Raw genomic sequence first — 121,896 nt, 5'->3', positions numbered from 1 at the left:
GCCTATAGGAAGCAGCCAGCTTGCTGAAAAGTTACATCATTTTTGTTCACTGGCAGCATGGGAAACCCCATGTGAGGCTGTGTGAACAAGGTTTCATTTTGCTTTAACAATAATACAATCATTTAATGAGACAGTCAAAATGAAAATAATAGGCCTGATTCTCCATTCTGCTAAAGCAGCTTTACACTGGTGTTATTCAAGTGAAAGCAATGGAGCTACTTTGGCATAGAATTGATGCAACATAGAAGCGCATCAGATTCTTATTCTTGTTACTACCTTAAATTATTATAACTGAAAGAAACTGTAAAAATCTCATTTTCACTATCTATCATGTTTGTTTAGGTTTTGTGAACAGTCAAATTAGACTAAGTTTCACTGTATTTTTTTTCATTGTATCATTTTCTGGTTTTCATGCAGTAACAGTTCTGTTGCATTTGGATTCATAGCACTGCAGAGGAATACACACACACACACACACACAAATCATTGCTTGCTTCAACTGCATGTAAATATTAATGTTTTGTAAAACATTAGGGCTTCTCCAGTCCTTCATTGTGATTGTGCACAGGATGACTGCTACTCCTGAATCAAGCTGGATGCTCTGTGTGGGCACAGCACTCATCCTGTGCCCACCACAATGCAGGATTGAAGCCATGGTTAGTAATTTTTTCTCTATTTTACACAAAACCTAAAATTTGGGCATAAGCTGTTTGATTACATATTTTTAAAGTATGTCAAAGTGCTCACTTTAAAAGCATTACCATTCACTGAGAGATTATTAAACCAGTGTAAGGCAGGATGAAGACTTTTTTTCATTCTATTAAAATGCTCCCCGCCCCTCCCACGCACTCACTGCCAGTATCATGAACAACACTGGGACCTATCCTTACTCAGAATCTGATTTGGACACTGTTCTTCACATTGAGTAGTACTTACACATGTGAGGAGTCAAGAGGAGCTGGAGTACTTAAAACCTCTAAAAATGAAGTCACTCTTATTCTGGTACCTCAACAGAAATAGGGGTGCTAAAATTTAAGTATACTCAAGTTTGTAAATTTTGGGTTTAGTCTTTTGTAAACCCAGTTCTTAATACCAGGTTGCTTCCCTAGCAGCCTCAGGCCCTAATACCAGGACGCTCAGTCTCGAATGCTGGTGTATAAATGCAAAAATTAACAAACCAAAGCACACATTCAATTTGTTAGGAATTTTGCTACTGAAAAGGATGGGAGCAAGGGAACGTGTTTTGTTTAAAAAATTTTTCATTGTTCTGCTCCATTTTAGCTCTGTGTCTACTTCATCATACATGGATGGATCTTATCAAGGGACTATCACGGAATTTCAGACTGGTTTACAAGAAAAAAATCTTTGGGCCTTTTTTTAAAAAAAACCTACTGGATAAATACAACACACCAGTAAACTACTGTTAAAATTAGCAGTACAGTTCCACCATTCATTCCACTAAAGGAAATGAAGGCTGGAGCTTGACTGTAACTACTAACTACACTGGTAGGAATGAAACTCATCACCTAAAGTTCTACAAACAAATGTTACACATAGGCCATGGTCTTTCAACTTGGATGGACCACTGAGCTGTGTGGAGCCCCACTGATTTCCTGTGTCCCAGATGTTTAAAGTGTGACACACACATTAAAAACTGCAGCCCCTATCCTGTACTGAGAACCATGTGGGTGGAATCCTTACACCTATGCAGAGCCTCAATGAAGTCGGTGGGTCATGTGTGGTTGCAGGTTTCTTAATGCAGGATCAGACTACAGAGAGAAATGCTATAACCAAGGTGAGCAAAGATATTGCAACTCAGTTCCTATTAAACTCAACCTTTACTACCTACTAATAGGGAAAACAAAAAAGGTACAAGAAAAAATGTCCTCAGATTATCATAAATAAAGCATTTCACATCAAGAACAAGGGCGAGAAACTCTACATTGCTTATTTTGCTACTTATATTAAAATATTAATGTTCTGAAAAATGTTTACAACGTTTTTAAAAACCCTAAAGTTTGACATAAACAGTTTATTATTATCAATAAGAAAAACTACATAATGCTGCCAGAGAGGAAAGAGCAGAAATTGTCACAAACTATACAACGACCTGCCATCAGATGAGAAATTTATGATAATTAATGGACACAAAAGTTAAATCTTCAAATTCTCTTACCATGGGAAAATCCCCGGATCAGCATTTTCTATATATTGGTGTTATCTTTTATATAGCTCCGTAAACAGACATGGTGTAATAGACGTAATAATAATTAGACATAATAATAATGATAGCAATACCAGATCTCAGATTTTAAGTATTAGCAGGGTCAAACAAGCTTGACAACACAGCACGCCACGGTGTTGGGATGGGTACTATTCATGGAACGCCATAGGTGTGCGGCAAATTACAGGCAACGGGGTTGGGAGGTCGAGGGCGGAATAATGCAAATACACTTTCCTCCACTCTCCGTGGGAGTTTTAAAATGAGGTAATGTTTGCAGCGCGCCCACGGCTGCTCTCCCTGGAGGGGTATCTGACTGGCTGAGGTGTGTTGGCTAAAACAGTCTCAGGGAGTCACTGTCCTAGCCACGCGTGCTCTGGGGTACCCCGCAGGATTCTTTGTTAGTAGCCCCCTTTCCGCTAATGACGTGTGGGTCCCCGAGCGAGCCGCCACCGTGGGACACTGGGGCGGGGGCTGACTGGAGGAGAGGGGAGGGAGGGCTAGGGCGAGGCTGGAGGAGGGTTACAGGAGTAGGGTGGAGGGACAGAGAACTCGCAGAGCGAGCGGTGGCTGGGCAGCTGCGGGGGTTTCTGGGCGGTGGTTTAGAGCGAGAGGCGGGGGTAGCTGGTTGCGGGGACTGGCCGCATGCACAGAGGAGGGAGCGAGATGTGCTCGCCGCCGCCCTTGCCGCGCAGCGCCGCACTCGGGGGCGGCTGCAGTAGCGCCGAGCCGCGGGCGGTGTCGCTGTGGGCTGGCAGTGCAGCGGGCAGCTCCCCGCTTTGCGGGCGAGCTCGGCTCGGAGCCTGCGCCCTGCTGCCCGGCCCAGGCGGTGCGTCTCGGCCGACCCCGCCCCCTCCCCTCTTCCCTCCGCAGGCAGGCGGGCAGCGGCTGGGTGGGAGGCGGCGGCCGCGGCGATGGCGGACAGCGCCAGCGAGAGCGACACAGACGGCGCGGGGGGCAGCGGCGTGGCGCCGGCGGGCTGCGCGGCGGGGCCGGGCGCGGGGGGCGGCAAGGCGGGCGGCATCGTGATCTCGCCGTTCCGGCTGGAGGAGCTGACGAACCGGCTGGCCTCGCTGCAGCAGGAGAACAAGGTGCTGAAGATCGAGCTGGAGACCTACAAGCTGAAGTGCAAAGCGCTGCAGGAGGAGAACCGCGACCTGCGCAAGGCCAGCGTCACCATCGTGAGTGCCAGGGCAGCGGGGCGGGGCTGCCGGGCAGCCCGGTGCGGAGAGGGGGCCGCGGCCCGGCGCGGCGGGGTGGGTAGGGCCGTGCCTGCCCGCGCCAGCCCGGGAGGGAGGTGCCCGGCTTCCAGGCGCCGCTGGAGGTGCCTGGCTGAGAGGCGGCGCTGGGCTGGGCGGGTTTCCCGCGTCGGTTTGAAGGGGGGACCTGCCCGCTGGGGTGTGTGGGGGGGAGGTCCCTGCTTCTTGGGCGGCTTGCGGTGAGGTTGCGGGGCTCCCCCGGAGCTTTGCCTTGGGGTACGGGTGGCGACCCCTGGGCATCCCCTCCTTCGGTGGGTGGCCTTGCCCGGCATGCCCATGGCGCGGGGTCCCGAGGCGCTCTCCGCCGTGGCGGTGGGGGTGTAATTACTAGAAAGAAGGTGCTGGAGCAGTTCGTAAGCTGGTGACGGGAAAGCGACACAGGCCGTGGGGTGGGAAGTGGTTGGGGGAAGACCCAGTGTCCTCGGAAACCCCCAGCGCTTTGCACTGGGAAGGGCTCTGCCCACGAGCCTGGCGGTGGCGGGCACTGTGTCTGCACCCCACTCTGAGGAGTGGGGTCAGGCGCTTCCCTGACAGGCTTTCGCTGCTGTTTGCTACCTCCTTGTGGAAAGGTGGCTAGGGGGGAGGAGGGGCTCACCTAGGAGTAAACATTTAGAGCACCTTGTCTGGCATCTGGTCTAAAAGGGTTGGAGGTGCTGCAGTTTGGGTTGGGTCCCTAGATGTCTGGCTTAATTGGAAATAGTTTAGTAAAGTTTTATCATCCTGTATGCTGATAAAGGCCTCAGGGAACTACCACAATACCTGAGTCTGTTGGCACAAAACTGGGTTTAAATACTGGGTTTTAATAGTAGGGTTTGTTGCTGTTGCAACTCAAACAAGTTTTCTTCTGCCAGACCCTTCAAGTAAAATGAATCTCATCATACCACATTCAGAGCTAAGTCTTAATGTGTTCTTGCATAAATGGAACATTTTTCTTCTTTCTCTCTTTCTCAAATGCTTGCAGAAAAAATTAGCTCAGGCTAAGTCTTTCAGAACAGGTGCCATGTGAGTTAATTTATTTAAAATATTTTTCTTTTTTAATATTCCTTACTGTATGGAAACTAGAGTAGAAAATGAGAATGAGCTATAATCAGACTTCTTTAAGATTCTATACTTTCTGCCTTTTGTTTTACAGTGCTTCTGAAGTATTGTAAATACTTACTGCACTTGGTTACGGCCCTGATCCTGCCATTGGATCTGCCGGTGTAAGAGTCCTCTGGAGGGGGCCTAAAATTTGCAACTTGATGAGAAAACGTGCCGATTTCCTCACCATGGCTAATGAAGCACAGTTGCTTACTTCTGTACTAACAGATGGGTTCTACTCTATATGGCTTTATTTGGTAATTGATAATTAAAATGCAAGTTTATTGAAATAGAAGTAAGGGTATTGGGATTTCTGTAGAAAGAATATAGACATTCCATAAAGTCACTCAGAGTAAAGAATGGTGTTGAATGGGGTGGAGGACAGTTCATTTAAGGATACATAATTTATGGATACACTCAATGCACGTTCAATTCACACTCCTCATCTGAGAAGACAAGTGATAAGAAAATATGCAGGTTACCATAACAGTATTTTAGTCATATATTTAGCACAAGCCCCATTTTACATGAATAGATTGGATGGAAATTCATTTAAATTAGTATTGAAAAGTTGATTTGTAAAACTAGTCTTTAAAATAAGACTGTTTAGTGTCATTGTTGCAGATGTAGAAACACAGTATTAAAAAGTGTAAAACTTAATTGCCCCTAGATCATGGGTAGGCAACCTATGGCACACGTGCCAAAGGTGGCATGTGAGCCGATTTTCAGTGTCACTCACACTGCCTGGGTCCTGGCCACCGGTCGGGGGGGCTCTGCATTTTAATTTAATTTTAAATGAAGCTTCTTAAACATTTTAAAACCTTATTTACTTTACATTCAACAATAGTTTAGTTATATATTCTAGACTTATAGAAAGAGACCTTCTGAAAACGTTAAAATGTATTACTGGCATGCAAAACCTTACATTAGAGTGAGTAAATGAAGACTCAGCACCCCATTTCTGAAAGGTTGCTGACCTCTGCCCTAGATAGAAGGACACAGTTATTGTAAACTTTGTCATTTTAAAACTGAGAGAAACACATTGCCTTAGCCTAGGTGAGGAAGGGCAATTGATTTATGAACACTTAGGAGGATAATTAGAATTCTATCTGCATCATGAATTATGGGATTAGGTAATCCTGAGTAAAATAAATATGTAAATACGATTAACATGTAGCTGTTCTAGTTTTCCATTGTTTTAGTGTTCAGGTGCTTTTAGGTGAATAGTGGTTATGATGGTAGTTAGAATTTCATTATCAAAACTAATATGCAAGCATATTGTTTTATAGTCATGAGCAACATTCTGTGGCATTATAAATAACCTTACATACTTGTATGCCTTGAAATTTGGTCTAGACACATTGATATGCAGGATGAGTCTCTTAGAGTGCAAATGCTCGTAACTGTCCTTTCTGATCTTTTGTGTGTCTCAGACCTAGCAAATTCTCAGTTTTATTGCAAATATATTACCAATAACTTGGCTACCCATTTTACTTCTTACTATTGGTGGTATGAGTATATAGATTGTTAGATTTGGTGGCTAAGAAAAGAAATCTGGAACTCATCAAGAGAAACCTCTCTCCTAATAGCCATTTGAATGTCCAGCAGGATGTCTGCTGGAAAAGTGCATGAAATATAATACAGTAGTATTTTGGTGCTATATTTGTCATCCTTGACTAATCAGGGAAATGCACGGTTCTGTTATTACTTTACAAGAGGCATATGCCATATTTTTATTAAATTAAATAGCATAGTATATCTTCTGGCCCAGAAATGAAGGGTGAGGGATCTTATCAGAGATTTTCTTTTTGCCATTTACAGTGAGATGATATACTCAGCATGGTTTCAAAAATATACTTGTTTGTGTGTAATTTCTAGAGAGAACCATTAGATTTTTGAACTCATTTCCAGAATTTATACTCTGGGGTTTTCTTTGGAGACTGAATACATTCACTATTAATCAGAGGTTAATGTATAAACGGGTGCTATTTTTGTTCAAATCTAAAATCCAGTAGTGCAATTTATTTTAAAATAACTCAGAAGAATAAAGAAAAGAAGTACAACATATCTATGGCAACCTATGGGCACACCAGGAAATCTAACATCTTCAGAAGGATCTCTGTACAGTTAGCTCTTATAAATGGTTCAGTCAGTAATGCATGGGCAGTTTAGAATTCTGAAAATAGAATGAGGTGACATATTGATGAGCACAAAGGGGAGAACTAGAGTGCAGTTACTTGTTTGAAATAGTTGCTGAAGTACAGAAAAAAGAGATGATTAGGAAAATAAAATCAGCAAGTAGAGAGTAGTGGCCCTGGAGAACTGTTCACTATTTCTCTGTCATATAGAAGTATATATTTGTAACTTATGGCAGTGCGACAGAACTAGAATTATAGGTCATTTACCCTTTCTAAAGTCAACTTCTTGCTCTTTTGACATTTTTAGCCTATTAGTATTAAAGGTGACATGCAAGAGATCAGTTAATATGTATATGTATTTTTTAAATAAAATAATAAAATCAATGTCTTGGATCAACAGAAAACATAACTTTATAACTAGGGCCCTACTAAATTCATAGCCATGAAAAATGTGTCACGGACCATGAAACCTGGTTTCCCCTATGAAATCTGGTCTTTTGTATTTTTACCCTGTACTACACAGCTTTCATGGGGGAGACCAGCATTTCTCACACTGAGGTCCTGACCCGAAAGGGGACTGCAGGAGGTGGGGTTGCTTGGTTATTGTAGGAGTGAGGTCATGATATTGCCACCCTTACTTCTGCACTGCCTTAAGAGCTGGATGGCCGGAGAGCAGCAGCTGCTGGCAAGGCACCCTGCTCTGAAGGCAGCACCTCACCAGCAGCAGTGCAGACGTAAGGATGGCAATACCCTTCTATGCCACCCTTTCTTCTGCGCTTCTGCCTTCAGAGCTAGGCAGCCAGAGAGTGGTGACTGCTGGCCAAGGCTCCCAGCTCTGAAGGCAGCACAGAAGTAATGGTAGCAATACTGTGACCCCTTCTACAATAACCCTGCAACCCTCCCACAACTCCCTTTTGAGTTAGGACCCCTTCAGTTACAACACTGTGAAATTTCAGATTTAAATATCAGAAATAATTAAATTTGCTATTTTTAAAATCCCGTGACCATGAAATTGGCCAAAATGGACCTTGAATTTGGTAGGGCTCTATTTATAACTTGTCAGGACTTTAAACCATCATTAATATAAACACATTTGTATTCCAAATATTGTCCAATTACTCCAATATAAAAAATGGTTGGAGACCACTTTTCTCTGCCTTTGAAAAGGTTTAAGTGAGATCTGATAGAGAGCAAGTGTAAATAAATGTTTAGTTGGGGAGGTGTGTAGGGGAAAACAGTTCTACTTTGCTTGTCAGTTACTCTACCTTTTACTAATACTATATAGCTTTTTGTATTTACTCCCTCACAACTCAACTCAAGTTCTTTGTTGGTCTTGTAGAGAAGTTGTAAATTTATGTAACATGTTTATTTCCTATTATAGAAATGACTGTGATGTTACAAATCAGCTTTGATTTCGTCACAGGGCAAAGATGAGCTGAGGAGGAGAATGCCCATTTGTGTACAGATAAAGTACCAAGATGAAATTGTTTTAAATGAACACATAAGTATATAGATGAATATGAGTCTTCCCATCATGTGGTTTCTTATCAAGGACCCTTGGAACACACACTGATTAGTACTCCACTGTGTTAGCACTGCAGACACTTGAAAATTGTATTGCAGTTACTTAGTTCTCTGTGCTGTTTCATCTTTAAATGTTGACAGCTTTCTCCTTTTGTTTTCTTTTTGACAAACCTTTATTTCCCCCCCACTGATAAGGCTGGCTTTTATTAGTCTTTGTGTATGTGCCCCATTATCACTGAATTCAGCATGAATGTGAACAGCTTTTGGAATTGTTTAAAAGCTTGCTGCAGCATAGCAAAGGCGTGCACTCTCTCGCCTTTTTTTGTTTGTGTGTGTATGAACTTCTTAGTGGCAGAGGGGTGAATTTGAAAATGGATATTTTGTGCAGAAAGCCTGTATTTAAGTGTGTTTCTACATGGAATAGTCAGTCTGGGGGAAAAAGGCATCAAGATTTCATGTTTGCATGTTTACTGATTCCATATCAAATTTGGTAAAATATGTAAATACAAAGATTTCTTTGACTGTCAGGCCTGCAAATTAAGTTTGGGCACAAAATATTTTCTTCCTTATTGACACCAGTGATTGCACGCCAAATAGAGAATAACTTGTACTTGTGCAACTGCCTCATCTTGAAATTATGCCCTCGCTCTTGTGTAACCACATTGAAGGCTGTTTTGGGATGACTGAAGTTTGTGCTGTGCTTTAAAAACAAAGCACCATACAGATGTGAAGTATTATCAGATTACATACAAAAACTTTACATTAGGAGAATGTTACGGTTACAGTGTTACAAAGTCAATCACTAAGAAATTTCAGAAGTAAGTTGCTTAACCTTAATTTCGCTCCCTTGTGCATATGCATTGTGATAGTCTTTTATTACATCAATATATACCATTTTTTCCACAAGATCCTTGCCTCATTCAGTAAGTTGGGTGCCTGGTACCAGGGTAGATAAAAATAACTCCTTTAAAAATCTGTGGGTTTTTTTTTTTAATTTAGATCTTGATTTTTTTATTTAAACTTTTAAAAAAATTAAATCAGATTGTGTTTTTACATTTTATAGTGTTACATTTTTTAAATGATTGTATTGTAACTTTTTTTTAGTTTTCTAATTGGCACAGTTTTACATAACTTTTTTCTATTAGAGGTTTTAAACTTAAAAAGACATGCCAAGCGCCTCATTAACTTCCTTACTGTGAGACCAACGCCAACTAAAAAAGTGATAAGCAAATAATTGTGCTATATTTGCAGTCAGCATCACCTTCTGTAGCTTGAACTTCTGTAAAGCAAGAAAGCGGGAGCAAGTAGCCATGTGAAAGCATTTCCAGTCAGGGTTTGCCTTGTAAAGTTAATGGGACTTGTGCTCCTAAGTCAGTTAAGTGCCTTTGAAATTCCTACCCTTAAGTGCCTAATATGGACTTCTGTTTTTGAAAATTTTGGGCTGGCTATAAAAAGTTTACAGTAACTTTGTTAATGTATTGAAAGCCTAAACTTTTCATTAACACTGCAGTAATTTTGTTTTATAGTGACACAGACTGCATGCCAGAATGATGATGATAAAAATAATTTTAGTTCCTGATTCCGCAACTATTTATGCACTTGCTTAACTTTAAATATGACTAGTAGTCTCATTGACTTCAGTGGGGCAATTCATGTGAGTAAAATTATGTACCTGCTTAAGTGTTTGCAGCATTAGGACTGTGTTTTTCACTTTTTTTTTTACTATAATAATTTGTTTAAATTTGTTAGATAAGATACCTTATAGGCAATTATAATTCTGCCATTTCTTAACTTTTGAGTGCTTGACCTTAACCTTATTTTGACATAGATTGTATAAATGTCACTTCCCATCTTGTTTAAAAAAAGGTAAAATGAAAAAGCCCAAACATTTCAGTAATGGGTTTGGAACAGTCAGATCCACAGCACAGACCTCTCCTGCATGAGCTAATGGAGTAACTCGTAGTAGGCAGTTATACTGAGTGTCCTGTCATTTGAAGGGGATGAAATACATTCTTTGCCAGTGGGTTTTACAGGTATTTGCTGACAGTGGAGTGTTGGGACTCAGGAATCCTGGATTCTATTTCAGGTTCTGGAGTGACATGTGTTTTGGTGGGTCGACTCTTCTTTCTCTCTTTCTTTACCTTCCTACCCTGTTATTTCTCTGCTCTTCATACCTCTGTATTTGAGTTTGGCTGCTTCCTCTATGTTGTCTGGATGCCAACAGGGGGAGCATGGAGGCGATTGAGTTTCCTTGTTCTCAGTTCTAGGGCCCAGTGCCACTGTTGCTTCCAGCAGCTGGGAGGAGCTGTTGAAGGAAAACTCGCTGCTCAGCCCTGGGATGGAAGGTGCTCAGTAGACACACAGTTTGGAGAAATTTGGTGTTGGCCTCTATAACAAACCTCTGCTGAGTGTGTTCAAATTTTCAGTGGCTCATAAGTTAGGCAAATTTGGATGGATTTTCATGGGTAAAGCAAAAGGCACTACAGAGATACTACAGTTTCTCAACAGAACAGTTGGCATCAGCAAAACAATTCATTTTCTTCCAACCTCATGCTCAAACAGTTCTTACTGAAACTTTATATATAATCAGAGACAGTTACCTGGCAAATAAACTTTCAGCCCTAACAGTTAAAGTTAGCAAAGTTAATTAATATTTCAGTTTACTATAAATACAGTGCAAAATATGCAGTTAATATACTTTTTTTTCTCTTCTAGAGTCTCTTAAAACATTAGGGTTTAAAAACAACAACAACAAAAAACCTTTGCAGTACACCTTAAGTGCATGAAGATTTGGGAGGGAAGGAAGAACTAGGTAGGAAGAATCAAAAGGAGGTGTTTAAGGAGTGGTGAGTAGAGTGTATGTGGGGTGGGATGGGGGAAGGTAAAAAGGAAGGAAACCAGTCGTCAGTGTCTGGAGGTGGACAAGTGGAGAATGAAGCCTAAAGTGGGAAACAATTTAGAGACTGGCTATTCTTTTTTTTTTTTTTTTTTTAAATGGATAGTATTTGGAACCCTATGTGCCAGGCTTAAGCTGTTCGTTGAATTTTCATTTCAAAATGAAGGTTACACATAAAAAATTAAAGAAGTCTGAGATGTACCCATAAGCCCAAATATTTTCATATGGTTTTGTTCTGTTTGGCTCCTGCTGGCTGTAGAATAGACGGTTCACAGTTCCAATCATTAGGGCTCGGTAGTCAGTCTTCTTTTGGAATTTTTTTTATTATCTGTCTGCAGTGTGGCTCAAATGGTAGTGTGTCTAGAGACATGACAAAGTCTTGAATATATTTGCAGAGTGGGGTGAATTGGTGAAAAATATATTTGGGGAAACTTGAGGTGTGAAATTACTAAGATAGTGCAAAAGCTGAAGCAAAACTTTAGCACAAGTAATCAGCAAAATCTGTTTATTTTAGGAAAATGCCCATTTTTTTAATACCCACTTTTGAGAGTCAGATATCAGACTTTGTGTATCATTGAGCAGTAAATTATCAGTCATGCTATAACTGGCTAGTCCATCAGATCTTTCAGAAAAAATGGATAAATATGCGAGAGAGGTTTCATTTGTTCTTTTTTTTACAATTGCCTCTGTTTAAGAAGTGTCTACAGAACTTGAATCCTAGGTAGAAGTATCCAGAGGAAAAAGGAAACTTAATAGTGAACTCTGTCAACTTTTTGGCATTTAGGTTGTTGTGGTAAGAGTAATATTGTTACCTGCATGGTTGGCCAACTTTCACAGATGGCAGAAAAGGGTGCATGCATTGTCTGTTTACATTCAGTAGTGCTGACTAGCCTTTAGTGCATTAAGTTTCCAGAGGAAGACACTTTCAAGATGTTGTGATAACACTTTACTGTTTGACTATGTTATAGAATAAAATAGAAAAGCCTGGTGACTTCAAGAACTGTAACAGTGTTTCTGTTAGAATTTTGACAGTTAGTATACTAGATATTTATAAGAAATAGACTGGTAGAAAATATTTTGCCATTATTTCCTCCCTAGCATATTGACTTACAGTGAAAATAACTTCATCAGATATAACTTTGAAAAGATTCTGTTGTATATAGAATTTAATTCAAATGATTACAAATCAAAAAACTGTACATCTTCAGTCTTGGTGGTATTATCAGTATGGTACTTTGCATTGCTATATCCAGGTAGCTCTTTTGCATTGAATAGAGGGGGATTTCTTTTGTTTGGGTTAGGGAAAACATGTTGTATGCAGTGGGACTTAAATGCAGATGTTTTGGAGTTTCATATCATTCAAAAACTTTGGGATTCGGTTACATTAAATTTTTCTATTACTGTGTTCTTCTGTGGTTTCTAGTATTTGGTGTCAAGGTTACAGGGCAAATTGAGCCTTAGAACTGTTTTAGTCTCTCTCAAGCATATCACATAGTTGACAGACTTGGTTTCATTTCTGCCACTTTGGGCGAACAACACAGCCCTGCCGTTTTGACTGGATCTCTGGGCTGCAGTTCGTTCGGTTTCCCAACCATGTGAATGCAACAGACCTATCTTGGTTTGGCCACCTATATGTCTCATCGTTCTGAGGAGCTGGGTTGTTAAAGTGACTCCAACTTCTGAAAACGAGGAAATAGACTTAACGTAGATGCCCATGTAACCTTAAATCTTCCCTTTTTGAGTGATGTCTTAATATGCCCATAACACATACACGCTCCCATTCTCCCTGTTTGCTGTAATGGACTGGGGCTCCCTGCATTTTCCCCACTCTCAACACTGAGCCTACCACACTTGTGAAATTAACAGCCCCTTCACACTTGCACGTAGTGTACCACCTAAACCTATGTTTTTTCCCTACCCATCATTATATCCACAGACCGCTGTCATATCCCACCTCCCTACTGACAATACCCACCACAAGTGTCCCTGCCGCTGACATAGTCTACACAATTCTGTACTAAAATGATGTAGACTGGAACCTTATGGCACACAAGTACCTTTTCCTTTGATAATGCACAGTGGGGTACTCAGACCCAAATCTTCTCATTATAATCGCAGCTCTTTGAAGCTGCTCCAATTTACTCCTCTGTTACTCAGTACAGCTACACTTAACACAGTGAATGCAACTGGCATACATGCAGATAATTCCCAGTGGTTATTGCCAGCTCAGGGCCAGATTTAAGGTAAACATCCATACATCTTTAACTCTGTGTTTCCAGGTTTTCAGTAGTTTGGGTTTTGCTGAACTTAGTGTTCTGGAAGCTATGCCTAGGCTACCTTAACTTTGTGTTCTTACATTGTTCAGCTTTTAATCTATTTGAATCTTTTTCTGCTGAGCATAAAAACCATGTTGCAGCTATCCAGGGAAGCATGTTCTAGTTCTTGCTAGAAGGGTGCCATGTTTTTTCCTTTCTGGAACAGGCAGAACATTTGTTGGTTTTATACTAAACTTTAGGGGTTTTGTAAACGTGAAATGTGCTCCCTTTAATGGATGCACTGCCCACTTTCATCTCGGAAAGAGTCTGCCTCTATCTTCATTTTCATGCTTAGTTGTGGTCTCCGTTATAATGGGATTTGAAATTTAGTGCTCATTTCAAAAAGTGCAGCTGGCATCTGTCCCCCTTGTTGGGGGACAGATTTGTGCTTTGGGTAGGAGGAGACATGCATGCTAAGCAAAACAATCCTTTGCAAACATACAACTTTCCACTGTCTGCTCTTTCGTCCATCACCCTTACCCCACTTTAGCCATTATTAAACTCTTTATTTTCATGAGATCTAGGAGCAGATGCAGGCAAACGCAGGGCTTATGTTCATCAGTAGGGCATAAATTGAACGTTGCACTGCGAATGAAGTAATTCTAACTATGCAATATGTGTAGAGATCAGAGGTGGGCAAAACATCTGGCCTGTGGGTCACATCTGGCCTGCAGGACCATCCTGCCTGGCCCTGGAGTTCCTTTCAAGTTCTGTGAGAGAGGTATATCTCCATATATTATTATTTATTGTTATAAGGGACAGGGGGTCCCGGAGGGCAGTCAGGGGATGGGGCAGTTGGATAGGTGTAGAAATCCTGAGGGGTCTGTCAGAGGGTGGGGATGTGGATAGGGGTTGGGACAGGGGGTGTTAGGAGGTGGGGTCCTGGGGTGGGGGCACGATTAGGAGTGGGAGGTCTCAGGAGAGGGTGGTTGGGGGTTATGATGGGGGCAATCTGGGGGCAGATAGGGGTCCGGGGCCAGGCTGTTTGGGAAGGCACAGCCTTCCCTACCTGGCCCTTCATATAGTTTTGGAACCCCGATGTGACACACAGGCCAAAAAGTTTGCCCACCCCTGTTACATGGACATGGTAGTGCACATTGGGAATGGAAAATGACTGTTGCTGCACATTGACCAAGTTCATGCAAAAGCATGATGTTTGCTTTATTCATTCTCTTGTGTTGAAAAACTTTGTTCACTTTCGAAGGGTCAAGCAGGGTCCCTTTTTTTCTCTGCCACCTCATTCAACTAGCGCTTGCTACCCAGTTCTTTTGCTCTCCCTGCCATTCTGTTATGTTCTATGCACTGCAGACTGCAAAATTACACCACTGAATTATTTTAATTTCATCTGAATTGTACAGAGTACAATAGAGTGGAATTTCAGGGAGAAATTGGAAGAGCACCAATATGCATAGAGTGAAGTGACTCTGCAGGACATTGTTTGATTTTGCTTGGCAAATCTAAATTCAAGAGCAGAAATACAAGTGCACTTTTAAGGGAGGAAGACCAAAAGCCCAGCTGAAGGTGTAAGAGAAAGGAGGGAAAACAGGGCAGCGCAAAATGCACAAATTGGGCTACAGAGAGGGAATAGCAGACTAAACAAATAGGATAGAGGGAAGAGAAACAAATGTAGACTGTAAAGAGAAAGGAGACCAAAAAGAGAAAAGCAGTTCCATTGGATTATGGTAGAAAACATTAGTTTGGCCTTTTGCCCTCTGAGCTTGTAGGGTCTAGGAGCATCTCTTGTTGTGTTCTCTTCTTTAGTCAGATCCTTCTCGCTGGTTGAAGACATGAAGTTCTCCTTAGCTGTAGGAGTGATCAGTGTGAAGCGGGGCCTGGTAAGAGAAGGAGGTAAAATGGGTGATACAGCATATAGTGAGAAGGGATCTTCCAAACAGCTCCCAAGGAAAAGGGCAAACCTCAGTGAGAGGGACTGAAACAAAAATGAAGTGAGCAATATAGAAACTGTATGTGAGGAGCAGGGAGGCACTGATAGAAACCAGAAATAAGGTGATAGTAAAGAGATATATATGCTATCCATAGAAGGGGAGAAGCAGTCCATAAAAGAGAGAAGAAGGTTCCTTCGTGTTAGGGTGCATGCTTAAATCCTGCATTATCCTCCTCCCAAATCCCCTCCTTCCCAATACATTTGGAAATATTTGCAAGATTTATTTATTCTATAAAACTGTCCTGATATTTAGTGTTCCTGTTTATTACTGCATAGTTAAAGACTTTCTGTAATTCTTTATTTATTGTAGTTATTAGTAATGATGCACACACAACATGATATTTAAAACTCCTCCTGCATGAATAAATAGCATTCACCCAGTGTTGTAGTATGGCCTTCTATAGAAAGACTGTGTGTGGTTTTTAATGAATCAGACATGATAAAAACCAGTAACATTAAAAAAATTTTCATGCTCTGTGGGGTTCACTTCTTTTTTCAGTCTGATTTCCTCCTCATACAGTGAAGCATGGGGACGAGATTTTTGCAGCCCTGTTGGATCATCATTTCTTATAGTTTTTCAACTTGAAGACTGCAAAAGAGGAGATAAAGTAGCATTTTAAAAAATATGTGCTTTTTCAGCAGTGCTTTGCCAGTGGCTGCAGAAAATACTTGTTCAAATTTATGACTATTGTTCCTGCTTCAGAGAGGAGCAACATCAAGGCTAGCATCAGATGATGTGATTTCTGGAAGTGTAGCAAACAAGTCTAACTGGCTCTGTATATAGTAACTCCTCACTTAACGTTGAAGTTTTGTTCCTGAAAAATGTGACTTTAAGCAAAACGATGTTAAGCAAATCCAATTTCCCCGTAAGAATTAATGTAAATGAGAGGATTAGGTTCCAGGGAAATTTTTTTCACTAGGCAAAAGACTGGTTAACTTTCTTTCTACACAAGGCAGCAGGAATGGCAGGAGATATGCACGTTTCCCTTTAAGAACACTGCCTTGTTAATTAGATCAGCTTGCTGAGATGCAGCTGCTGCAAGCTCCCTCAAGTCCTGAGTCCTGGTCTGTCCCCCCCTGCTCTATGGAAGATGGGGTAAGTGGGGTGCAGGAGCAGGGGGACACCCTGACATTAACCTCCCCCTCTTCTTCCCCCCCCCCCCCCCCGCACAGCAAGCAGAAGTCTCAGGGAGCAGCTCCAAGGCAGAGGGCAGGAGCAACACATGGCAGTGCGGGGAGGGACACAGCTGAACTGCACTCAGCTGCTGCACAGGGAACTTAGGGGAGCAGGGAGCTGATAGGGGGCTGCCTGGTTCCAAGTCCCCACCAGCTAGCTGCAACGGGCTGCTCTTCCTGCAAGCAGTAGACAAAGCAGGCGGCTGCCAACAACATTAGAAGGGAGCATTACGCAACTTTAAACGAGCATGTTCCCTAATTGATCAGCAACATAACAACGTTAACCAGGACGACTTTAAGTGAGGAGTTACTGTGCACCACTGGTCAGACTCCCAAAGAGAAGAATCACAGGTATCAAACCTGCAGGGTAAAGACAGTAGATACCCAGGGTACTATAATCCAGGTCCTGATCAGGATAATTGTAGTAAAGGCACAAGTCCTGACACCTGAGGGGGTGCAATCAGTGATGCCATTTAGAGAACAGAGGCACAGCTAATCCTGTAACTGTGACATCTTCTACCTAGAGAAGTCTTTATAGTAAAATAACAAGATGATACCTTGACTTCTTTTTGACTCTAACAAAGTATAAAGCTGACCTTGACAGAAAACAGAAACACACTTCTGTATTAGGCAAAAATCCTTTAAATAATCTACATGATTTAAAAAACTGAATTAGGATTTTTTCTAAAGACTGTTCAAGAAGGTCTTTAAGAAATTTTCTCTCTGCTTTGTTTCTGCACATACCTGTCTTTGAACAGAAAAACCAGTTGTGGTAGGCAGAATAGTTACATTTAACAAAGGTTTGCTGTTGGCTGGGCTTTGAGCAGACATGGGTAAATTTTGGACGAAACTGTGCATTCCTGTTAGTATCAAAAGCATATATTCTGTGAGCAGAACATCTATTGCAGTAATACAGCCACCCAAGAGGTTATTTAATTTTCTGACTAGTGTTCCCCGCCCGAGTGTTTGTATTGATAACTTCTTCCTGAGTGCACCACAGACTGTGAAGTGAAGTTGCTGCTAATGGAATGTGTGGAAGAAGAGGGATGGTCTATTGTGTGGAAAATAAATAGTAGTGGTCTATGAGTGAAAAGAAAAGGAAGACTAAAGTAAAAGCAAGTGGTAGCTTTCAGGCTAACAAACTTTTTATACATTTGACATCCTACTTAGTTGCATAACTCAGGTTTATCTACTGAACAGCTAAGTTTGATGGTGCCGGTGGTGGCAAACTAGAACATTGCTAATAAGGTTCAAGCAGAGTTACCACTTACTGGTTGACAAGCAAGTATCCAAACAACCTGATTTTTTTATGTCATTATTTAAAATATTGAATTAGAATAATTATAATATTAAAAACAAAGAATTATAAATGAAGAATAGTTGTAGTGACTGCACTGAGTATGGCAATCCTGATTTTTTAAAAAAATATTGCATGCCACAGTGATAGGTAGCTTTGTGTCCTTCCCCTCTTTCTCCCTTTGTATTTCATGCCCTGAAAGCTGCACTGCTTTAGGCAGAACATTTGACTGACCTTAAAACTGATAATCTAGTGGGGAACATCTCTGGATTTTAAACATTTTGTTTAAATCTGTCATTACGCTAGCTATAAATAAAGATCCTTATGTAGGATCTGAACAAAACCAACGTTTTATGTGCTTATGTTCTTTGCTTGCTTAGCATATATTGATTATATTGACTGTTCGCAGTGCTTTGACAAGATTGCCTCTGTGCACAAACAGCAGTAAACTAAAAAGCTGCTGTTCTAAAACTTCACAAGTAACCCAGAAAAATACCAGTGTTACTCTGAGTTGCAAAAGCTTGTTGTTACGCTCTTGAATTGATAATAGGCAAAAGATTAGTACAGAGAGAAATGGTTAGAACTTCTAATTCAGTATTTTAAACAGTGGATAGTTTTTAAAGATGTGCTGTTGTCCAATTGAGTTTCCACATCAGACAAACTTTGACTATCCAGTAAGGTAGTTGCTTCATTGAACCATATAAAATCACACAAAAGGTTACTCATAAATTCTTGTTATATACAACTGTATCTACTAATTTCTTACAATGACATCCAAGGCTGTTGTAAGAAATATCTGGGTATTGTTATATTCAACAGATTACATTTTTGTGTACTCAAATATAATGTACACAGTTCTAATGCTCTTTTGTGGAAATAAAACTGCCAGGAAATCCATAAGCCAAATGGATTCTACTTTAAAGGACACATGGTGCATATTTTTAAGAATCCTGCAGCAGTGTGAGTAAATCTTCCATCTGATGTCTCATGCATTGAAAGTATATTACTTTTGGCAATAGCAGAAATCATTATTTAAACCCTTATTTGAATGGTGGATATTCCTTATCAGACATTTCAAACTAACCTTATAAAATGTCAGACATGTCCTGTACCAGGACCATATTCTACTCATCTACCCTTTAGCATGGTATACATGATAAAAATTTTATTCATCTGTTAAAAGTTAAAATGCTCATTTTGGTCAAGTAGAATTTTCTAAAGCTGGTTTAAATTTTTTAAAGCTACGGACATTGTCAAATGGCTTTGAAACCCATTGGCAAAATGTGTGCCTCATCTCCCTCTAGAGCAGAGGTGGGCAAACTTTGTGGCCTGAGGGCCACATCTGGGTATAGAAATTGTATGGTGGGCCATGAATGCTCATGAAATTGGGGTTGGGGTGCAGGAGGGGGTGAGGGTTCTGGCTGGGGGTGCGGGCTCTGGGGTGGGGCTAGAAATGAAGTGTTCAGGGTGCAGTATGGGGCTCCGGGCTGGGGCAGGGGGTTGAGGGTGGGGGGAGGACTCTGGCTGGAGGTGCCGGCTCTGGGAAAGGGCTGAGGATGAGAAATTTGGGTGTAGGAGGGTGCTCCAGGCTGGGACCAAGGAGTTCAGGGTGCGGGAGGGGGTTCTGTGCTGGGGCAGGGGGTTGGGGTGCTGGAGAGGGATGAGGGCTGGGGCATGGGAAGGGGTCAGGAGTGCAAGCTCCAAGCGGAACTTACCTGAAGTAGCTCCTGGAAGCAGTGGCATGTCTCCCCTCCAGTTCCTATGCGGAGGTGTGGCCAGGCGGTTCTGTGCGTTGCCCTGTCCCAGACCCCTAGCTTCCCCTAAGTGTAGGAGCTGGAGGGGGAGCATGCTGCTGCTTATGGGAGCCTCAGCATACATGTGCGGAGCGACCTCTGCCCCCGGTCCCCACTGGAGCACGGGAGCAGGGGAAGCCCCAGACTGCACTGCCCAGCAGGAACTCAAGGGCCAGATTAAACTGGCTGGAGGGCTGGATGTGGGCCCGTGGGCTGTAATTTGCCCACACCTGCTCTAGAAGTTGGCCAGTATAGAGGATGACAGCATTCTACAGCGATCAGTTGTTGTATTTGCTCAAGTTGCAGAGTTTTGTGCTATAGATTAGCGTTTCTAACCCTGATGAAGAACCATCTGAAAGTCTGTATGGTTCTACACAATTGAATTAGTTTTCTCAATTTGCTTTTTTAAAAATCCTAGAAAATTACACAAAAAAGGACCTAAAGGTACAAAGTCAAGCACTCTGAAGTAAGGACAGGTTTCCTGTATAACTTTATTTTGGCTCCATTGTACATAGTCATTGCAGTACAGTTTTTAGTTGCATGGTCACATACTATATTGTCCATAAACCTCAGTTTTTGAAGTTCTAAATGAAAACTTATAGACAATAGGCTTTGGGCTTATTTTTGGTTACTATTTTTTTTTATTGTCTAAATGTTGCATTTGACTATTTTTAAAATCTCCAGCTCTATAATGTAAAATTCTTCCTTTGTGATAACAATATACACAATGAGGCTGCAGGGATATTTTTCATTACTTGATTTTTTTAAAGAAAATTTATGTAAAATAGGTTGAGGATTTGTAAAACTGACTTGAAAAATTGTTGATATAATTTTAGATTAAAACTTTTAGTTGAACTGAGTAAATGCTGATTTTTTTTTATTGACTTATTTCAGTGTCACTACTTGTAAGGTATACAGGCAAGAACAAAATCTTGGCAATCTTAATTTTATAACTTTTTTTCACAAATCCAAAGTGGAATAAAAATCTTTGTCACCAAAAAAACAAAATTAGTTCTCTTAGCACTGAATAGTTGTCTAGAGTTTCAAAACACTAAAAAATTTAAACAGTTTTCCACGTGACATTTAATAAGTACTTTCTCAAATGTAGATTTCAGAAATATCTGAAAGTAGGATTGAATGTCCTGGATACTGACCGCTGTTGAAGTAGTTTTGCCTACAACATCAAATACCAATGCTATTGCATAAATACCTCATTACCTGTAGTATTGCTCCCCAACCTGTGTGCCATTTAATCAGAACTGGCCAATTATTATTTTGAACAGAGGAATTTATCATTAGATAAATGTTTTTAAAAACACAAAAAAGTCGTTAGAAAGCAAGTTCTAAATGTAATGGTATATAACCAGCAGTAGATCACTTATTTATCTTTTCAGTCTGACTCTTCTTTCTGATTTTGCTTTTTTTCCCTCATGGTTCTATCTCTTATTTTCTTTCCTATTCTCACTCATATCCTTGTATTTGTTCTCTTGTTCCTTTTAACTTGCTTCCCAGTAACTTTTCATCATTTGGCTGTTGCCTCTTTTTTTGTGCCTCTTTTTTTAGTTTTCTCATTCTAACTGCCCACCTCAAAACTGCAATGGAATCTCTTTATTCCCACATCCTACCTTTCTGGGTAATGGAGAATTACTGGTACTTAAAATTTTCTTCTGCTTGTCTGAACAGTAGAAATCAGTTAATGTGTAACCTTGTTGTGTACCCTCTGGATCCCTCTAGTCCAACAATTCTGTCTTTATAACTGACGGAAATGCATCCTAGCCTAGTTCAGTGTTGGGGATTCTTTTGGTGATACTTGGGAAGCATTTGTGTTTAAGTGCGTATATACTCAATTATAAGCCGGTTGATTTGTAAGCCGACCCCTGCAAGATGGATAAGTAAAAATGGAAAATTCCTATGACCCATTCATAAGCTGACCCTATAATTCAGGGATTGGCAAACTTTGGCTTCTGGGCCATCAGGATAAGCCACTGGTGGGCTGAAACGGTTTATTTACCTCGAGCGTTTGCAGGCACGGAGGTGAACCTCAGTAAACAAACTGTCATGGCCCACCAGTTCCTTACCCTAATGGACCAGGGTAACTGGTGGGGAAATTCATTTTTTTTTCTTTTCTTTTTTTTTTTGGAGTGGGGGAGAAGCTGGGGGTCAGGGGAGTAACCCCTGTGACCACCCCCCACATGACCTCACCGCTAGCCCTGAATCCCCACCCTCTCCCCATCCCATCCCTTCCCGCCTTAGCTGGAGCGGGCCAGTGGAGGATGTCTCTGGCCTGGCCGGAGCTGCTCTGGCAGGTTGGACAGCATGGCCGCAGCCTGCCGGCCCCGGAGCTGTAGCTGCTTCGGAGGCTATGGGGAGAGCAGCATGGTCAGAAGCAGAGAGACTCTCGCCCTGCCTCTTCCTTCCGGCTCTGCTGGTTGTGCTGCCTCTCCTTGCCCCTTCTGTTAGGGAGAGGGCCTGTATCCCACCTCTCCCTCTCTATACCCGTTCATAAGCCGAACCCCTTCTCTGATGCTTCCCTTTTTTACTAAAATAATTTGACTTATGAACGAGTCTATATGGTAATTAACTTCTTGTACAAGATGTAATAAATGTAAGTGTGTGGTTACCATGCAATTTAGAGTACATCTGCTTAAAATATCAAGGCTTATTCTATTGTCATATATGAAACTTATAAAGATGTGCAATACCTAACAGCAAGTGAGCTTTGCATTTAGAGAAAGCTTACTGCATCCTTCTGAGTGTTACAGTTCCAAAATATTGTATGTTTTCTCTAAAACGTCAACTCATTCAGCCAAAAGATAAACTTGCTCTGAAAGTTTATTTACTAAGGGCTTGTCTACACAACAAATTTAGTTGACTTAAGTTAAGTGGACCTACAGCCATCTCAGTATTTAAATTGGCTGGTGGTGGCCACACTACTCTCCTTCTGTTGGTGGTATGTGTCCTCACCAGGAGCGTTTGTGCTGACTGAAATGGGGCATTGTGGGCCACTGACAGATGGGGGCACTGTCATCTGTGCATGGATCACAGCTGGAGCCCACCCAGGGCTAATGGCCCCAACTGTGAGCCAGGCACTGGGCTCAGTTTCACAGCAGGGAGCCTACCAGCAGTGAAACTGACATTCTTGTCAGTTTCACAGCTGCTATTATTTCACATTTTCTTTCCAGCTCTGGCTGTAAGCCTGCATGGGGCTCACAGCTGGATTCACACCATCCCCACCCCCCAACAACTGGAACTTCCTGGCTCTGGGGATGATGGTTGGAGCCTGGAGACTAAATGTGATGATATATCAGCTGTCAATTTCAATGCTGGTAGGCTCCCTGAGGTGAAATTGAACCCTGGCCTATGCTCCGGCTGTGATCCCTGGGGCGGGAGGAATAGGGGCTACTGCTGAGAACCTTGCTTCTGGGGCTGACAGCCTGGAGTGCTGACAAGTTGGCAGCCCAGAGCCCTGCTGCTGCCTCCGGGTGAGGGTTTATGGGGAAGGACAGCTTGGAGCCCTGTTGCTGCCTCCTGGTGATCGATTACTGGGGTGGGAGGAGAGCCTGAGCCCAGGTGACAGCCAGGCTTGGGCTCTCTCCCTTACCCTGCAATCTCTCACTGGGAAGCGGCAGTGGACCACCAGGCTGTCAGCCAACAGGGGATGTAAGTAATGCAGTGTCTGAACAGACACTGAGTCACCCTAACTACATAGACCTAAGTGCTACACCTTTTGCAGAGGTGGAGTTAAGTTGATGTAGTGGACGACTTACATCGGTGGGAGCACCATTGTAGTGTAGACACTGACATGGTTAGGTCGAAGTAAGCTGCCTTACGCTGACCTAACTGTAGTGTAGACCAGGCCTTAAAACAAATACCTTCAGTAGTTTTGCATATGAAAACTGTGAAGTTGAGAGTAAATTGGAAACTAATGCAAATGAGCAGCAGTCATCTTGTTCTTGCCTGCAACTGTATAGGAAACCACATAGACATTCTCCCTCTAGATCAGGGGTAGGCAACCTATGGCACGCATGCCGAAGGCAGCACGCAAGCTGATTTTTCAGTGGCACTCGCACTGCCCGGGTCCTGGCCACCGGTTGAGGGGGCTCTGCATTTTAATTTAATTTTAAAAGAAGCTTCTTAAACATTTTAAAAACCATATTTACTTTACATACGATGATAGTTTAGTTATATATTGTAGACTTATAGAAAGAGACCTTCTAAAAATGTTAAAATGTATTACTGGCACGCAAAACCTTAAATTAGAGTGAATAAATGAAGACTCGGGACACCACTTCTGAAAGGATGCCAACCCCTGCTCTAGATTAATTTTGTATAGGTACAGGTTTTCTGATCCAGGTTATCTGGTAGGATAGAAATACCTTGAAATTCTTTGAGCTGTCATTAAAAAAGTGGCTGACATAACTAATAATAGGCCTATTAGATAGAGAAGAGCCCCACAAAAAACTTCAGAATGTGGGCTCCTTGAATTTTTTTCTGCAGCTGATATTCATTCACTCGTGTGGTGAAGAACCTGCTTTACAGTAAATTTGTTACTGGATTCTGAAAATGCTCATTTGATATGAGTTTTATTGCTTCGTAGTCAGCCTAAGAAATGTCAAACTGCAAAACCAGAAAGGTGACAGGGTGGGGAAATAGCCAATTTAGGTGTTTGATGATTACTGAAGGGAGAAGGATTCTGTTGACAAATTGTCTTTCTGAATCTAACTGCAATAGCCAGATAGGCTGTTCTGATGGACTGAGTCGAATGGCTGTATTTCTAGTCAAGAATATTTGTGTTATGAAGTGTGAGTGAATATAGTGACTTATTGGTCACCAGGATTGTTGTCTGAAATTTGAAGAATAATCAAAGAGTACACTTAATTTTTATAAAAATTATTTTTTCAGTTAGACTTCTGCTACTTTTCTCTGTATTACTCCTCCCACCTCCAATTTCTTCTTTTCTCCTATGATTTTTCTTGTCACCTCTCCTCCTACACACACAGCATTTTGAATGTTAATACTACAATACAATGGGTGGAGAATAGGAGTGGTGAACATTGGAGGGAGTCACCAAACCCACTCTAATGTAGCTAGTATTGACCCTTTACTTTTAGTTATTGAGTCAACAAATATATGCAGCCATATGCTTCGTGTTGTATCATAGGCAACTGAAGAGCAAGTGAGGGCTGGGAATTCAAACTCACAATTTATACTGGCTATGGATCATTTCCAAAAAAGTCAGTAGCAAACAGTTCATGGAGCACATTTTGATAGGAAATTTTTTCAGTCCAAAAAATTCAGACCAGTTCTAATCACTAAAGCACCATAAGCATTATAAGGCTATCCTGTCCTTTACAAGAAGGCTCCTTTACACAACTCTGGCAATGTGAAGGAGCCTTAACATTTTTACATGTGTTTTATACTCCTGGGGAATTCACTAAGAACAGTGGGAACAATTCACTAAGTAGGCAGGCTGCTACATTTTACTCTGCCTGAGGGGATGGAGACTGCCCCACACCTACCTCGTCAGAAGCTCTACAAAGCCTTTCCCCTCCACTCGGTGCCACAATAGCAAGTGAGAGGGACAGTGTGTGTGTCTCACACACACGACTGCCCAGCTTCCCCCTCCTTGCCCCCCTCCCCAACAGTGATTTGTGTCTCTACCGGCTGCTCTGGGTACCCAAACCAATCTGCCTGCACTGCTGTGAGGGGGCCATGACCGGTCTTGTGGCTTCCCTGTCAGAAGTCATTTTTCTGCAAGGAAGCAAAGAAATTTGCAGGGGCCATGAATTCTTTGCATGAGTAGTGACGCAGAGTTTCCCCAGGAGTAAGTGTTGCAGATTAGAGCCTTCAGAGAAGCATTTTAAGTGTTTTCTACTATTGACGATCCTTATGAACAATTTTAAGCTCTCGGGGTGTGGAATTTGGGGTATACTCCGTCTATCTATGAATTATAGAGTAGTAATAGATGGAATTTCTCCTTCAGTAATTGTCTAGAAAGGATCTAACCTGTAAGTATTCACAGAAATCCTAAGAAGGTAGATTCACTTTAGTTCGGAGCTACTCAGAATTTATCAGTGCTATACCCTTGGAAAGGTCTCCAGTGGCAGACAGACAGTCATACCACTTTTTAAAGTTAGCATGTTTGTCTTAGGGAAAACAGAATTTCTCTGAACTTAAGACTTTTTTGTGTAATTCAAGCTGATTTATCACACCGTGTGAAATTTTGTGGTCTGATGTGGGCTAGTAATCTTGACTTAAAACAAACAAAATCATCACTTCATATGAAGCCAGTTGCTCATACTGGTACCTCTTGAACTCTTAAAGCATTCATAACTTTCATCGTTCTAGCTTTTATTTCTTCATGGGGATCAGGGCACCACTATGCTAGGTATTGTGTACATACAAGTGATGGAAATAGGGCCTGTCCGAGAGAGCTCATAGTCTATGCAAACAAATGCAAAGTACAATGTAAACTCTTTTTTAAAATATTCCTGCAGTAATATTAATCCCTGATTACATACATAATCTAAATTTGTTAATTTATTTATGTTTATTGGTCAACTTTTTTATTACAGTCCGCTTTGTTTGGGTCCATTGCCTAGTTTTTAATACCATTTCACATTGCCGTGTCTTTTCCTTCATCTATTGCAGTTCCTTCGGAACTTCAGTTTTGGCACGTTACATCACATAAGACTTTTCCAAACCTGATACCAGCACTGATCGTGAGACCCATTGGAGTTAGAGACTAATACTGTAAGCATAGACAGTCTGAAGATCGACACCCTGCTTTCAAATAGCATAAAGCATAAATGTCAGCTGCTAAAATCATGTCTGAATTAAAAGCCAAAATTAAAATGCTAATTCATCTGGTGTTGAACATCTGGCATCGAACATCTGGCAGTGGTACTCTTTGGTGTCAAGTTAGGAGCAGCTTTTCCCTGCCCACCTTCATGAAATGCAGCATGGTGAATAATCCATCAGTACTTTCCGTGCTCACCCTCACAGAGTGCAGCATGGCAAATCAGTGTAGAAAAGACCATGCTGTAGGCATTCATACACAGAATCCCCCAAAGACATTTCTTGTTCGGGGGAGGGAGGCCAACAACAGGCAAACAAAAACAAACCTCAGAGAATAAATATTCAGGAGATGTATACTGCATGTTGTGGACTAGAGCTATGGAAGATTCCAGATCCCTTAAACAAGCTATAGCTATATATCCCTTCTCATGCACCCTGTGAGTGTGTACTAGAAGGAGAGAGATTTTTGTGCCACACCTAAAAGACTGGGAAAGTACCGGGCTGTCATTCTCAGATGCCGTTGCAGGTTGCCATGTCTTAACTATTGGGCTGTCATTCCCACCTGTGAGTCTCCAGGTCCTAATGTCCTGGTTATTGTTCTCAGCTTCTGTTACATGTTGCCATGCCTCACTACCACTTCTGCCACCTTCCCCTAGATGGCTATGGAGTAATAAAAGGGACTGGGACAGCAGTCCAGATGTGGAAGAACTGGCCGGCAGTGTGTGGCTTCTTGGCCCACAATTTCTTTCTTTGTGTACTACACGTCCCCTAGCCTCCAGAGTTCCTCGGTGTGCACCAATCAGAATTTATGGCGGTGTCACTACCAAAAACAAGTGTGCCTTTTTCCCTGGTGGTAAAGGACATGTTTCTAATTGGGGAAAACTTTTGTCTGAAAGAGAGACATTCCACTATAGGCCCTACACAGACAGCCAAGTCTAGGCAGGCATAATTTTAGCTTCTTCCTTTGGGCAGAAAAACTATTGGGAGCATCAGGCCAACAAGAATAAATAAACAAAAGAAAACTGTCATCTGACACCATAAGCATCTCCCACATGTTTCCACAAACTGTGCCCGATTGGGTGGGACAGTATTGCAAGTATAGACTCTCTCAACCTATTTTTAAAAAAAAAATCTCATAGCCTAAGGGCTCCTGCTTGATGAAGAGGAGGAATCAGGGCAGGCACACCGTCATCCTAGATCTCCTGCAGATGAGAGCAATTGAAGCTGTCCCTCTCCAGAGGAAACAAGGCCTTATTCTGTATTGTTCAGATGCTCGGTGGGGTGGGGTGGGAAGTGAAGGGACAGAAGGCTACAAAGTACATCTCAGCATCAAATATCTCAGCAGATCCGTTAAAAAAAAATGATGGAAAGCTGAATGGTGTGGCTGACTGGCTCAAAATTAGGCAAAAATTAGATCATTCAGAATGGGACCTACACCTGGAGGTATTTCATCTCCTGGTAAAGAAATTTAGTCTCTCAGACATCATCTGTTTGCCTCCTACCTGAATCACAAGGTTTCAGTCTTATTCTCTTGCTGAAGGAATCACAGAGCTAAGGCAACAGATGTCTTGTTGCAAAGATGTACAAAGGGACTCGTATGCCTTCCCTCGCTTTTCCTATACACACCGGAATGCTACAAAAGATCAGGAGAGAGGCAGCAATGGTAATTTTGGCCAATTACTAGTTTCATCAGCCAGAGAGAGCTGTTGTTGCTTCATTAGTCTCCATACCCATTTTTTTAATGTCAGCTTAAAGAATTTTAAGGTGTTTCTATCCTACCAAATAACCTGGATCAGAAAACCTACACCTATACAAAATTAATCTAGAGGGAGAATGACTGTTCCTGTGGTCAGCTGGCAGCATGCTGGGAGTAGGGCTTTGTGTAATACAGAAACTGCTTAACTGTGTTTCCAATCTAGCAGTAAGCGTGAGAAGGAAGGATGTTGTTTTCAGTTCCTAGGAATCGAGTGAGTACTTTGGGGATAGAATGGCTGAGAAACATTGGCTCATGGGGATTGTGGGATAGTAAGAACATAAGACTGGCCATACTGGGTCAGACCAAAGGTCCATCCAGCCCAGTATCCTGTCTACCAACAGTGGCCAATGCCAGATGCCCCAGAGAGAGTGAACCTAACAGGTAATGATCAAGTGATCTTTCTCCTGCCATCCATCTCCATCCTCTGACAAACAGAGGCTAGACACACAATTCCTTACCCATCGTGGCTAATAACCATTAATGGACTTAGCCTCCATGAATTTGTCTAATTCTCTTTTAAACCTTGTTATAGTCCTAGCCTTCACAACCTCCTCAGGCAAAGAGTTCCACAGGTTTAAAAAAAATGCAGATACATCAATCTCCTAGAACTGGAAGAGACCTTGAAAGGTCATTGAGTCCAACCCCCTGCCTTCACTAGCAGGACCAAGTACTGATTTTTGCTGCAGATCCCTAAGTGACCCCCTCAAGGATTGAACTCACAACCCTGGGTTTAGCAGACCAATGCTCAAACCACTGAGCTATTCTGCCCCCCTCCTCTTGACTGTGTGCTGTGTGAAGTGTGAACAATTTCCTTTTATTTCTTTTAAACCTGCTGCCTATTAATTTCATTTGGTGGCCCCTAGTTCTTATGGGAACAAGTAAATAACTTTTCCTTATTCACTTTCTTCTCACCTCTCATAATTTTATATACCTCTATCGTATCCCCCCATAGTCTCCTCTTTTCCATGCTGAAAAGTCCTAGCCTCTTTAATCTCTCCTCCTATGGGACCCATTCCAAACCCCTAATCATTTTAGTTGCCCTTTTCTGAACCTTTTCTAATGCCAGTATATCTTTTTTGAGATGAGGAGACCACATGTGTACACAGTGTTCAAGATGTGGGCGTACCATGGATTTATATAAGGGCAATAAGATATTCTCCATCTTATTTGCTATCCCTTTCTAATGATTCCTAATATCCTGTTTGCTTTTTTGACTACCGGTGCACACTGCGTCTTCAGAGAAGTATCCATGATGACTCCAAGATCTCTTTCCTGATTAGTTGTAGCTAAATTAGCCCCCCATCATATGGTATGTATAGTTGGTTATTTCTTCCAATGTGCATTACTTTACATTTATTAAATTTCATTTGCCATTTTATTACCCAATCACTTATTTGTGAGATCTTTTTGAAGTTCTTCACAGTGCTGGCAGAATATCCAAACATGAATCTGGGGACTCAGGCGTGACCTATGTCCACACTGCAAAAAGACTGGGCTTAGACCTGAGGTCCAGTGGACAAAGTATTAAGACTTGTTACTGCAGTCTGCAAGATAAATTTGATTATGGAATGAGTATTTAAGTTTGAGTGCTGGTGGTGAAAATACAATAGCATTTAGGATTTCATCCAGTGTTTTAGACAACATTAAAGCAATTAATGGAAATCAGCATCAGATAAATGAATACTTTAAAACAACTAAATAAATCAGGTATTACTTTGGGCCAGGTCTACAGACAAAAGAGAGGCTTTCTATAAGAAAGAGTGCATGGGGTTAGAAAGTATGGCGGGGGGGCTGGCATCCTCTCATAGCATGTTCTAGTAACAATATCATATTTACTTGTTTTCATAGTTGGCATGTGTTAAACTCAGATTCTCAAGTAACATACATCTTTATTCCCTTGTGTTAAGATTAATTATTATATCAGTTAAACTTTTACTGATAGTACTTTTACTTAAGTGTGTCAGTCACTTAATTATCTGGTCTCTTATTCAGAACAAAGTACTAGGTTTTGTTTGATTTTAGACCTTTTAAAGGCAGATAATATAGGATAGCCTTTTTAATGTCTTTTCGGCATTGAAAAGCAAACACCAACAGTAATGGTGTGTCACTGGGAGTGGAGGGAATGGGTTTAAGAACTAGTTTGTGCTGTGAAGGACTCAAAGATGATAGAGACTAACTGTTTGACTTTAACGTATGTATTTGTTCTCTATCCTGAACTTCATTGTGTCCCGCTTATAGATTTGAGGCTGTGAATACCCGCCCTATTTAAATTCTCTTTTAAAGATTCTTTTGACAGTCATTAGTATTATTATTTTATTCAAATATCTGTTAGGTCTCTGATGTTAGACGTCTTCTGGATGAAAGCTAACAACTTAATGTAGCATTTGTCCAAGAGCTTGCTGACCTTTATACACTGGGTTTATAATTTCCTGATGTGACACTCAGACACATCCTTACGTTATTACTAATAAGTGCTCCGGACCTTGTTTGAATATAGCACATCTGTGACACTGCAGCTGAAACATGAGTATTTCAGTTGTCCCAGACTGCTTTGCCAAGGTGTTATGTTTTATATGATGAGAGTCCTGTGCATTTGAAAGAAGTTTGAGGATTCTCTGAACAACTTTCACTGCAGATTGTAACTATAGCAGCTGTGTCCTAATAAAATAGTTGCTTTGGGGAATATGTCTTTCCTTCAAATAGATCGGAATGACATATTATTGTATTAAGTGTTCTGAGAAGCTTTCTGTGGCACATTTACTGATCTTAAAATATATGTTGTGCACTATTAGGTTTTGCCTGAAGAATTTTTGTTACAGAGGTGCAGTTAAGTTTTAGACTAACACCTTGTTATAATTCTGGTTCTTGGATTTTTAACAGTCTCTTTTCACCTCTGCCAAACTGAAACTGATCTGCCTAAATCTTTACATGCTGCATGTTAGTCCAGGGTAGATTTTTGTTTGTTTATAAGTTTAGGGCAAAATGGACAAGGAAATTAGCTAAAAAAACAGGATTTTAAACTTTTTGATAACTTTTTAACACTGTATTGACTCATTTCCTAAAAAAACAACAACAAAAAAAACCCGTTGGCCTATCATTCTAAATTTGTTTTATTCTGTTGATTGTAGTTAGGTGTGATCTATTTTTGGAAGTGTGAGCTTGGCTGTTATGTTATTTAGCTATGAGCTTTAGTTTGCATGCATGTTATAGTCTGTGTGGCCTATGTGGGCTTCAGAAGTATGCATCAAGCAGGTTTGTAATGTTTCTGCAGAACTTCTAAGATACAAAAGAAGAGTTAGGAGGATCTAAACTCTGCAGAAAGGACCCAGGAGATGGAGGGTTTGAGGGGCTGATCTCCAGTGGAACAGTACCTAACCTCCAAGGAGAGATTGAGTGTGAATGCTGCTTCATTTTCCTTCTGATAAATTTAAGGATGCTCTCCTGAAGAGAGAGAGCTCATCGAATGGAGGAATAAGTGGCAGCCAACCTCTGTCCTCTGGAACTCTGTGGAGAAGGGGGTGCTGCTGGATGATTTGATTGCTCTTTAAGAAACCCACCTTGTTTGTCTGTAGTAAAGGTTGTAAAAGTGAAAGAGAAGCTGAAAGGTTGGGGTGATAGTCACCCCCAACCAATAGTGTGTGTTTTTTTAAGTTTAATTGTTGCCTGTTGTAGGCTGGACATTTCTTAATGTGATCCAAGAAAAAAATGCTTGGATCCAAAATAACGTGGCTTCCAAACTTGGTACAAAGGAAACAAAGAAAGGAACATATGGCACTATGCAGGCACAGTTTCAATGAAGGTAATGGGGTTTAGTAAGCTATATACAGTACTTTTGAGGTCTGGGTGACAGATGAAAAGGATTACCATAATTTTTTTTTAAATTTTTTTACAGTATTCTAAGAGCAAAGAGAAATAGTTGTAGCTTTCAATATGGAAACGTCCAATTTTTTGCAATGTCTTTTTTCACAGCAAGCAAGGGCAGAACAGGAAGAGGAGTTCATCAGTAATACTCTGTTTAAGAAGATTCAAGCTTTGCAGAAGGAGAAAGAGACACTTGCAGTAAACTATGAAAAGGAAGAAGAATTTCTCACTAATGAACTCTCAAGGAAACTGATGCAGGTAATTGGTTTCTCAGCTTGTATTTCTCCTCACAGACCCCAAAGGACAAGCTTAAAGAGACAAGTTTAAACTTTGTTCTTGTTACCATATTTTCAGTAAAAGGAATGTGGCTAGCTTACCTATAGCTCAAAACTAACACTTTGTAGAGGAAAAAACAAATCTTTCTTTTTTTAAAATCTCAATAGAAAGGTGGGGTGTTTTTTTGTAAACAATTTGCAACTCAGGTTTTGTAGACTGAGAACTGGATTGAAAGTGAAGCAATTATGTTGATTTTCATTGTCCGTACTGAGATAGAAAAGTAAACTGGATTTTAAAAAATCTTTGAGTTCTAATACTCCAAGCTTTTGTTAGTAAGGCAGGTGAATAATCTTATTTACAGTACTTGATTTTAAATTAACTGTGCATATGTGACCCAGATAGTGTGCTTTGTTAAGATGGATAGCAGCACTTGAAACTTGGCTAGGAAATGTTATCCACATTTTTTTAAATATGTATGTTTGATATTTTTAGTGATTTATGGCCTCTTCTTTTAGTAACACTTATAATATGTAATTTATTAGTATTTCATTAACGCAACTTGCAAATGAAGTTTAATAGTATATTAACAAAACTTATTTCTGCACATCCTAAGCATTTTTAACATTCTATAACTATAACCTTAAGGCATATTTAATTCTATAGGATAGTGAGAAATATATTGTCGTAAACTATATTATGGATAATCTCCTCTGGCACCTTCAGTATTGAGAGATGAGCTAATTAATGAGTGCCACTTATTGGTTGTCCCTACCTCATTCATTAACATAAATGTTAGGAGTTAAAGTTTTCTATATTTTGTGGGCATACTATTTCTTCCCACTGTTTTATACTAATTTAGTCTAAGTCACAAATATAAGCTTTCAGAATTATCCTTTTCTATGAACAATATGGTAGCATTTTTAATGTGCATGGAAGGAGAGGCATTAAGTATTCTCCTCTTGTCAAAGTAATATGTAGTTTTCCTTAAACACACTGGAACATCTTTAGTACAATAGCTCTGGAAAACAGCATGATGGGCTAGTGCATTTATTTCACTCAGTAGAGTACTTCAATTTCTAATATAAAACCAAGATGCCTTGAACCAAACCCACCACCATCTACAGCAAAATAAAACCTCATACAAAATAGCTTAAGTGAAAAATATAATTTGATTTAATTGGCTGAAATGACTTCAAACCCATGTAATCTCTTGATGCACATGGGACTCCACAATTTCCTTAGCAACCAAATTACTGTACCAAATGTAATTTATAGCTCTGTTTTATTTGTAAGTAAAAATTTTGTCTTTCTGTTTCTTAGAGTTCAGCTGCTCTATTGGTATTCCAGTCCCTCTGTCAGGAAGGACAGGGACTGTTTTAAAAGTGTATAGGTTGTATAGACTTAACCATTGTGACATTAGGTGCATATTACAGAAATTATAGGTTGTATAGACTTAACCATTGTGACATTAGGTGCATATTACAGAAATTAAAATAAACTTCCTGTCTACAACTGTCACAAACTGAACATATTTACATGCTCCAGAAAGTCAGAAGAGTTAACTACATACAGTTAGTGTTCTAGCAAACCATGATTTGGTAATATACTACAAAAAGAGCGGTCATGCACCTTCAATTTCTTTAATCTGGGAATCCTGAAAGACACTGACATGGCGAAAAAGATTCTGTCCCAAAGAGAAGTTTAGCAAAATGAGGAACTTAATTCAAAAGAAGCAAACTGTTAAAGATATACCCTCAGTATTTTTAGTCAGAGTCCTTTGGGACTGATGTTCTCCTGCAGATATTGAAAAATGTGTTGGGCATCTGAGTCAGAGGACTAACAGACTACCCAGAGATAAAGGAAACTGCTCCACTGCGTGGGCTGTTACTGATAGTTTTAACTAGCAGCTTCAGAGGGAAACCAATATTCTTGTAAATTTCCTTCTGCTGCTGCTTATCAAAAGGAAGAGCTAGCTGGAGCAGCTAAAATCGCTAGCAGATTCAGTAAAACAAACTGCAGTGATTAACCTTTCAAAGGTGAACCAAATGTAAACTTCACCACCTAAGCTAGAATGCTTAGGACTGAGTTCTCTTGTTTCTTTGTGCTGCTCTGGTGGCTAGTGTAACTAGAAACTGGCTAAACCTTAGCTAGGGATTTCCCCAATAGGTCAGTCATAACAGGGAATAGAGCTGATGTAGACCGTGCCTACGGTGCCTTTCTGCTAGCCAAAGTGTTGGGAATGCTCTCTGGATGGAGCTCCCTGAAATCAAATGGTGGGCAATATTGTTTAAAAAAGCAAAACAAAAAGCAAAAACAAACAGACAGAACCCTGACACCATGTGCCCCCTTTGGAAACTAATTTGGTTATAGAATGTAGATCCAAAAAGGTAAAAATCAGACTACGCTGTATTTACCAGTACTCAGCCTCAAGTCTGAATTTTAGTTTGCAGACACCTCACGCCCCAACTCCCGTTCAGTCCAGTGAGATTAGTTTCACTCTAGTTTTTGACAATCTAGATTAATTCCTGATGACTATAATGTCAGCTCAGAAGATTTTAGAGCTTACTGTCTTATTCGCTGAAAATTGTACCGTAGTTTTCCAAAAAGATTAATGACTAGATAATAGTCCTACTGTGAGTGCAGGAGACTGGACTAGATAACCTCTCGCGGTCCCTTCCAGTCCTATGATTCTGTGTCCTAAAGCTCCCATGAATATTTCAGTCAGTCAGGGTGTTATCCTCCCCTTTCTAGTACCAACTCAGTTGACCTGAAAGAGAGAATCTATTCTACCCTTGTTGTTGATGGTGATAAAATTGTGCCTATGAAGAACAAATACCACCAGATGTCCCATTTATTGTTTCTGGCCAACCAACCACAATGTAAAGAGGAAAAAATAATCTTTTTCATGGTATAATGCAAGATGTAGATCTATCTGTATCACAGAAAACTTACCCAGCCATAAGTATTATGGTACATAAGTCTGGATGCACTGCATTCTTCATGCTGAAAAAGCACATGCTTCAGTAGAGGAAGTATGTGAAGTAGTCGTTTGTTCTTCCCTCCATACTTTCACAAAGGATTGTATTTTGTACTTTTTGTTCTCCCGCAATATTTTTTGGAAACTTCTTTGCTGTTTTAAAGAAATAATGCTTAACCTAAAAAAAAAAACAAAAAACTTCATATGTCTAGTTGTACGTCTAGTACAAACCTGTTCACCAGAACAGGTCATGGCTTGATTATATCCCAGATATAATTTAAACTACCAGACATACACTGGAATGAGAAAACAAAGGTGTGGGAGCACATTTCCCCAACCACTATTATTATGCTGAACAGTATATAAAGCACAACATGAAAATGGTCCCTGTCCTGAAGAGCTTATGCTACAGAATTATAAAGTTCTCCTCTTTTGAAATACCTTGCCCTGCCCTTTTTCTAGGGTGATCTTGGATTTGGGCAGTTGGCACTAAAATATACACTAATTGTATATAATTTTCTTAGGTAGTTATGAATTGAAGTTAATTTTAAAGTTGATGAGGTTTGCCGATCATTATTTGGCTAAAAGCATGTCAGTTACTGATGACTCTGATCTACCTCTATTTATGAAAAGGGACGTTTGCATTCATATGTATGAAAGACTGTTTCTGAGAAGAGAAAATTATGGTACTGTAAAGCAAATTCTCCATTTAATAGAAGAAATGGGAATAGAAGTTGAATGTCTGTAATATGGTCAAGTGAACGCTTTTATAGCAGCTTAACTTTTGCAATTCTTGGTTCTTCAAGTGATGGTCCCTGTGGGAATACCACGTGGGGTAGGTATGCGTGCCATGTGCCTGTGTCCAGAATTTTTTGTAAGCAATCTGTTGTCTCTTGGCCCACATGTGCTCCAAAGCAAACCAAAGGCATAAAAGTTCTCTGCAGTTCCTTCATGCCGCCACATGGTCTGAGTTGGAATCTCCTAGAACATCTCGGAGAACATATTTGCTCCTCTCATCAGTATTCATCCCTGCTATTTAGTTGGTCTTTATTCCGGGATGGCTGAGGCTATCCCAGTGTGTCAGAGTTGTTCTCCCATCCCACCTGCCAACCTTGGGGCGCAACCGTTGGTACTGTCAGTTCCACTGGTGATAAGGGATCCGGTTTTCTTTTCAGATGAGTCTGAGGCTTTCTCTCCCCCCGCCCGGAGCCTTTGCAGCATCGGACAGAGGTGGCATGAGACAGGACCCCCAGAAGATCAGAGTTCCAGCCTCCAACCAAATACAGTTGGTCAAAAGATGGTACCCTGTGCCATGGGATCCTCCTCTACCAATTAATCCATCCTACTGGCAATATTGGGGACCATGGAAACCCAACCCTAGACACCCAGGATCAGTGTAGGAGTCCTGTTTGACATTGCCCAGGCACTCACAATTGGACCTGTTGAAATATTCAGAAGGGGAAGGTGAGTTGGATCCCTGAGTGATTGCATCATCTTCACTGGATGTGGTGGTTACCCCGTCTTCTCAATTTTCACCAGACGACTTTAAACAATATCAAGAGCTAATGCACAGGGTGGCTGCAGAGCTATAACTTCAGCTTGAGGAAGTCCAGGAACCTCAGCACAGTTTACTAGACATTCTGCAGCCTTCCAGTCCCAGTTGAGTGGCCCTCCCCATCAACAAGGCTATTGTGGATCCAGCAAAGATGGGTTGGCATGCTTATTCTTGTGCTCCCACCCCTAAGAGGGCTGAGACGCACTATTTTGTTCCATTCACACTCTGTTCCCTACTCTTTGGTGGTGCAGGCAGCTACAGAGAGGTCCAAGCAACAACACCCAAAGGCAACTCCCTCTGATAAGGGACAGAAGCAACGTGACCTTTTCGGGAGAGAGGTCTTTTTTTTCCACCTCCCTCCAGTTTGAATTCTGATTCAAATTATCAGGCCCTCTTGACCAAATATGATGTTACTAGTTATAATTTTTTTTAACGTAAAGACAAGCTCCCAAGGGAGGAAGGGGCCACTTTGAGGCCTTAGTGGACGAGGGCAGATTGGTGGTCAAAACTTCCTTCCCAGCTGTGGTGGATGTAGTAGATAGCGCACGTGGCAAGGAGGATGGCTATAGTCATTGTTATAAGGAGAGACTCGTCACAATCCTCAGGTTTTCCTAGTGAGGTGGGAGAGTATCATCCAAGATCTGCCCTTTGATACTGTTAACCTATTCCACAAGAAGGCAGGTGAGTCTCTGCTCTCCCTCAAAGTCTCAAGTACAGCGCTTAGCTCGCTGGATATTTATACTTGTCTTCCTAAGAGAAAACACCATAGGTGAGGTAAAGGGCCCTCCTTAGCAGTTTTACCACCACCATCCTCAGTAGTCACCGTGCAAGAGACAGAGGGCTTATAGACCTAGGAACTCAACCTCTGCAACGTCCACCAGCACGTCATACTGTAACTCTCAGATGAAGAGTTTCTCTTTATGGGACTGTTGAGACCTGTATCCTTTGTTGATGTCCCTTTATTCCCCTCCTCTGACACTGGGAGCCCACGTACCCTATTTGCCAAAAACTGGAGAGTTCTAACTACAGACAAATGGGTATTGGAGATTATTCATGGCAGTTATCTGAATGAGTTTCTGGTACCTCCTCTCCACAAATCCCCCCTTTCCCAGTTGCTTTTCAGGGACCACTTTCATGAGGTGATTCTACAGCAAGATCTCCTAAGGGAAGCCACGGAGAAGTGAAGGGATTCTATTCCCCTTACTTCTTGATTCCCAAGAAGAATGGGAGGTGAAAGCCAGTTCTTGAGCTGAGACAGCTGAACGGGTTCGTTCAAAAAGTAAAATTCCACATGATATCAATAATTCCCTCATTAGAGGAAGACACATGATTTATGGCTCTCAGTATGAAAGATGCATATTTTAACAGATATCCACCCAGCCCACAGCAGTTTCCTTAGGTTCCTCTTTGATTATGAACATTACCATTTCAGAGTCTTTTCCTTTGGCCTAGCTGTAGCACCCAGGGTCTTACATGAAGGTTTTTTCAGTAGTGGCACCTTGGATGAGAAGACAGGGATTTAGTCTTCCTTTACCTCAGCAACTGGCTTCTGACGGGCAGTTCCTACAAAGAAGTCCAGTGGGCAGCCAGTGCCCTGCTCAGCCTTCTGCCTTCCATGGATGTCTGCATCATTCATGAAAAGTCCACATTGCTTTCCACAAGATTCCTAAATTTTATAAGTGTGATAGTGGGCTCAACTATAGCAAGAGTGTATCTACCTCTGAAGAGGCAGATACACTTTGTCTGTCCTGTCTCGGGGACTCTTTCTGCCCTGCCCACCCCCACTAACATGATACACTACTGCGGCGATCTGGAAGCCTACTTTCGCTGTCTCCGACTCAAAGAATGATTTCAGGGTAACACTGAACAGCCCACTGATACAGTTACCCTCCCACCAACAGCACAAGAAGAAAAACTCCACATCGACTTCCCCTGAGGGTCAAAACGACAGTCTGGACCTATACATAGAATGCCTCCGCCGACGTGCACAGGCAGAAATTGTGGAAAAACAACATTGCTTGCCTCATAACCTCAGTCGTGCAGAACGCAATACCATCCACAGCCTCAGAAACCACTCTGACATTATAATCAAAGAGGCTGATAAAGGAGGTGCTGTTGTCATCATGAACAGGTCTGACTACCAAAAGGAGGCTGCCAGACGACTCTCCAATGCCAAATTCTACAGGCCACTTCCCTCAGATCCCACTGAGAAATACACTAAGAAACTACACCATCTACTCAGGACACTCTCTACACTAACACCGGAACAAATCAACATACCCTTAGAGCTCCAACCAGGGTTGTTCTATCTACTACCCAAGATCCACAAACCTGGAAATCCTGGATGCCCCATCATCTTGGACGTTGGTACTCTCACTGAAGGACTGTCTGGATATGTGGACTCTACTCAGACCCTATGCCACCAGCACTCCCAGCTATCTCCATGACACCACTGATTTCCTGAGGAAACTACAATGCATTGGTAACCTTCCAGAAAACACCATCCTAGCCACCACGAATGTAGAGGCTCTCTACACGAACATCCCACACACAGATGGAATACAAGCTGTCAGGAACAGTATCCTTGATGATGCCACAGCACAACTGGTTGCTGAGCTCTGTGCCTTTATCCTCACACACAACTATTTCAAATTTGATGACAATATATATCTCCAGATCAGTGGCACCGCTATGGGCACCCACATGGCCGCACAATATGCCAACATTTTTATGGTTGACCTGGAACAACGCTTCCTCAGCTCTTGTCCACTCATGCCCCTTCTCTACCTATGCTACTTTGATGACATCTTCATCATCTGGACCCATGGGCAGGAGACTCTGGAAAAATTCCACCACGATTTCAACAGCTTTCACCCCTCCATCAACCTCAGCCTGGACCAATCTACACGAGAGATCCACTTCCTAGATCCCACGGTGCAAATAAGTGATGATCACATTAACACCACCCTATACCGAAAACCTACCGACCGCTATGCCTACCTTCATGCCTCCAGCTTCCATCCCGGGCACGCCACATGATCCGTTGTCTACAGCCAAGCACTGAGGTACAACCACATCTGCTCTAACCCATCAGACAGAGACCAAGACCAATACCTACAAAATCTCCACCAAGCATTCTCAAAACTACAATACCCGCACAAGGAAATAAGGATACAGATCAACAGAGCCAGACGTGTACCCAGAAGCCTCCTACTGCAAGACAAGAAAGAAACCAACAGGACTCCACTGGCCATCACATACAGTCCCCAGCTAAAACCCCTCCAATGCATCATCAGGGATCTGCAACCCATCCTGGACAATGATCCCACACTTTCACAGGCCTTGGGTGGCAGACCAGTCCTCACCCACAGACAACCTGAAGCATATTCTCACCAGTAACTGCACACCGCACCATAGGAACTCTAGCTCAGGAACCAATCCATGCAACAAACCTCAATGCCAACTCTGCCCACATATCTACACCAGCGATACCGTCACAGGACCTAACTAGATCAGCCACACCATCACCAGTTCATTCACCTGCACGTCCACCAATGTAATATATGCCAGCAGTGCCCCTCTGCTATGTACATCGGCCAAACTGGACAGTCTCTAAGGAAAAGGATAAATGGACACAAATCAGATATTAGGAATGGCAATATACAAAAACCTGTAGGAGAACACTTCAGCCTCCCTGGACACACAATAGCAGATCTTAAAGTGGCCATCCTGCAGCAAAAAAACTTCAGGACCAGACTTCAAAGAGAAACTGCTGAGCTTCCGTTCATCTGCAAATTTAACACCATCAGCTCAGGATTAAACACAGACTGTGAATGGCTTGCCAACTACAAAACCAGTTTCTCATCCCTTGGTTTTCACACCTCAGCTGCTGGAAGAGGGCCTCATCCTCCCTGATTGAGCTCACCTCGTTATCTCTAGCCTGCTTCTTGCTTGCTTATATATACCTGCCCCTGGAAATTTCCACTACATGCATCCGACAAAGTGGGTATTCACCCATGAAAGCTCATGCTCCAGAATGTCTGTTAGTCTATAAGGTGCCACAGGACTCTTTGCTGCTTTTTACCTCTAAAGAGATTTCAGGCCATGAGTGTTCTCATATATCAGGTCAGTATAGGACCCTGGTTGTCAGTCACAACTTGCTTTTTCCTTGGCCACATGGCTTCATGCACACATTGTGCTGTTTCCCAGACTTAATCTTTATAGCCTATGAGCCTGACATCTCGCTGTTTTGTTGCCCTTCTCTGATGGGTACACAGAAAGATGACAGTTCTGGCCAAAGTTTAACTCTCTCATTTGCTGTACAAAATAAGAGAAGATTGGTTTGGGGATCCCTTTCCTCACACTAGCTCCTGAAGCAAGCATGGTTCCTGACACCTCTCTTGGGTTGGGGTGTTCATATGGGTGATCATATGGCACAAGGCATCTGGACCCTATGCGAGTCCGCAATACATGTCAGTTCACTAGAACACCCTGCGGTTTGTTATGCCTTCAGCACCTCCCTCCCCCCATTTTTCTGATCCAGACATGTCCAAATAATGTAAGATCACATGACAATGATATTTTCTATGAACAAGCTCGGGGGGGAGGAGTCTCTCCCTCTTTGTGCATAGCGGCAGTCACCTCCTGGGACTGGTGCATCAGCCATTGCATAACTATCAGCAGTATGTATAGCAGGATTCCCTAGTTGACAAAACTCCCTAGCTGACTGCCCAAGCAGACCTTTTTTTGCCAATAATGAATGGGAGATCTAAAGTTTGGTTCTCAATGACATCTTGACCAAATGGGGAACAACAGCTTGGGACCTTTTCAACTTGTGGGAGAACAGGAAACTTTCTTGGTACTGCTCCAGAGCAGTCCTGGTTAAGGGCTTTATGGGAGGTTCCCTCTCAATGTTGTGGAATGGTTGCCTGTTATATGCCCATTGATGCCACAAGTTCTGCAGAAGATCCACCAAGAAAGAACTCGATTCATCCTGATTGCACCCAACTGGCAGAGACAGTTCATGTTTATGGATCTTCTGATGCTCTCGTTTCCCATGAACATCCTCACATTACTGGAGCTTCTAATACAGCACAAGCATGGGTTCAAGCACAGTCTGGGGCTCCTTCAACTCAAAGCCTGGTATTTGGGCATCAGAAGTAGAGTGTTCACATTCTGAAAGGGTACAATCCATCCTTAACCAAAGCAGAAAATACTACAAAAAGCAGTTAGCAAAATGGAAGTGTTTCTCCTCTTGGGCTCAACAGTGTGAGTTCTCTAGAATCAGCCAGGATCCCTGCTATCTTAGAGTATATACTTACCCTTTGGGTCTCACACTCAGTTTTCTGTGACTTCAGTTAGCACCAATCAGTGCTTTCTATCCTCCAGTGAATAATAGTACAATATTCAGTCATCCTGTCACCACTAGATTTCTGAACGGGATTCTCAGTCCTTTCCATCAATGGGGAAGTTTGAATCTAAGTAGTACCTCAGTTTTTGTTTTATCGTCACTCACCTTTGAACATCTGGCCACATGCTCTGTGACCCATCGGTCCATAATGGTGGCCTTTCTAGTAGTCATAATAGCTAGAAGAGTTAGTGAGCTTGGAGCACTCATGGCAGACCTACCATATACTGCCTTCTATAAAGAAAAAGTCCCTTTACAGACGCTCCCCGACTTACACAATCGTTCCATTCCAGAAAGCCTTGCATAACCCTAATTTTACATAAGTGAGAAATGTATATTTGTGCAAGCATAAAAAACAATTGCAACAAAATATTGCATTTACCTTAATCCTATTGTTATCCTGGCACACTGAAGGCTGCATTTTGGTGGTGGATGACAATGGGCTTAATTTGTAAATGAGGAAGGAGAGAAGGAGACAGGCTTTACATCATCAAGGTCGTCAGAGGGGGCTTTGGAGGTGGAAGGCTGTGGAGATGAGGCCTTTTTCTTCTTTTCATATATCTGTCTATAACAGGCCAACATTTCGTCCATGCCTCTGTTCACTTTCAAGAATTGTGATTATAAAGGAGCAGAGCATTTCACATGCTCTTTTATGCCTGCACTATCATTCAAAATACTTTTCACTATTGAGGTAGCCAAATCAAGTTCACGAGCAATTGACGACAAGCTTTCTCCTCCTTCATACTTTTTTCGCTATTTTCTTTTTCTGCTCTAAATCAATCTTCTTTCACTTACGAATGGGTCATGCACTCCTGCTATCCCTTGGTCACTTTCCAGGCATGATTTGAATGAAATAGTAGAGTGAAATAACAGAAATACAGTATCACTGAAATAACATGAGACTGAGAGGCTGTGAGAGCGCAAAGCCTTCCCTTGTAGGAGATGCTACTGCTGTATTCCTCTGCATACCGCGCTACAGTACTTTGCATTTTCATACGCTATGCAATATTTTCCACAACTCGGAAATTTTACTTATGCCTTATGGAACTTTTTGCATAAGGTTGAATTTGTGTAAGTCGGATCTTGCGTAACCTGAGGAGCGTCTGTACAAACCTATCTTAGATTTGTTCCTAAAGTAGTTTCCAAGTTTTGTATGAGTCAGAAAATCCCCTTAACAGTATTTTTCCAAAACCACATGCTTCAGATGAAGAGAGATGGTTGCATTCTCAAGTCATCCAAAGGGCTTTGGCTTTTTATCTATAAAGACTGAAGGATGTTAGACTCCTTAACTATATGTTTCCATAGCAGAGCAATCATGAGGGGTCAAGCTACATTGATGCAGAATGGATCTCAGGTTATATTGCCCTTTGTTACCAATTAGCTCATATTCCCACTCTGGAGAGAGAGAGAGGGCTCATTACACCAGTGGGCAAGTTACAGCAGCTACACTGATGAGAGACATAGCACTCCTAGTGATATGTAGCACAGTACTTAGAGCTTTTTGCATACCTTATTGAGTCATTACCCTCTGGTCTTGTCATCAACTGTGGATACAGCTCTGAGGACAGCAGTACTACAGTCAGCTATCACTTCTGTATCTGTGCACCCACCTCCTGTCTGATTATTGCTTATGTTGAATACACATAACGATAATCACTCAGAGGAAATGGAGGTTACTTAGCTGTAACTGGAGGTTCTTCAAGACATGTCGTCCTTATCTGTATGCCACTACCCATCCTCTATCCCTTCAGCTGTGAATTGTTTGAACTGCACTAAGAATGGGAAACTGGAGAGACCTTTTATGCCCTCAGTTTGGAGTACAAGGAGAGCTACACGCATGTATGGACCCATGGACATTGCTTACAAATCATTCCAGATGTAGGAGCATGATGCACATGTGTATCCCATGTGTGAAATGCAGATAGGGACTGCACATCTCGAAGAACCTCCAGTTTTACGGTAAGTAACTTCTGTCTTTATTTGAATTGTGCAACCATAATGTTGCATTGCCATAGCCCAAGATTTTCAAAAAAATAGGAACCTACAGTGTTCATAATTAGGTTCCTTGGTGTCTGATATGCAAAAGTGGTGGGCAGCAAGCAACTCTCACTGAAGCCAAAAAGCTATTTTCTGTATAAGAAAAATTAATACCAGTTATGTTCACAAACAATGAATTTTGTTTAGTTAATTTTGATAGGCATGTTTCCAGCTGTCATTGACTTCATTGCTCATTACACTTAAAAATAAGACATGTTATTTTAAGCTACACTGCACCATCTCTGGATTGAGAGCATCTTTAAGTTTCTCACTACATGAAGTGTAATAGGCTAGGCTTGTTGCAATCTCCAGAGCGAGGTAAGGGAACAAAGGTCGCGTGTAATTGTTCAGGGATACTGCACACATGTGGCTGAGAGGTATTGTCATGAGAAGATATAAAAATAGGGAACGGGCATCTTTCTTCTTCCATATGAGGTTTCTGTGCGTCAGACAGAATCCTTCCTGTCTCAGACAATGATCCTATTTTGGATGGGACTTCCATTGGAGGCTGTCAGACGTCCGATTAAGTCCATAAAAAGAGTGTCTCCTTTCTCTGTTTGGGAATAAACACCTGAATTTGGGTGCCCATCCTAATCTGAAATGATAGGAGTGTTAAAACTCAAAAACGTTCTCTCTGATTGCAACATTGAGCTGACCTGGAGCGAAACTTTCTCAAATTAAAGCTAATGTGTTCCCAAGCAGTTTTGGTTAATTGAGAAATTTAAGATAAACTGATGTACACGAAAGAATTTTAGACGTCACAGGGAGGCCTTGTGATATAGTCTGCTAACCCAGGTAAAATTCTTGGCCTTTTATTTTTTTCAAGCTATCACCATTCTGCTGCCAAGAAAAAATTGCTGCCACATTATGCAATTGCCGAATAGTTGGCAGAGTAATTTTTTTTTCATGTTACCTGAACTGTTGCATTGCTTAATCTTTGTTTTTCACGTTGGAAGGGACTTACACACTGCATTGAGTGGCATCTGGAAAGAGCTCCAATGTTTCTACTACATTTTAAATGTGACAGCTGACTACCAAAGCACAAACTACAGCTCTCTCATTAGTAGTTTCGTAAGAATTTCCCAGTTCAGCATTCTGTTTTTCATTGCAGTTGTAAAACACAATAAAATTGCATTAGTTTTTCAACTGTTATAAAATTGATTTTGAAACATTTTTATTACTTGCTGGCTTGATTGTAAGTATATACACACTTGCACTTACAATAAGAGAAGCAGATAACTTACCCAGGATGCCTATCCTCCTTAGACTGTGCTTTCTGCTGTAGTATGGCATAGCATGGTTTGCTAATGTATGTTTTTAAATGATTGATATTAGCCTTTAGTAAAACTTGTATGCTTATTTATTGGGCTTGCAGAAGCGCTGTTTTCAATTAGCTTTATGCAGCACAGCGTTTGGTTCTGCTGGCGAAATGCTGCATATGCACAATGAGATAAAATACCACCTCATCAGACATCTTGGGATGAGGCACCGTATATACTCGTTCATAAGCTGAATTTTTTTAGTAAAAAAGGGAAACATCAGAGGTCGGCAGCTTATGAACGGGTATAGAGAGGGAGAGGTGGGACACAGCCCCTCCCCCCAACAGAGGGAGCAAGGAGAGGCAGCACAACCAGCAGAGCCTGAAGGGAAGAGGCGTGGCCAGAGTCTCTCCACTTCTGGCCACACTACTCTCCCCCCCCAGTCTCCGAAGCAGCTATAGCTCTGGGGCTGGCAGATTGCGGCTGCCCGGAGTGTGTGGGGGTCCTGGGGTAGGGATGGGGTCATGTGGGGGGTGGTCACAGGGATTATTCCCCTGACCCCCAGCGTCTTCCACCCCTCTCCCTCTTCTCCGCCTCAAAAAATAGTCCCCACTAATTGCTGTCCCGGCCCGTCAGGGTAAGCAGCTGACGCACCGAGACACGTTGTTTACTTCAGTTTACTTCTGTGCCTGCAGACGCTCGAGGCAGATGCTCGGCCTGCCAATGGCTTATCCTGATGGCCCAGGAGCCAAAGTTTGCCGACCCTTGAATTATAGGGTCAGCTTATGAATGGGTCATAAAAATTTTCCATTTTTACTTATCCGTCTTGGGGGGTTGGCTTATAAACGAACTGGTTTGTGATGGAGTATATACGATACATCCTTCATTATCTGAAAAAAAGCTTTTAGTGACACAGCCAGCTCACTAATAACTATTTTTACAGCCCTTGTTTTTAATTAAATGTCTTGTATTTATGACTTTTATTTGATTGGATTCTGCTGACAAGCCAAGTCTTTGAAAAGTTTGGAAACATAGGGTTCAGGGACTCTGTTAAAATTAACTACTCAATTGAGAATAATGGTAACTTTTTTTTTTTTTTGCATAACTCCATTAGATGTGCTTGGTATAGAATTTTTTATTGCAAGTTTTTCCTTGCATGCACTTGTCACACCTTTTGAGATTTCATGGAATATATTTTGAAAATTAAGCTTGCATGTAACAGGCTGCCCAAAGGGATAATTGAGGGTTTTTTTAAACTTACAAACTCATTTATCCTTTTGACTCTCTACATTTAAAAATTAATGAGATTCTGCTTTGTCAGTATCCTTTACGAGTATTGTACTATTTGCAATTTGTTCTAAGTTTGGTGCATCTCTCACATTATGACTTGTGGATAATGTTAAAGGGGACACCATCAAGTGAATAGGCATAATTTGTGTATTCGGGTAAACTAAGTGGGCAGTAAAAATAGATTTGATATCTGACTCTTCTTCTTGACAGTCCTTTTGAAAATAATATATCTTGTAAAAACAAGCTGCTGACCCCATTCAAATGTCATGTTAACTCCAAGATGCAAATGAAATGATTTATTGCAAATGGAATGGGTATCATTTACCTGATGGCTTCTGGGAACAAAGCCTGTGTAGCTTCTCAGTTTCAGAAATATCTTTTTAAAATCCAAATTGATTATATCTGTAGTTGAAGACACTAGACAGACTACAAAAATCTAGATTTTATTCAGTTTATTTGGAACTGCATCAGTAGGAAATAAGACTAATTTTTTTCCACAGGAGTCAAATGTATCACAGTAAAGGGTAAAAATTAGTTTTATTCACTTAATTTTGCCCTGAATCGTCAGCCAAGTGTAATACACAAACCAAAGGCGTTGCCAGTCGACTACTTTTTATTTACACATATACCAATTTTGTATTTGCTACTGTCTTTTGGGAGCATTTCTGATGCTTTCTGTCACTGCACAGCTTTCTTTTAAGCAGTCTGGCCATATAAATTGCTTGCAGTCTTAAATTTATCCCAAGTCTGCCCATCTTTTTACCTTGTGGCCTTTTTAAAATGCCCATTTCATACGCCACTTAATATTTTCATCTTTAAGACAACGTTATGTAGCTGACATTTCCAGTTACCAAGTGCATATTTTTTACCCTTCTCTTCAAATCACGGCTGTCTATGTATTTATAAGCAACTGTCACTGATACCTAAGCGCTGCACATATAGTTAAAAGCACAATGTCTGTCTGAAAAATACTCCACCCTCCCTTAATGTACTGTTTACTTAAGTGGATGTTTTCTTTGTCACTGAGAGATTTAGCCATGCCAACCTGCATCTGTTATTGGGGGAAAGCGAGATTGAAATGTCAGCATTATTAACTGCTGATCAAAGCAAGTAAGAAAGGAGAGGGATGATCAGCACGATCTGAGGGTGACATCTCACTTTGTCATGAGAGTTTGGTGTCTGGGAGAGTACCACCACTAGTTTTCTGCCATACTTTGTCTTGTGGAATCAAAAGAACAAAGAGGAGAAGAGCCCCAGGAAGTTGTTTTGGAGCCCACCAAAGGGGTCAGAATCTTGCAGAACCCAGCATGGCAGGTTCTTATCATTTTTTCTCACATGGGCAGTGCTTTCTCTGTGCTCCTCAGGTACTCAGCTTTCTGATGTGCTTCATACATTTGAATCAAGTAGAAAAGAAAGCATTGCTGTGGCTGGAGCACTCTTGGCTTTGCCGAAAATCAGATGGAGCCACTGGAGTTCTGATCAGCACAACCTTGTGCTTTGGCTGCAGTGTGCTCGCACTGCTAAGATCAGATTTAGTGGCTCCTACAATAGGTACAGCAGAAGAGAGTGAGCCTCATCATTTCCTCTGATGCAGATTACACACCCAAGCATTAGCAACCATGACGTGATGAGCCAGATTATGCAGCTGCAGCTAAACTTGATTAAATAATAAATGTTTCTGGTTCATGTTATTTATTAAGTTAGTTTTTGAATAACCTTTATGGTTTTATTTGTCTGATTCGCTGCTGATGTTAACAGTCCATAATCACACACTTGACATTAAGCAGCAGTATAGTGTAGACTCACTTTATATCAACAGAAGGATTTTCTGTTGGTGTAGGAACATCACCTCCTCAAATGAAGTTAGCTATATTCATGGAAGCCCTCTTCCATTGACTTAACCAATGGTACAGATGCAGGCTTGTCAGCAGTGCTACATTGGTCAAGGATGTGGGTTTATTTTCTCATCCTGAATAAAGTAATTATGCCAATATAACATTTCATTGTAGACCTGGCCTAAGACTTCGGTCATGTACCTCTTCGTACAGTTATTAATTCACTAACTAAAAGTTAACCTGATTATCAGCAGCTGGCTTTGGTATTAATTTTCGTGAGAGAATGGGTCCATTTAAAAAAAATAGAGCAAATTTTAAATTGATGAAAGTGAAAAACTTGCATTATCTTGAGCGAGGCACTGCTGTGCAAGGTTTATGTGCATGTCTGTTATTGCTTGGGTCCCTCATGTTAGTCTTAATTCTCTCTTCTGAAAATTCTAGTCCTACCATATTTTGGGGAGTGGTGTAGGGTGGGTATTTAAGGTGATCATGAAGATGTGACCATCAGAGGCAGGATTTAAAATTTGGTCTACGAAGGTATAAGACTGGGGAATAGTATACTTTTGATATTGAAATTACAAATTGGTTTTTTTTCTTAGAAAGTTACCTCTGATTTAACAATGTTATGCTACATAACAGCATTTCTCAATTTTCATACAACTTGTAATATTTGAATTGCATGCATTTTAAGAGAGCTCTGGTGGTGAATGAGGAAGAAAATTGTATTAAATGTTTGTGCTGCTTCTTCAAGCCATGTATGTAGGTGCGATGTCAATAGAACTTTTAGTAGTGAAACAAGCAAACTATTGGTAAAGGTTTGAGTACCTCAGGGATCAGCATTGAGCCTTTTCTTGTTTATCCTCATCTGTATACCCTCACAAGGAACATAGTGAAAGAGGCATCTTGGTGCATGATGTTTGCAGATGATATTGTTCTATTCAGTGAGGAGAAAGATGCTCTAGAAAAGGATCTGGAAAATGGGGAGATGTGTTGGACAGACATGGCCTCAAAATAAGTATAGGAAAAAGAGTAGGCGGTATGTAATTTTAATAATGTGACCAATGAAGACTTATCCTTGAAATTAGATGGGCAGACAGTATCGAAAAGGCAAAGTTTCAAGTATCTGCTTTCCAGAATCTGGGGAAATGTAGGACGAAATTAGAGCTAGGATAATAAATGCGTGGCTCAAATGGAAAGAGAGAAGTCGTATGGTATGTGACAAGAAGATATCAGTAAAATTGAGAGAGTTTATAAAAGAATAGTCCATCCAGCTTTAGTATATGATGCTTAATGTGGGCAACAAAGAGACATAACTGATCTGTTCCAGACAAATGTGAATGTTGAGGTGGATGAATGAGATAAGCAAGAAAGACCTCAGAAGGAATGTGTGTGTTAGACATGTTCAAAGTACCAGTAACATCCATAAACAAAAAAATGGAGTGCAGGGCCAAATGGTTTGGTCATGTCAGGTACCGTCCTGACAACTGTGTGGGTAAGAGTTCAAGAGATGAAGATTGAAGGAAAAAGAGGCTGACTCAAGAAGTTGTGGGATGTCATAAAGAAAGATGTGGTGAGGTAGAGGACATGGCACTGAACAGAGCACTTTAAATGGAGAGAACTCCAAGAACTGACTCCATTTGATGAGATTAATGCAAGAGAGAAGATTTTTGTCTTTGCTAAATATTTTTAAATTTAACATAATTTAAAATGTTGATCTTAATAAGTGTGCTGTATATTTTCAGATCTTCTAATAGTTGAATACAGCCAGTAGAGGAGACTTTAATATCCAGAAAGAAAAAATGTGGTGTTACTTATAGTCCTGTGTAATCTGCTTTGTAGTCTTTTATAATTATGCATTGAAATATTTTCATTTGTATCTTGAATTTTTAGCTACAGCATGAGAAGGCTGAACTGGAGCAGCATTTAGAGCAGGAACAGGAGTTTCAAGTGAACAAGCTGATGAAGAAAATTAAAAAACTGGAAAACGATACCATTTCTAAGCAGCTCACTTTAGAGCAGGTAAACATCTATTTCCCATTCTTTGAAATAAAGTGTTTATCCTTGAGAACAACTTCTGTTCAGATTTGTTTTCCGGGGGGGAAAAGTAATTTAAAAATACACAAATGTTTTAGGCTCCAAATTTGACCCATTTCTTAATCTATAATTTAGCTGGATGTCATTGTTCAGTTTTTTACTGTTTTGAGATAGGGGGAAAATGTTATCAGGAATATTCAAAGGAAATATATGGTAGGTTTATTTTGTGATGGTTATAGTAAATTATTTAATGTTATGCTTCAGACTGCCTGTTTGTATAATAGTGTTTCACAGGGCTGTTACAAGGCCTTTTGTACATTGAGAAATACTGGTGTTGCCACCATCATTATAACATATTAGCTCACCTGTACACATTTGTATCCACATACAAGTCCTTGAAACGGTACACAGGTGTTTACAATGAAGCAAGGAAGAGCACAAAATGATAAAATGACAATTGAATAAAACATAGCTTAGTCCCACATGATTTAACCTTAAAAACAGATGTATGTTTGTTCAGCAGCCACATTTCAAACACCACATCTCTCCTCTCAGTATATGTTCTTATACTGGAGAAGTTTGCTCGTCAGTCTGTCCACTACCTCAGCAGTATTTCCTGCACACAATGCAACTGAAAGACCACGTAGAAAAAAAATATTTTTTTGAAAGTTACCCCCCATATTTCCACATCCATTTACCTCAACATAATGCTCCAGCATCCACTTTATGACCCTGCTTATTTCCCATCCTGTAGAAGTGATACACACCTGAGGGGCCACACTGAAATACTTTGGAATGGAGGAGTGTCTTCCCTCCAGACCTGGATGGTCCTATCTCTGTATCCTAGAGGGAAACGTTAGAAAAAGTAACTTAAAGAACAGAAAAACAGCAATAACAATTTAAATATAGACTATATAAATGACAATAAAATCATCTTCTTTCTGCCAGCACTCACACCTAAAGGTGCTAATACTGTGTCTAGCACTTAGCCTCTGGGCTCATAAGCAGGCTGGTAATGCGGCTGGTATGAGCTGCTGCTCTTCACCATGTATTAGACACCATCTCTTACAGTGCATATGCTATCCCCACCTGACACATGATGGCCCACCCCTGCTCTGTGGATAGGGAAAATGGGGTCTCTGCTTCACACAGGGAGTAGTGCAGTATAGCAGGAGAAAACTCCTGCTTCATCCTGGCTTTGTGCAAGGATTCAGGGAAGTAGTCAGACTGAAAAGTTGTACACTCCCAAAGTGGCTTGGAAAGACTCTACATGAGGACTCTCAGAGCAACGGCAGGCATATCATTATCCTCATGCATGATACTAAGTTACGAAACTGGCAAAGTGGGAGAAATTATACCCAAAATACAAAACGTAAATAGACTGTAAATAGAGAATTATCACTTCGATTTTTAGTAATCCAATTTATGGGATTTTGTTATATACGATTGAAAAGATTTCAAATGAGTTCGGAGTTGTCTCTGTAATGTTGGGATGGAGTGATTTTTAAATCATTTGATTTTTTTGTAATTTATTTAAATTGAGGCTCTGTAAAACTAACTGGAAAATGTGTGCTGTCGCAATTTTAGATGAAAACTTTAATGAATTAAATTATAAACTTTTTTTAAAAATACTTTTATGGATAGGGTATCTTTTGAATTTTACAACACTGCTAGAGGCAAAAATCAAAATACGGCAAATGGAAGTCCTGATCTTGCAAAACCTTAAGCAGGTGTACTTGATTCACATTTACTGTACTTCAGTGGGACTACTCTGTTTAAAATTAAACATGGACCATTGCATCATTAGAGAGCTAAAACTGTTCTTGTGGCATAAAGCTGTCACTTCAAAACCAAAAGCTTCACACTGAAAAGTTATTTCTACTTTCAGTATATTAATAAAATTACTGTGAACTTTTTATAAAAGATAGGCCAGATTTTTCCAATCCATATTTAGGCACCTAATTGTGGGATTTTCAAAAGCACCTAGTGACTTATGAGCACACATCCCATGGACTTCAGATGGCAAACCCTGATGAAGCCTAGCCTGGCCAGAGGATTTCAGCTTTCTTGATTTATGGAAATTGAGCATATTGGAAGGAAATGTTGGTTGCAAATACAAGGCCCTAGACTTGGCTTTTTCAGCATAGAAGAGCATTTCAAATGCGAGACTAGTAAAATTCTAGGTTTTACATAGATGGGTTTTTTTCTACTGGTAACTGGGAAACTAATGAAAGTATCCCACATCCATTTTAGAAACAGAACATTATAAAATGGGATGAAAGTAAAGAATTCTCATATTAAAAAATCAAATTTAAATAAAAAATATTTTTTAATTTAAACGTTGATTTTAATTATTTTAACCATGATTTTATCCCCTTTAGTTTATTTTGCACTTTGAACATGTCAATACTATATATGCTGAACATTCTGTTTTTCTGCCTGGTGCTTAAATGTGGATTTATTGAAGGATCTGAGAAATAGAAAATTAGACGGATGTAGTACCTGACAAAATCACGACAATCAAAATCTGGAAACAAACGTTAAACTGAAATAACTGTCTTAGCCACAAGGTGGTGGTGGTGGCCACTTAGAACTAAAGTGCAGGCAAACTGAACTGAAATATTATGCTGTTTTACAACCTTTGAAATATCAATGCAAATAGTTGTCTGTAAATTTCTTGTGTGTTGGAGCTGTGTTGGTCCCAGGAACATTGGAGAGACAAGGTGGGTGAGGTAATGTGTAGTATTGGGCTAACTTTTGTTGCTGAGAGAGACAAGCTTTGAAGCTTACACAGAACTCTTCCTCAGGTCCTGAAACAGAACTTTTGTAAACCTAAAAGCTAGTCTCTCATGCCAACAGACATTGGTTCAGTAAAAGGCATTACTTCACTCACCCTGTCTCTGTAAATTCATTAGCATTTGTGATGTTTCTGTGTATCTTGGGCAGACAGCTTGTTTAAAAGATAAAAGGGCTGTGTTCTTACTGTGTGTCCTCCAGTTTCCATGTACTTAGGTACCTGGCATAATGCACTAAATTTATGTCTGTGCAAAGTTTTGAGTCAAAGCTAGGTGGCCAATCTTGTCTTTGAATTTCCTTGCTCCTATGAGTTTGGCGTGTTAAAGTTTTGTTTGTATGATTTTTTCTTTTTAGTATGGTAAAATAAATCCCAAGTTCCTTTAAACCCCCTTTCTTCCCTCTTTTTTTTCAAGTTGAGATTAATTGAAATAATACTTAACTCATCTGTTACTATTATGTTAATGCCCTAGAAACCCAAATAGAGATTGTAACCTCATTGTGCAACAACCTGTATATGCATGTGGTAAGAAATAGTAAGAAACAGTCAAAAAGCAAGAAAAGGGAAATATTATACAGGTGGGGATTTTAAGGCAGAGAGAGAATGATTTCCCCAGTTACATAGGTGTGGCAGACTGAATATTTGAATAAGACTGTCTTGATGTTATGTTATGCTTGAGGAGGAGGAAGGATAATTTTAAGGAATGGTTTCAACTATTGTGGAGAGACAATATGTGTTAACATCGGAGGCTACATTGCTTGCAGTGTTGGGGTTCTATGGGATCCAATACTGTCATAGATTCTCAGGTAGTATCGGTGATCCACGGTATCGTATATTGCATGTGACTAAGTTCACTCTCTCTAGTGCAGAACTTGCAGTGCCTTCATTGCTTCCCGATTTGAGTACTATAGTGTGCTCGGTTTGTGGCACAGGTGTCAAAGCCAGTAGGCCCAGGCAACCCACTCCAGGGGTAATCTACTCTGACAATTCTGTTTCTGCAGCTCATTTTTGTTTTTCCTTGTGTTTCTGAATTTTACCTGATGTGGTTCTTTGTCTGAGGGCAGATAGCTGGAAACAATAGATCTGAGAGATTTTAACTCTGGTTCAGACATCACACACCCTGAAGCATACCAGCGAAGTTTGAAACTCTGGCAATTTCATTAGCTGGATATGTTAGCTAAAATGAACTGAATGTGCTTCTCCATTGTTGATGCAGTGATACAGGATGAGGTGGCTGTTACAGTTTGCCATTCAAGTGCTATTGTCTGCTGTTGTGATTGCAGTGCTAGTTGTGGCCTCTTACTGTTTCTTCTTTCAGCTGCTTCCCTAATGAGCAAAGCAGAGGGCAGCTAGAAGAGATGCAGTTGGTGAGATAAATAGGACTTTAGCTAACAGTAGAATCTGGTGCTACAACCACCCCTTTAGCCTGTAGTTCTTAAAAGAAAAGAGAACAGGTTTTGATGCTTAAGAAGGAAGGTTATTCTTTGGGCCCAGCAATATATTACGGTGTGAAGGGGAAAAGGGATGGATGAAGCCCAGAGGTAGAGTTGGGATGCTGAGGGAACAGTAAGTTCAAGTCCTGAGGCAAAGGAAAAGCATAGAGAAGAAAGAGCAATATGCACAAAATATGGAGCAAGATAATAGGTAGAAAACCAAAGAAAGGAGGGTGAAGAAAAACACTTTGGACAGGGCAATGTAGCCTCCGATGTTAACACATATTGTCTCTCCACAATAGTTGAAACCATTCCTTAAAATTATCCTTCCTCCTCCTCAAGCATAACATAACATCAAGACAGTCTTATTCAAATATTCAGTCTGCCACACCTATGTAACTGAGGAAATCATTCTCTCTCTGCCTTAAAATCCCCACCTGTATAATATTTCCCTTTTCTTGCTTTTTGACTGTTTCTTACTATTTCTTACCACATGCATATACAGGTTGTTGCACAATGAGGTTACAATCTCTATTTGGGACTTAAATTATTATGGTCCTAAAAATACCATTTTTCCATTATAGAATGCTGAATGTAACTAAGTTTGGTGAGAACAGAAGGACCATACCTGTGTCTATGCAAATTTCCACTGACATCTGTGGGAATGTTCCTATTAATCTGAGGGTGGTGTTCGATCTGAACCGTGTAGCCACAGCCTCTTGCCCTTAGTTTAAAATGTAACTGGTCCCTGTCAAACTCATTGTGTAGACACTGACTTTAGTCTGTGCTTGAAATCCATTTGGAAGCTCCTTAGTGCAGAACACAGCTGCCTGCAAAGAGCTACAAAAGGATTTCTCAAAACTAGGTGACTGGGCAACAAAATGGCAGATGAAATTCAATGTTGATAAATGCAAAGTAATGCATATTGGAAAACATAATCCCAATTATAGTATAAAATGATGGGGTCTAAATTGGCTGTTACCTCTCAAGAAAGAGATCTTGGAGTCATTGTGGATAGTTCTCTGAAAACATCCACTCAATGTGCAATGGCAGTCAAAAAGGCGAAGAGAATGTTGGGAATCACTAATAAAGGGATAGATAATAAGGTAGAACATATCATATTGCCTCTATATAAATCCATGGTATGCCCACATCTTGAGTACTGTGTGCAGATGTGTTTGCTCCATCTCAAAAAATATATATTGGAATTGAAAAAGGTTCAGAAAAGGGCAACAAAAATGAGTAGGGGTATGAAATGGCTTCCATCTGAGGAGTTATTAATAAGACTGGGATTTTCAGCTTGGAGAGGAGACGACTAAGGGAGGATTTGATAGAGGTCTATAAAATCATGACTGGTGTGGAGAAAGTAAATAAGGAAGTATTGTTTACTCCTCCTCATAACACAAGAACTACAGGTCACCAAAGGAAATTAGTAGGCAGCAGGTTTAAAACAAAAGGAAGTATTTTTTCACAGTACGCATAGTCAATCTGTTATTCCTTGTGTGAGGATGTTGTGAAGGCCAAGACTATAAGAGGGTTCAAAAGAGAACTAGATAAGTTCGTGGAGAATAGGTCCATCAATGGCTATTAGCCAGGATGGGCAGGGATGGTGTCCCTAGCCTCTGTTTGCCAGAAGCTGGGAATAAGTGGCATATTTAAGCAACATATTTAAGTGACATAATAAGGAGATATTTGCTTTCTGTGCCTATATTTGAACACTTTGTGCTGCTGCAGGTGCAGTAGTGGCAGTGGAACTTCCATGATTGAGGACCCTTGCTTCTGGAGTTCACTCCTTGGGAGTCCATTAGAGCCTGTTTCTTGATCTTCAGGGCATGATGCAAGGCTCATTTATTTTTAGTGTCTGGTGGAATCTGAGTTTGTTGGCAATTGTTGATTGACTGAAGAAAATTTATATTACTTTGTTTTTCTCATGTAAGCTTTTTTGAGTTGTGCTAGATTGTACCTGAAATGTAAAAGTGATTAAAAGAAGAGTTCAAACATGATTAATGTAATCTGAATTGTATGAATTAAATGATGCAGAGACCGCTGTACTACAACAGCTGATCTGTAGTCATCCCCTATCATCAGGTGATCATAGGATTGGAAGGGACCTCGAAAGGTCATCTGGTCCACTCCCCTGTACTCATGGCAGAACTAAGTATTATCTAGACCATCCTTGACAGGTGTTTGTCTAACCTGATCTTAAAAATCTCAGATGATGGAGATTCAACAATCTCCCTAGGCAATTTATTCCAGTGCTTAACCACACTGACAGGAAGTTTTTTCTAATGTCCAATCTAAACTTTCCTCTATGTACCTTCATGATGTAGTAAAAATGTGTATGGGGGAAGGAAGGAGTGAATTCTCAGAATATCCTGTATTCTTTCAAGCACTGGTGAGATGAATTGACTAAAGAGCAACATGCTAAATACTTTATTTATATCTCTCCAGCTTCTGCTAGAGTCAGGATCCACATTCTAATGCCTTGAATGTTTACTGCAACATACTGCTTCTGGACTTGACTTTCGGTTGTATTAAGTGTACATTTCCTTGACTATTAATCTAGAATCTCAATTCAAAAGCACTTTTTAAAATTAAAAAATAACTGTCTGGATTAAAGAGTCTGTCACACAAATGCAAAGGAAAGTCTTATTAGTTCTTCAGTTTTTTACTTTAACTGATAGAGAGATTTGTCATTTTAAAAAAGTCATGATTTGAGTGCAATAGTCGTTTTATTTGCAGTAACTAATTTTTTCTCAGCTTGGATGAAAAAAACTTGTACATGTACCAAAAACTTGTATTTGGAAGGTAAACTGTTTCATGAACCAATTCAATATCTAATTTTGCTTTGGTATCTGGATTAATTTATTAATAATCACAATTCACTTGTCTTAGAGGAAGGGTCCACTGTATGTAAGGGCTAAGCACAGGTCTGAGATTCAAGAGATCTGGATTCAGTTTCTGACTCAGCCATAAATAAGCAGAATGGCTGTGAGCAAATCATAATCTCTGTTCCTCAGTTTTCCCATTTGTAAAATGAGAACATTTAATTCCCCATCAGGTGTGGTATTAGTATTTGGTTGGTTTGAGATAGACAGATGGAAAGTGGTGTAGAAGGCTGAAGTATTAAACCCTTTTAGCTTAGGTACATTTCATTATTGTTACTTTTCTCTTCAGAGCTACTGCACTTTGATGTCTTCACAGTTACAATTGTACTTGTTGAACTTGCCGTGCATTCTCATCCAGAACTGACTACTGTCCAGCTTCTTTGGGGATATTCTGATGTGCAGGATTTTTCCTATTTTCTGGTAGCTCATACTTGAATCAATAATGCTAACTAGTCTTTTAATAGCCATTGGAAAACTGGAAGCTCTATGAGCCCTTGTTTCTGCTGGCTTTAGAATTTGGTTCTATAAGAGTTATCTAAAAATAGAGACACCACTTTTCTTCATTGCTTGCTGTATTTACCTGTGATGCACACAACTTGCCTCTCATGTCAAGTAAACATAAACCTCTGTAGTGTCAACGTTCGTTGTTTAATTTTCCATTTTAATTTTTTTAAATTACCTATAAGAATAATTGTATATACAGTAGATGTGTAAGCTTGTGACTACATTGTCACTTTAAGTTACTATGACACATGCAATGAATGATGTCTGTCTGCTAGGACCTATCCTTTCACTTGCTGGCCGCACTGCAGCTCCGTGACCAGGTATGGAAAAAGACAGAGCAACCCAAACCTGGGAATGAGAGGTTCTGTGTAGAAGGGATCTATGTACGGAGAAAAGGCAACGTACACCAAAGGCAGCTTACGTACCTGTATTGATGTGATTCCATGATCTCCATTTACTTTGATACTATTCCACTATTTGTTTTAATGAATCTACAGTTTCCTCCCAAAATTTAGCAATAGGATGAATATTAAACTTTCCAGAATAAAAATCTTAAACAGAAAAGTCAATTCTCATCTCTTTCACCAAACAATTTTTTTCCTCAGCTAAGACGAGAGAAGATTGACCTTGAAAATACATTGGAACAAGAACAAGAAGCACTAGTGAATCGTCTCTGGAAGAGGATGGATAAACTTGAAGCAGAGAAACGGTTTGTTTTGTCATGTGTTCATTATTAAAGATACACTATTTAATACTTCATTCATTGCAAGAGGCTTGTTTGATCTGCCAAAGGTGCAGAAGTTACAACATTTCAAAAGTTACTTGTTTTACAATGTATCACATACTTGACTGCTTAAATTTGCTAAAACAAAGTAGTACAAGAAACCAGGGAGAAACTTGCAAACTTACTCTCTTAATATTTGCTGACAGGGTGGTTTTAACGCTGTTTTAAAAGGTGACCTGCAAAGAAAACAATTGGGCTTGTACCCTTTCTTTTCTGCTTTATCGTGTATAGTGATAAAGTGTGTTTTGAAAGTGTGTTTTGCTTTTTCTTTTCTGCTTGTTTATCCCATAAGAAAGTCAGGTCCTTTGTAGCCTGGAAGACTGGCTTAAGGATAGTGAAATTGTGGCATCACAAGAATGAAGAGAGAACTGAGCAATTCGGAAGAAGATATTTTTCATCATATTTTTTTAAACTTTGCTTTGGTCTTTTAACAGCTTTTTAATTTCAGTGACAAATCTTTAACCAAAGGCTATTTTAAAATAATGTTATACAATCTTTCCCTGCTGTAAGGGTATTACAGCTCACATTAAATGTCCTTGAAACCTCCCAGAGGTGGTTCTGCAAAACTAGGGACACTCAGGTTTGACATTCCTGATATTTTCATGATTAAAAAAAAATTCAAAAAATCTTTTAGACCCTCAATACATCACAGAAAATAAAAAAAGGACATAAGTTTATAAGCTCTGATTATAAACTTTACCTTCGTTAATAAAACTTAAGCATACTTAAGCATACAGGGACTCTTCTGTTATACAGCTGTACAGCATCCATCTGAAAGAGGCCTTTAATTCCTGGTTGGGCCTCTAGGAAGTTCTGCAATACAAGTAATAATGAATAAGCCCAGAGTTGAAAAAATACCATTAAAAGTAGTTTACATTTGTCTTTATAGTTCTGTGTTGAATGGTAGCCCACTTAATGGGAAATGAAGTGGTGCTCTAAAAAAAAATCTCTCTCATACCAGTGTCAAAAGCTCCATGAAGAATGGACCCCTACTTAGGGCTTATGCTGTCTTGTACCTGTATTCATCTTCAGCTGCACAGTTTCCTGTTTGACTTTGCCCAGTATGTGTCTAAGAGAGAACTATTTCATATTTTCATGCTAGTAGATTCCTCCATCCCTTGACTTCAAGAACCTTTATGTAGCACATCATTCTATTGCAGAGCTCACTTTATACAAAAAGCAAATTGTGCCTGAAACCCTAATAATTAAGACAGATTCCAGATATTTAAATTTAGGCTTGCTGTAATTTGAAACCCTAACTATAGAAATATGATATGAAATACTTTTCTGTGCAGAGATACTAAATAGAATATCTATTTTGGAAGCTGTGTCTAGTTTGCTTTTATTCAGCAACACAGTGAATGTATATATTCATAGATCAGTAGTGCAGGAAAAAAGTGTTAATGTGCACTTTATGAATGCTGCTCTGCTCTGATCTCTTTGAGGAACGAGTTCTTTATCCAATAGCACAAATATAAATGTACCACAAGAGTTGGACCTGAATTTGCTGAGAAGTTACTTAAGAGAATTAGGAGGGGATTAATATAAATCCACAGTTAAATGAATAATGGAACAAGGCTATAAATATAGCTTGTTTATACCTTGTTTCTGCCCCTGTAAATTCAGTTTCCCTTTTAACTCTATTTTGACAGTTATTTAAATGAAATACTTCTTGAAATTTGGGCATATAGTGGGTATAGTTGAGGCTTTCATAAAGTTATTTCACTGAGGTGTACAAAAACTATTCATTTTCAAAATGGTGTGCATTTACTATTAGAAGCACTTTGACAGTATGAGCATCTGAACACTTAAATTTTGAAAGATCTAACAGGTGGCATTTGACAAAATAAACTTTACCTTCATTAATAAAACTTAAGCATACTATTAAAACATAATTGGAGCAATGTATACCTAGTAAAATTTTACTATTTCAAAGTATGTGCTTCTAACGTTCAGAAATACAATAACATCTAAATTATTTTTAATACAGAATTTTGCAGGAGAAGTTAGACCAACCAGTCTCTGCTCCACCATCACCCCGAGACATATCAATGGAAATAGATTCTCCAGAAAATATGATGCGACATATCAGATTTTTAAAGAATGAAGTAGAGAGGTTAAAGAAACAACTAAGAGCTGCACAGTTGCAACGTAAGTAAACTCTCTTTGGCTATAAATGGAGTTTGTAGCTAACAGTTTACTAAAGTGCACCTAAAGGAATTCCTACATATTTTTAGTTTAGTTGGTGCTGGAATTTATTTGCTGTTTAAACTGCACCAACTGTGAGAGCAGTGAAGATACTCTTCACTTACTGTTCTCATCCATTTAAAAATTAAAGGTAGATGGCAAAACTTAATATTCAGATTGAAGTTTAACTAGGCCATTGTGATTAAATCCTTTACTGTGTGAAAATGTTATTTGATTTTTTTACAATGAATAGTCAGTCCTATACTTTGCATTTCATTTGAAAGATAGGAATTCCAGCAACACAGCTGCTCCAATACCATGCTGGGGCATAAACTCTGAGTGGGAAAGTGTTACCTGTACCTCTGTGTAAGATGTTGACTCTACTAGCTAGAGTAAGGCACACAGTCTCTGTTGGTATATAATTTCTTTTGGTAATTGGATTGACGGTCATCTGTCTCCCACCGTGTGCTAGTCTTGGCAGACTAACTGGAATATTGCCATCCAGTTTTTGGAGTAATAACGTTTTGCAGAGATAATGGTCTTCTTTACAGACAGATGGGTGCTCTTGGACAGAGGCTTTGTGTACAGGTTTGGGATATTAGTATTGAATGCCACATAAAGAAGATAAGGAGTGTGACTCTTGCCAAACTCTCCAATATAGCCTTCACTTATCAAACTTGACAATGAAAACAAGGCTTTTAATACTGAGTACTTCATGTGCAAATACTTGAGTGATTAATTAAACTTGAAGCACTCTTCATTTTTGCTGTTTCTTTCCTTATTGTATCTTTGATTTACAGTAAAATGTTCAAAAACACCTACATTTTTCTTAAGTGATTGTTCATGCGTATTCCAATTGGTGTACGTGTGCCACGTGCATGATCGTCTGAAGGTTTTTCGGGTTGGCTGTGGAGCCCCCTGAATTTGCGCCTTCATGGCAGTGTATAAAGGTCCCTGCCGATCCACCGCTTGCTCAATTCTTTCTGACCGCCAGTGATGGTCGTTGGAGCAGCTCAGTCTCTTGCATTCACAAATGCCTACCTAGTGGTCCCCCCTTTCTTAGTTGTAAATAGTTTCATAGAGTTGTAGTTACAGTAGTTTGTAGTCTCATAGTAAGCTAAGCTTATTTTGGGGGGGGTCCTCCCTGCTAGTTTTCCCCAGACACTGGAGCATGCCTCAGTCACAGGGGTTTGTCATGCAAGAGGTGTGGGAAACCTATGCCCAGAGGGGATCCGCACGCTACTTGTCTTAAGTGTCTGGGAGAAGGTCATCATACAGACAAGTGGTCAATTTGCAGGAGCTTTAGACCCAGGATTGAGAGGGAGCAGGACTATCCTTTGAAACTCCTCCTAATGGAGTTGGCCTCTGCCCTCAGCTGGTACTGGAAACGGCACCGGCAGCATCAGTGCACAGCGCTCCGGTACGGGATGCCCTGGTACCAAGAAAGAACTCCTCCAAGGAACATTGGCACCACTCCCCAGCTCGTAAGGCCAATTCTAGCAGGCAGCACCTCTCACAGTCCCCACTGCCATGTAAGAAGAGGAGGAAGAAGGTGGCAGACAGAGGTCGTTCACCCATCAAGAAGCTGTGAGGGGATTCCCGCGGGGTGCGTCCCACATCGGGACACCTATAGCCTACCACCATTGACTCTGGCCCCGACCAAAGGTCCGTCAAATCCGGTGCTGGTGGACTCTCTGATTCAGGAGGAATTGGAAGAAGACCTTGATCTCCCCTCCATGCCAGATACTTTTGAGGCAATGTGGGACCTTATTGCCATGACTGCACAGTCCCCAGCCCCGAACCAGATGTCGGCTTAAGTTCCAGCGGCGGCGCAGCATGTGACACCATCCCCAGCACCATTTGTGGCACCGATGGCAGCACCACCCCCCGTTCACCACTTAGGCAAGCCCATGATGTTACGGCACTGTTCCCATCAGCCCAGTACCACTCCCCGGCACTGTCAGACTCCGCTCCCCCCATGGCCAGGCTCAGAGTACTCTTCCAAAGAGGAGGCCAAGTCTTCTGACTCCTGATGCAGCCAGTACAGTGGCCCTCTTTCGACTTCTTGGGCCTGTCATCAGGCTCAGGGACAGGGCTACAGGGCCACATCAGTGGCATCCTCACCCAGGCTCCCTCCTCAGCGACATTGATGTCACAGGGCTCTGGAGGACCCCCCCATGGGACAAGGATCCTGGGACTTCATACCCAGGCGCAGCATCTGAGCCAGCACCACCAGTGCTGCTGGAGCCACTTCTAGTCCCGGGGCAAACTGACCCACCTGACCCAGCATGTAGGGAGCTAGAGGGTCAGGAAGACTCAGTCTCACGGGCCTCCTCCTCCTTTCCAGACGAAGCAATGGCAGACACTACCACCACCCTCTTGGTGACAGACACCAGGGCACGCCAGAATCTTCTTAGGAGGGTGGCCCAAAACCTAAACCTCCAGGTGGAGGAAGTCACAGAGGACTCAGACCCAATGGTGGACATTCTTGCCCTGGAGGGTCCATCTCAGGTGGCCTGGCCCCTGATGAGAACTATCCAGAACACCACTAAGGTACTCTGGCAGACCCTGGCCTCGATACCACTCATCGCTAAAGGGATGGAGACGAGGTACTTTGTCCTGCAGACAGGGTATGAATACCTATTCACCCACCTCCAGCCGGAGACTCTAGTGGTTGATGCAACAAATCATAAAACGAGGCAGGGACAGCTGGGTCCCACACAGAAGTCATGGGACACTAAGAAGCTGGACCTTTTCGGCCAGAAGGTCTACTCAACCCGGGAGGGCTCCAGCTTTGAGTTGCTAGCCAGCAAGCAGTACTCAGCCACTATGCTTTCAGTTACTGGAGCATGTTGGTAAAGTTTCAGGAGTTGCTCCCAGCTGACTTTCACTTCTAGAGGAGTGCAGCGTGGTGTGAAGAAACTCCCTCTAGCCTGCGTTAGGCTCGGCGGCTCGAACTATGGCCACTGCCATTACAATGAGACATTGCAGGTGTCGGGGATACCAGCGGAGGTCCAGAACACCATTCAGGACCCGCCCTTTCACTATGCGGGCTTGTTTGCCAAAAATACAGCCTCCTGCTTGCACAGTCTTAAAAACTCACGGGCGAATCTGAGGTCTTTGAGGATCCACACTCCTGCACCTCAGAGAAAGCCATTCAAGCCTCAGCCTCTGTCCCACTTCTACTCTAGGCCCCCGAGTTGGGAGTCTTCCAGGAGACGGGGCAGGAATAATAGGAGGCGCCTGTTGCAGTCCTCCTCCGGCTGTGGATGCTGGAGAGGCCGTGGGGGTGTATGGCCCAGGGGGATGCCGTGGGTGCTGGGGAGGGGTGTGTGGCCTGGGGGTGCACTGCTGCGGGTGCGCAGGGGGAGGGGAGTGAGTCACAGCCTGGGGAAAGCAGGAGTTGGTGAGGCTCCCTGCTGGGCTCCTGGGAAGCCGCGACCTCAGCTCCTAGCTCAGGGGCAGGCAAACTTTTTGACCTGAGAGCCGCATTGGGTTTCCAAAATTGTATGGAGGGCCAGTTAGTGGAGGCTGTGCCTCCCCAAAAAGACAAGTGTGGCCCGGCCCCACCCCCTGTCCGCTCTCTGCCCCCCTTTCTCCTTTCCCCCGGCAGCCCCCCCCCATTCCCTGCCCAATTCAACCTCCTTATTCCCTTCCCTCTGACTGCCCCAACCCCTATCCACATGCCTGCCCCCTGATTGCCACCCCGAACTCCTCTGCCCTCTATCTAAACCCTCCCCCCGCCCCCTTACCACGCTGCCTGGTGCACTGGTGGCTGGGTGCCATGCCAACCGCGCCACTGCGCAGTACAGAGCACCGTGGTGGTCAGGCCCCAGCTCTGCAGCTGCACTGCCCCAGAAGCTTGCAGCCCTGCGGTCCAGAGCATTGTGCCGATGACGAAGAGAGCTGAGGCCACGGAGGGAGGGGGAACAGCAGGGGTGCAGCCGGGTGCTAGCCCCCCAGAGCAGGAGCTGGGCAGGAGATCCCGCTGGCCGTAGTTTGCCCACCTCTGTCCTAGCTCCATTTGCTGCCTCTGCTCCACCCCAAGCCTAGTTCTGCAGCTCCCATTGTTTGTGAATCGCGGCCAATGGGAGCTGTGGGGGCAGTGCCTGTGAGTGAAGACAGCATGTGGATCTAGGAGCTGAGGGAGGGGAGTTCCTGTCGCCCTTCCAGGGAGGACGACCGCCGCCCCTCCCCCCGGCAATCCCTAGCCCTGAAGGCCCTCACACCCAAACTCCTGCTGCTGGGGTACTCCTGGCCCAGAAGCTGCCCAAGCTGCTGAGGAGCCTTAAATGTAAGTAATCATTATGAATGCTGAAAAATCCAGATATTTTAAGAATCAAGATGTGCACCATTAACATGAACACCTCTTAAAATTAGAGGGTAATGAAAAATATGATATATCATACCCACAAAGTGGAAGGCTTCGTCATATGTTCCTTCTTACTAAAATAGAGCATCCAAAAATATTTTTATAGTCTATCTTATACTTAGCTTTGATCATTTGTATTCAATCATTTAAGATACTCAGTGATGCTAGCACACCTCACTAACATTAGCTGACTTAGTTTAAAAACATAAACTTAAATGCCCACTGACTTAAATGCAGCTATTTGAAGTAAAGACTAACTCACTTGGTGACTTTTAATATTGACAGACATCCTGCCAGTTAATCTCCAGGATAAAATCTCTTTAATTGAAGGCATGCTGGGAAATGTCATAAAATAGTAATTTAATGAAAGTTGTTCAAATGTTTGTTTTTCTCCAGAGCATGGCTGTGTACTGATCTTTCCCTTCCACCTGCTCTATAATTTTAAGGAAAGACCTCCTGGGGAGTAGTAATTTACAGTGGTTTTTAGAGAAGTAAACCCTTTCACTTATTTCTGTCATCATATTTGATCAGTGTAAACTGTTTTAAAAAAATATGTATTCAAATTTTGTATATCCTCATATTAAACTAAACATTAAAGTGAATATAGTAAATCTTAAAAATTGATTAAATATTTGAAAAGAAAATAAGTCTTGCTCTAAAATTTTAGGTCCTTCCATTTGCAGAATGTAAGTCCATATGAAATATGAAATTTCAACTTTACAGTAGGGCAAATTTCTGTTTCTTCTACAAGTCTGATTTTATTTATTATTTTTTTAAGCTTGCAGTATTTTTCAAATCTCCTCAGTTAAGAGGAGAAAAATGAGGGTGGGGGGAAGAAGGACCAAGCAAGCTTAATTTCATAGTTCACCAAGTAGTGATCAGTTAGTAACTACTTTTGATCACTACCATCTTTAAAACAGGCTTTGAAGTAGTGATTTAGAGATGAAAGACTATTGAATTAACAATTCCCTGAGCCATCCTCTCTTTCAGCATTTGAAATGTTTGGGCACAGGAAGTAAAATTCAAAATACTTGCATATACATTAAACTGAGTTGGTTAAGAGCTATCAAATTTGGAATTTCAGATTCAGAGAAGATGGCGCAATATTTAGAGGAGGAACGTCATATGAGAGAAGAGAATTTAAGGCTCCAAAGAAAACTGCAGAGGGAAATGGAGCGAAGGGAAGCTCTGTGCAGACAACTGTCAGAAAGTGAATCCAGCTTAGAAATGGATGACGAAAGGTTTGTGTTCTCAAACGTTAAGATCTCTGTCCTCTACTAAATAAATACCGCCCAGTCTCTTATACTGATATTTCTACATATCAACTCTGAAAGTGAGCTCATATACAATAATGCAAAGAATTTCAAAAGAATATATTCTAAGCATATCCTTTGTAGGAGTGTGATTTAATTCTTGCAGTCCTGGTTTACGTTTATCGTGAGCAGAGAATAGTTATACTTGAAGATTGGGGAGGGCTTTTACAACCAACATATGCATATAGATTTAAATAATATAAATACATAAGCTTGAGAGACAGACTAATTACATGGTAACTTTGTTCTGGACATAAATTCACAAAAGCAAGGTCTTGCCTGAATTGAACAGCCTAGAGCACCCTTAACCTATGCAAATTGTAAGATGTATAATGTTGCAAGTTCTAGTGTTCTGCCAGTCCCCAAAGAACCATATATGCAACATTAGATACCAAAAAAGGGATTAGCCACCCTGAGAACTCTTAATTGAGATGTTGTTGCTGTACATATGTGATATCAGAATTATAAGATCCTGGGTTTTTTCCTATTTAAAAGAAAAAGTTACATCACTTGCATGGACATTACAGATGGCTGGGTTTTGTGTCTTAAATAGAAATAGTTGATATCTTACTACAATCTTGCATAATAATATCATGGCAGAACATTAAAGCTTGCCCTAAAACGTCTTTTCTTCAAAGGCTAATACTTCGGTTTCTTACTGGGCTCAACCATATGCCACTACAGGAACTCCTCACTTAACGTTGTAGTTATGTTCCTGAAAAGTGTGACTTTAAGCAAGACGATGTTAAGCGAATACAGTTTCCCCATAAGAATTAATGTAAATGAGAGGGTTAGGTTCCAGGGAAATTTTTTTCACCAGACAAAAGACTATATATACACACACGTGCAGTATGAGTTTTAAACAAACAATTTAATACTGGTACACAGTGATGATGATTGTGAAGCTTGGTTGAGTTTGAGGAGTCAGAGGGTGAGATATTTCCCAGAGAATACCTTACTGCTAAATGAATTAGCAATTGACTGGGCCCTCAAGGGTTAACTCTCACAACACTCTACAAGGCAGTGGGAAAGGAGGGAGGGCAGACAGAGAGACACACCCTGTGTGTGAGAGGAAAAAATGCGCATTTCCCCTTTAAGTAGCTGACCCTAGGCTTAAGTACACTGCTGTGCTGATGAGCCCACAGCTACTGCCTAGAAGCTCCCTCCCTCCATTGTGTGTCCCCCAGCTCTATGGAAGATGGGGTAAACAGGGTGCAGGAGCACGAGGGCGGGGGAGATGCCTTGAAATTAGCCCCCTTCTTTCCTCCTCACCCAATATAGCAAGCAGGAGTCCCTGGGAGCAGCACATGGCAGTGGCGGGGGGGGGGGGAGGGCGCACAGCTGCTGCACAGGGAACTTAGGGAAGTGGGGAGCTGATGGGGCTGCCAGTCCACCCTGGTTCCAACCAACCACCAGCTAGCTGCAATGGGCTGCCCTTCCTGCAAGCAGCGGACAAAACAGGCAGCTGCGAAACGACCGTTAGAAGGGAGCATTTCACAACTTTAAACGAGCATGTTACCTAATTGATCAGCAACTTAACATAGCAATGTTAACTGGGACAACTCTAAGTGAGTAGTTCCTGTATTGGTATAGTTTTATTGCACTATTTCACATTATACTAGCTGTATGAGGGCACCTGAAATAGGGTTATTCTAAATTGGAATTCTACTAAGCCTCAAAGAAGTTCTTCTTAGGGAGTTTGTATATTCTGGTATTAAAAATAACTAACCTGAATGACTTTCACATAACTTACAATAAAACAAAACATTAGATATTTGTTTCAAAGACTAGATTAGAAGATTAAAGGCAATATTTGCATTTTTTTTCAGACGGATTCAGCAAGCAACATCTAGCAGTAGCACGAAGTGTATCACCATTGTGATTCAATGAGCTTTTTCTAAAAGATAACCTAAATTAAACACGTGGTCTAATAATGTGTGTAATTGTTTGCACCTACTTTTCTATTATCCCTGTTTTATGGGTTAATATCTCAGTTTAAATAGAAATGTGGCATGCGGTTTCATCTTAGATGTGATTTTTATATGGAAAAGATTAAATACTATTTTATATGGAAAAGATTAAATACTGTAGCACTTCTAGTTGGTCAAAATCCAAATTTATATTAACAGTTCTTTGTCCAATGTTTGGCCAAAAAGCATGTAATATTTCAAAATTAAACTTTTGCTTAATTAAGTGCTCACTAATTTTAGCACTAATAGTATCAAAAATCTGAAAAGGATACATGCAAAAATGTTGACTAAATTTACATTCTCCTGTAAAACACTTTTTTGCACCATTGATGATACTGCATAGACAAGACAAGGTTGCTGACTAGGATGCCATTTTCAGTTGCAGATTAAGCCAATATTTGAACTCAGCTCTTCAGAAGTAAAAAGTGAATGTTAACCCAGGCAGTTCCAAACTATTCAAAAGTGCCTGGTTGAATGCTAACCTAATCTATATATTTTAGAATGTGAGATTAATGCTGCAGAAAATCACTTAAAACATATCCGGATTTGAAAAAATTAATCTAATTGTTCTTTACCTTCTTCTGTTAGATATTTTAATGAGATGTCTGCACAAGGATTAAGACCTCGAACTGTGTCCAGTCCAATCCCGTATACACCTTCACCAAGTTCTAGCAGACCTATATCACCTGGTAAATATATAACCATATATAAACCAGTTTCTGGTAAACTTTTGTATGCATCACCTTAAAATGTGCCATAGTATTATATTTGCTTAAATAGCCTATTAAAGCTTACCTGGAAAAAAAGTAAATCAAATGAAGAGTAATTTTGCCTTAAAACTTTTCAAGTACTTGAATATTTTTACATATTTTGATTAGAGAAAATTTTGATCTAATGCAGCATGTTTTTAAGAATGCTCAGACTACACCATAATTATCCATTAAAGGTCAGTTAGTAAGTGGTTAGCATTTGAAGTTGTATTTTTCTAAAAGTGTGAGTACACAAATTCTCTTATGCAATGTGATTTTGGGCTTGTTTTCTGATTCTTAATGGTTCGGATTTCTTGCATCTCAGTGGTTTCAAACACATTACCAGTAAAATTGCAGGTGTTTCACTTCTTGGTGTATAATTTGATATATATTATGATTTTTTAAATCAATTACAGAAGCATAATTATGCTGGAACAACCAGCTTCACACACATACAAGTGCACACATTCATGATAATCTAATGTCTTTCATTGTGGAATGTAGTTATGATCTTCTGTAGTGGCTGAGTTTTAGGGGTGGGAGCAGAGGACTTTCTTATGTGTAGCACTCGGCATCAGACATGTTTCTTGCACATGACACAGTCACGTGTTGTTCCTACCCAAGGACTGTGGATGGGTAGGACTCTAGTGTTACTGCCAGCAGGGAATGCTAGTGGCCAGGCTACTCATACCAAAAATTCCCTTATTCTGACCTGTCCCTTTTGATACTGTTCTGAAGACCTGTCATAGCCTGGCAGCAAACCCCCCTTGCTCCAATAGCTTAACCCCACTGCTCTACCATAGTCATACTGGCTATAGCAGCACCTGCTGCACCTGACAGACTTGTCATAGACTCTCTCACCAGCAGTAGGTCTGTGACTATTCTCTCACCTAAGCTGGGTTCTTAAAGTGATGGCACAGATTTGCTTTCCTGGTGTATCATTCACATCTGAACTGTGACACTACTGATAACTCTATTAACTGTCCCACCAGGAAGTGTCCCAGCAGCAGGGAATGTTGCAAAACAATGGTAAAGTTAACTATAAAACAAAACTAAAATCCTTAACTGGTGTTTAGTTCCAGTGGAGCTACCTGGTTTAATAAAGTATGTTTTATGTACAAATACTCCAGACTATCATTTTGATAATTCACTTGTCCTAGTGTTCTTCCCATCTTGTAAATTAAACTAATATTCTAAAATATTCTGATATTCTGAAGCTTCAAATCTAAAAAATATTCGCAACATTTTTTTTAATGGACTAACGAGGTGGGAAATCTGACATAATCAACTCAGAGTGTGTGAAATACATTAAAATGTAATGGGAGATGAAGCAAACAGTTGAGAGAACTTCATGTTACAGGCACTATAATAAGACACAAAACCAAGTGTATCCAGCTCAAAATAATGTCTGGAGATATAAAACATCTGTATGTCTTGGAGTGTTTCCTTTAGAAACCAATGTAATTGAATTTGCGGAAAAGTAGTTTGAAACTATCTAATGCCATAAATTCATGGATTTGCACCTTAGTCCCTTACACTTACTGAGTGAGTATGCTGGGTAATAAGGCCAGAATGATGTACAGAAGTTTGAAAATCCCCAGCTCCAGCTAAGAGAGAATTTCTCTGGTGCAGGACCTAAGGAAGTAGCCACAGACCGACTTCTGAGAATGTCTTTGCAAGCTGAGGTGCATCAGGGTTGCGGGACACAGTGCTGCAATTTAAATTTGGTCCCCAAAGCAGTCCAAAATCAAGAGGACACACAGGTGATTTAAAGCTATCTCTGCCCCTCATCCTTCTGACTTCACCTCTTGCACATACAGCCTGAAATGTCACCCAGGGAGACTGGTTTTAGAATCGAGCTGAACTGTGCTAGTACTCAACAAGAATAATTTAAAAAAAAAAAAAATTAGGTGCAAATGATTTATTCTGTCAAATCAGTAAATGGGATATTAAGCAGGAAATATAAACAGTTTAATCAGCTGTTACTTGTAAATCACTTAAACTAATCTAATCAGGAGAAATTACACTGAAGTTATTGGAGTTGCCACTGATGTGTGACTGGTGAGAGATCAGAATCACTCTTAGTTAAGACAGCCATGGTAATTATAGTGCTGGTTTCCCTGTGCAGCAATACTGGTTACCTAAAGCTTGAATGATATTTTTTTTTCCTTCAAATTTTCTTATCAAACACTAGTACAAAAGTAAACCATCAGCTACGGACAAACCCAGATGCCGGTCTGTAATACTCAGTAGTGCTGGATTCTGTTGATAGAGGCAAAAATATGTGGAGCCTGTTAAATTCAGACAGACATAATTGTCTCAGTTTGAGTAAATTCTTTATGCTGTTATACAAATGTAATGGACAGTCGGAAGTTTTTGTCAGATGCCCATTGGAAAAAAAATGTGGTTAGCTTCTAATACTAAACAGAGGAGAGCAGTTGTTGCATATCCAACAGATATATCTGTCCGGAAGCAATAGGGCGAGTTAAAGATTTCAGGAGATCTCTGTTTTGAGAAGTGCGGTTTTCATAAGGTTTAAGCTCTGAACTTCAGAAGCACTGAGCAACTGCAGTTCCTATTAATTCAATTAGTATAAGTGCAAAGCACTTCTGAAAATCAGACACTTAATTTCACTACTAGCTAAATATTTCTTTAAAGCCATTTTCTTGGGGGTTATTTAAATTTGGAAAACAAGACCTTTGGGAAATGTCTTAAACAACGTATTTTAACTGACACTTAGTGTATGCATGACAAGTCATGTTTAAAAGTACATTAGCAGTCAGTCAACCATAAGATAATCACTTTAACATGACTTACCTGATCTGTACTAGGTGAAAAGTCATGTTTTAAATCATGTTCCTTAATATGGTAACTTCTCACTTAACGTTGTAGTTTTGTTCCTGAAAAATGCGACTTTATGTGAAACGATGTTAAGCAAATCCAGTTTCCCCATAAGAATTAATGTAGATGGCATGGTTAGGTTCCAGGAAATTTTTTTCACCAGGCAAAAGACATTATATACATATACAGTGTAAGTTTTTTAAACAATTTTAAACTGTTTAATATTGTATACAACAATGAATGATTGTGAGGCTTGGTCGAGGTGGTGGAGTAAGAGGGTGAAATATTTCCCAGGGAATGCCTTGCTGCTAAATGATGAACTAGCACTCACCTGAGCCTTCAAGGGTTAATACCCAGTTGTTAATGTAGCCTCGCACTCTACAAGGCAGCATGGACTGAGGCAGGAGGGAGGAAACACAATAGATGCAGGGCAGTAGCTGCAAACACTTCCCTGCAAAAACTGAACATGATGATGAGCCAACACTATCCAACTGGAGCACACCACTCCCTCCTCCTGACCACACATGCATGGCTGCACAAGTGCATGCATGAGTGAGAGAGAGAGAGAGACAGACTTGCATTGCCCCTTTAAGTATGCTGACTCCGCTTCAAGTACATTGCCCTTTTAAGGAGATCTGCCAGTTCTGACAGGAAGCAACAGCTCCAGCAAGCTCCATCCTTTCTGTCCCTGAGCCCTGTCCCCCTCCTCTGCTTTGTGGAGAGGGGGTACAGAACGGGGGGGGGAGGGAGCAGGGGGCCATCCTGATATGAGCACCTCCCTCACCCAGCAAGCAGGAGGCTCCAAGGAGCAGCTCCAAAGCAGAGTGCAGGACAGGAGCAGCATGGCTGTGTGGGAAGGGACAGCTGAACTGCTGCTGGACATCTGTGGAGCCACGTACCTTACAGGAAATTTAGGGGAGCTGATTGTTACCACTCCCCACCCCTCCCCGCTCTAATCCTCACAAGGAGGGGCTTCTCTTCCAGAGAATCCTGCAAACAGTGGACAAAGCAGGCAGCTGCTAAACGACGTTATAAGGGAGCATTGCGCAACTTTAAACGAGCTTGTTCCCTAATAGATCAGCAAGTAACAACGAAACAGTGTTAACCGAGGAGTTACTAGATGTTTTCAAACACAAGATATTTTCCTAATCTAGACAAAGCGTTAGGGAAAATATTAAAAGTAATGACATTCTTTTTTCAAAGCAGTGGATATTTTTTCTGGATTCCTGACTTAACTATACAGTTATCAGTTTCTTAACCCTGTCTTTGTTTTAAAATAAACTTTGTACTTACTATTATTTGCAGGACTCAATATTATTTGCAGTAGGAATGTTAATGTTCCTTTGGCTTTAATAATTGTAGGTCTATCATATGCAAGTCACACAGTTGGTTTTACACCACCAACTTCACTGACTAGAGCCGGAATGTCTTATTACAACTCACCAGGCCTTCATGTGCAACATATGGGACCATCCCATGGAATTTCAGTGAGTATTAAAAACTAGTAAATTTTCTTTTGAATTAAAATGTTATTTGTCTTAACCCATTTTTTAAAATGCAAATGTTTGATTTTGTTTCCTTGCCCTAAGAGGTCGTTTGCCTTCTTCAGTCCTAATTACCTCTGTACCTTGAGAAATTGATTCTTAGTGGAAAATCTTTTCTTCTGAAAGAGTGGAACATGTTGTCCCCTTAAAGACAATAATAGGTATCGCCCTGTGGATCTGCAGGCAAGGTGTGAGACGTGATGTTCTAACCTACCCCGTGTCACAGGAAGTAAATACATTACTTTCATTTTTCTCCTAGTCTCCACCACATCTGACGGATGAGTCATCTGAGATTGCTCCAAGCTCAGGTTTTCTTCAAGATAATGCTACCACCGTGTCACTGTAACAGGCAGCTAATTATTATTTAATTTTTTGTTTTGTTTTCCAGTGAGAGTGGAAATATATTAAACATTTGTTAGGACACTACTCAACATCTTTCAACTGGAATCTTTTTTTTTTTCTATTGAATTTAATGTACTTAACTTAATCAGGTTTTTCCTAGGGCTGCCGATTAATCACAGTTAACTCATGCAATTAACTAAACAAAATTAATCGCTGTTAAAAAAAATTAATCAGTTTATTGCTGTTTTAATTGCACTGTTTAATAGAATACCAATTGAAATTTATTAAATATTTTGAATGTTTTCTACCTTTTCATATATATTGTATTCTGTGTTGTAATTGAAATCAAAATGTATATTATTTTTGCTTACAAATATTTGCACTGTAAAAATGATAAAAGAAATGGTATTTTTCAATTCACCTCATACAAGTACTATAGTACAGTCTCTCTTTCATGAAAGTGCAATTTACAAATGCAGAGGGTTTTTTTGGCGGGGGGGGAGTACATGACTGCACTCAAAAACAAAACAATGTAAAACTTCAGAGCCTACAAATCCACTTGGTCCTACTTCTTGTTCAGCCAATCCCTAAGACAAACAAGTTTGTTTACATTTACAGGAGATAATACTACCCTCTTCTTATTTACAATCTCACCAGAAAGTGACACCAGGTATTTGCATGGCACTTTTTGTATGTACAAAGGCATTGCAACGTATTTACGTGCCAGATATGCTAAACAGTCATGTGTCCCTTCATGTTTCGGCCACCATTCCAGAGGACATGCTTCCATGCTGATGCGTTAATATAAGCATTAATTAAATTTATGACTGAACACCTTGGGGGAGAATTGTATGTCCCCTGCTCCGTTTTTACCCACATTCTGCCATATATTTCCTGTTATAACAATCTCGTATGATGACCCAGCACATGTTGTTCATTTTAAGAAGATTTTCGCTGCAGATTTCACAAAACGCAAAGAAGGTACCAATGTGAGATTTCAAAAGATAGCTACAGCACTTGCCCCAAGGTTTAAGAATCTGAAGTGCCTTCCAAAATCTGAGAAGGATGATGTGTGGAGCTTTCTTTCAGAAGTCTTAGAAGAGCAACACTCTGATGCGGAAACTACAGAACTCGAACCATCAAAAAAGAAAATCAGCTTTTTGCTGGTGCCATCTGATAATGAAGATGAAATGCTTTGGTCCGCACTGCTTTGGATTGTTATCGAGCAGAACCCATCATCAGCGTGGATGCAGGTATTCTAAAATGGTGGTTGAAGCATGAAAGGACATGTGAATATTTAGCTCATCTGGCATGTAAATACCTTGCAGTGCCGGCTACAAAAGTGCCACGCGAATTCCTGTTCTCATGTTCAGGTGACATTGTAAACAAGAAATGGGTAGCATTTTCTTCTGCAATTGTAAACAAACTTTTGTCTGAGTGAATGGCTAAACAAGAAGTAGGACTGAGTGGACTTGCAGGCTCTAAAATTTTACATTGTTTTATTTTTGAATGCAGGTTTTTTATAGATAATTCTACATTTATAAATTCAACTTTCTTGATAGAGATTGCACTACAGTACTCATATTAGTGAGTAGAAAAATACTTTTTTTTTAACAGTGCAAATACTTGTAATCAAAAAATATTTAGGGAGTACTGTACACTTTGTATTCTGTGTTGTTGTTGAAATCAGTATATTTGAAAATGTAGAAAACTTCCAAAAATATTTAAATAAATGGTATGCCATTGTTTAACAGTGTGATAAATCACAATTACTTTTTTTAATTGCGCAATTAATCGTGATTAATTATTTTAGTCCTTTAACAGCCCTAGTTTTTTTCCAAATACTCATTGAGTTTATAAAGCAAACAAAGCTGAAACTTCAGCACTTTGGCAAGATACCTTGTGGCTGATGTATCAAACAGGAAGCACTATTCAATATATTCTGAATAAGTATAATAGTATACAAACAATCTCCTGCAAAGTTTCTTTATGCCAGTGTCCTCTGATACAAAATCTTGTTTCAGTAGATTTTTATAGAAAGGCACAAATAGATTTGTCAAATCTTTAATAAAAAAAAGTTTCATGACATAAATCTAGCTGGAGTCTGATTACAGTAGAATATGCTAGTATGTGGACTTTCATAGGTTAACTGTTAATATTAACTCCCCAATCGTTAAGGCCTACAGCCATACCACACGGAGCTCTGATCTCGTAGGGGGAGGCAGCATGGTCCAGCGGATAGGGTACCAGAGTAGGAGTCAAATTGGGTTCTGTTCCTAGCTCTGCAGCTGACTGTGAGCTAGTTGCATAACCTCTTTAGGCCTCTGAAAAATGGGGAATAATAATGTCTGCCCACTTTGAGAGAGACTGATTTTTAAAAACGTATTAAATTTTTATACCATAAGCTAATCAGGACCAAGCTGTGTCAGTACTTGGAGGGAAGACTTCCTAGACAAAAAGCTGGATGCTGCAGGAAATGGTGTTGATTAATAGGCACATAGTTCTCTGCCTTCAACATGCACTGAACCAAGGCTCCACCATGGTATTAGAAATTCACTCATGCTAGACGTGCTTTCAGAGCAGAAGCCCAGATCAATTAGTGGTCAGATATCCTATGGCCTTTTTCACACAGTGTCAGTCTAATCTGTTGTATACATTTATACTGCAGAGTAGATGCCCTTGGTGTCCTGGCCAAATTCTAATTTGGAGAATTTTATGCCTACCGGGGAAAGCATTTCAGTTGGAAAAGGAACCTCCTTAATAAACAATCAAATTGTTAAGCTGTATATCTGTTGTAGAGTTGTTTCCAGGTTTCTTTCCCAAAGGGTAGCTGTCTTGTCTTGCTTGGTTATGTCAGGGGTAGGGGTGTTTTGGAGTTCTTAAGGATTTGACTTAATATACAATTGTTATTTTTGTTATTTGGGTCATAGCTGCTGCAATTTTGAAGACATTTTGGTTTGTCTTACATTTTTGTATTGCTAATTTTACGATAGTGCTTCCTCCACTCTGAAAAAAAAATCAGTATAGTAGACATCAGATCTTCTTGCTTTGAAGAATATTTTCACGTCTTCTTGTATTTGAGAAAGGGCATGCTGAAGACTATTACAAATCTGCAGTTTCTTTGGAGGCAGTTCTGTTAGCCACTGTTTATTTGCAACAGCCCAAAGGGATGTACTTACCATTTTTATAATGCTTGCCTCCTGAAGAACAGCTTGATTTGTGCTGCCATATGACTTCATTTTCAGATATGATCTTTTTAGTCATTTGGAATTTTCCTATACCAGTGTAGGTATGCACTTATCTCTTTTTAACTCCACATGCTGATAATGTTAAGTTGTGCTTATTAGCACCTGCTGCTATGCTTTGTTCAAGCATAGATAGTTATTATAGCTGTGCTTCTTCCTCTATTCTTTTTTCTAGGTATCTATTTGCCATTAAGTGTTTCCAGGGCTACACTTAGGAAGGAATAATCAATTACACAAATACAATATGAGAAAAGATTGCCTAGGCAGGAGTAGCGCAGACAAGGATCGGGGGTTTATAGTGGATCACAAGCTAAACATGGGCCAACAGTGTAATGCTGTTGCAAAAAAAGCGAACATCATTCTGGGATGTATTAGCAGAAGTGTTGTAAGCAAGTAATTCTTCCCCTCTACTCGGCACTCAGGCTTCAACTGAAGAATTATGCCCAGTTCTGGGAACCACACTTCAGAAAAGATATGAACAAGTTGGAGAAAGTCCAGAGAAGAGCAACAAAAATGATTAAAGGTCTAGAAAATATGACCTATGAGGAAAGAGGGAAAAAAATGGGTTTGTTTAGTCTGGAGAGGAGAAGACTGAGGGGGAGCATAAGAGTCTTCAGTTGTTATAAAATGTTATAAAGAGGAGGGTGCTACATTGTTTTTAACCCTGAGGCCAGGACAAAAAATAATGGGCTTAAATTGCAGCAAGGGAGGCTTAGCTTGGACATTGGGAAAAACTTCCTAGTGTTCAGGGTAGTTAAACACTGGAACAAATCCATCATCAGAGTCTTTTTAAGAACAGGTTACACAGACACGGGACAGGGATGATCTGGATAATGCTTGGTCCTGCCTCAGTGCAGGGGACTGGATTAGGTGACGCATTGCGATCCCTTCCCATCCTACATTTCTATTTCTATTTTTTTTCTCCCCTACTCGCTTAGAGGAGTGGGCACCTTCTTGATCTCAAAAATGGTTCCAGTGTGCTATGCTAGTGCATTTCAAAGTTAGGTCAAATTCAGAATTTGTCTTGATAACTATTTACCTAAATCTGTATTGTGATCCTTTTTAATATTTTGAACTTGATTCTTCAATTTAATTTGATATTTAGAATTTTGCCTTTAAACAATGTGTTAATGATGAGTCTGTAAGAGGGCTTCTTGATATCAGCTAAAGTGTCTTAAAAATGTATACATGTTCAACATGATTTCAATATTTGTTCTGCAGAGGCCTTCACCACGAAGAAGTAACAGCCCTGACAAATTTAAACGTCCCACTCCTCCTCCTTCTCCAAACACGCAGACCCCAGTCCAGCCACCTCCTCCACCTCCACCACCACCTGTGCAGCCTACAGTCCAGTCAACGGCATCGCAGTCAGCCACTTTTCAGCATTCAGTGCATCCCTCCTCTCAGCCTTAGTGCATGTGCTCAGCAGTCTGTATTCAGAGTTGGACTCATAACATGGAGCAGTTTACTAAAAGCCAAAGGCTTACCTGGCATATTTGGATTTGACTTACTTGCACTGAGGTTATATACGCTTCATTGTTAATTGTTGTAAACATTTGTCTAAAAATGCAGCCAGTGTTGTGGGTCTACAACACTAATTTAACAAAATTTTCCATCAGTGTTTACTTGAACTACATGTATGTCCATTCTCTGGCTGGAACATTGCTACTCTCTTTGGTAATACGGCATTATGTCGTTTTGCTTGGCTCCAAAGCTTCATTTTCCTGGCTTTTAGGTTTGTAAAATTAAAGGGATATCTTTTTATATTCTTTTCATGACAATTTGCATAAAATTACAGGCATGATGGGCTATATTATAAAGTCCTAAATATTAACAGTGTTTACCAAGCATATGGTAAATCAGCACTACATTTCAGTAATCTGAAGATACAGCTTTTAGTGCAAAAGTGAAAGTCAGACACGTTAATCAGTGCCCAAGACTATACTCTTATTGTATCACCTAATAAATACGCTTAATACAGGTTCAGTATTCAGCACACATGACACATTCATACCTGTTTAAAAAAAAACAAAAAAACAAAGCCTCAAATGTATGGTGCAGTCTGAAGTTAAAATGTGGAGAATTTAACTTGTCAAAGTATATGGAATGTACAAGTCACGACCTTAAGATTTGATTGTCTAATTTATCATTTACGTTAACTTGTAAGCTGTCCATACTGTGTGTTCTGTCACAATGAACTTCGATAAGTGTGGTCCTGCCAACAAGTTACTGGTGGCTGATTAAAGTGTGCTCTTTGATTTCTGCTGCAGAAGGCAATGTGATTGTAGAGAACAGCTGATTTTTTTTCTTGTTGAAATATGTTAATTGTGATTTCCCCTAAAACAAAGTTTGAACAACTATTTTAAATGTTCAAAAGACTATTAAAGAATATGGTATAAGATGAATATTATAGGAATATATTGGCATAACAGCCAAAAATGTTGTATTGCTTGGTAGAAACAGAACAGAGTACAGAGAAAGTAGCACAACATGGCACTAATGAATGCTTATTTAGCAGCCTAAGCCGGTACAATGTATAAAGAAATGTATTCTGAATACATTCTTTCAATTCATTTAGCACAAATAAATTGTTTGGTTTCACTTTGCAGTGGAACAAAGTGTCACTTTTTTCTTTGATACTAGCATCTTTCCTAGTTTTATTTTTAAGTTCCTATTGGCTAGGTTTATATAATATTGATATTTTAAGTGGTTTACCTCATATACTAGCATACGTGGGCCATGGAAAAAATAATTAGAAAATGTATTTGAGAATATGTATTTGGTTCTAATGAGAACAGAACATTACGTGCCTTATTTGCTTACAAAAGCTTTTTGGCACACCTAACATTTCATTGAGCATGTTCTTAAGAAAATTTAGAAATTTGGATATTTACTAACACTTGTACATACATTTTCATATTTGCCATTCAACAACTATGTAAGAATTACAGGGTGAAAATGGTAATCAATGATAGCAATCAAAATATCAAGTTAAAATAGTGTTTTAAAATGTTCAGTTAAGGTCAAAGCAAAAGTGGAATTTCATCAATATAGCTATGTAGTTTCAGATCTTAAAAAGAGTTTAGAAAAATGTGTGTGTATGTATAGTATGTTACAGTTGTTAAGCCAACATGACATTAAGTGCATTATTAAATTCCACTAGTTAGGTTGCAACTTTCTGATAAAATGGCACTGTCAAGGTTGTGACAGGCCTAAAAACTGACCTATGTGCCCATCTGGAAATTTTCAACTTTGTTTCTTTTTCTAACCACCTTTTCAACCCATCTTCTCCCTTCCAGTCATGAAGGTCAGTAAACTGCTTGTATACAAATTGTCTGACATAGAAGATGCTCACTGTTCTAAGTCTCAGTTGTGAGCATTTTATTAAGTAAAACTTCTGAAGCAGTTGCAGGATTGTATTGGAAAAATTACAGAAAGTCAAAAGTTATAGTCCTGATGGGACTAGTGGCACAATAGGGTCAATATGTAGATTTCACACTGTTTGTGGTTTTTGTAAATATAACAAATAGAAAAAATATATATTCTTACAAATAAGATTCCTGCTCATGTATATCACTGACTATTTAAAACATAGTGCCCACCTTTCTAAAGTGCTTTGAGACTCTTGGACAAAAGGGGCTATATAAGTGCAAACTAGTACTTTAGCAAAGCTGGCTAAAGAATAAGAGGTGTGTAGTAGTGTTGCTTTAATATCTTCAAAAAAGTGAAAATAACCTAGCATAATTTAAATTTGAAGCTTGGTCTGAAATTGAAATTCTGTAATGCAAGGTTTGAGCATTGTTAAAAGATATCACACAGTGAACTCCCCCTTATTAGTGTGATTTGTTACCAGTTGAAAGCAAAGAACTGACAAATGTATACTAAACGCTGAAAATGTAACAAGGCACTGAAGTGGCCTTACCTAGCTAATAAGGTTGAGCAAACATTCTCTTGAAGGCAGAAGTGTTAGCTTTTATTTGTAGATTTTTGAATAAGATAAGGAATTGTGCACATCCTTCTAATAAACATCAGTGGATTTTCAGTTTTGCTTGTGAATTATAGTCTTCCATGATTCTGCAGCTATGGATTTACCAAGCTAGTACAGAATCTTCTGTGGACTAAAGAAATTCACTTAAAAATAAGAGCCAACTTGACATGAGTCTTACATGCTTGGTTTCTTATTTTATCCAGTATACATTCAGGTGGGCTTCTGTCTTCATCAGTGGTAATATTTGCCAGTCACACACTGCATGGCCACTAGTTGAGTAGCATGGTGAAATAGACAACCCAAGATGCTACCATGTTTGAAGGAAATGCATTGTTCTAAGGGCACATACTCACTAGCAATGTTAAAGCAATGTGTAGTCGCAGCATAGCTCTGGGAGAGAGCTCTCCCAGCTCTACTAAAAAAACACCTTCATGAGGGGAATAGCTGCCTGCACTAGGAGTGCAGCTCCTGGCGCTGGTGCACTGTCTACATTGGCACTTTACAGCGCTAAAACTCGGGTGTTGTTTCACACCTCTGAGCAAGAAAGTTGCAGTGTAGACAAGCTCTTAGTCATAACATTCCTTGGACAGTACCCTGCCATAGGACTCATGCCTAACTGGAAGGCCACAGAAGCACTTTTCAGTAGTAATTGGTGTTTAGGATGTGTGCACAATTCCCTCAAGCTCAGCAGTTAAGGGTATAAAAAGCCCTTTTCCTTCAACTATCCACCAATTGCTCTCTTTCCATGGCAGGAATGGTCACCAAACCATCCTCTCCTTTTTATTCCCCCCCTTCTCCCTCCCAATTAGCAAGTGCCATTCCATTCTTTGGCAGCTAAATCTTAGTAGTCTCTGATATTCCTTTGGAGAGTTCTAGAGTTCATCTCACCTGGGATTTATTCTGTGGAGGTATTTTTGGCTCCATCTGAGTTTATAGGATCAGTAGTTCTTAATTATATAAAACCAGTCTCTTGGGAGGAGGAGGTGGGACAGCTCTCAGAGGCATCTCCTTCACCTCTTCCTTAGATAGGGTTGTGTTGACTGCTTCCTCTCCTTCTGAGTGACATTATGGTCTTGCAAGACTTGGTGGGCAGAGGAACAACTGTGGTGTGTGATTCTCTTTGCAGCTTTGTTCTGGAAGCTGCACATGCTTTTTGATATAGAGCTCCACGAGTGAGAGAATAATTCTTAATTTCAGTAAGAATGTTTCAGCTCCCTAAAGAGGTCTGAATCCACTCTGACTCTTATTTCAGTCACAGGGAAACCCAGTTTCTTATACAAGGTCTTCAAATTATTTTTCTAGTATTTTTCCAAATAAGATATATGGAGGTGGAAATGTAATTGACCCCTGGGCAGTTCAAATGACTTTATGCCCCTCTGCTGTGAGTTTTGCAGCTGCCAATTATCAGGCTACCTATACATTTCCAAGTGTTTTTGCTTTTTTGCCTCTTTGTCCCCAGTACATTCCTGAGGACAAAAAAGAAATACCTGGATTCGTTCATGGAAATCAAGGTGGTGTTCAGCCACTGCTTCAGCCATGGCTAGCAGCACAGAAGTAGTGTCCAAGATACCCAAGGAAGACTGGTTTGTTAGAAGGATGAAAATCACAGCCAGCTCTTTTGGGCTTGAATCACCCTGTTGTCAGCAGCAAATCTGTATTTTGATTTCATACGTAAGTTACAGCAGTCTTCTTCAGAAGCTATCTGCCAGTAGAGCATAAAATAACCTGGAAGATATTTCCATACCTACTAAAGAAAGCAAAGATCTGCCCCTTCAGATTTTCTCTCAGAAACTGTTTGGATTCATGTATTTTTTTTTTTTTACATATACATGACAGATTTAAACTCATGTTTCTGACGTTGGGATCTTTGATAACAAAAGAAGCTGCCCTGTGACCCGCCTCCCTTTTTTTTTTTTTACCAGCCTTTCCATATCAGCTTTGGAAACTGTCCTATCTAGCAGTGAGCAAGCTTTCTTGCCATATAAATATTTATTTAAACAGACAAGTATGTATGCTAGTACTGGAACCTCAACTATCCAGGCTACAAGTCTGTGACTGTCTATCTTCAGTATGGTAACCATTCCACAGAGAATGGAATCCAAGCTTCCTGATGAGGAAGAAAATATCACCAGGCAGATTTAGAGCCATATCCTCCCTGCAGAAATATCACAGGTTTCCTGAATTCCCAGACAGAATTGGAACAGACCTCAATGAACCTTTCTGCACCTCAGTGTTCTAATGTCAAGTTCTTGAATGATTTGGCCATTATATTGGAGGAGATAGACATCTCCACATGGAGCTTCCAGGCCACATGGTATCTGGGATCCCTTCATTGAATTACCCCAGTGTTTTCCTAACCCCAGCTGAGGGAGGCTGTTTGTGGGCTAGCCTGCTTAGAAGTCCCTAGATAGATGAAGGTTTGTTAAACTAAGTGCAGATTTGCTGGATAAAAACCAAGGCGCAATGACTGAGTACTATTTTTCCTGACATGGATTGGAGCTTACCAGTCACTAATGGAAAGGTACAAGATCTCATACAGTTTGGGCAAGGCGTTAGTGCAGGAGGCGGCAACCTTTCAGAAGTGGTGTGCCGAGTCTTCATTCATTTGCTCTAATTTAAGGTTTTGCGTGCCAGTAATACATTTCAATGTTCTTAGAAGGTCTTTCGATAAGTCTATAATATATAACTAAACTTTTGTTGTATGTAAAGTAAATAAGGTTTTTAAAATGTTTAAGAAGCTTCATTTAAAATTAAATAAAATGCAGAACCTCCCCACCCCAAACCAGTGGCCAGGACCTAGGCAGTGTGAATGCTACTGAAAATCAGCTCGCGTACTGTAGATTCCTACCCCTGCTTTAGTGGTTTACTTTATCTTCCCATATTATTAGCTGCACTATTGATTTGTGTCTTTATTCTCAGGGGAAGGGGTGGGTTGTAATGTGTATAGTCAAACTCATCTGTGCCTTCATTCAGACTTGCAATAAACACTCCTTTTTTTGTGTGCCTCCTGCTATTGGAAATGTCCCCTCAACCTTTTACTCTTTTTGGCCATTGTCCATGCCGGAGTGGGGAAGGGAAGATAAGAATTAGAAAACCAAGAGAGGGAGAGTGCCCTAGCTTACCATGTTGTCCATCTTGCTGTTTCTAGTTCCAGTAGGGGCTGTCTCTGATATTTCCACCCAGAAGTCAGATTTGGAGGGTGGTAGTGGTTATCAAAGTTCCATCAACAAATAAATTGTGTACAGATGAGATGCCACTTTCAGTACTTCATGCAGATGCTGAAAATTTTATCATATATGCTCTGTGGACACTTTACGGTTGGCTCCGCCACCCCCATCCCCGTGTAGGGTTCAACTACATTCCAGAGGTGTGTGTTAACCCTTTTGAGCTGGCTTCTGTTTAGGGGTGGGGGCAAGTAGTGATTCTCTCTCAAGCCTTACTCGCTTGTGGTGATACATGGTCATTCACAGTAGTCTGCAGATCTTACTCCTGAGGGAATTCTGTGCATGTGCAGAATTCATGTCCCCCACAGATTTCTTTGCTTCCTTGTAAAAAAATGACTTTGACAGGGAAGCCACAAAAGCAGTCATGTAACCCTCCCCAGCAGTATGTTTTGGGTACCCAGGGCAGCTGGCAGAGACATAAATCACTGTGGGGTAGGGAGTGGGACTGGAGGAGATCCAGTTGGTGGCTCCTACCCTGCGCCAGGCTCAGCTGCTAGTTTGGCTGGGCTGGAGAGGACAGGACTTCCTCTTCCTCTGTACAGCATCCAGTGCTGAGTCAGACCCACTGCGCCCAGATTTCTCTCCAAGCTGCAGGAAGCTCTGCAAACTCCTCCTGCCTCCCACCCCGACCCCTTGCTCCTCAGCTGCAGGGGGAGGGCATCACTGTATGGGGAGCTGCTTCCCTATCTGCCAAACCCCCACGCATCCAGACCCCCACATACCCAGATCCTCTGGCTGAGCTCCCACACACCCAGAATCCCCCCTTCCAAGCCCCACTCCCCCTGCATCTGGACCATCCCCATGAGTCACCTGGGTCTTCACTGAGCCCCAACCAGCTGCATTTGGATCCCCAACTTCACTGAGCCCAATACCCCTAGCATCTAGCCCCCTCACACTCAGTCCCCCCATTCTGAGCTCTATTCCCTCCTCCACTCAGACCCACCCTGCTGAACTCTATGCACCCCAGATCCAGATCTCCTGCTGAGCTCCAGACATCTTCAGCTGGATCCACCCCCTGCAGAGTCACATTACTGTTGCACCCAGAACCCCCCCAACAACAAACCCCTGTGCATCCATATCCCCACACACACCTCAATCCCCCACTCAGCTGCCCACACTCAGATTGCCCCATGCAGAACCTTCTAAACCCACACCTGGATCACCCCACACTAAGCCCCTCCACACTTGGATCCTGCTGGGCTGGGCCTACCTGCCCCACACCTGGTGCACCTGGCATGGAGGGGCAGGGCCTTGGGGTGTTTCTGGAGCAGGCCCAGTCCTCGCACTGTGTCAGGGTTCGTGCAGCCTCATTGCTGAGTCTGTGTCCAAGGGGAACTGCACAGTGATCCCCCACCTCTGCAGCCAGTGGCCTGTGCCCCCCAATGCCATGTTCGTGCTGCCACGCTTATTTGACAAATAAAATTTGCAGAATTTTAAAATACCGTGTGCTGAATTTTGAATTTTTTGGCACAAAATGCCTTCAGGAGTAAGATCTTCATGACATGACTCACTTTCTTGTTTCTAACATGTTGACATTTAAAGTACTTTCGTTGTCATCTGATTTAAAACTCATTGAAATGAATGGGGTGTACTCACATAAACCATAAGAGCTGGAGACTTACTTTTAAATAACGAAAGCTTACATTCTGGAGGACAAGAAGGCAGTATGAAAAAGGTCCTCATATGGCATATTTTTGCCCAGGCTTCTTTAGCCATTTTCCAGATACTGCTTGGATGGTTACTTAAGTGGTCACGACACTTTCTGCAGTTCAAAATTGGCAGTTTCCTTGTCTTCTTTGTAGCATCAAAGGTTCTGGTATCTGGCCATTATCCACCTTTCAAATCCTTTCTCGCAATCAAGCATGAAGTGCAATACAACATCATTCTAACTAGAGCTACTTGATTGTAAACTATTTTTGTCAAATTGAGCCCTTTTTCACAACCATATTCCACGTATTCCACTTCACTCTGAATGGTCCCTTAGAATATGTACTAACTACTTATGCTAAACTGTCTGTTCGAATTTGTATTTAGCTGTGACACTGAGTACCTTTCCCAGACCTGAAGAGGAACTCTGAGTAGCTCAAAAGTTTTTCTCGCACCAACAGAAGTTGGTCTAATAAAAGAGATGACCTCACCCACTTTGTGTCTCACTTTCTATTGGACAGTTCTGCAACATGACTTTTACCAATTTGAATTTATTCTTTATTTATCAAATCATTTATATTGAGCATATATGTGAAACTGAGGTTTTTTGCTTGCTGTAGTGTTCTCCTTGGAATATTCAGACTGCAGTGATTGGTTACCTAAATCACATGGCATTATTTCTGTTTCTTACTAAGTGGCCTAAGGTTTTTTTATAACAGGAACAGGCATCTGAAGAAGTGTCTCAGTAGAGGAGCAGGATCAGGAGATGGGAGGAAATGAGCAGTGTCAGAAATGTTATGGTATTGTAAATCTTTTCCTGTCTACTCTTGCACGAGATGGCATTCTGTGTGGCTACATATGTGGAGTGCTAGTTTTAAAATAGTGTTTCTTATGTAGGGAGAATAAGATAGCTTTACTTGCTCTATGCTTTGTTTTTCTCTGGTCTCATTCACACAGTGTATGATCATAGTTGTCTGTGCTATCAGAAGATACTTTTCTGGCTCATTAGTTGTCTGAGTGCAAAACCGCTGGCTACGAATTTTTGGAAGACTGATCTATAGTCTATTAACATAAGAACAGCCGTACCAGGTCAGACCAAAGGTCCATCTAGCCAAGTATCTGTCTACCGACAGTGGCCAATGCCAGGTGCCCCAGAGAGAGTGAAGCTAACAGGCAATGATCAAGTGATCTCTCTCTTGCCATCCATCTCCATCCTCTGATGAACAGAGGCTAGGGACACCATTCTTTACCCTTCCTGGCTAATAGCCATTTATGGACTTAGCCACCATGAATTTATCCAGTTCCCTTTTAAACATTGTTATAGTCCCAGCCTTCACAACCTCCTCAGGTAAGGAGTTCCACAAGTTGACTGTGCGCTGTGTGAAGAAGAACTTCCTTTTATTTGTTTTAAACCTGATACCTATTAATTTCATTTGGTGACCCCTAGTTCTTGTATTATGGGAATAAGTAAATAACTTTTCCTTATCCACTTTCTCTACATCACTCATGATTTTATATACCTCTATCATATCCCCCCTTTGTCTCCTCTTTTCCAAGCTGAAGAGGCCTAGCCTCTTTAATCTTTCCTCATATGGGACCCTCTCCAAACCCCTAATCATTTTAGTTGCTCTTTTCTGAACCTTTTCTAGTGCTAGAATATCTTTTTCGAGGTGAGGAGACCACATCTGTACACAGTATTCGAGATGTGGGCGTACCATGGATTTATATAAGGGCAATAATATATTCTCAGTCTTATTCTCTATCCCCTTTTTAATGATTCCAAACATCTTGTTTGCTTTTTTGACTGCCTCTGCACACTGCATGGACATCTTCAGAGAACTATCCTCGATGACTCCAAGATCTTTTTCCTGACTCGCTGTAGCTAAATTTGCCCCTATCATATTGTATGTATAGTAGGGGTTATTTTTTCCAATGTGCATTACTTTACATTTATCCACATTAAATTTCATTTGCTGTTTTGTTGCCCAATCACTTAGTTTTGTGAGATCTTTTTGAAGTTCTTCACAATCTGCTTTGGTCTTAACGATCTTGAGTAGTTTAGTATCATCTGCAAACTTTGCCACCTCACTGTTTATCCCTTTCTCCAGATCATTTATGAATAAATTGAATAAGATTGGTCCTAGGACTGACCCTTGGGGAACACCATTAGTTACCCCTCTCCATTCTGAGAATTTACCATTAATTCCTACCCTTTGTTCCCTGTCTTTTAGCCAGTTCTCAATCCATGAAAGGACCTTCCATTTTATCCCACCAGCTTAATTTACATAAGAGCCTTTGGTAAGGGACCTTGTCAAAGGCTTTCTGGAAATCTAAGTACAGTATGTCCACTGGATCCCCCTTGTCCATATGTTTGTTGACCCCTTCAAAGAACTCTAATAGATTAGTAAGACACGATTTCCCTTTACAGAAACCATGTTGACTATTGCTCAACAGTTTATGTTTTTCTATGTGTCTGACAATCTTATTCTTAACTATTGTTTCGACTAATTTGCCTGGTACCGACGTTAGACTTACTGGTCTGTAATTGCCGGGATCACCTCTAGAGCCCTTTTTAAATATTGGCGTTACATTAACTAACTTCCAGTCATTGGGTACCTAAGCCGATTTAAAGGACAGGTTACAAACCTTAGTTAATAGTTCCTCAACTTCATATTTGAGTTCTTTTAGAACTCTGGGGTGAATGCCATCTGGTCCCGGTGACTTGTTAATGTTGAGTTTATCAATTAATTCCAAAACCTCCTCTAGTGACACTTCAATCTGTGACAGTTCCTCAGATTTGTCACCTACAAAAGCCAGTTCAGGTTTGGGAATCTCCCTAACATCCTCAGCCGTGAAGACTGAAGCAAAGAATCCATTTAGTTTCTCCACAATGACTTTATCGTCTTTAAGCGCACCTTTTGTATTTCAATTGTCAAGGGGCCCCACTGGTTGTTTAGCAGGCTTCCTGCTTCTGATGTACTTACAAAACATTTTGTTATTACCTTTGGAGTTTTTGGCTAGCTGTTCTGCAACTCCTCTTTGGCTTTTCTTATTACACTCTTGCACTTAAGCTGGCAGTGTTTGTGCTCCTTTCTATTTGCCTCACTAGGATTTGACTTCCACTTTTTAAAGGAAGTCTTTTTATCTCTCACTGCTTCTTTTACATTGTTGTTAAGCCACGGTGGCTTTTTTTTAGTTCTTTTACTATGTTTCTTAATTTGGGGTATACATTGAAGTTGGGCCTCTATTATGGTGTCTTTAAAAAGGGCCCATGACCTTGCAGGGATTTCACTTTAGTCACTGTACCTTTTAACTTTTGTTTAACTAACCCCCTCACTTTTGTATAGTTCCCCCTTTTGAAATTAAATGCCACAGGGTTGAGGTTTTCTTCCCACCACAGGGATGTTGAATGTTATTATATTATGGTCACTATTTCCAAGCGGTCCTGCTATAGTTACCTCTTGGACCAGCTCCTGCGCTCCACTCAGGATTAAATCTAGAGTTGCCTCTCCCCTTGTGGGTTCCCATACCAGCTGCTCCATGAAGCAGTTATTTAAAGTATTGAGAAATTTCATCTCTGCATTTCGTCCTAAAGTGAAATGTTCCCAGTCAATATGGGGATAATTGAAATCCCCCACTATTATTGGGTTCTTAATTTTGATAGCCTCTCTAATTTCCCTTAGCATTTCAACATCTCTATTACTGTCCTGGTCAGGTGGTCGATAATAGATCCCTCATGTTATATTTTTATTAGAGCATGAAATTTCTATCCACAGCGATTCTATGGAACATGTGGATTCGCTTAAGATTTTTACTTCATTTGAATTTACATTTTCTTTCACATATAGTGCCACTCCTCCCCCTGCAGGACCTGTTCTGTCCTTCCGATATATTTTGTACCCCGGAATGATTGTGTCCCATTGATTGCTCTCAGTCCATTGGGTTTCTGTGATGCCTATTATATCAATATCCTCCCTTATCACAAGGCACTCTAGTTCACCCATCTTATTATTTAGACTTCTAGCATTTGTGTACAAGCACTTTAAAAACTTGTCCTTGTTTATTTGTCTGCCCTTTTCTGATGTGCCAGATTCTTTTTTATGTGACTGTTTATCATCTGATTTGGCCCTTACATTATCCTCTTACGTCCTTTGTTCCTGACTATAACCTGGAGATTCTCTATCATCAGACTCTCCCCTAAGAGAAGTCTGTGTCTGATCCACATGCTCCTCTGCAGCAGTCGGCTTTCCCCCATCTCCTAGTTTAAAAACTGCTCTACAACCTTTTTAATGTTTAGTGCTAGCAGCCTGGTTCCACTTTGGTTTAGGTGGAGCCCATCTCTCCTGTACAGGCTCCCCACATCCCAAAAGTTTCCCCAGTTCCTAATGAACGTAAACTCCTCCTCTACACCATTGTCTCATCCACACATTGAGACTCTGAAGCTCTGCCTGCCTACCTGGCCCTGTGCGTGGAACTGGGAGCATTTCTGAGAATGCCACCATAGAGGTCCTGGATTTCAGTCTCTTCCCTAGCAGCTTAAATTTGGCTTCCAGGACATCTCTTCTACCCTTTCCTATGTCATTGGTACCTACATGTACCACGATCACCGGCTCCTCGCCAGTACTACACATAAGTCTGTCTAGATGCCTCGAGAGATCCGCAACCTTTGCACCAGGCAGACAAGTCACCATACGGTTCTCCCGATCATCACAAACCCAGCTATCTACGTTTCTAATGATCGAATCTCCCATTACTAACACCTGCCTTTTCCTAGCAACTGGAGTTCCCTCCCCGGAGAGGTAACCTCAGTGCGAGAGGCAACCCCAGCACCATCTGGAAGGAGGGTCCCAACTATGGGAAGGTTTCCCTCTGCTCCCATTGACTGCTCTGCTTCCCTGGGCCTTTCTATTGCATATATACAATGTAGAGTTTCATATATTGGATTTCAGACCAACTTTTTAAAGGTATTTATGCATGCAGATGTCTAGTGGGATTTTCAAAAGCACTGGAATGCCTAACGCTGCATTGAAATCAATCCTTTAGTCTCCAGTTTATTTCATGTGGTTTATCTGCTATTCAGTGCAGTCCTTAATCGCATCTGTATGGTCAGTATTCTTTGAAAGTAGCATTCACTGTGTCTTGCTGTATTTGTGCCAACTCTCAGGCCTGGGTGGTCAATGAACATGGTTACCGGCGTGTCTCATGTATGCCCATATTCCATGTATCTGTCAAGTATATTGATTGACTCCGCTGGGCTCCATCTTGTCATTCTCAGTCATTTTTCTGCAAGTACTTGCCCTGTCCTAGCCAGCATGTGGTTACAGTCAGCAAGAGTAGTTGCCCAACTGTGAATTTCATTCCTGATGTATGCCATCTTATGGTCAATGCAGTAGTGACCAGAGTGTTTTCCAAACCTACCTTACAACTGTTGCTTCAGATGTTGCACCTGTGATCTCTGCCCCTGACTGGCTCTGCTATTTATTCATATGTATGTACCCTTTTAAACTGTATGCCTCACCCTCAGTCCACTCATCGGGGTATCGGGTGTCGGGAGGTCTGGTCCACTCCTTGGGGTACTGGGCTTCGGGAGGTCCAGACAGCTCCTCCACAGGCCGAGCGTCGGACTGCTCAGTCGGCTCCTCTTTTGTAACCCTAATACACTGTGGTGGCTGCAGATTATCTGACAACAGGACCATAGACTGGTCCTCTGCTGTATGTAGAGGCTGTTCCACTGAGCTGGTGTCCCCCTGTGATGTTTATTCTCATTGCTACCTGTCTACACTCCAGATGACTTGCCCATGTTGTGGTCCTGGAACGTGCAAAATTTCTCTAAGTAAGATATCTTCAAGTACCTGGGCTTCTTATTTCCTTCTACTCTTCATGGTGAATGATCAGATAGCTCTTTTGTCCTGTTCTCTCCTACTTAACATCCTCAGCCTGAAACATAGCCAATGCATCTATATGATAGGTGAATGAGACGTTCTGATGCAAATGTTTGCTCACACACACATTTGCTCTGACATTTGTCTGAACAAAACCTGGTCCTGAATGTTTGCAGGAAAGCAACAAATATGGAGGAAGGGGCATATGGGAAAGATGACATTATGTGATTGTAGTACAGCAGCACCGGGGCTCAACCCTCCTTGCAGGCGGAGGGGAGCCACACCGGCCCACAGTGCTCCGTCAACTCGGGGCTCATCCCTTGCTGCGGGGCGGAGTGAACCCACAACAGTTAGCAAGTGGCCCAGGCCCTTAGGCAGGGCGGGGCAACCCACACAGTCTATGCTCAGGCCCTTCAGCGGGGCTGAGCGACAAGGTAACAGTATATATAAGCCCAGGCCCTTAGGCAGGGCGGGGCAACCCACACAGTCTACGCGCAGGCCTTTCAGCGGGGGTGAGCGACAAGGTAACAGTATATATATATAAGCCCAGGCCCTTAGGCAGGGCAAGGCAGTAGCAGTTCAGGCTCAGGCCTGTCAGCAGGCTGAGCAAACACAATAACCCATAAGTCTACACAAGGGGCCTCCTCAGGCCAGGGAGAAGGGGAGTCTGCCACCCTTGGGGGGGTGGCAGGGGGAACACAGGCCCTCCCACTCCACTGCGTTCCAGCCCGGGGCCCTAGTAGCGGCCAACACAACAAGCGGTCAGTGGGGGATCCTGACCGAAACACACTGCCATCGGCTCAGGTGAGCCTGCAGCCTGACTGGGGTCAGCTGCCCCCGGGCCACTTCCAACCTCCCCCTCTCTGGTTACCTGCTCTCTGCCAACGTAGTCCAGGGGGTCCCAGATCATGGGTTCCTCAGGGTGTCCGGAGGTCCAGTCCACTCATCGGGGTATCGGGAGGTCTGGTCCACTCCTTGGGGTACCGGGCATTGGGAGGTCCAGACAGCTCCTCCACAGGCCGAGCGTCAGACTGCTCAGTCGGCTCCTCTGAGTACTGGCCCCAGGGGAGGTCAGGCCAGTACCCCTCTGGGCCCAGCAGGAGCTCAGGTCCTAGCGTCTGCCTTCTCTAGCAGCCTCCTCCTAACTGAGCGCTGGGCCCGGGCTTTTGTACTTCCGGTCCCGCCCCTTAACTTCCAGGGGGCGGGGACAGGGGGTGGGGCCTCCACCCGTGGCTGCACCTTCTCTGGCCTATGTCCCTCAGGATCGCGGGGGAGTGGGGCCCCCTCGCTATAGTGATCCAAGCAAATTGAGTCAGCTTTATTGAGCTAGTCACTTTTTCCCCTTTAAATGGGTCTGACCCTGCTTCTGCTGTTATACATCCTACATAGGAAACCATGCAATAAACACTCTTCCAGCATTACTGAAATTCAGGTATGCAGTAAACCACTGAGGAGCAAGAGGAAGAGTAGTGGTGTGGGGAGCAGAGACTCCTAATGAGTCTGATCCAGGCTCTGCTCCACCTTTTGATAGTAGTCTCTGCCCTCACCAGCAGAAGGGTCTATAAAAGCAGAACCCAACTCACTTCGTTTATTTAGAATCTGTGCCATGTGTAGGCAAGATAAGGAATTCAGCTGAGCACTGGGGATGTGACCCCATACCTTGAAGCCACTTCCACGCCTCCCAAGACAGAAGATGTGGGGAGTGAACAGACACTCCCAAAGTAACCAAGAAATTGTACAGGTAAGCCCCATGTTCTCCAATGAGAGCTTGGGGTTATGTATTAAGGCCACTAATTCACCTTTGTGCAGAAGATGCTAAAATAAGTAATGGGGCGGGGAAGAAACAAGGCTGGGAATGAAATGAGAGTAATGGGGTCCCTTGGCAGGAATTTTTTTCAGCACTGCTGCCTGCTGCCCTCTCAAACTGCATTGCTCCTCATCTTCCCATGCACTGACTACCACTCTTCTCTCCCCTGACATGGGCAATGAGTTGAACTAGGGAGATGACTTCCCCCAGTTTTTTTAAAGGCAGTGTGAGGATATGTATCTATTCCCTGCCTCATCTCCTGTGTGAAGCAAAGAGGAAGAAAAGCCATTGTGGATAATACTCAGGGGCCTGAAACCTAAGGCTGGGGCTTAATTGCCTAGTGTGAAGGGAAACACCACAAAAACAGTATTTCCTGTGGTATTTTCTCAAGGGCTTGAACTGAGCAAGTATGTACTGGTACAGCCTACCTGTACCCTTTTAAAGCTTTTTAACAAAATGTGTCTGGCTATGGTTTTGAAGAAAACCTCAATAATGTGAACTAACTATAACCAATGCAGAATTGAGTATGCAGAGAGCCTGGAACAGTAGCTCTGCAAAGCATGAACAAAGTGCTCCATTCACTTTAGTGAGGGGTTTTCTCAGAGGCCCAATGGTGATGATTTAAATATTTCCATTCTGAACTATTTAATTTCTCACATAAGAAAGGAGAAGGATATCGCAGATCTGCACAACTTACTGTGAATGATGTTTCACTTTGGTGCCACCAATAGGAGGCATTTGGAAGATGCCACCACATTTTTCTCTTAGGAAGGCGCCTGATAGAGCCTATGGGCATAGTCAAGCCCCACCAATGGCACGCCATGCTCAAAGACCTAGTGGAGCTCAGAGATGATATTCATATTTTGAACACCTGCACATACTACTGAGTGCTATCCTATATTGGCAGCTTACATGGCAGAACTTACTTTTGAGGACAGAGCTTTGCAGTGTACCACCATTACCACCTTTTCTCTCTACTCCCAAATTTGGTTTTTCTCCCACATCAATGCTATGAATTAGTCCTCAGTCCTCTGCCCTCAACCTAATTTCTGTGCTAAAACCACAACTGTGGCCTTTTGTGATATTGAGATGGAATTTCAGATCAGATGCAACTCTGGCTGTTACTTCATGATCAATTAGTGAGAGTTTAAGAGCTCTCAGAAGCTCAAGAATCCTCACTCTTGGCTACCAGCAAAACAGTGGTGAATAGTGGATATTCTATCCTCCTGCCAGGAGATGGAGACTTGCAACAAAAAATATTGTGACTAGTAACTTTTTCTGTTCCCAATAAAAATCTTTCTTATTCCTGGTTGATTTTTCACTGAACTCATGGTACTTAACAGCTTTAAAAGCTTTAATTTCTGGAAGACATAAGAACTATCAAGTATTAATAAAAACTGGTGTACCAGCTCAGGTAAGACTTTAACCCAGTTCACTGTCTTTTGGAATGAGAAGGACACTAAACAAAAGCATATTGTGTTGTATAGACTGAAAGTTGTCCGGGATAAGTGAACTGATTGCTTCTGCATAAAAGGGGCCTAAAGAATAAGTTATTTGTGAGTTTATCTCATTTGTGCTGGTTGTGTTGGTGTGATGTTCCTATGTCTGCAAAAACGTATAATTTTGGTCAAACAGTAAAAAGTTTATGTGAAATGTCTAAACAACATTGTGTACTTGCTGAGCTATGCTTTGAAACTGGGATAAGTTGACATTTCGTGATTGACATTGGTGCAGTGGTAGAGTTTGCATTCAGGCAGGTACAACTGTACCTAAAAACCCAGTGTAGACAAAGCCTGTGGTTATAAAGATTTCCCAGTAATCTGTTATCCTTACTGTTATCTTTACTGACCACTTTATAGCAATCAGTGCTTTTGGATAGTCATTTTAAGAATCCTAAATGGAAATCAAATTGTCTAGAGATAACTTTACTGCTTAAATAGCAATTCAGCTATATTATTCTCTTTACAGATAGAGATGTGAGATGTCTTTTCTAGGAGAACTTCTCCCTACTCTGGTCCCTTTATACAAGTTGAAAGGGCCAGAGCAGCATAAAGGGGACCCTAAAAGCCCCATATCTAGTTGTGGGAGGATTTTCCCAGCACAGGCACCATGGGAGACAGCATGTAAAGCTGCGTTCAGAAAATTCCCTAACAAACCCTGGCTTAGGGGCAGGAGTGGGGCACATAGGACATGCTCAGATGAGGAGGGTCAGCAGCATGCAGTGCTGCAGACATTCTGGCGATCACTGTGGCCCATAGGCCAGCTCTGGGGTGGCTCTTCCCACAGCTGTCTTAATTACACTGGGGGCCTTAAAGCCACCTTAGTACTTCATCCCCATGGGCTGCAAGTTCTGTGCTGTACCTCTGATAATGTCTTCCCTTCAAGAGAAGGTGTGATTGCATCACAGGCAGGCATATTTATCTCGCTTTAATCTAGCTAGCAAGGGTAACCGTAGTCTTGAACACATGGTGGGTTAGCATGGGCTAGCAACCCAAGTATAATATACAGAGTCCCCAGTAGATTTGTACTTGGGTTGCTAGCCTGTGCTGAAGCCCTTGCAGCCAGGTCTTCACTGCTTTTGTTACCATACCAGCTAGATTAAAACTAGCATGGGTATGCCTTGCCAAGATAAGATCACAGAATGTCAAGGTTGGAAGAGACCTCAGGAGGTCATCTAGTCCAATCCTTTGCTGAAAGCAGGACCAGTCCCCAGACAGATTTTTGCCCTAGATCCCTAAATGGCCCCCTCAAGGATGGAACTCTCAACCCTGGGTTTAGCAGGTCAATGCTCAAACCACTGAGCTATCCCTCCCTGTTAGCAGCTTCCAGGAAGAGGATTCTGGATCTCCTCAGAGAGAGCATACTTCAAAATAGCTTCAGTCACCATCCAGGTCAACCATTTCTGAGACCTCATGTCCCAAGAAGGGTACCACTGGGGCTCCAGGCATCTCCGCTACTAGAAGCTTGTCAAAGACCTTGAGCATCTCAGAGGTCTATGGTACTGTGCATACCTCAGTATCAAAATAGTCTGCAGTACCATCCAAACATGACTGCTCCAGCAGCGATCCTAAACATTCTGCCTCAGGAAAGTCTGTAACATTATCAGACTTTTCATTACCAACCTCGGTACCCAAACAGGTGACCCAGACTGCAACCCTGGTACCTCTGACTAGCAACTTTGGTACCAACACCATCAGCTAGAGAAGTATCACCTATCAACATCCTATCAACATGGGTTACTCTGGAGTCCCACGTAATATAGGTGCAGAGTCACCCAGTACCATAGGAGTTTAAATTTTCCAAGGACCTGTTGGTGTTTGGTGAGCCAGAGTCTCCAATATTAATAGATACACCAAATGGCTGTCAGTACAGAGATCAGCAAAGTCTGAGGCCTTATCTTTCTGTGGTATCCTATGGTTCTCCAGTACTGTTGGCACCAGGCAGACAACCATCGTTGCCTCCAATGTCTGCTCTTCCACTAGACTATGCTGACAACCTTCTTCAGATTTCCAAATCTCTGTACCAGGATCTCCTACATACCAATGGAGAGACATCTTCCCAGGCACCTTAACTGAGAGAGAAGCTCCAAGGGCAAAACAATCTCATGCTCCTTCTCACTGGTTTAAAACAGCACTGGATGCCTTCCCATCTGCCATATGGTCTTCCACAATGACCCATGGGCAGCCTGCCATCAGCAATATTCGAGGTTCCTAGCAATTCCTGTGTGGATCATTGTGAAAGGCACTCTTCTGCTCCATCTCTCCCTCCTCATAGACTTTTAAGGTCAGAAGGGACCATTATGATCATCTAGTCTGACCTCCTGCACAATGCAGGCCATAGAATCTCACCCACCCACTCCTGTATCAACCCCCTAACCTATGTCTGAGCTATTGAAATCCCCACATCATAGTTTAAAGACTTCAAGGTGCAGAGAATCTTCCAGCAAGTTACCTATGCCCCACGCTGCAGAGGAATGCGAAAACGTCCCAGGGCCTCTGCCAATCTGCCCTGGAGGAAAATTCCTTCCCAACTCCAAACATGGCGATCAGCTAAACCCTGAGCATGTGGGCAAGACTCACCAGCCAGCACCCAGGAAAGAATTCTCTGTAGTAACTCAGATCCCACCCCATCTAACATCCAGTCACAAGCCATTGGGCATATTTACTGGTAGTAGTCAAAGATCAATTAATTCAACAACCCCAACTTCATGAGGAGTCCTTTGAAGAGCAAGAGGCAAGTGTGGACCAGATGAGGCTGTGAAGCCTCCTCCTTTCTCTTTTGCCGATGACTTTAAACAGTTTCAGAACCTGATGAATCTGAAACAAGTCAGAAATCAGTTTCATTGAAGGAGGTCCAAGAGTCAGAACATAAGCTCTTGGATATACTCCACATGACATCCTCTCGTTGAGTAGCCTTTCTAATAAGGCTTTACCTGATGCTGCCAAAACCATCTGGCAGATGCAACTGCACCACTTACCTGTAAATGAGCCAATTAAAAAAGAAAAAAAAGTCTACATTCCTGCAAAAAAATCTGAGTTTTTATTTCCAGTCTCATTCTAACTCTACAGCTGTGGAGGCCATTAATGAGCATGGTAGACAACACTATACTTAATGTATGCCATACAATAAAGTCCAGGTTTGCCTCAACCTCTTTGGTAATAAAAGCTACTCTTCGGCGATGCTGCAGTTTAGAAAAGCAAATTATCGTGCTCTGATTGCAAAGTATGATCACACCAGCTTCCGCAAATTAAACACCTTCCCCTGCAGCATTGGGAACAGTTTCAAGCCATCAGAACCAAGGGTTAGCTCTTAGCAAGAACCTCATTGCAAGCTTCCCTAGATGCAACCAACAGTGCAGCTCATTCAGTCTCTATTACAGTCATTATGCATCAAGCACCTTTACTGCAGCTGTTGGGATTTCCTACCAAGGTCCAAAATACCATAGAAGACATTCCTTTTCATGGACTAGAACATTTTAGGGAATCCATTGATGAATCCTTGGACACCTGAAAGGATTCAAGGGCCACTTTCAGATCTCCTGGTGTGCATATACATATCCCTGCAAACAAAAGAAATTTTAATAGAACGAAACGGCACAGAGGTCCTGCCTGGTCCAATTCTCTGGCTTTTGTAGACCAGCCAATCCACATAAGAAAAGGTCAAGATATCAGAAGAGGCCTTCTGCTGCAACTCTTACCACCTTCCTCATCAACAAAGCATCAATTTTTATGGTCTGTTTGAGAATCAATAATATTCCGACTTTGGGAGTCTTCAGTTAACCTCTTCTCCTCCCTGTGGAGACTGCCTTTCCTATTTTTGACCTTCATGGGAGCAAATTATATCCAACAAATGGGTTTTGGAGGTTATAACATGGAGTTATTCCGTCCATTTCACCTCTGTACTCCACTATCCCTCTTTCTCATCCTTCCTGAGGGACTCTTCTCACAAATGTTTACTGAGACAGGAGACCATCTCTCTTCTATGCTTAGGAGCCATAGAACAAGTTCCAGTCCAGCACAGGAAAAGGATTTTATTCCAAGTGTTTTCTAGTTCCAAAAAAGAATGGGGAATAGAGACCAATATTAATGCTCAGACTTCTAAACACCTTAATAAAGTCACAGAAACTCAGGATGGTAATTCTTGCAACTATAATTCCATCATTAGATGGGAGAGATTGGGTCATGGCCCTCAAACTTCAGGACACATTTTCATGTTGCAATTCACCCCTCTCACAAGAGGTTTCTTCATTTCACAGATGGCCAGGATCACTTCCAGTATCAAGTGCTCCCCTTTGGCCTCTTGTCTGCACCGAGAGTATTTTCCAAAGCCCTGGCCATAGTAGCCACTCACCTTCATCTGCGGGGAATAGTCATCTTCTCTTGCCTCAATGACTGGCTATTCAAGGGCAGGTCATGCATCTAAGTCCTCTCTGCAGTACAGACAGCCATGCCCTATCCTGCAACTTAGGATTGGAATGTAATATCAAAAAGTCCATTCTAACTCTAGTTCAACAGATGGACTTTATAGGAGCTTCTCTGGATTCCATAACATTCAGAGCTTACTTCCCTGTTGACTGATTTATAACACTGATAAGCCTTATTGACAAGGTTCAAATAACCCCTTAGATGACAAGAAATTGCCTCCACCTGCTTGGTCATATGATACCTTGTAGTTTAGTAACACAACACTCTAGGCTATATCTGTGCTGCTTCCAGGGTTGGTTCAGAACTGTATATATCCAAAATAAGCATGGTTTAGACAAATTGATGTCTGTACTTTATTGGCTGCTAGACTCACTCAGTTGGTGGAAGGACCCATCCAAAGTCCATGTAGGAGTTCGTTTCACCCAAACTTCATCTACCATTTCTGTAACCTTGTACACATCACTCATGAGATTTGGAGCTCACCTTGGGACATACACCATCCAAAGCAAATGGTTGTGTTAAGAGTCTCTTCTACATATCAGCCTCCTAAAATTACACCTGTATCCACTTCCTTTCCTTAATCAAGGGCCACTCTATCAAAGTCATGACAGACAATATGGCCTACATATTCTACATAAATCATCTGGGATGGGTGAAATCCCCCTTTCTTGGTGTTGAAGTAATAAAGCTATGGAACTGGTATATAGCCATTCACATTTCAGTCTCTAATATTCCAGGCAGGAAGAGCACCAGGGCCGACAATGTGAGTAGACATTTCTCCCTGGATTTTGGGAGTTGGACCCTTGAATCCTCAAACAGATTTTGCTGACCTGAGGGTTTCTGAAAGTGGACATCTTTGATTTGCACCAACAGAGAGTGCAAGAAATTCTGTTTGAGCGATGGTCTGAATTATCAATCCTTGGGAGACTGGCCTTTCTCATTCCTTGGAGGAGGGGGGGTTTCTGTGTATATACCCTGACACCATTGACTGAGGGTATTGAACAAGATCAAACAAGATCAAAGCCTCTGTCATTCTAATTGCACCAAGTTGGCCAAGGCAAGTCTAGTACCCTTACCTGATTCATCTTCATTCCTGTTCGGCATTGTAGCTTCTGAGCATTTCTCATCTGCTATCTCAGAATTCCTGTCAGTCTCAACTTGTGCAGTAACTGGATTTCTTTGAGATGTGTCCCCCTCTGAGTGCTTGAACTGGGTGTTCCACTACCCATCCACCTTCCCTTTGGCTTCAGAGTTTCATGGGACTTTGCAGTAGGGAAGGAACTAAAGGCAGTTTGCCTGTTCAGCTCTCTATATCCTCTGGGTGGGGCCCAAGGATATCTGAAGCGCATGTGCGGGCCAAACGGGCACTGGTACCAAAAATCTACGATCAAAGGCACTCAGGCACCCTGGAAGTGGAGCACCCATAGGTACACAGTTCTCAAGAACTCCAGTTACTGCACAATGTGCATAACTTCTTTTATGCTTGAGTGTCCTACATATTTATTTCTACATCCTTGGGCAAATAATTCTATGCCTCATGTCCCCCATCTATAAGATAAGGATAATACCTACCTCATAGAGATATTCTGAAGCCTCATATATTAATTGAAACCTTCTATGGGTATTTAAACTCAACACAACCTTAACTCAGGAGCCAGAGAGATGCTTCCATAATTAAAATGTTCATAATGTGTGTGGTGCATTTAAATCCTCAGATGGAAATTATTACATAAGTGAGAAGTATTCTTTGACCTAAATTAGAACTCCAAGCTTTCTTGGACAGGTAGTTAGAATTACCAAGGTTTTCAAACTTCTTAGTGAGTATATTTTCATGTTACTTGTCAGAACACATTCTTGTGTAATTTTAAAACCATCCATTCACTTATGTTTTGTGCAGAGATTTTTTTCCAGCAGATTTTAATGAGCTAGAACTGTCATACCAGTTTTATTTAAATGATTTTTTCTTTTTCTTTCCAAAACAAGTGTTAGCCATGACAACATATTAAAGAATTAAATCTGTTAAAACTTACTGCATTCCTCAAACTATTAAGCAACTCAAAGATTATTACAACTGTTGTCCTGAATGTTTAATCATGGGCTATTTGAATGGTGTTAGCTCCTAAAGACAATTAAGGATTTTCATGTTGTTTCATATTTGGAAAAGACATGAATATTTGCTTTTAAACACATCTCTTTAAATTTCCTTTTAGAAAGTGCTCTGTTTACTCTTCCAAGGTGTGCGTTAGCTTTATATAACCTATATTGTTTTCCAAACTATGCACTGAACCCTGCTCTTGCTGAAATCAGTGGGAGTTTTGCCTTTGATGTGAGTGAGAGCAGGATTGATAGCTAAAGGCTCAATCCTGCAAATTCATTTCTGAGGGGATAATACATGAATAATGAAAAATTGCGTGACTAAAGATTGCAGGTTGAGGTCATGCAGTCTTTATTGCCATTGCATGTTCCATGGACACCCGAAGGTAAAACCCTGGCCTACTGAAGTCAATGGCAAAACTCCCACTGCACTGCACCCAATTTTAAAGGCTCAGAAAAAGACGGCCGAGCACCTGTATATTTGAAAGTGAGCTCAGCTCAGCTCTAACTCAGCAGTGGCCCAATGTCAGCTTTGTAGGTATACAAGCCCGATATAGGTTGCTGCTCTCAGTAGGCACATTTAATATGGAAACTGATTTTGACTTACTTCTACCTTTGTTTGGGGCGGGGAGGGGGGAGTACAGAGCAAAACAAAATGAAAACAAGAAGGGAGTATGGATCTCTTTTGATGTCTCCAGTGTTAGAGATCAAGTAGGCCCAGGCAAGAACATGCATAAACTGCCGCAGCATTTAACCTTCTGAACTTTGACGTTCATAATTGTGATTATTGTCCCAAAGCCAAAGTAGGAGCAGACAGTGGATTTAAAGTTTCTCCCTTCATGTTCAAAAACCACATTTATACAGCAATTTGGCTTAAATAATTCAAGAAATTGTTTTGTTTTTATGAATAATTAACTAAAATGGTTGGAATGTACCAGAACGATGACCAGAAACAAAATAGGGGAAATGTAAAATGACGACATTTATTTGCATTGTTTAAATATGAAGTGAGAGGTGGAAAATTCAGCTTAGTGTATAATTTTACCTTGTGTTGTACTTGTTCTTTTTCCATCAATAAAATAAATTAAAACAAACAAAATACTATTTGTCTCACAATCCAGCCCTAGGTTGTTAGTCAGGCTGGGTAACATCTTCCTCCCCAAGTAGCCCCACCGACTTCAGTCGGGTTGTGTGCGCACTACAGCCTTACTCATTATGTCTCAAGAGGAATCTGAACTTGGCTGTGTTACATGAAGCTCTAAAATTCTGGCTCCCATTCCATAGGTACAAGTATAGGGCAGTGGCAGTGAATACTGGCTATCTTTTTCATACCAGCCCAAAGCGTCACTGCCTATCTTACTCCTGAGAGTCACAAAGGCACAGAGAACATAGCTGCTACTGATGTCCTGGAGCTGCCCAGGCCCATATGCCACTAGCCTGTTTGCTGCAATGGTGCCAGCCAAACCCATCACAGTGGCAAGGGAAAGTGTCCTATCATGGAGGAAGAAATCAGACTGCCATCTCTAGAGAACTTCGTGAGAGGATTGCAGAGGATCTCCATGAAAGTTTCATTGAGATCTCTCAGGAGGACAAAAGAGACATCCCTACATGCATAAACAAAGTGCTCCACATGCCCCACTCCCACCCCAACAGGGAAATGAAAAACAGATGCCGACTCTACCACTGTTTGTTCAGCCTTTTCCCCCACACAGGACACCAAATCAATGTGGACCATGTAACTGAACGGCCACAGTACTGTTTAAGAATTTATTTTAAATTTACTTCCTAACTTTTTATTTTCTCACAATATACTAGCAAATCAATGAAAAGTCAATACTTATTGCTATATTCACTTGGGGATGAGCCAGGCACCAATTTTAAATGGGGGCAGGGGAGGAGAGAGGAAAGAAAAGCAAAAAATAACATTGTAAGGAAAAATCCATTCACTCACTTACGCAAGCTCCTATCCCCTTCATCAATGGGCCCATCTGCGCTCACCTAGAGGGACTGGCTAGACTCTTGCTGAGTTTCAAACAGGTCCTGGTTCATGGCATGGCTGGAGTCCTCTGCCACACATCTCTCCTTCACCCCATTCCTGCTCCTTCTTGCTTTTCAAAGCAAGGGTGTCCATCTTGGTCTTTTCTGAGGTATCCATAATGGTCTGTGGGGTGTTTATAGGGTCATTGCTAAGTATGGCATGCAGTCCCTTGCCTTCTGGTATTCCTGGTGAAGGTCTGTCACTTTCACACAGCATTGCCGCTGATCCCTGCTGTACCCCTTTGCCTACATCCCCATGCAATCTGCTGATAATGTCAATGCTCCTACAGCTGGTCTGTAGCTGTGCTTGCATAGTCTGTTCTCGCTGCAGGCCCAGGAAGTCCAATACCTCCTCTCTACTCTGGGCAGAAGCATGTCAAGTAGCTGTGCATGTAGAACCATGGTCGGTTGGACACAAACAACAAAGGTAAACTTGCCAAGGTGGGCAACTAGGAAAGGACATTGCCAAAAAACATGGGGTTTTCAAAGTGGGTGGCCTTCTAGTTTCTGTGACCCCTCCTGGGCAGTGGCATTTAAAATTGTGAACAGAGAGGGGAACAAGGTATTGTGGGACAGTTGCTGGAGGACTATTAGGCTTGACACAGAGTGTGCACACTTGCACTATGTTCACCAAAGTAGGATGAACAGGGGTCTATACTGTTTGTGGAGGTAGTTTTACTGTATCGCCATAATGGGATGTTTCTACTGACTGGAGACACATTCATAAATAGGTTGACGCAAAGTGACTTACATTGACCTAACTTTGTAGTATAGATCAGGCTTAGGGCATTGAATCAGAATTATGTACAAAGTTTTGGAAGGCTAGATCAAATCATCAGCAGAGCAGATTATTTTGTATAATTTCTATGTTAAGAAATAAATAGGTATGCATAGATCAATTCAAATATAAGTGTAAACTGTACAGAAACAAATGAGCTAAATCTGTACAGAAAATTAACTCCAAATACATGCACACACAAACGTAATTATTACAATTTATTTGGTTATGTAACCTTTTTTAATTTGGCTGATCACTTTAGACACAAGTTTCAGCAATATTTGTGTTTGTCAACTTCGAGTTTCTGAATATTAATCTTTCACCAGCAATGCTGCCCATTTTTATATGAATATTTCATTTGTTTTATTTTTATCAAATAAGATGCATAAGTCTCCCAGTAAGTAAATTCTTAGTTGAAGTGTAAGACTTGTACCTAAGATGTAGAAGAGGACAAACTAAAGGATAGTGCCAGCATTGACTTCAAAGGATTGTTGACTATGGTAGATCACATAATGATTTTTGTTTATTTAGTTTGTCGCAAACCAAAAAGGGATTATGGCCTATTGTCGTAGTATATGTATTAGTTCATCATTGACTCCTACATAATTATACCACTTCTTAATTGGCCAAATTAATCCCCATTCACTTTTGTGGGTTTATGTCAGGGATGAATCTCACTTAGCGAGTCTATTATTCATCCTGCTAGGATTTTCTTGTGTTCCATAGCACAAAATCAGTCATTCGTGCAACTGCGCTCTTCCTCACCCACACCTTGATCTTTGGATGAAATGGGTCTTGTATTTGAATCACTCCTGTTTTTGATTTTGCAATACTAAGACCTAATCACTAAGACAGTGCAAAGTTCAAACCACCACCCTTCCAATGTTACCTTTCTCTGAATCTGCATAGTTCCTAATTTCATAAGAACGGCCATACTGGGTGAGACCAAAGGCCCATCCAGCCCAACATACTGTTTCCTGACAGTGACCAATGCCAAGTGCCCCAGAGGGAATGAACAGAATAGGTAATCATCGAGTGATCCATCCCATCACCTATTCTCAGCCTCTGGCAAATAGAGGCTAGGGACACCATCCCTGCCTATACTGGCTAATAGCCATTAATGGACCTATCCTCCATGAATTTATCTAGTTCTTTTTTGAACCCTGTTATAGTCTTGGCCTTCACAACATCCTCTGGCAAGGAGTTCCACAGGTTGACTGTGTTGTGTGAAAAAAAGACTTCCTTTTGTTTGTTTTAAACTTGCTGCCTATTAATTTCATTTGGTGACCCCTAGTTCTTGTGTTATGAGGAGTAAATAACACTTCATTTACTTTCTCCACACCAGTCATGATTTTATAAACCTCTATTGTACCCCCCTCAGTCATCTCTTTTCTAACCTGAAAAGTCCCAGTCTTATTAATCTGTCCTGATATGGAAGCTGTTCCATACTCCTACTCATTTTTATTGCTCTCTTCTGAACCTTTTCTAGTTCCAATATATCTTTTTTGAGATGGGGCTACCACATCTGCACGCAGCAGTCAAGATGTGGTCCACAAGCTAAGTATGAGTCAACAGTGTAACACTGTTGCAAAAAAAGCAAACATTATTCTGGGATGTATTAGCAGGAGTGTTGTAAGCAAGACACGAGAAGTAATTCTTCCTCTCTGCTCTGATTAGGCCTCAACTGGAGTATTGTGTCCTGTTCTGGATGCCACATATCAGGAAGGATGTGGACATATTGGAGAGAGTCCAGAGAAAAGCAACAAAAATGATTAATGGTCTAGAAAACATGACCTGTGAGGGAAGATTGAAAAAACTGGGTTTAGTCTGGAAAAGAGAAGATTGAGAGGGAACATAACAGTTTTCAAGTATGTAAAAGGTTGTTACAAGGAGGAGGGAGAAAAATTGTTTTTCTTAACCTCTGAGGGTAGGACAAGAAGCAACGTGCTTAAATTGCAGCAAGGGCGGTTTAGGTTGGACATTAGGAAAATCTTCCTAACTATCAGGGTGGTTAAGCACTGAAATAAATTGCCTAGGGAGGTTGTGGAATCTCCATGACTGGAGACTTTAAGAGCAAGTTAAACAAACACCTGTCAGGAATGGTGTAGATAGTTAGTCCTGCCGTAAGTGCAGGAGACTGGACTAGATGACCTCTTGAGGTCCCTTCCAGTTCTTTGATTCTATGTGGATATACTATGGATTATTATCTATCCCTTTCTTAATGATTCCCAACATTCTCTTTGCCTTTTTGACTGCCACCACACATTTAGTGGATGTTTTCAGAGAACTATCCAAAATGGCTCCAAGATCTCTTTCTTGAATGGTATCAGCTAATATAGTTGGGGTTATGTTTTCCAGTGTGCGTTATTTTGCATTTATCAACATTGAATTTCATCTGCCATTTTGTTGCCCAGTCACCCAGTTTTGAGAGATCCTTTTGCAGTTTTTCTCAGTCTGCTTGGGACTTAATTATCTTGAGTAGTTTTGTATCATCTGCAAATTTTTCCACCTCACTGTTTACCCCTTTTTCCGCTACAGACCCCTGGGAGACAGCACTATTTACCTCTCTCCATTCTGAAAACTTACCATTTATTCCTACTCTTTGTTTCCTATCTTTTATCCAGTTACCAATCCATCTTATCCCATGACAGCTTACTTTGCTTAAGAACCTTTGGTGAGGGACCTTGTCAAAGGCTTTTTTAAAATCTAAGTATATCCACTGGATTCCCCCGTTGTCCATATGCTTGTTGACCCCCTCAAAGAATTCTAATAGATTGGTGAGGCATGATTTTCCTTTACAAAAACCTTGTTGACTCTTCCCGAACAAATCAAGTTCATCTATCTGTTTGACAATTTTGTTCTTTACTATAGTTTCAACCAGTTTGCCTGGTACTGAAGTCAGGCTTACTAGCCTGTAATTGTTGGGATCACTTCTGGAACCCTTTTTTAAAATTAGCTATCCTCTAGTCATTTGGTACAGAAGCTGATTTAAATGATAGGTTACAAACTACAGTGGTTAGTTCTGCAATTTCACATTTGAGTTCCTTCAGAACTCTTGGGTGAATACCATGTGATCCTGGTTACGTATTACTGTTTAATTTATCAATTTGTTCCAAAACTTCCTCTGACACCTCACTCTGGGACAATTCCTCAGATTTGTCCCCTAAAAAGAATGGCTTAAGTTTGGGAGTCTCCCTCACATCCTCAGCCATGAAAAGTAATGCAAAGAAATCATTTAGTTTCTCTGCAGTGGCCTAATTGTCTGTAACGAGGCGGTGTGGCTTCCCTCCTCGTTCGGGAGGGTCGAGCCCCATCAATCATCCAGAGGGGCGGGGCCTCTAAGCAGAAGTCCCGCCCCCCAGAGGGTCAAGCGGCGACCCAGAAGAATAAAAGCCGGCCCTCATCCCTCAGTTGGAGCCCAGCCAGTGTCAGGAGCAGACCTGTTTGCGGGAGCTCCTGACTGGGAAGCCACTGAGGCCGCAGGCCGATGTCTGGACTGGCCAGAACCTCCCCGCGCCTGCTACGACGAGGAGCTGCCGGAGCTGCCCTGTGCCTGCTACGACGAGGAGTGCCCGGAGCCGCCCCGGCCCTCTTGCGGCCCCGAGGACCCCCCAGAACAGGCCTGGCCGGACTTCCCAGAAGAGCTGCCAGACCTGCCGCCCAGCCCCGGCCGTGAGGAGCCGATGTGGTGGGACGTCCCTGAAGGTGATCCCACAAGCCAGGTAGGCTCAGAGGGGGATACAGGAAGTAGCCCGGGGAAGCCTGACGCCAGCCAGGCTGTAGAGCAAACCTTGCCGATGTCAGTGTGTTTCGGTTAGGACTCCCTTCCCCACTGACCGCTATTAGCGGCGTCAGCCGCTATTAGGGCCCCGGGCTGGAACGCAGAGGAGTGGGAGGGCCTGCGTTCCCCCTGCCACCCGTAACCGGGTGGCAGACTCCCCCTTTGACTTTGCCACTGCTCTGCCCTGCTCCAAAGGCCAGAGCTGTTAGAACTGTGTTTGGTGCCCCGCCCGAACCAAGTGCTGGGTCCCCTTTGACTTTGCCACTGCTCTGCCCTGCTCCAAAGGCCAGAGCTGTTAGAACTGTGTTTGGTGCCCCGCCCGAACCAAGGGCTGGGCCCCCTTTGACTTTGCCACTGCTCTGCCCTGCTCCAAAGGCCAGAGCTGTTAGAACTGTGTTTGGTGCCCCGCCCGAACCTAGGGCTGGGCCACTTTGACTTTGCCATTGCTCTGCCCTGCTCCAAAGGCCAGAGCTGTTAGAACTGTGTTTGGTGCCCCGCCCGAACCAAGGGCTGGGCCCCCTTTGACTTTGTCACTGCCCGGTCCTATCCACAGGGACCGACTACCCGCACGGTAGGCGACAGTCCCGAGAACCAAGACCCGCAGAGGACAAGTCGAGGCCGGTGTGGCTCCCCTCCTCGTCCGGGACGGTTGAGCCCTGGCGAGTCTCGCTTACAGTCCTTGAGTGCTCCTTTAGCATCTAGATCATCCAATGGCCTCACTGGTTGTTTAGCAGGCTTCCTTCTTCTGATATACTTTAAAAAAATTACTATTATTTTTTGAGTCTTTGGCTAGCTGTTCCTCAAATTCTTTTTTGACCTTCCTACTTATATTTTTACACTTCATTTGCCAGAGTTTATGCTCCTGTTTTCCTCACTAGGATTTAACTTTCACTTTTTAAAGGATGCCTTTTTGACTCTCACTGCTTCTTTTATTTTGTTGTTAATTTGAGGTATACTTTTAAGTTGAGCCTCTACTATGGTGTCTTTAAAAAGTTGACATGCAGTTTGCAAGGATTTCACTTTTGGCACCGTACCTTTTAATTTGTGTTTAACTAACTTTCTAATTTTAGTGTACTTCCCCTTTCTGAAATTAAATGCTTCAGTGTAGGGTCACTGTGGTGTTTTCCCCACCACAGGGATGTTAAATTTAATTATATTATGGTCACTATTACCAAGCAGTCTAGCTATATTCACCTCTTGGACCAGATCTTGAGCTCCACTTAAGACTAAATCAAGAACTGCTTCTCCTCTTATGGGTTCCAGGACTAGCTGCTCCAAGAAGCAGTCATTTAAGGTATCAAGAAACTTCATCTCTGCATCCTGTCCTGAGGTAACATGTACCCAGTCAATATAGGGATAGTTGAAATCCATCATTATTATGGAGTTTTTCTATTTTTATAGCCTCTCTAATCCCCCTGAGCATTTCACAGTCACTATCAACCATCCTGGTTAGGTGGTCACTAATATATCCCTACTAAAATATACATCCCTATATCTTAAATCTATGGCTGTTCTCTAGTTTTTACAGATTCTACCTCACATTTTTATCATCCAGTGCATATTCCACCCAGATGGGTTTTTTAATGTATCAGTTTTTACTCTAAGAGAAGAGCTAAAATGTAAAAGTTCTAAGTATGGAACCTTTATTTTTGCTGGGGTTTCCAAATGGGATGGGAATTATGATAATTTTAAATAGAAAGTAACATGCAAGATCAAATTGCTGTTTAAATGCCAAATAGGGCTGAAAGTAATGTCATTTAGTCTAATAAGACTGAATAATTTAGGCTCTATGTAATGGAAGACACATTACATCATAAATTAGCTGATTGTGAATTGCTAAGTTACTATTTGTCCATAAAACATTTTAACTAAGTATAAATTTTGGATTTTCCGATAATGTGTGTTAACAGCAAGTTGTATGTAAATACAGCTCAATATGTTAACTTGAGTTCAAAGTTCTTATACACTGAGAGCAGTAGTCAGTGTTACAATGAAAGAGTTCTGGAGAGAGGTAAAGATTTTGCGTGTGACCTTTGGCAACAAAGTGGTAATAAATGCTGAGAGTAGGAAATTAGAAATGTTTGTTTCACTGATATTTGTGTATGATTTAATTAGTATTGCATACTCTTTTGGGGGGAGTTTTTTGATAAAAATGTAACCCTTCTGCCCCTCTGAGTTGGCAGCAACAAGGGCTGGGTTCAGTATCCAGGGGTTCTGTTTCAGTAACACAATGCATAACCGGCTCGAGCCCTCACCCAGTGACCTGGGACACTCACATAACACACCCCCCCTGAGCGCCTCTAGGAGGCAATACTTCCCCTCTCGCAAGCACGGAATCTGAGTGTAGCAAAATCTTTTTAAAAAAGGAAGGAATTAATGCGGCATCCCATTGGAGAAACACCACAAACAGGGTTATAACACAAACCATAAACAAAAACCCACCTCCAAGTACGTTTGGCACTGTCCTTTTTCCCCTTAGGGTTTTAAGTCCAATCACCCCAAAGTCCAACAACCCAAAAGTCTCTGGTCAATGCCATCCCAGAGTTCGAGAGTTTATCTGTAGAGGTCCCTCTCCCCAGCCTGGGTAGAAAGGGGCACCTTACGTGGTCCAGGGCCAACTGCCCTGCCTCTCCGTGGGTTCTGCTTCCGCCTTCTCCACGAACTGCTCCGCTTTACCAGCCGCTCCACGCTGCTCCTCCAGCCGTCCTCAGAAACTGTTCCGCTCCACCAGCTGCTCTGCTCCATGAGCTGCTCCAGTTCTCTCTGCAAACTGCTCGGCTCTGCTCGCTCTGTGGGCCGCTCCACCCGTCCCACAGCTACTCCGCTCTGTCAGCCGCTCTGCTGCCACCAGCCGTCCCCACAACTGCTCTACTCCGCCAGCCGCTCTGTTCCACAGTATAGCTTCAGGCTCCCCCACTAGTTAGCACAGTACTCAGTGCTCTCAGCTCAGTTATTTCAGCTCTTTAGTGATTTCAACTCTTAGTGATCTCAGCTCTTAGTGGGGGAGCCCCAGTGCTAGTGCATCATTAGCCCAAAGTGAATTCAGCTCAGTAACCTGTATTTAGATTCTTGAGGGAATAAAAAAAATCAACTCTGACATTCCACAGTGGAGAGAGGAGGGGGTGCAACTGGTGCTTCTGGCTCACAAGGAGACTGCACCACCAGGCACAGATACCTGTCCCCAGCCTCTCTCAATTCTCTGGGTTTTGGAACCCATGTCCCTTGTCTAGCAAGTACCACCCAACTGAGGGTGAGTCATTTGTCACCAAGCAGTCCCACCGCTCAGCAGTCTGGGATAGGGTAGGCATGCCTATGCAAATACACTCTCTGAAATTCTTTCCACCAGATGTCAGTGTAGAGCTTATCCTGACACTGCTTACAAATATATGCCTGGGTCAATGTGTGATTATAGGGTTGGCTCTACACCTAATTCCTGCACTGAAAATGACAAAATGCATCTTATCTAACTGGTTATTGGTGTAGAAAATCACTGATAATTTTAGTGTAAAAAGTTAATAAACAATAATCCTCCTTAGTATATGGAGATCACAACCAGCTTGTGAGTAGTGTGTTTATTTGCCTTTTTAACCTAAGTAGTATCCATTTGAAAGTGTGTGTGTGTTTGAGACTGAACACTTGTCTAAAGAATTGAACACAAAGGTACTAGCAAGGAGGGGAGTTTGGGTAGAACAAAAGGCAGAGAAGGAAGAAATTGGAGTAGAGCAGAAAATGGGGGCAAAGCTGTTCAATATCTTGGCGGAGAAGATCAGAAGCTTAACCAGGATGTGGAAGGCCAAGGCGAAGAGGAAATGAGGAGTGACTAGGAGTACTGCAGTAGGTTCTTATAAAATGCAGTGTTCAAAAGTTTAAAGCAAAGACACAGTCTTAAAATGCTCAGTTAAAGTAGTTCACAGAATGACAAACAAGATTTGAATAAACTCCTGTATATTTTTATTTTGGGGAACATTACAATAATGAAAAAGAAAGTGTTCCTTAAATTAATTTAAGGTAAGCAGTCATAGCCAGAACTGTTTGGGAGACTGAGCAAGTACTTTCACTTTCTGAGAAGATAGTGCAATATGTGGTCTTGGCACAACACAACTTTCAAAAATCCCATTTCAATTCACACCTCCAGGATATCCTGTTTAATCAGTGAATGGTTATCACACAAAGAACAGGAAGAGTTTAGCCTCAAAATTGCCCTTCTCAAGCTGGCATAGATTTGTAGTGCGAGGGTGTGTGACAACTCTTTTCCCCCAGGAAAGGATTAAATTGCTCTCTGTCCCTTTCATAGGAGTCTCTTGTCGCAACTTCAGATGAATTCTTGTTTTTGTTCCTCTAGCATCAAGTGTATGGATTTTTTAATTGCCTTATGCCAGTCATTTGTATTTATCTGGTAAACAAACAACCTTGAAATAATATTGTTGCGTGCCTGGATGCTCTGCAAGGACGAGGCCCACACACACAGGTGAATTAATTGGCTTTAATGAAGGTTAAGTGACACACCCGCAACGGGAACTCCACGCGTTGCTGCCACTGGCTTGGGGAGTCCAACGTCCGAACAGCTCGGTCAGGTGCGAAGTTCAGCGTGCAAGCTCTAACCCTTAGCAATTATAGCATCATGCTAATAGCATGCAAAGCAGCCTTTACATATGCAATGGGGGACTTTCCATCAGCAATGGCCGCCTCCCCTGGCCTCGGGCCAGGAACTTTCTGCAGTTCCCCAAAACACCGGGACTTCCCACACAAGGCAGTTCTAACCGGTTAGAAGCAGCAGCTGCTAGCAACTTCTGTCCGCTAATAACCTCTCCTTGAGAAAGCGCAGGCCCTAGCTACACCGTAACAATGTCTTCCGGAGTCCCCTACAAATATTCTGAGATTGATTCTTGCAAAAGTTATTTGGAGTGTCCTTATTATTTACGTTTCTACCCATCCTTTAAGGAAATGGCTTAACTAAGTTTCTACACTGTGGTCACATGGTTCAGGGAGCACTCAGTGACATGTGGAGAGAGGGTCTTTTGCATGGTGCTGGCTCTCCTGCCTGATTCCAGCTGGTAAATAGCGCTCAGATAGGCTAATTAATGCTTTCCTGCTATGACTTTTCCATGTAAGCAATTGCTGCTGTTGCCACGGGGATGCTATATGATTGTGAGTCATAAGGGAGGCTGACCACAAGACAACTTCTCTCTTAAGATGAGGTCCCTCCTAGCCTGTTTGGATAATGTGTATTATCTGTGAGGGGCATTGTTGGAGTGCCTCTACCAAATGGTAGCCACAAACCAGAACAGCAAGCAATTAATTATTTAATCCATGGATAAATGTCCAAGGGCTTTGTGTTGACAGAATTTCAAATGAGTGTCAAATTGTTCCATAGACATGCCACATCTGAATTCCTATCTGCACTGGCGAAACAAGGAGCTAGGAAGTTTGCTTTCAGGAACAAGCGTACAGTAAGTACATTTTAATCCCATTTTCTCCTGATTTCTGCCAATCACTTCTCCACTACTTACAGTACATGCATCAGCTGAAATGTTTCACCTGTTATATTGTATTTTTGTAATTGTAACCACTTCTTAATCCCATCAGGTGAATTATAACCTGCAGTAAAAATTGCATTTAATCTTTTGTAAAAGTGCTACACTGCTACCTCGATATTAACACTACCCGATACAACATGAATTTGGATATAATGCGGTAAAGCTGTGCTCTGGGGGGGTGGGGGGCGTGGCTGCACACTCCGGTGTATCAAAGCAAGTTCAATATAACATGGTTTCACCTATAACAAGGTAAGATTTGTTGGTTCCCAAAGACAGCGTTATATCGAGGTAGAGGCATATCACCAAAAATATGTGCTCTCATAATTTAACGGGGAGCATTCACTCTCCAGGTCAAAAGATTAAACTGCTCTACAGCCAAAATGCTTCTGAAATAAATGTAGTCCAACTTTACTAATTCTGGGTCACAGAGAACGAAAATGATGCTTAAAATTGTTGATTGGCGCTAGTTTTCAAGATATGCTATTGAGTCAGTATATACGACCCTTGACTTGGGAATGGTGGAGGATACGTTAGTTATAAAGGGAAGGGATCTCAATTTAAACCAGAAATGACTAAAATACATCTTTGACTGGCTCTATGAATAAATCTATGACTGGGTTTGGACAGTACTTGCTTTTGAGGCAAAACAATGAATGATGCAATCTGAAGCTGGTATTGCATCATACATGATATGAATTGCATCATGTTATTCCTAGAAGTCATGGATGATGCAATCATAATGAAGTTTACATCACTCTGCTGAACAAATTGCCCTATATCAGCTCTAGAAATCATACAATGTCGTGCTCTCTTATTTGTCAGTGTTTGATTTTGCAAAGGGACACATTTCTGTTTAGCCAAAGTGAGCAGAGATGCCTCGTACTTGTGTGAACAGTGCAGATAACTTCTGCTGTGTTTGTGGTGAAGTGACTTTTGCATCACAAAAGCGCAGTATAACCACTATGGTTAAGAAAGCCTATCACCTTTATTTTGGCTGCAAAATTGGAGATCAGGACAAGAGGTGGGCCCCACACATATGCTGTAACACTTTTGCAACAAATCTTGGCCAGTGGTTGAACAGGAAAAGGAAATCTATGCCTTTTGCAGTGCCAAAGATTTGGAGAGAGCCAAGAGATCATACCAGCAATTGTTACTTCTGCATGGTGCCTCCAGTTGGGAAAAGTGTGTCAAAGAAGAAAAAGTGGACTGTGCATTATCCAAACATTCCATCAGCTATACGCCCAGTACCCCACGGAGAAGGACTGCCGGTTCCTGATGCACCACAATCATTCTCACTTGAGTTAGACGAGGAAGAGCAAGAGGATGAAACTTCTGGTCCTGAACCATCAATGTCACAGGACCCACATTTTCTCCCATCCTCCTCCTCTGAACCCCACCTCATAACACAAGGTGAACTAAATGACCTTGTCAGGGATTTGGAACTACCCAAGAGTAAGGCAGAACTGTTGGGCTCCAGACTACAGCAGTGGAATTTCCTGGCAGGCTATCAGGGCAAATGGAGCCCATCAATGCTTGCAGACTATTGCTGGACAGTGACAAGAGATGCTCCATTTAATGAATACAAGAGACAAGCCAAGAAGCGCCGAGTAGACACTGAATAGGACTAAACTATGTACATAATAGTTTTTTGCCTTTTGTTTCATAATAAATTTTATTTATAGAACCCTTTTGCTGATTTTTAAAGTGTTACATAAACAGGACAGGTGAAATATTATCATGTAAAGCAACCATAAACACATGAAAAGACCTAGGTTTACAATTTATGATTAAAACTCTACTATCTACACGATATACATAGACATAAAATGTAAAAACTTAAATATCTTAGAAACAGTAGCCAATCAGTTGTTTTAATTGTCATATTTGAATTCAGCACATCAAAATACATAATAAATATCACATTTTATCTCTGAAGCAGACGACTTCTCAAAAATTGTAGACCAGTGTTATCAGTTCACATATCACATACTTCACTAAGACTTGGAATGATATAAAATGCTGACCTTACTATGTTGGAACAAGATGCTACAGCACTGCTAGAAATACTGTGGCATTGTGAGAGGCATCATTCTGTGGTTAACACACTGTATCAAAGTCCATTCTGCTTGTGTACGATGGCTGGGAAAGTGGAAGTTAACCCTTCTGGAAAACATGCTGGAGAGAGAACTATGACTAGAGGTGAGGCTAGATCTGTATTGCAATTCTATAATATATGGAGAAAACTGGACAACATCTGCGCTAAAGTAAGTGTAGTTACCCTAAGGATGAATTTGGCTCACTATCGGATTAATGCTATTGCCATTAGTTCCTCACTTTATCATCAGAAAATAAACAAACCAACACCACTCCTCACTATATAATTTAGTTAAATAAGAGAGAGGAAAGCTAACTGTTAATCCTTGGTAGTCTAGTAAGATGAAAAATGTATTCTCACTCTACAGAGATCTCCAGGAAAGCAATGCTTTCCTCTCCTGCCTTTCACTGACAAATGTGCACTGTTAAAATTCAATAATCCCTACTGACAAGAAATTGCTCAGCGGGAAAGAAGCAGATGGCAACTTCTCCATCACTGACAATATACTGGCTGGCTGTACCCACAGAAATATTTAGCCTCTGATATGCTGTGGATGCCTAATTACCCTTCCGGACACAAGACAATTCTCACCCACAAGACATCTAAACACATTTTTACAAAGGAAGGAGTTCAACCCTGTTAGATACACTGGAACTGAACATTCTCAAAACATCTGAATGCACCATAGCATATGGTTTTAGTCATACCATGGATTTAAGAAGCATCTAATCTGGGTAGTAACATGAATTTAACATGAATTTAAGAAGCATCTAATCTGGGTAGTAACAGTCTTCTCTGTGTCATGCACTTGACTGGCAAATGTTGGAGAGAGACTTCGTCACATACTATCAAGGAGGGTAATTCTTGAGTGGCATATATTGCAACATTTAAAAAAATGCTCTGTCTCAAATACTGTCTTGAATATACTGCATTTCGGACTACATTCCCTGCCCACATTAATATATCTTAGATTTCATAGTCTTGCCTGCAGGGAGAGTTATGTCCAGTGGGCTTTGTTTGGAGTGAGTGGATGTCTTTTGGTCACCTTTTCCATCACTGTCTCTTCATCCTCTCTTAATCTTGTTCACTTAAAATTACTTAAATTCCTCCCAGACTTATCCTTCCCTGTTGCAATATGTATCATTCTCCCTTTCTGGTGGGACACCGTATAGATTGTACTGTAGTTCTGTAATATATCATGGTGTGGGGGTAAATATAGTGTCATCAAACTTCAGGTATGCTTGCTTATATGTAAAAATGGCCCCCAGCCAGAACATTCAGGTTGACTCCCAGCACCTTTCAATTTTGTGCAAGTTTGGATCCAGATCAAAATTTTACAGGTCAGTCTCTCTCTGCCCAAACAAAGTGATTACGCCCAAATTTCATTTTGACGCAAATCAGGACTTCAGCTATCTGGTATGAGCCCTGCTCTCAGTTATAATACTTAACTGCATTGTCTGATTGGGTTGTTCTTTCTTTTGTACCAAAAGTAAATAAATATTTAAACACCACAATCTATACAATAGACCTTTAAAGAAGGCCCTTCGAGGACACTCAGTAATACTCATGAGCTTCAGAGTTCTTTGTTTCCAAAATTATTCATTTATGTGACTAAAATGCCCATAGGTGGGCTAAAGTTTTTTCCCACTGTAGACAACCCTTAGCTAAGCTAAAGAAATTTCTAATTAATTTTGGCAAGCACTTTTGTGAAATTTAATTTTATATCCACAGAAAAGATTTTTAACTGGTGTTATGAATCGTGGGTAGTGAAGTCTCAAAATCTGTCATGTTAAAATAAGTTATGACTATCATCTGAATTTACTAATTTAACTGTTTTTATTCCTGGGGACCTTGTAAAGTCTTGAAGCATGATTGCTAAGGGTCCCCGTGTTATGGGAAAAGTTCAGACAATGAGTATGCCTACTTACAGCCTCTGTGAGGAGACGTGAGATCTATCCCTAATATTTAGCCTGTATAATAAACCTAGTCCCAGATTTGGACCTTAGTGTCCAAAATATAGGGGTTAGCATGAGAACCTCCAAGCTTAATTACCAGCTTGGACCTGGTAAAGCTGCCACCACCCAAAAAATTAGAGTGTTTTGGGGCACTCTGGTCCCCCCAAAAACCTTCCCTGGGGACCCCAAGACCCAAATCCCTTGAGTCTCACAACAAAGGGAAATAAACCTTTTCCCTTCCCCCCTCCAGGTGTTTCTGGAGAGAGACACAGAAGCAAGCTCCGTGAATCTAAACAGAGGGACTCCACCCTCCCCATTCCCAGTCCTGGAAAACAGAATTACTTCCCTCTTCACCCAGAGGGAATGCAAAGTCAGGCTAGTAAATCTAACGCACACAGATTTCCCCCTGACTTCTTCCTCCCACCAATTCCCTGGTGAGCACAGACTCAATTCCCTGGAGTTCCCCACTAAAGAAAAACTCCAACAGGTCTTAAAAGAAAGCATTATATAAAAAGAAAGCAAAAAATACATAAAAATGGTCTCTCTGTATTAAGGTGACAAATACAGGGTCAATTGCTTAAAAGAAATATGAATAAACAGCCTTATTCAAAAAGAATACAATTCAAAGCACTCCAGCAACTTAGACATGTAAATACAAATAAACATATAAATCACTAGCTGATCCTTTGTACTTACAACTGGGAAACAGAAGATTAGAAAGCAGGAAATAGAAAAATTCACTTCTCATAGCCGAGAGAGTGCAGGCAAAAGACCAAGAACAAAGGACTCACACACAAACTTCCCTCCCCCCAGAGTTGAAAAAATCCTGTTTCCTGATTGGTCCTCTGGTCAGGTGCTTCAGATACTTATTTCCAGGTGAAAGAGACGTTAACCCTTAGCTATCTGTTTATGACAGCCTGGCATAAACACTTCAAAAACTTTTAAACTTTCACAGAAACATAATTGGTCTGATTTTTCCAAAGGTTGGTTGTCTAGCTTAGAACTAAAATTTCTCAGTATAATTGTGAGCCTAATCTGCATGCCTAATCCTCAATCACATATGCAAATCAGAGATTTGTTCACACAAAATGGCATATTAAGCCTTTAACTATCCATTTCCATACACAAATACACCATTTGCATGCACAATTGCAGTTATTTCACATGGAAATTATTGAATAAGTTACCGGTGAATTTTTGCCTGAGGCCATAGTCTCAGGTCAAGTATGAGACAACAAAGATATCTTGGTAACAGTATTTTCTTTGATGGTTCATATGAAATTTAGTTGAAAAATCAGTCCTTTATAATATATTAAACTTTTGCTGCTTTTCTGAGAGTACCAAAGTAAACATCAAGACATCACATATTATGGGTTCTTTAACCTGTAAAGCTAGTGTGCTTCCCAGTAACTATCATATAGTATGTAAATCACATTTATCTTAGTGATAAAGACTACATTTCCTAAAAGTGATGCAGAAAATAACATGGGCTGTTGACTTGTGCTAGTGAGTTTTGTTTCAGTGTAATGAAGTGAATCAAAGTCACTTAGGGGCAGATTCCAACATTTAGGTACCACTGACATTTTCAAAATCACTGTTCAGCTGGCTGCCTAACCCTGTAAAGTGTCTAAATACCCATAGGCACTTAGGTGACTGCATATGCCCTGCAATGGAAACTTGAGGACTGGCCTACACTACCGCTTAAATTGATGTAAATTACATAGTCTTAAAGCATTGTCCACACCATGCTATGTTGGTGGGAGATGCTCTCCCAACGACATAGCTTCTGCCTCTCATGAAGGTGAAGTAATTCTGCTGACGGGAGAGTGCTCTCCTGTCAATATAACGCATCTTCACCAGATGCACTACATTTGGTAGTGTAAACATGTGCTAAGCCTTAACATCTCCCTATAGTTAACGAGCTGCTCAAACTGCCCTTATTCAAGCTGAAGCCCCAGTAGGATTCTCAGATCAGACATTCTCCCACCTAGCTCACCAGTTGGCCCTGATCCCACATATGTGCTGAATGGGCCCCGTAGAAAAGAAAGCTGGGAGTGAGCAAGTTGGAAATTCTTGATTTTGGGGATGCATGCGTGTGTATGCTCTTGTTCCTAGTATACTCAATAGCTCAGTAGTTAGGGCCCTCACCTGAGAGGTAGGAGAGGTAGATTCAACTCTCTTCTCTGCCTGATTTAGAGTAGGGACTTTAACCTGACTCTCCCACTTCTCAGATAAGTGCCCAGCCACAGTGCTCTTTCTCTGGTCTAATGAATATTTAATTATTTATACAAAGTTGAACAACTCCAACAAGAGAGATTGAGACTCATGCCAGAATACCCTATTAAGCCAGTTTTTAGGGTTGTCACCCAGGAGGCCAGGGTTCAAGTCACGGCTCCAAATCAGGCAGAGCAGGGATCTGAAGTTAGGTCTCCCATACCCCCAGTGAGAGCTCTAACCACTGTACTATTGGTTATAATGGTGGGGGAGAGTGGCAGGGAAGGAGTTTCTCTTCCCTTAAGTTTACTTGTCAGATATATTTTTTTAAAAAACAGGGAACTTGCCAACACATTAATGTTTTGCATTTAATCAATCTACTGACCATGTACAGTGAGTTTGTATGATCAAATCACATAAGAAACTGACAAACATTAACTACTATATATGGTCAATGTTTAAACCACAAAAGCCAATATAAATCTCATGTCTCAAATTAAAAAAATGACAACCAAACCTTTTTTGTCTTATAAGCATTACAAAGTTTTTTGGCATCTTTAAATATTTGTTTTTACCCACATGTAATTTAAAATATGCAAACTGATTTATTTGAAAATGCATAAAAATACTTTCAATTGGGGGTTAGAATTCCATGCCAAGTTTCATGTAACAGCAATGTGTTACAGCTGAGATGTTATAATGAAAAATGCTGACGGCTTTAGAAATAGCAGCATAAATGTACTATAATAAAAGACTAATTGATAAATCTACATTGGGCACAACACAGGCTAGCTATTTGTCAGAGGGTTGTTGGGATTTGGGATACAATTAATCACATCTCCTGTCTTATTGTACGAAGAAGTTTCTTGCTTTTTCTCTATGCTATTTTAACTGCTTTTTGCTGAGTGCATTATCAAAGTAACAAGGCTATTTATCTGTATTCCTGGATTTGTTTCCATAGCACATACATATAATATAATCCCATAATTTGCATAATATTCTCTTTATCTCTTACAGCAAGTGATCAGCTCTGGTAGCTATGCACTAGGTACTCTATGACAGTAAGTGTCCTAATTTGGCATCTCCTCTCATTAATTTGAAAGAATGTACAATAATGTTGCTTAATTATCATCTATGATGAAACAGCACTTGCCAAGATTCAGTCTTTTTATTTCATATGAGGCATTGAATTGTAACTACTAAACTACTGCTTATAAGATTGAAGTTTCAGTGCCCTT

The 121,896-nt window shown here is 41.3% G+C and overlaps 1 protein-coding gene across 2 annotated transcripts; it reads left to right on the top strand.

The window, feature by feature from the left end:
* The first annotated feature begins 3,120 nt into the window (after positions 1-3,120).
* CCDC6 (coiled-coil domain containing 6) lies at positions 3,121-80,301 on the top strand. 2 transcript variants are annotated; one of them, XM_050960804.1, is made up of 10 exons: positions 3,121-3,402; positions 32,168-32,317; positions 50,586-50,714; positions 58,954-59,057; positions 61,123-61,283; positions 66,776-66,932; positions 69,563-69,663; positions 73,927-74,051; positions 74,368-74,416; positions 78,917-79,027. In XM_050960804.1, exons 1-10 carry the CDS (start codon positions 3,136-3,138, stop codon positions 78,937-78,939), a joined length of 1,266 nt encoding a protein of 421 aa, XP_050816761.1. In that variant the 5' UTR covers positions 3,121-3,135; the 3' UTR covers positions 78,940-79,027. The 2 variants fall into 2 exon arrangements, with proteins under 2 accessions (XP_050816761.1, XP_050816760.1); XM_050960803.1 differs by lacking the exon at positions 74,368-74,416 and having other exon boundaries at positions 78,917-80,301.
* The last annotated feature ends 41,595 nt before the right edge of the window (positions 80,302-121,896 follow it).

The sequence above is a fragment of the Gopherus flavomarginatus genome, chromosome 6 (assembly GCF_025201925.1).
Source record: "Gopherus flavomarginatus isolate rGopFla2 chromosome 6, rGopFla2.mat.asm, whole genome shotgun sequence".
Taxonomy (NCBI): Eukaryota; Metazoa; Chordata; order Testudines; family Testudinidae; genus Gopherus; species Gopherus flavomarginatus.
This window is presented reverse-complemented; position numbering and strand designations above follow the sequence as displayed.

Excerpts from the sequence above, each read along its gene's own strand:
- CCDC6 (XM_050960803.1), top strand. The coding sequence starts at position 3,136 with ATGGCGGACAGCGCCAGCGAGAGCGACACAGACGGCGCGGGGGGCAGC. Across the intron at positions 3,403-32,167 it reads GCAAGGCCAGCGTCACCATC|CAAGCAAGGGCAGAACAGGA; the intron begins GTGAGTGCCAGG and ends CTTTTTTCACAG. Across the intron at positions 59,058-61,122 it reads AAACTTGAAGCAGAGAAACG|AATTTTGCAGGAGAAGTTAG; the intron begins GTTTGTTTTGTC and ends TTTTTAATACAG.